The sequence below is a fragment of the Sebastes fasciatus genome, chromosome 23 (assembly GCF_043250625.1).
Source record: "Sebastes fasciatus isolate fSebFas1 chromosome 23, fSebFas1.pri, whole genome shotgun sequence".
In the NCBI taxonomy this organism is placed as follows: Eukaryota; Metazoa; Chordata; class Actinopteri; order Perciformes; family Sebastidae; genus Sebastes; species Sebastes fasciatus.
The window spans coordinates 21,681,126-21,825,304 of record NC_133817.1 but is presented as its reverse complement, the minus strand read 5'-3'; the positions used below and the strand labels follow the sequence as shown (position 1 = coordinate 21,825,304).

At 39.0% G+C, this 144,179-nt stretch overlaps 2 protein-coding genes across 8 annotated transcripts; one reads left to right on the top strand and one right to left on the bottom strand.

Moving 5' to 3' along the window:
* The first annotated feature begins 31,445 nt into the window (after positions 1 to 31,445).
* Positions 31,446 to 41,066, top strand: LOC141761534 (rho GTPase-activating protein 8-like). Of its 4 annotated transcripts, none has more exons than XR_012592595.1 (13): positions 31,446 to 31,611; positions 32,459 to 32,524; positions 34,512 to 34,655; positions 34,738 to 34,825; positions 34,920 to 35,051; positions 35,496 to 35,582; positions 35,671 to 35,769; positions 36,600 to 36,710; positions 36,801 to 36,874; positions 38,089 to 38,166; positions 38,591 to 38,749; positions 38,902 to 39,005; positions 40,103 to 40,138. XR_012592595.1 is itself a non-coding variant. In XM_074624906.1 (13 exons), the coding sequence occupies exons 2-13, from the start codon at positions 32,485 to 32,487 to the stop codon at positions 40,298 to 40,300; spliced, it is 1,284 nt and encodes a 427-aa protein (XP_074481007.1). In that variant the 5' UTR covers positions 31,452 to 31,611; positions 32,459 to 32,484; the 3' UTR covers positions 40,301 to 41,066. The 4 variants fall into 4 exon arrangements, 3 of the variants coding, with proteins under 3 accessions (XP_074481007.1, XP_074481009.1, XP_074481008.1); XM_074624906.1 differs by having other exon boundaries at positions 31,452 to 31,611; positions 38,591 to 38,719; positions 40,103 to 41,066; XM_074624908.1 differs by lacking the exon at positions 31,446 to 31,611 and adding an exon at positions 31,732 to 31,754 and having other exon boundaries at positions 38,591 to 38,719; positions 40,103 to 41,066.
* A 4,074-nt stretch (positions 41,067 to 45,140) lies between these two features.
* On the bottom strand, positions 45,141 to 141,037 carry phf21b (PHD finger protein 21B). 4 transcript variants are annotated; one of them, XM_074624903.1, is made up of 16 exons: positions 140,560 to 141,029; positions 140,144 to 140,169; positions 139,930 to 139,989; positions 97,880 to 97,924; positions 70,254 to 70,514; positions 59,275 to 59,367; positions 56,667 to 57,002; positions 55,708 to 55,833; positions 54,868 to 54,919; positions 54,651 to 54,727; positions 54,193 to 54,247; positions 52,428 to 52,450; positions 51,785 to 51,943; positions 51,309 to 51,375; positions 51,076 to 51,179; positions 45,141 to 50,275 (listed from the first exon to the last, which is right to left on the bottom strand). In XM_074624903.1, exons 1-16 carry the CDS (start codon positions 140,567 to 140,569, stop codon positions 49,976 to 49,978), a joined length of 1,794 nt encoding a protein of 597 aa, XP_074481004.1. In that variant the 5' UTR covers positions 140,570 to 141,029; the 3' UTR covers positions 45,141 to 49,975. The 4 variants fall into 4 exon arrangements, with proteins under 4 accessions (XP_074481004.1, XP_074481003.1, XP_074481002.1 ...); XM_074624902.1 differs by lacking the exon at positions 140,144 to 140,169 and having other exon boundaries at positions 45,141 to 50,272; positions 140,560 to 141,037; XM_074624901.1 differs by lacking the exon at positions 140,144 to 140,169 and having other exon boundaries at positions 140,560 to 141,025.
* Between the last annotated feature and the right edge of the window lie 3,142 nt (positions 141,038 to 144,179).

Here is a 144,179-nt window from a genome sequence, read left to right as displayed (position 1 = left end):
CCAAGACAGCGACAGCCAAAAGAACTAGATGGTGTCAGCCAAAAACCAATATGGAGACATCCAATGAACCAAGATGTTGACAGCCATAACCAATGTGGTGACGTTCAAAAGCCAAGATGGCGACAGCCACAAAAACAAGATGGTGACATCCAAAAACCAAGATGGCTACGGCCACAAAACAAGATGGAGACGGCCAAAAACCAATGTGGTGACGTTCAAAAGCCAAGATGGTGACATCCAAAAAAACTATATGGTGACGTTCAAAAACCAAGATGGCGACAGCCACAAAACCAAGATGGTGACATCCAAAAACCAAGATGGCGACGGCCACAAAACAAGATGGAGACGGCCAAAATACCGAACTCAGGGCTTCAAAACTGTAGTCCGAAAACTGTAGAGTTTTTTTCCTTCCTCCGTTAATGTGAATATCGACAGATGATCTGGGTGCATTATCATTTGGCGCCACTGAGCAACTCTCATAGGAATGAACGGGAACCCGCCTCCAATGCCACAACAACATTTAAAGGTTATAATAGTCAGTATAGTGTGTCTGCAGTGTAAAAAGTATTTATCCAGCTGACTGTTTCAACTTCTCTACTCTTCCATTCTTAATATGTTCAGGTGTTCCAGCTGACTCAGTGGATATCTGTAGATATATTATTTTTTTTTAAATAAAAATGTAATTTCTATATTTTCAGATGAGTTGAGCCACTCCTCAATCTTGCCAGGCAACAGTCGTCCTCTGATCGAGAGTCACAAACCAAACAGGTGTCAGCTATCATCATCATCAGACTTCATACTTATATTTTATTTCTGATGAACTCTAATTCTCCAGCTGTCGGAGCGTCGATCCTCACACATTATCACGACCCAGACTCAGAGGGTTGTTCATCCAGAACCTTCCAGTCGGGTCGGCGGTCGTCACTGGTGAACCTCTTCAGGCCTTATTCTTCTTCATGGGACGGGCTCGCTGGTAAAAATAGACACGCTGACCAATGAGAGCGATGTCGCTGCCAACCGCCGATCGCCACCCGCCAGCAGAAGTCCTCGGCACCTGCTCGGCCCTCCAGTTTGTGAGTGTGTGTTGCCAAGCAACCTGCATTCCCATCATCATTGGGGCTGAATGCTTTAATATGACGATGGGGGGGGTCTTGTTTACCTGCTTTGCCTCTGTTATTATCAATGGGAAACAAGTTCTCCTTTAACTATGATGGTGCATTAGGGTCATTTTAGGTAAAAAATTAAAAACAATTGTTATATAGCCAGGGATATTCCAAGAAATAACTCAGAATTTACAAGATTAAAAAGGTAAATTTACAAGAAAAAATTCACAAATATACAAGAAAAAACCAAGATAGAGACGGACAAAAACCAAGATGGAGACAAACAAAAACCTAGATGGCGATGGCCAAAGACCAAGATGCCGATGGCCAAAAACCAAGATGCAGACACCCAATGAACCAAGATGGTGACATCCAAAAAACTTGATGAAAACTTGAATAACCTGAGATATGAAGTCACAAATTTCGATTTATATCACACCACAGACGCCACCATTAAAGACTGCGGTAACTTGAGCCGCTAAGTGCTAAACCGTGATAAAGCAGGCCGCCGTCTGAATTTCGTAGCGTACCTAAAGTAGTGTTTTTATGGTAAGGATGGCCTTCGAGCGAGGCAAATTTTTTTATGAATGTAATGCTATGACATCATTACGCATTGTACTTTATCTTCATGTTAGACCTGTTTATTTTGCCAATGTGTTATCAGATTAATCCTAGAGATTGCTGTGTCCTCTCTGATGGATGACCTCTGAGCGAGGTGAAGGTCCTGGAAGATCAACCCAGTCTCGCGGTATTACGTATAAATACCACGACATTATACGGATATTTCGCATGTCTCAAAGACGCATTTTACTCTGTCTTCAAGGGAAGCAATTCCTAACAGATGAATCATCTCCACCTGTAAAAAGGTAATTCTGTCCTGTCGGCAACCAAAATGGAAGTCTTCAGCTTGAGTCTTAATAGTGTTTGTATATTTTATTTAGTTCCTTTAGAAAAATCTGAGCGTGAGCTGATGAAGCAGCGAGGAAGCAGAGCGGCTGATCGCTGACATTTAGGAACGTTCCCTCAGAAACATGGAGAGAGTCGAGTGGTGACCCAGAAAACACAGAGGAGTCTCGTCAGCCCAAACAGAGGAAATGTGAGTAAATGAAGACGGACAGGCAGAAACATGAACACTAAACTTCTGACCTGCACACTAACACAATGTGAAGCTATCGACATGAACTGGGCTGCACTGCTGTCTACATATATAAGGAATTTATGACAGAAAAACATCTCTTAGTGCTGTTAGTGGGAGTGAATGTGCCTCAGGAATAAATAAAACGGTGTGTGTGTCTTCAGCTGGAGGACATTATGTAATTTACTAATGAGTGGTCAGTGAGGTTGAGCCAGGTGGAGTTCAGAGTAAATATAGTCAAATAAAAAGGCCTTTCACACAGTTTTCCTTATTTAACACAGACCTGATGATACCAGGATTATAAAGTACGAAAGGATTAAACTGGTCTGACAGAAGTCTTAGGGACAGAATTAAATTCAAAAGACAAGACAAGAAAGGCGGATAGGCGCGTTATTTTTCATTATCCTGACAGCCTCCCGGTGAGCAGTTCATGGTCTCGGTGACTTTGGTTTTAATCTGATAAATTGAAGAGACCTGCAGCCTCCTCAGCTCCACTATGAGATTAAAAACAAACCGCTGCCTCCTGTAAATGGGATTCAGTCGGGGTCAGAGGTCAGCAGTAATCCCTGAGGAAGCCAGTTTACTGCCTGGACCCCACACTGATACTATAGAGTGGACTGGGAGAGGACAACGTGGATCTACGGAAACCAAGAAGCTGTTCACTAATAAGTTTATTTTGTAAATAATGTTATTCATGTTAATGAACCAACCAACCAACCAATCAACCAACTAATTAACCAACCAACTAATTAACCAACCGATCAACCAACTAATTAACCAACAAACCAACAAACCAATCAATAAATCAACCAACCAACCAACCAATCAACCAACCAACCAACCAATCAATCAACCAACCAATCAACCAACCAATCAACCAAACAACCAATCAACCAACCAATCAATTAACCAACCAACCAATCAACCAACCAATCAACCAACCAACCAACTAACCAACCAACCAATGAACCAACCAACCAACCAATCAATCAACCAAACAAACAAACAACCAACCAACCAACCAACCAACCAACCAACCAATGAACCAACCAATGAACCAACCAACCAACCAATGACCCTACCAATGACCCAACCAACCAATGACCCAACCAACCAATCAACCAACCAACCAACCAACCAACCAACCAATCAGCCAACCAACCAACCAATCAATCAACCAACCAACCAACCAACCAACCAACCAATGACCCAACCAACCAATGAACCAACCAACCAATGAACCACCCAACCAATCAACCAACCAACCAACCAATCAACCAACCAACCAACCAACCAATGAATGAACGAATTGTGAGTAATTTATTGCTGGAACAGGTACTAGAACATCAGGCAATGTCTCCTTTTCTTTAATAAATGATGATCCTGTGGCAGCTCACTGCAGGCCACACTTCACAGCTGCTCTTGTATAAATTTGGCGTTCGCAAGCTGCCTCCCTCTAATATAAAAGTGGCTAAAAAAGCTGAGCAGACATACAAAGTTGGTTATAAATCCTTGCAATTTTCCCCAAAAAACTTTGGAAGAATCCCAGCTGTTAAGTGTGACGAGTAACATAGTAACACTGTTATAAAATGCTTAATGTAAATGGAAATCTGTAAAGCTGCAGACACAGTTTCAGTTTCTATTTACACTGATCTCCAACATGCTGCCAACTGTACCAACTCTTCACTAACATATTTACTCTGTGAGTCACAACAGACTCCAGTTCAGTGACACATATGATCCTGAATCATGCTCATCATGAGTCGCTTTAGAGACGTGAAAATCCTGCATGGTTGCATTGTTTCCCTCAGGTATCACAGGGCTGTACTGTCCTGTCAGGGCTGACAGGTGCTCTGTGGACGTTGGACGGCGGTCTGAGAAGCTGCCAACTGCAACTAGGGCACTCGCTTGGCAGGAAGTCAGCGGCACCACAGCCGCCCTCAGAGCGCGATGGAAAAAACATAATGAGGATAAATAAGCAGGCGAACGCTGCAGAAGGACAAACATGGCTGCCGTGTTATTTCCTTCTACAAGAGGCTGCTTATCCTGAGTAAACAACATTAGGTCAGACACACCCAACCGTTAATTTCCCATCAGTTAGGTAAAAATGAACATGTGTGAAAAAGTGAAGCTTTGTTGTCAGACTTTTGGACGGATTATAAAGAGTTTATGTTGATGATTACACAAATATTTATTAATTTATTCTTTATTTATTGGTTGTTTAGTCTTCCTGTGGACCACACACAAAATAATAACAATAAAAACAATTTAAAATGTGTCAATAAAACAAGAAAAGACATGTGTTAATATTGTTTGACAAAATATGACAATTTAAAAGTATAATTATATATATATAATAGTTAATATAAGTATAAAGTAGCACCACCAGACCTTGATGAAGAAATTATAAAATTCACAGAAATATGACTGAACAGTTGATGTTAAATTGATAAGTAAAAGTATTTCTTTAAATATGCAAAAAACATTAACAGAGTCTGCTTGGTGGCTCATCCAGGGGAGTTTTGATTTATAACGCAGCATTTTCTCTATTTCTAAAGTCATGTTTGCTTTTACTCGACTGAACCTTTTCTGCTAATTCAAATTTCAGATAAGTTTAACCACACTTTTGCCTCATTTGACAGAACTAGAGCAGTGTTCGTTCGGAGCGTGAGGCCATTAAGAACGGGCACGTTCTTGAGAACCGCTCATCCGATCCACTTCAAACTCAAAATTGCATGACCTTTGGTTCTTTGCAATACACCCGCCAAGTGTGAAGAGGATTGGATGAACAGTTCTTGAGATATGCGAAGGACACACATACAAACATACATACATCCACAGACAGAGAATACTGCCTTTATAGTTAGATGATGCTGCTACAGCGCCACCTATTGGACAAATGGCACCAAATTTGTCACGGTCACTCAAACACCATATCTAAACATTTCCAATAAATGGGGTTCCAATAGCACAAAGTGTTTAGGAGATATGACAGTTTTTTTGTAATATAAGCCCTGCCCACAGCATTTGAGCTCATTTTGAGGGACAACTATTGCAAAACTGAACGGATCATCAAAAATACAAAAGAGCAACTTCTTTCCGGATTGGTCCAGAGATGATCTCTACCAAATTTGGTGACGATTGCTCAATGACGATTGTAGGAGGGGTGGAGAATTTTGTTTCTGAGACTCAGACCGAGACGCGTCGCTACAAACACGCAAGTCAAAAAAGTTATATTCTGAATAAATGCTTTGGGGCATAAAAATATGCGATTTTCTTTTAAATACACAAAAAAATTTATAGAGTTTGGAGGGTATAGAGATGTTCTGTACCAAATTTGGTGACAATTGCTCAAAATCTGTAGAAGCAGTAGTAAAAAAATAGATCTGGACAAAATTCTAAATTTCAAAATGGCAGAAAATCTAGACACAAATGCGCGAATCCAGGAAAAAAAATATTTTGTTAGGGACTGAGACGCACCGCTAGAAACGCTCTCAGGTCCAAAAAGTTATATTCAGCAAAATGCCGGTGAGTGCCATTCCTCATTTTCTGCATTGAGGTAACAAATGAACAAATAAAGAAAGAAAAGCCCTTTTCAACCGTTACCCTTGTTGAAGTGAAACTGACTCAACACTTTTAATCCAACAATATCAATGACCAATAGTTTATTGATATTATAATAAATAATTATTTTTTTATTTAATTTTAATTAATTAATAAACGTATGTCTTGATTTTTCAGTCGGGTTGAAGAAATAGTGTCCATGTAACATCATACAAAATAAAACAGAAAGGTCATTACTGTGTTTCATCACTGGGGAAACAAAAAATAGATCCAAGAAGTGAAACTTTAGACAAACTGTAAAAGCTAAAGTAGAATGGAGAAGTTTCCCATCATCCTCCAGCAGAAATGAGCTGACCACCACGCTGCTGCCGCTGCTGCTGCCGCTGCTGCCGCTGCTGCTGCTGCTGAACGCTTTCTGATTTATTTAGTGTTTTCTGTCAAAGAGGTTGAGGATCCCTGCTGTGGACAGACAGCTGTTTTTCTGTGGCGGGATTATGTTTTACTGGATGTGATGATGAGCTCTCTTTGAAGTGAGAGCTGGAGTAAGAAATTAAGGAAAAACTCGAGGATTATGCATGACAGATTTAATGCTATAATACTCCAGAGACACCACCAGATTTCAAATCCCAAAAACCAGCTGCAGGAACACATTTAGATCCAATTTAAAACCTCCAATAATTGATGTTTCTGTCCATTTGTTTTTACTAGAAAAACAAGTAGTGAACACATTTTAAGCTGACATGATGAACTTGTTTCCACATCCAGCTGTTACAGAACAACATGATGATTCATGTGGAGTCTTTGTTTTTGTGTCACCTGATGAATATAAGTCATATATTGTCTCTCTTTTAGTTCTGTTTTTGGTCTCCACCATGGGGGTTTGACTGTTGTCAATTCTTTAAATGTGCGTTATTATTATTAAAAGCCTCATAGATGTGGGTCAGTAGGGGCCTGCCACGTGTTGTAAAAGTGAAAGTGAAACTTAAAATCAGCACGTTCTAACACGCTGTCTAATTTAATGCGATAATAATGCAAATTTGTTTTAACGCCATAGATAGATAGATAACATACATCCTGCTGCTTTCCTCCTCTGTCTCCATCAGCAGCATCAGTCATCTGGCCCACATTAATAGAGACTCCAGTGTGTTCGTATGCAAATAATACGTCTCTTTGAAGTACTACATGTACTTCTTTGATGTTTTCCTGCTCAGATTTGACAGTATTACTAATTCTCTACTGAGTGAGGGAAGATAACAGCTAGCGTTGGATGCAGAGGTGGGGGACTCGAGTCACATGAATTGACTTGAATCAGACTCGAGTCGCACATTTGAGAACTTGAGACTTGCTTGACTAACATTGATAAAAGACTCGACTTGACTTTGACTTGGTATTCATGACTTGAGACTTGACTAAGACTTAAGACGGATGACTCGAAAGGACTCGCCTTTTTTTAAGTTAAATATTTAAATTTTTCTAAATATTGAGAAGTTACGTTTTGTTTTTGAAACATTGGGTGATTTCTAGTGCAATGCGCGCAAACCTGGCAACCTACTAGGACGCAGCAGAGGCCAACGCAGGAGGCAGCGAGCTGTCATAGAAGAGCCTAGTACATAACAATAACAAAAATAATAAAATTTGGATTCAATGATTATGTTGTCGATGACGGTAGTAAGAAGAGAACAGCGGTATGTAAGGTCTGCGGCTCAAAAATCAGTTACGCGACCACCACAACATCCAACTTCATCCGTCACCACAAAACCCACAAAGGTAGGCTACCTGAGTGTGTCTTTTTAGCTAACTTATTGGCTGGTTAAATGCTAGCTAGAAAGCTAACGTTAAGTTTAAGCTACGTTAGACTTGGCTTCGAATCGATTATGCATTTTATTGAGAAGACATATCGTTAATGTAAAAGACAATCGGGGGACTGATTCGGGGCCACATAACCAGTTAAACTATGGGGGCACGTTACTAGCTAACATAGCTGCATGCTCAATTTCACAGGTTATCAATCTGGGTGATGGAGGCACCGGTATTTTGGTGTTTGTTTACGGTGACCAGACGTCCCGGTTTCAAGCTGCGTCCCGAGTCCCGACAAGTATCTGTAAAACACTCAAATGTCCCGGTTTTCAACAGTCAATAATAAATTCTCCCGGTTTTCACTACAATTAAAATAACAATATTATACTTCCATAGATGTTTATCATGTTCCACTCATTAATTCATTTGAGCGCACGAATAAGTATACAGAGCGCCAACACAGCGCAACCCCGCTGCAGTCGCACTATTAGGCACAATTACGCACGGACACCAACAAATCCGCTGGTTACATTTAGTGTAGTTTTGAACCACAGAACCCTCCGTGCTAATACAATTTGGCACATCAAACGTGTTGTTTTGATTAATTATTCTAAACAGTTCCTTCTGCGCATCAACAGGCATTCTTATGCATATATGATTGAGGTTAGTAACAGACTAACGTTAGTAAGTTAACTAAATTGTGATAATACCCTAACTAAATTAACTCTGAGCCCGCTAGCTAACGTTATGTAAAGTAATCTTCATATGGTGAAAAGGCGTTAGGTAGATTAGCCACAGAACCAGACAAATGGGATTACAGCCCAGGTGTTGATTGCTTCATTCATAATTACGATGCATTATTTTCTGATGATCAAGTTCGTTGTTAAAATTTTTTCGAAAAATTTCTGAAATGTATGCCTTTGTTGTTTTATAGCTAAGGGATAGTTTATAGCCTACCAATGCACAATTAATAATCAGAGGAGGTTTGTAAATGTTTCATTTCAATACGTGATATTCCCATAACATTTGTTGTTATTATTATTATTATTATTATTATTATTAACGGAGCCTCCGGATCGAAATAAAAGGAAGAGAGAAGGAATGAAGCATAAAGATTTTGCTAACAATATTTATTTATCCATAATTCAATATTTTCAAGGGACACTTCACTTGCAACTTTCCTTTTTATTTGCCATGGTGAGCATTTTAATTTGACTCGCCATGAGCCTATAAGTATGCCTATAATCATTTTTTCATGACCACTGTCTATGTACTGATTTTAAATGTGGAAACTGGGTTAGATCATCGGAATTTCGTATGACTTGACTTGTGACCTGATTGACCTGAGCAGTGACTCGACTTGACTTGCTTGACTTACAGCAGTGACTTGACTTGTCACCGCAGTGACTTGGGACTTGCTTGAGACTTGAAGGTTAAGACTTGAGACTTGCTCGTGACTTGCACATGTGTGACTTACTCCTACCTCTGGTTGGATGATTGTACTCATGTTTATCGATGGATGCATTATCAGTATGAATAGGTGAGAGAATTCTTCTATCAAGTTACTGGGCTGCCCTATAAATGTGACTTTAGTCTGCAGTCATGAACAGAATATAAACATGATGTGGTTGTATTTTACATTTCTTTAAATATACATGTATAATGTATTTGGTTGTAGGTCATAAGAATCATTTTAAAATATGGTGAATGATTTTGTATTTAGTGTATGAAAATGTCACATTTCTCTACAGACAAATACACAATTCAACATATGTGAAGTATTGTTCCCTATTATAATAAATGATGAATGAATGATTTTGGAAATATCTATTTGACCTATAATTAGCACCAGAATTACATAATACAGTTAATCAGAAACAACAACCTGTGACTTATTAGCCATTATTAAAAAAATATGTAAAACACATGCATCACAACCCCCTATAGAAATAACAACTCTACAACTTTCTATCTTTATTTTAACTGTGGTGATTTTCTTTTCAAACTTTTTACCAACTAACAACGATTCATAGTTTACAATAAACCAAATTAAAATACTTTTGCACTCATTTCTCCAACCTCTTTACTTTAAATCAGCAGTGAGGACTCCTTCGCCAGCTCAAACATCTTCACTTTAAGGTCCGTCTCTAGCTGCTCCACTTGTTTCTGGATCTGGCTTGTCCTGGTCCTGGTCCTGGTCCTGGTCCTGGTCCTGGTCCTGGTCCTGGTCCTGGTCCTGGTCCTGGTCCTGGTCCTGGTGTTCATCCCCTCCTCCTCAGTCTCCAGTATCTGGACCAGCTCCAGGTCTTTGGAGACTGTCTCCATCAGCTGAAACCTCCTGAAGATGCAACAGCTCTTTGCTTTTTATCAGTGGAGACTAGTTGTTGCTCCGGGACTCTGTCTGCTCCTCCTCTTCCTCCCTCTTCAGTCTTCCTCCTGGAGCTTCCTCCTCCTGACTGTGATTGTGCTCTACCATCATCATCATCCTCAGTCATCCTCTCTTTCAGTGAGGCCATGGTTTCATGTTCACTGCAGGTGTTTAAGAGCCTCCAGCTCCCTCCAGAGATCCAGCAGGTCTACTGGCTCTCTGAATCCTCCTCCTCTTATTATTTCTCTGGTTCTGTTCTCTCCTTCACCTCCTCTCTCCGTCACCTTGTGGCGGTACGCTGTGGCGTTACGCTGTGGCGTTACGCTGTGACGTTACGTTGTTACATTCCGTTGTACGTTATTATTTTAACCCGACCCATGATGTAATTTACTGTTAACCAATAAGCAAAGAACCAGTAATATACGCAGTAGAGAGGTCTTTACAGGATGTAAATACATTATAACTGGTATCAATAATGAGGTTTGACTTCATTAAAAATCTGAAATCAACATCAGTTTACTGGTGCCGTCTGTATATACCAGCGTCTTGTATTTCATCTGTCTGTGTGTTGGCCTTCGGTCTCTGTGTGTTTGTGTTTGGTGGTGTCAGTAATAATCCTCTCAGCTCAGCAACAGTCCGGCTCCCTGAAGGCTTCGTGTCATAATCTCACACTGTGTTTCTATGTTTATGTGAAGCCAGTTTATTAAAGGAGACACGTCAGGCTCAGTTCCAGGTTCTATTTTGGGTTTCTACTACAACATGTTTACATGCTTTAATGTTCAAAAAACACATCACATACGCATTCATACGTGCTGCTCCGTGGTCCGCTCACGGGTTTCAAACCAGAACCAACACGGCGACTCGTTTGGAAACTTTCTTTTCTCACTGAAATGTGTTTCTGAAAACATTTGAAAAGAGAAATAATCCACGAATCTGTCTTTAGTTCAACGGTTAGTTTAAACGTTTTTCTGGAGTTTCTAGAGTCTCCGTTTGCAGTGGTTTATGGAATGAGTAGTTACTTTTATTTTAAAGGACCAGATATGTTAAAACCAATCATCACCTGTGCAGCATGTGTTGACTCTGAGCTGCTAATACGTCAGAGAAGTGAAATCAATCAAGATCAATGTGAGAAGCCAAACACAGGTTCAGGTGGAGGCAGCTGGATCTGATGAAATCAGCATTAAAACGTATTGACGAGGCAGAAATCAGTGTGATTAAAGAGAGAAAAAACAGACTGATTACAGCCCGTCATCCACCGATCCTCTCCGGTCTGTCGGCTCCACGCTCAGGTGGGGGGGATCACGGAGGCCGAGCCAGGCCTGGAGCCCCTCTGGTGGGCTGCCTCCTGGCCCCCCCGTCCCCGCCCAGGGCCATCCTCAACCCCTCGCCATACCCCTCGCCATGCAGGAGGACAGATGGCGAGATTCCCACAACAACATGCAGCAGAATGCCAAAACCTCCCGCTCAGCTTTTATCATGATGGAGGCCTTTCAGGCTAACGCTCCAGAAGGGAGCAATGAAGAGAACAGACAGCACGGTCAGCAGGTTACTGATACAACTAGATTTACTGATGCAACATGGGTAATATATCTTTATTAAAGCACTACATTATGGGCCATTGATATCCAGAAACCTCAAAGCATCATTCCTTTTATACAGGGACACAATCAGGCCAGTTTCCTGTTGACCAAACCGTTGTTTATTCACAGTCTCTGGAGAAGGAGTCATAATAATGTAGGCTTTTTAAATCCTTTTATTTGAAGCACTTCTGACTCAACACGGAGGTACCCTTTAGCAGTACGTGACAAACCGGGGCTTTCTACTAACTCCAATTTAAACCCACCAGCGGCATTATTCGACGGTCGGAGCGTGTGGCGTAGTATTAATAGTGTGAGAGTTTGTTCAGGGCGGGGGGGGTGGAGGACGGGTCAAACGAACACAAGACTTTTAACCAGGAGACCGCTATTGGTGCCCCGTGTGAGGCTAAAAGTAACGTTGACTTATTTTGTTACGTGATTCGTTAGTATCATCAGCCCTGTGAGTCATGTGAGTCATTAGTCGGTGACGTTTAACGTTAACCATGACCGGAAAAACGGAGATACATACTGTCCTTATGAAAGGACAGTATTTATGTAACGAGCGTATATCGGTCTGTCCGAAATGAACGCTAGAGGGGTACCCTGTTTATCGGTCTCCAATGCCGTGGGGGACTGACTAAGTGGCGGTATTTAACAAGTTGGAAGAGAGATGCAGCCCAGTCACTAGAAAAAAATGTTGCCGTCGTGACATGACGTTATGACGTGACGTTATGACGTGACGTTATGACGTGACGTTGTGCCGTTGTGACGTGCCGTTGTGACGTGCCGTTGTGACGTTACCTTGTGACGTTACATTTGTTTCATTGACCAAAACAAAGATGGCTGCCAGATAACTGAGGAGCATTTGTTTACAGCTGAACAAAATATTGTTTATATAGGCAGGATAAAAGACTCTTTAAGGATTTTGGAAATATATTTAATATAGTTACCTGGAAGACCTCTTCCAGATCTCCTCCACCACACCACGATCCTCCAGAGACTTATTCTACCCAGAGAGAGAAACCCAACACTACTTTCTCCCTGAGAGGAGAGCTGCTGTCAGACTCAAACGGCTGCTGAAGAAATCAAATCTGAGACTGATAATAAAACAACTTCCTGCTGGACTGATTGACGGGAGGAGGATCCCCGACACGTCATGGAAAAGGACAAAAGAGACCAAAACATCCTGGAAAACAATGAGGTGTCCTGGAAGATACAAATAAAATAAATAAATAACTTGAATCCCACTTTATTATTTTGCCTTTATTATATAGACAAAAGAAGAGAGATCGGCCCAGTCACTAGAAAAAAATATTGACGTATTACGTTGTGGCGTTACGTTGTGGCGTTACGTTGTGGCGTTACGTTGTGGCGTTACGTTGTGGCGTTACGTTGTGGCGTTACATTGTTACGTTACATTGTTACGTTACGTTTTACGTTATTATTTGAACCCAACCTATGATGTTTTTTCTAACTTTAATCTAGTAGTTTTGTCTAGTTTAACCAATCGTTTCACAACAATAACCACGTGGCATTGCGCGCTTCTGCGCGTGATACAAGGCTGACATGAAATTTACTTTTGGTTCAGAAACATCGACATTCAACGTATCCGTGGTTTGCAGAAACGTACAATGCCAAATTTTTACTGGCGACTGGGCTGAGAGATGACAGGGAGTTGTCGCCACCTTAATCCTTAAACCACCAGGGTGTCCCAGTAAAATACCTTTTTTAGTGCCTGAGGTTATTTGTGTCTGTAGTACTGTACTACTCCCCAATACTGTTGGGAAGTTTAATTTATAACAACACATCATATTTTTATAAAGTTTTTTTATATTTTGTGTGCAAAAATCTTAATTTGTAAAGCTGTCAGATAAATGTAGTTCTTTTTTGTTAGTTAATGTTTTATTGAGTACAGTTCTTGAGCCCATAGAGTCATAAAGAGTGTCCAGAAAGAGACAAGGAGTAGCATCATCTGTGGCTGGAGGTTTCCTCTCAGTGTTGTAGAAGAAGAGTAAAGAGGCAGATTACTGAAGGATGCTGCTCAGCTCTGATGTCCTCTCACTGAAAACGGACTAACAGACAAGGAGAAGAAGAAGAAGAAGAAGAAGAAGAAGAAGAAGGCAGGAAACTAAAGAAGATCCCAGAAAATACAGTTTAATGTTTTCAGTTAGTTTCTTCGGTCTTCTCAAGGCTCGTCATGTTTGGATAACGAACGGTTGGATGTGTTGTACCGACCCTGGCAACGGTCCAAACATGAAGCACAGGAGAAGCGGGTTCCACGGCAAGCTGAGCAGCGAGCTGATCAGCCCTCATGTATAGGATTATATTTAGTGTCTGCACACAACCTCTGTCTCCGCTTTGTTCGGCTCATAAACATGAATTGGATTCACAAGACGTCACGGAGCGTTTCTACAAGAATTAAGGACATACAGACTGGAAATATCCACTTTTTTTTAAAGGTAGGATTTAATATGTGGAAGGAAAAGTTTGAGATGGAACAAAATGGATTGTTTTGAAATCAAAATGTAAATTAAATCGTGCATTAATAGAAATTCTCAGCATGTATGCAAAAATCTAATTTCAGCTCAGAAACAAGCTTCATTCCTGGTCTTGTGGATCCCTCCCAGGCAGAGAGAAGTCTGTTGAAGTGATGTCTGTTAAGAAAAGAACAACGTGACAGCGAGACGCCGACAGAGACAGACTGAAAAGGCTGCGGAGTCAGCCCTCCGTCACTGTTTGTTTCAGGTTTTGGAGAAACAGATCTGAGTCCCCTCAGGGCCAATCCGTCCCTTTCACCTTCCATCAAGAGTTTCTCCAAAGTGCACAAAAGTTTCCACCTTGGCGAGGATCCAAATGAAACCAGAGGAAATTTGGCAAGAAGGGGTGTTTGTGTGGGTTTGGATGCTTCTACTCACAGTACCCAAATGACCTTTGGTAAAGTTGATACTGATGAGGTGATGCTTCCTGGGAAAACGAGAAAAATACTCAATAAACCACAAAGGTCAAAAAGTTTGTCAATCAGAATTTAACTCTTTTTATTCGTTCCATTTCTGATTTTGTCTCTAAACGTAAGGTCCTCATCGTTGGAAGTGGTGAACGCAGTAAATACGACTCAGCAGCCTCATGGCCAGATCACCTTCTTCAATAGCATGATGTTCATCTAGTAAATTAGATGGAGACGGCGAAGAACCAAGATGGCGATGACAAAAACCAAGATGGCAACGGCAAAAACCAAGATGGCGAAGACAAAAACCAAGGAGGCGACGGCAAAAACCAAAATGGCGACAGCAAAAACCACGATGGCGACAGCAAAAAAACAAAAAGGCGACAGCACATACCAAGATGGCAACGACAAAAACCAAGATGGTGGTGATAAAAACCAAGATAGCGTCAGCAAAAACCAAGATGGCGATGGCCGAAAACCATGATGGCAATGAACAAAAACCAAGATGGCGACGGTCAAAAACCAAGATGGCAACAGTCAAAAACCAAGATGGCAACAGCCAAAAACCAAGATGGCAACAGCCAAAAAACAAGATGAATACGGCCAAAAACCAAGATGGCGACAGACAAAATCCAAGATGCTGACAGACATAAACCAAAATGCTGACGGACAAAAACCAAGATGACGATGGACAAAACCAAGATGGTGACGGACAAAAAACAAGATTGTAACGGCCAAAAACCAAGATGGTGGCGTCCAAAAAACCAAGATGGCGACGGCCAAAACAAAAAAGATGTTTAGGGCCGAAAAGCCAAAATGGTGACGTCCAAAAAACCAAGATGGCCACGGCTAAAAACCAAGATGGAGACGTCCAAAAACCAGGATGGAGACATCACGGTGACTACGTCCACTTCTTATATAAAGTCTATGGTCATTTTATTAACCTTATTCATATCTTGTCAAATTGATCAGATATTTGCTAAAATACAGGCGCAAAGAAGAAGTCAACCAAACTGACGTAGGCGGAGAGTTAAAAGACAAAACATGGCAGCTGAGCGCTCTGTTGTTGCTGGGAAACATACGCTGGAGAATAAGAAGATGTAAGACCATTTTTGGCAGCCCACCTCCATATTTTGGTTGTGTTGGAGATGTTCTAGCATCTTAATGAGTCTGCAGGTCTGGGCACGCTTTCTTCAATGTGACATAAACGGAGAAGAAATGTTCCACCAAACAAAGCCTGACAGCGAGCTGAGAGCCGTCAAACCCAACAGTGTGGGAAGGAAAATGGAGCAGAGGAATATCAGTGAGTGACAGATGAGTTTCCTCTCTTCTGGGTGAGGTTGGGTGTCAGTGTGGGAGAGACCAGCCAGCTGAAATCCTCCCAGGCTTTGTTCTCTTTATTTCTTGCTCTCCACGCTTTTCAAACACAATATCCAGGACACACTGGATGTGTTGGCCTACATAATCCTTATTACTGCAGCCAAACGCCCAGATTTTATAGAGGACGGAACCTCCCAAAATCAAAAGTAAATTAATAAATAAATTACTCAGACTTCGGTTTATTTATTTTTATTAATTTATTTTTATAATTAATTTATTTTTCGCATTTATTTTTATTTATGTATTTAAGCATTTTTTTATTTTATTATTTTTTTTATTTATGCACAATTTCCCTTTGCATTTTACCCCTTATTTATTATCGGCTATTTTTAATATCAAAGCAGTCAACAACACTGATTTTATGGAGGATGGAATCTGCCAAAAATAAATAAATAAATAAATGACTCCATTAATATATAAATATATCATTAAATGTAATGAAAATAATATTTAAAATAAATGTAGCCATTTAATTAATTGATAAAATGTGACATAAATTGATATATCTGTTTAATTTGCTTCTTTATTTATTTATCTTTGTATTAATTCCTTTATTTATTTATTTACTCTTTGGTTTATTTATTTTTATTTATTTATTTTTATAATACTTTTTTAATTTATTTATTTAAATGTATTTATTTAAGCATTTATTTTTTATATATTTTTAAATGCAGGTATTTATTTATTCATTTATCTATTTAAGCATTTAATTTTTTTATTATTATTTATGCGCAATTTTCCCTTTGCATTTCACACCTTATTTATTATTTGCTATATGGAGGACAGAATCTGCCAAAAAATAAATGAATAAATAAATGACTCAATAACTATGTCATTAAATGTCATATGGTGCGACTACAAGTTTAGCAATAGGGGTAACCATTTTGGAATTTCTTCCCTAACAACGTGACATGAATACAGCCTGAGTATTATCTTGAATTTAATCTGTGAACTCAAACCATTAGCTTTGATGTGCTATATTTAGCCATGTGCAAAAAGAAGATCCCTCATTCAGATCTCCATCTGAGAGATGTATAATATTCATGACGAATCTGCAAAACTGCTACAAGTTGGATCAGTATTTTATTTTTATCAGCAAACAACAGATTCATTCATTTGTACAAAAATGTGGCCAAAATGTGAAGATATCAGCTCTTATAGATCACAGATGATGATAAAAGAGGCTCTGCAGCGTTCAGCTGGACAAGATGGGGTCGGATAAACGTTTATATTTCTATATGTAGCAGCAGGATTAGTTCAACCCAACAGAGGGAGCTTTAACAGCTCATCAGAGAGTGCAGTGTTGACTATTTAATGTGCATCCCTGAGGAGGATCAATGAGAAACACGACTCTAATCATTATTGATCTGATTGAGTCTATGATGTGATCATGTGTTGAACTTTCACTCTGTGGTTAACCAAACCATCAATACAGGAACCTTTAGTGGTTTAAATATGTACATTAAAGGATATCTGCTAACAAGTATTGTGTTTGCACTTGCACCAGCTTGGTTTTTGGCCGTCGTCATCTTGGTGTTTGGCTGTTGCCATCTTGGTTTTTGTTCATCGTTATCTTGGCTTTTTGCCGTCACTATCTTGGTATTTGTTGGTCGCCATCTTGGTTTTTGACCTTCGTCATCTTGGTTTTTTTCGCCGTCGTCATCTTGGTTTTGGCCGTCGCTATCATGGTTTTTGGCCATCGCCATCTTGGTGTTTGTTGGTTGCCATATTGGTTTTTGGCCGTCACCATCTTTGTTTTTGGCTGTCGCCATCTTGGTTTTCGTTCATCGTTATCTTGGTGTTTTGCCATCACCATCTTGGTTTTTGTTGGTTGCCATCTTGGTTTTTGTCCGTCGCCATCTTGGTTTTTGTTGGTTGCCATCTTGGTTTTTGGCTGTCGTCATCTTGGTTTTTGGCCGTCGCCATCTTGGTTTTTGGCCGTCGCCATCTTGGTTTTTGTTGGTTGCCATCTTGGTTTTTGTCCGTCGCCATCTTGGGTTTTGGCCGTTGTCATCTTGTTTTTTTTGGCCGTTGTCATCTTGTTTTTTTTTGCCATCACCATGTTGTTTTTTTGACATTCAAGACATTTTGTAGGCGATCAAAATGTTAATTAACTTCGATGGAGTGAAAACACTGTGAAAGCGTTAAAATTTTAAAACAAAAAACACGGACAACTCCCAGACCGGACAATGGCGTGGTAGCAACCTGTCAATCACAAGGTAGCACCGCCCTAAAGCATCCCCTGTTTTATGGTCTATTTGACTCCAAATGGGAAATGCCGACAGAGGGTTAAACAATACCGCGATAATTCAACCTTTACAGTTGACCTGCTCTGTGATTGGCTCAGTCTGCAGGTCTTCAGGTTGTCTAGTTATGAAAATGCAATAAAATAATAAAACAAACCAATCAGAAAGGAGCTCGACAATAAATTAAATGTTTATCTTGATAAAAAAATATATATTTCCCATAAATACAGGTAAATGCCTTTTAGAAATAAGCACATAGAGCAACAGAAGTATGTATCTCCTATTATCTGTAGCTTACATATGGCCATTCTTGTATGAGAGAGGGAGATGGTAATCCAGAGGCCTGCTGGGAGAATGTTTTCCATAAATCACAGCGACACCTTTAAATGGGCGACGGCCATTATCTCCATAAAAACAACAGTAGTGTTTTTTCTTTTTCCAGCCTCGAGGCTCTGCAGGGACGGCCATGATGAATCAGATGTTGATGGAAGTTTTGTTAATATCTGTGGTGACATTAGCTGTCTGCCGGGCTGATTGATTCTCTCTACTGTCCTGTTTTATTTATCCTCATGGGGACTTCCCAAGAGGTCACGTCACATTTTAATTTTTCCATTTTCAGGGACATAAAAATATTGAACAATTCTCATTAATATGTTTAAAGAAGCAGCTCAACGTTTTGAGAAATCCTTTGACTTTGTGTTCAGGTCGGCCATTAATTGTCGGGTTGGTGTCAAAGTGTCCTTGAGCAAGACACTGAACCTGAAATGACTCCTGATATGTGAAATATTTATTACCTTCAGTGTCCGTCAGATGAATGATCTAGTTTAATTTAATTTTATTCGTCGAAGGTTTCTCCTTGATCTATTGTGGTTTGGCTTGTTCCTCATTTATACATCGCTTTGGACAAAAGCGTCGGGTTGTGCCAAATTCTTTAGGCAGCTGGATTCTCGCGATATCACGGGTTTATGCGAGAATCCTGTCAATCGTCTTGATTGACCAGCCCGGTCAGACCAAATGGTGACACGATAACTTCACGTGCAAGGAGACCCGTGTTCCAGACCGTTGTTGGACTGCCGTTTTGAAGCCTCGAGTTCAGCATTTTTAGAACCATCTTGATTATTATTCATCGCCATCTTGATTTTGGCTGTTTGCCATCTTGGGTTTTGGTTGTTGTCATCTTAACTTTTGGCCTTCGCCATCTTGGTTTTTGGCCGTCGTCTTCTTGGTTTTTATTCGTCTTCATCTTGTTTTTTGGCCGTCGCCATCTTGGTTTTTGGCCGTCGCCATCTTGGTTTTTATTCATCTTCATCTTGGTTTTTGGCCGTCGCAATATTGGTTTCTGGCTGTCGCCATCTTGGTTTTTATTCGTCATCATCTCGGTTTTTGGCTGTCACCATCTTGGTTTTTGGCCGTTGCCATCTTGGTTTTTATTCGTCCCCATCTTGGTTTTTGGCCGTCACCATCTTGGGTTTTACCCATCGCCATCTTGGTTTTTATTCGTCGCCATCTTGGCTTTTGGCCGTCACCATCTTGGATTCTGGCTGTCGCTTTCTTGGTTTTTATTTGTCGCCATCTTGGTTTTTGGCCGTCACCATCGTGGCTTCGGGCCATGGCCATCTTGGTTTTTATTCGTTGGTATCTTGGTTTCTGGTCGTCTCTATCTTGGTTTAAGGAGAAAAAAAACTGTGGGTGTTTGCGTGGCGTACAAATGACACGCAAAAATGCGTACTCATGACACACGGAATGTCCGTGTAATGTCATTGTATTTAAATATGCTTTCCCATGAGAGCGGGTTGATTGGGGAATATTACAAGTCAAGGATAAATGTGTCTGTATGTGTGAATAAAATCAACACATTTATGCATCAACGTGCTGATTTTCTGTCCTGTATGTGCTGTTAACTGTTTACTGTGTCTCTGCTGGTAAAGTACGTTTGCGTCACGTTCTCATGCCATCAGTGCTCTGACCGTCCTTGATAAATGGAAGTCAGCAGCCTCTTGTCTTGGAGAGGACGGCAGCCATCGCTGCTTATCATCCCTCCGCAGCCTCCCCTCGGCCGACTATTCAACATTTTAAAACCCCGACATCTGACCAGCACAACCTGCTGCTGTGTCATCCCTCTGCGTCTCCGTCTGAGGATAATCCAGCAGATTAACCACCGTATTGTCTTGACACTCAGTTAGTGTTGGTCTGTGTGCTTTGGCTCTGTTCACAGGTGAGCTTGTTCTCCTGTGTGACCGTCTGAATGCTAATGAGGTGGCGGATCGCCCGTTTCCAGGGCGATAGACGTCCTCTGGATGTGTGACTCACACCAGATGTGTTTGTAAACACACAGAATCATTTATAACATCTTTAAGAGGCACATTTCACACCCTGTTAATTAGATTAATACAAATATGACTAAAATATGACCCATCAAAAACAGATTTTTCTCTCCAACCATGCCTATTCAAATGTGAGGTTTGCTGCTTTTCTGTGTTTCATATCCCTGTAAATGGAATATCTTTAGCTTTTAAACTGTTAGTCGGACAAAACAAGACAAAATTATAATTAGTAGTTAACTGAAATAAATTCATTACTATGTGAAACCCTACTCTCAGCCATCTGAACACTCTTTATGATCTATTTAAACCTGCAGGCCTGGACTGTCCATCGGGAGAATTATACCTGGCTAAATTAAATGTGTAAATCAAAGTTGAGCTACAGCAAATGCTGCAAAATTACAGATACGTTCACCAGCAAAAGACAAGGTTAGTGTTTAACATTAAAAAACAAAACATGCCAACAGGGCCGCCCTCAGCAGGTCGGGGGAGGACGTCTCAGTGATTTATCAGCATCACTGACTCCTTTGATTGGATTTTTAAGATACTTGCAGTGTTGCTGTTTTGATTTGCTTCATGCCAGAAAATGTTTCATGTTTCCTCTTGGAAATAAACAAAAAGTTCATGATGGCGCTTGACAGGCTGTTCTCATCACCGCTCCTACAAAATCAATGTGATCAAAATAATCGTGAACTATGAAGTGTAAAGAGCGACGGACGCCGTGTAGGGACGAGGTCGGGGTGTATGGGTGGGTCAAAAAACACCAGACTTTCACCAGGAGACCACTGTTGGTGCCCCGTGTGAGGCCAGAAGTCAATGTTGACTTATATGTCAAGTAACTTCTGTACTTAAGTTATGTCACTTCTGTAGTTATTTTAATCCAAACGTTGACTTATTTGTCACGCTGCTTCCGTACTTAACACCAGGACGTTCGTAGGAAAATGAAAGAATAATAAGGAATAACTTTTTGTCAGATATCATACAAAATGTTCTATGAGGATACGTTGATTTAGAAATTCAGGGGATCTCCAAAGTCAGTGGGGTTCATCCTCTGGGGATCATGAATGTCGGTGTAAAACTTCATGGCGATCCAACCAAGGATCAAGATGTTGAGATGGAAGCACGTTGACATTGTATATTTTTGGGAGAAAAGAATTAGATTTTGGTGACAAATCTGGTGAACATAATCATTACAATTCATCCTCTAAGGACCATTAATATCCACATTTCATTGAAAATCTAGTAGCTAATTTATTCAAATCGAAGGTCTTTTGGAGTGATTCTCCTAAACCCTGGATCCTACTGGGGTGTATTAGTGAGGTAAACCTTCATGCTGAGAGGTGACAGCCTTCCTCCAGCAGAGGAACATGTATTAATTGGCAGAGGCAGAGCAAGTGTATCCACACAGAGCTGCAGCGTCCAGAATGTCATCAAGACCTTGAGATTACAACGGAAAATCAATTAAGGTCGGTAATGCGGCGCGGCAGGCCAGGGAGCCACTGCCGCCGCCGCCGCTGCCGCTCACAGCTTTAAATTGGCTGCTGGAGCCGAGGGGGCCGGCTGCTGCTGCTGCTCGGCTCTCTGGCTGATTGTCCCTGGCAGAGGTCACTGGAGCTCTCCAAACATTTAACACCAAACAACAGCATGACCGCTGGTTACCAGTGATCACTGCTCCGAGGCTGCAGGGCTGTTAGAGGATCAGCAGGTTTGTTATTACCTCCGCCAGGGCCGAAGGCCTAGGAAGGAGGTTATGTTTTCACCGGCGTTGGTTTGTTGGTTTGTTTGTCCATTAGCAGGATTACTCCAAAAGTCCGTGATGGATTTGACTGAACTTTGTTGGAGGGGTGGGGTGCAGCACAATGAACAATCCATTAGATTTTGGTGGCGATCCGGATTCAGGATTTTTTTTTAAGAATTCCGATCAGCCTGAGCATTAATACCAAAGGGTATATAACACATGCGCAGTGTAACCGATTACGCGTGACCCCGCCCTCCTCCTTCTGAGAGCAGAGAGATAAGTGTTTGGATGTGTTTGCGGGAGCTGCTGGGCGTTCGTGGTGAGAAAGAAAAAAGCGGTAGATGGCGGGATGAAGGACAACGTAGTGTAACGTTATACATAACAAGGCTGCTGAATGAGAGAGGCATCTGCCGATACGTTACACGGAAACACACCGCGTTAATAACAAGCCGACCACCTCACTGTAGCGCCAGCTGTGAGCTGTGATCTGTTTTTACAGTCACGCATTGGCGGAGGTCTAGCGCTCTACGAGTGCCATTCTAGTTAATATATAAATTAAACAGTATGTGAATTCATGATAATCACATGCAGTTTGGGGCAAGTCACAGTCAAGTCAGCACACTGACACACTGACAGCTGTTGTTGCCTGTTGGGCTGCAGTTTGCCATGTTATGATTGGAGCATATTGTTTTATGCTAAATGCAGTACCTGTGAGGGTTTCTGGACAATATCTCTCATTGTTTTGTGTTGTTAATTTTTTTCCAATAATAAATATTTACATACATTTGCATAAAGCAGCATATTTGTCCACTCCCATGTTGATAAGAGTATTAAATACTTGACAAATCTCCCTTTGTGGTACATTTTGAACAGATGAAAAATGTGTGATTTAGTTTAAATATTTGTGGGAGAGAGACAAGAGGAGGATGGAGATCCAGAACTAAAACATCTGGAATGAAGCATCAACAGCCAGGAGAGACATCCAGCACAGAGAAGCCTGACTGTAAAATATCACTTCAACCTGCGGTATGGTCCTTTTAAAGATGTAATATTGTCGACATTAGGACCCCCAGAGCTGTCCTCAGGGGTTGTAGCTGCCTGGTGTGCAGCTGTGTAGCGTTCAGATCAGATAGTTTGTCTCTGGATGGAAACAGATAAAGCAGCGTTCAGCGGGCTGCAGGCTGATTATCAGTGCGCTCTGATGGCCTCCGGCTCACATTTATCTGCCTCAGCAGGAGCTGCCTGCAGCTCTCAGCTGGAACCAGAGACACAACCGGGACCGTCTGCTGCAACGTTGACATCTGCTGGCTGCAGGGCCGCAGCACAGGACGACAGGACGGGGATCAGACCTGCAGGTTCTCTATAGAACCACCACTAACAGAGGGAACCAGGGGTGTTATATAAGAATAATATCTCATAAGATACCTCATAATCGCAAATTAATCAACATTTTGTATCTGTTCATAATGTCCCATAAAGGGAGAATGTCAAGTATTTAAATCTCTTATCAACATTGGAGTGGACAAATATGCTGCTTTATGCAAATATATGTATATATTTATAATTGTAAATCAATTAACAACACAAAACAATGAGAGATATTGTCCAGAAACCCTCACAGGTACTGCATTTAGAATAAAACAATATGCTCCAATCATAACATGGCAAACTGCAGCCCAACAGGCAACAACAGCTGTCAGTGTGTCAGTGTGCTGACTTGACTATGACTTGCCCCAAACTGCATGTGATTATCATAAATGTCTGTAAAGGGGAGACTCGTGGGTACCCATAGAATCCATTTAAATACCTGGAGGTCAGAGGTCAAGGGACGCCTTTTGAAAATGTTTATGACGCTCCAAAATTTAGCGTAAATTTGGAGCGTTATTTAACCTCCTTCCTGACAAGCTAGTATGACATGGTTGGTACCGATGGATTCATTAGGTTTTTCTAGTTTCATTTAATATCAGTATCTTCATTCAGCCAAGAAATGAAAACACTTTCGTTATACGAATTCACGGTCTATCCCCGGCTCCTCTGACAGTCACTTTATGTTGTAAATCTCCTTCTTCCTCTCTCTATATTTAGATTAGTGGGGTATTTATTATCAATCTTCCAGTTATATTCCCAGTCACATAGCATGCGGAGGTGTCACATATCTGCTGCCTGCATGTGATTAAGCTCATCATTATTCTCCTCCATATTTGGGTCACATAGTCCCTATGTACTCTCTTAATTTGCATAATCACAGAATACCATTTCAAACCCCTCCTTTTTTTATTTCTTTCCCTCCGCTAGCTCACAGACATATTTTGGTGAGCAGCAGATTTGAACTAAAGCATTTATGAGCATTGTTTATCATATACAGTGAGCCACAATGGTTTTTGCTGTGTTGGGCTGATAAACACTGAATGTGGACTATAATCTGTTGCAGATTACCAGCAACAATAACAGATAGATTGTCCCTTAAGTGTTAAAATAAAGACTTAACAGCGATAAATCCTCCACTTTGGTCCAGACTGGCATTTCTTGACAACTATTGGATGGATTGTCATGAAATCTTTGTACAAACACTCTTATTCCCCAGAGGATTCATTTTACTGACTTTGGTAAACATTCAAACATTCAATCCCCACAGGATGAATTGTAATAACTCTCTTCCCCATTAGCCTCAACTGTACTTTGTTTTTGGTGCTAATTGTTGCATCTTTCAAGAAGGTTATGTTTTTGGTTCAGTTTGTTGGTTTGATGATTTGTTTGTGTGTTTGATGGTGATGAACAAAAACTAAGATGGCGACGGTTAAAAACCAAAATGGTAACGGACAAAAAACGAAAACCATGATGGTGATGACCCAAAACCAAGATAGCGATGAACAAAAACTAAGATGGCGATGGCCAAAACCAAGATGGCAACGGCCAAAAGCCAAGATGGCTACAGCCAAAAACCCAAATTGCTCCAGCCAAAAACAAGATGGCAACGAACAAAAACCAAGATGGCGACGACCAAAAACCAGGATGGCGACGACAGAAAAACAAGATGGCATGGTCAAAAACCAAGAAGGCCAAACCATTATGGCGACGGTTAAAAACCAAGATGTTGACGTCCAAAAACAAAGATGGCTACGACCAAAAGCCAAAAAGGTGACGGCCAAAAGCCAAGATGGTGATGGCCAAAAGACAAGATTGCAACGGCCAAAAAACAAGATTGCAACGGCCAAAAGCCAAGATGGTGACGGCCAAAAGCCAAGATGTCGACGGCCAAAAGCCAAGATTGTAACGGCCAAAAACCAAGATTGCAACAGCCAGAAGCCAAGATGGCAACAGAAAAAAAACAAGATGGTGACGACCAAAAACCAAGATGGCTACAGCCAAACCATGATGGCGACGGCTGAAAATCAAGATGGCGATTTTATATGATTCTAAACTGAATATATTTAGACTGTTTGCTGCAAAGCCTTTGAAACAAGTCTTTTGCAGATGTTAGCTCTGGGAACTTTTATTGGACATTTTTTGGACAGTCATTTGGACATTTTTCTGACATTTGATAGACCAAACAAACAATAGATAAATCAAGAAAATTATCGTCAGATTAATCAACAATAAAAATAATTGTTAGATGCAGCCCTGCTTTTTATTATATCCCAAACACACATAAATAGATGGTTTCTTCTCAGGGCTCCAGACCTGCTGATTATTTAGCCTACAGCAGCAGTGGCTGCCTCTGCTGAGTGATGCTGCTGTCACATTAATGGGAAACAACAGTGGGCCCAGCATCAAACCCTGAGGCACTCCCAAAATAAAGAACATAAAAAACTCAATATGAGCACTGCTTCTTTTCTCAAGATAATCAGACAAATTATGAGGACGAGTTTGATATCTTGAGATAATAAAATAATAGATGATGTTAGACCCAAAAGAAGCTGCAGCAGCAAACTTTTAGAGAGCCAGTTACATCACGATCAGCTTTGAAGAAGACTTAATTGCCTCCTAATTGCCTCCTTTATTAACAATGAAACCCCCCTGACATCCTAGTGTTTGACTTTACTCTGATTCCAGCGTTATTTATGTCTTTATTCTGGTCTCTTCTGTCTCCTGTAACTCCCTCTTTGTTCAGTCGTCCCTGTAACGCCGCCGGCTCCGGGGCAAAAGACAAAGACTCTTTCTCTGAAATTTCTCCCCACAGAGTTTGTGACAGCTTTGCATATAAATTTGTTTGTGAGTAAATCCTTCCCTCCAGGACTTCTTTTTAACTCCGACGCCTCAGCAGGAGCCGTCAGAGTCTCCTGAAGAAACAGGAGACTCTTCAGATTTCAGTCTGACAAAGCTCAGTATTAAAATTAAAATTAAATTCTGTCCTCCAAAAGACCCTTCGTCTCTCTGAGAGATCCACATCTGACAGACAGAGAGAGATACTGGTTGGAACTTTGTTATTGTTATTGGAAAATTGTTTTCACCAAAACATAAAAGCAACATGTAACACATACATCAATTATGGTAATAAAACACACTTAACGTACATTAGTGGAGAAAAAAAAGCTATTAAAATACTTTAAACAAAGCACAAAATATTCAAACATAAAATAAAATGACTTCACTTGTAAAGAATAACAAGATGAATATAAATTAAATCAATATCAATATCAGACATATGAGATTTGTGTTTAAAGCAAAGGTGGAAAACAAAATAAAAAACAAGAAAATATGGCGACAGCCCAAAACCAAGATGGAGACAGCCCAAAATCAACATGGCGACTTGCAAAAACAAAGATGGAGACGGCCAAAAACCAAGACGGTGACTTTTAAGAACCAAGATGGCGATGGTTTAAAACCAAGATGGTGACGACCAAAAACCAAGATGGTGACAGCTAAAAACCATTGATCTACGCATAGCATCAAAAGAGGTAGGTAAATACATGATGAAATGCACAGATAGGGAGAGTTGACAACAAGTTTGGAAAAACCCCAGACAATCATGAAATGCCAAAAAAGTTTGTTTTAAAAACCAAGATGGTTACAGTTAAAAACCAAGATGGTTACAGTTAAAAACCAAGATGGTGACAGCTAAAAACCAAGATGGTGACAGCTAAAAACCAAGATGGTTACAGTTAAAAACCAAGATGGTGACGATCAAAAACCAAGATGGTTACGGCTAAAAACCAAGATGGCAACAGCCAAAAACCTAGACGGTGACGACCAAAAACCAAGATGGCGATGGCTAAAAACCAAGATTTCCACGTCCAAAAACCAAGATGGCGATGGCTAAAAACCAAGATGGCGACGTCAAAAAACCAAGATAGCGATGGCTAGAAACTAAGATGGCAACAGCCAAAAACCAAGATGGTGACGATAGTGACAAAAACCACATTGGTTTATAAGTGAAACTTTTCTGTTTTACATGATGTATCTAATGTTCTATGTCATAATGTCATATTCTACAAACGTGCAGTGAAAGATAAAATAAAGTTAAAAAAATAAAGTTTATTTGTATTATTGAAAAGTGGTTTGGATCAAAAACCCTAAAAAATCCTGGAGACTGTCGTTCTGTTGTAATACTGAAAATCTACCCCACTTGTAGGAGCTAAAGTCCAATACTGTAGCTACTGAGGTGATTAGCCCTGGACTGACGCGCTTTTCGCTGTAGATGTTACCTTCTGTTGCATGTTGTGCTGTACAAAAGTGATCCTCAGGCCGCTCGTTGGTTTTACAATAATAGTTCATTTATTCCTAATATGGTTTTAAAGAAGCAAGTCCAGTTACCATAGCAACGAGTACACAATAATAACACGGCAAACAATTCAGCGTCCCTGCGGTCAAAAACCATTTGCCCTTCCGGGCTAAACCCTGACGCCAACAACACACCTCCTTACCTATATACCCGTGGCTGGGTCAATCAATTAATACAGTGCCACCTAGTGTTCGTAAAAGTGAATTACATCCCAACCTCAGTATGTCAGCATCATGTTTTGGCTCTTACACCACTTGATGAATATCTAATGACTGAAATATTATTAAAGTGACAAACAGTGAGAGGATTCTTTATTTCCTTCTAAAGCATCCATCTGAAAACACCTGAGGATGATTTTATTTGACATAATATTAAGTTTAATTTGCTGCAACAGTTGTTTGGGTTTAAACAGGCATCAGACTTCAACAGAAATCAGGATTCAATCTTCTGTGGAGCTGCTGCAGTGCTTCAACTGTCCAACAGAGGTCAGGATTTCACCACTTTACAGCAGCCTGATGACCTCTGAGGAGAAGGAAGCTGACAGGAAATACTGGAGGGTTATTCATCGGTATATTTTGTCTGACTTTGTGAGTTTTCATCTGAAGATACATCCAGTTAGTAATCAACTCCATACATCATATTCTAAAAACAACAGAAGAGGAAATGGAGATTATATAAAACGTACTGTTTCACATTCCACATATAAATTAGGAAACATCATAAAACAGATGTTATAAACCCCTAAGATTTTTGCTATTTTTGTAGTGATTTTTAACGGTATCATCAAGTGTTTTATATCCTACAAATCAGCACAACCTCTGCTATCCAGTGTCACCAAATAAGCTATTTATACTGTACTATACTCTATACCATACTTATTTTATAATATTAAACACAAAAGTAACAAAATAAAAGACATTTTTGGCCTTTTGAATCCTAAAACCAGTCATTATGTGTGGAAAATAATACAAATTATAAATCTATAATTATATATCTTCCAGAAATAAACATTTTCCTTCCATCCCATCGTGTTTCTCCTCTGGTCTGAAACTGGAGCGGGTCAGAGGGGCTCTGGGTTTAATCTTAAAGCCGCCATGAAGCCTCTGAACCTCCGCTGCTGCTGACCGACTCACATTGAGGATTTTCAGGTGAACTGAACGCTTCACAGAGTCTCAGTCAGCTGCAGCTTAACTCCAGTTGGTCACTGCAGAAGAGACGCCCTCAGAATAATAATAATAATACGACATCCCACGGACTAAAAACAACATCCCGGTGACTAGAAGCAACTAAACTGACTCCAGGAATAATAATAACTCAGCTCCTTTTATGCAGTTAAAGTACTAATACCACACTGTGAAAATACTCCACTAAAAGTAAAAAATCCTGCATTTAAAACCTTATTGAAGTAAAAGTATGCATCAGCAAAATGTAGTTAAAGTAAAAGTATAGCTGTGTCAGTAAAATGTTCCCTGTCAGTGTTTTCTTGTTATCTATCTGATGTTTCTGGATAAATATTACTGCTGCATTAACTTGTATGTTGCATTTTAACTCCTTCATATCCTGTTGGCTCTGTCATGGTCTATAAGATCATCATATGTTTGTGGTTGCAGCTTCTCCAATGTGAGGATTTGCTGCAAAGGTTTTAAAATCCTTTATGTTAGAAGATTAAATATTTGAAATGTGATACCAAATTCCTTTAAAGAGCCCATATAAATTTTGTGTTTCTACTTGAACATGTTTACATGCTGTAATTTTAAAAAAAAAAGAAGTATTTTCCTCATACGGCCTGAATATGCTTATTTTTATCCTCTGTCTGAAACACTCCGTTTTAACGCATTTAGACGGAATTGCGCGAAATTGCAACAGAATTGCGTTGCTAGGCAACAGCTTGGGCCCATGTTTACTTCCTGTCAGCTGATGACATTCACATACACTGCAACCAGGAATAAACTGGGACACATTTAGAATGTTTACTTTTAAATCTGTGTAAAGGGTCTAAATATTGTATATTTGTGACATCACAAATGGACAGAAATCCAGACAGCTTGTTTCAAATGCAGTTTCTGAATACGGGCTGCGTGTATTTCCCTCTGGATTGAGCGTTTCGATACTTTCGCAGTATTTATATAGGACATAAGCCTGCTTTATAATAAAAAAAAGCATGAAAATCTCACTTTTTTTATAATATGGGACCTTTAAGGAAGCAGAGAAAAGAGGATTGTATATTGTATTTGTCTGATAATATGATAATATTTCAAATATAAATTGTTTATCTGCAATGGTGGGATGCACCTAAGTACATTTACTCAAGTACTGTTCTTAATGTCTTTGTCATTTAATTGATTATTTCCATTTTATCTTACTGTATACTTCTAATCCACTACAGAGTTTTTTATTGTATTTTTGCCGTAATTTACAGACGATACTATCCCCCAGAACAATTTGAGTTTCAGAGACTTGTGTCGTGCATTCTGGTGACTTTTAAAGTAACTTAATTAAAATGAGCTCCACCTTTAACAGCTGCTACATTAAAGTGATGAACACATTAATGATCAATAATTAGAATACAATCAAACAGTCAAAATATTTTGTTTACAAGTAAAAGTCCTACATTCAAAATTTTACTTCAGTAAAAGTACACAATATACTTATGTACATAAAACATAACTACTTACATTTCGGAGAGAAATATTGTACCATTTTCTTCCCTTATTTGTTAATTCTGAATTATTCTGAATTATTAATTTAGTTACGTTGCAGATTATCAGTATAAAATATAATCATAAATAGTCATTATAAATAATATATATTATTCTGTATACTTTTACTTTTGGTACTTTAAGAAGTATATTTTGATGATAATATTTTGTACTTTGTAAGATTTTGAATGCAGGACTTTTACTTGTAAAAACTTGTAAAAGAGTATTTGTACAGTGTGGTATCACTTCTTCTTCTTCTCCTCCTTCCCTTCTCCTTCTCCTTCTTCTTCTTCTTCTTCTCCTTCTTCTTCTTCTTCTTCTTCTCCTCCTCCTTCTTCTCCTTCTTCTTCTTCTTCTCCTTCTTTTCCTTGTTCTTCTTCTCCCCCTTTCCTTCTCCTTCTCCTCCTTCTTCTTCTTCTTCTCCTCCTTCTCCTTCTTCTTCTCCCCCTTTCCTTCTCCTTCTCCTCCTTCTTCTTCTTCTTCTCCTTTTTCTCCTTCTCCTTCTCCTCCTTCTCCTTCTCCTTCTCCTCCTTCTCCTCCTTCTTCTTCTTCTTCTCCTTTTTCTCCTTCTCCTTCTCCTCCTTCTCCTTCTCATTCTCCTCCTTCTCCTCCCTTTCCTTCTTCTCCTTCTCCTTCTTCTTCTTCTTCTTCTTCTCCTCCTTCTCCTCCTCCTTCTTCTTCTTCTCCTTTTTCTCCTCCTTCTTCTTCTTCTCCTTTTTCTCCTCCTTCTCCTCCTTCTCCTCCTCCTTCTTCTCCTTTTTCTCCTCCTTCTCCTCCTTCTCCTTCTTCTCCTTCTCTTCCTCCTCCTTCTTCTTCTTCTTCTCCCCCTTTCCTTCTCCTTCTCCTCCTCCTCCTTCTTCTTCTACTGTTTATTTGAGCGTTTGATAAAATAAACATGCCACTGGGAGGTTTGAACTGCGCATGCGCAGTGGTTCTGTGCCAGCCGACTGTTTGAGGAAGTTTGGATCAACTTTCTACCTGTTGATGGATTAAAGTTTCGCTCTTCTCCCGGTACAGGTGAGTGTTTGACCGCCTCATGCTGCTCCACATGAACCTCAGGAACCTTCTCTAACATACTATATAGCGTGTGTAGACTAAAAGAAGATATTTAACTGTGTCGTGTGTCGCTGATTAACCCGCAGGTTAATGAATCAGAGCAGGTGTTGCTAAGATGCTAATTAAGGCTTCTAGTTGCCTGTTAGCAGTTAGCATGTTAGCTGCTAACAGGTAACTAGGTGTGTCTTTGCTGCAGGCTGTGTGTTAGCTAGCTGATGTTAAACTCTACTGTGACGCGTTATATCGACTTTATAGTCTATTTCCAGTCCGGTCAGGTAACTATTGGTGTCTTTACCTGCATTCAAAGTGTTACTTAAACTATTAGCATCAACATATACTTGAAGTACTTTACATACCGTTACTCCTGATGCAGAATGGCCCATCCCAGTGGTGGAAAGTAACTAAGTAAAGTTACATTTACTTACCTGAGTATTTCCATGTTATGCTCCAGCTTTAGTTACTTTACAGATTAGTAGTGTTACTACATTTAGCTGATAATAGTTCCTACTTCAGTAAGGTGTTGAATGCAGGACGTTTACTTGGAGTTGTCGTGTTTTCACAGTGTGGTATTAGTACTTTCACTGCAGTAAAGGAGCTGAATACTTCTTCCACCACTGGTTAAATATCCTAAACTGAAGCAGTGGTGTGGCCTACAGTACTACTACCTAGTAATACTTTAGTAAATGTATAGTATGTAAATGTCTGGTTCATGTCTGGATATTTGAAGCGAACTTCTCTTAACTCATTTCTTCCCCCTGAATGTCAGTAATCGTGATTTATTTCTGTTTCTCCTCTCTTCTCTCTTCAGGAACAGACGTCCATCATCCATCAGAAATGACCTCAACTGCAGACCTGGAGCAGCTGGCAGAAATAGGTGAGTTAAATACACTCCAAATTATAAATTAATTATGTTTTCTTTATTTAAAGTCTGGGTAAAGCAAAACAAAAAGAATATATATATATATATGTGTGTGTGTGTGTGTGTGTGTGTGTGTGCGTGTGTGTTCTGAGTTTGTCACCCCACAGAAAAATGTGTTATCCAACCCCAGCCAGATTTGAATCATCAAAGAAATCACCAAGTATATAAAATTAGGTTTCAATATCACTCTCTGGGCAGAGCATGCAACTTCCTGTTAAACTATTTATCCACCGTTTTACAGCCACGGCCAGTAAAAACTTTATGGATTTTTTTGACGGCCCACTGGGATTTGTCCCAGAAGGCCAGTACACCACTGGCTGTGGTAAGTAAGTGTTGTAACTGGCAATTGAATGGAGGAAACCGCTGATTGTATCTTTATGACATTATGTGCAGTTTAACCTGTCTAAAAATGGGGACTTTCTTACTTGTTATGTTGTATTTGAAGCTTCACCTTGAAGAGAAGCAACATGACGTTCTGTTTTATACATGAAATAGATTTGATTCGTGAGGGATTCAGATGATCCATTCTGTTGTTTCACAGTATTTCAGTTTATAGTTTCTCCTAGTTTCTCCTCTATCACTTTTCTTCCTGCCTCTGTGAACTAAATCTGGCCTTTTGTCAGGTCACTGTGAGCAGATCATTTCCTGTCTGTTATCAATGTGTTTATAACAAACTTCCCTCGGCGCTGCAGAATAAACATTCAGAGCAGAAAACACATCAGGATGGCAGCTTGTTTTCCAGCGAGGCCGAGGCTAATCTGTATTTACAGGAACGGTTAGATAAGAGAATAATTTACAAAATGGTAGGTGGAGTAGAGCGGGAATGTGTGATTGAGCTGCTGTCTTTTCCTTCACAGTCATAATGTTTGTATAAATATATTTTAGACTGGGCTCTCCTGTATACTGTACATATGAGACATTAGTCTAATAAGACACTTATTCTTCATTTTTGGGTCTAAAACGTCCTGACCAGCATGTGATAAACTATGGAGAGCAGAACCTGCCAAAATCAAAAAGAAATTAATAAATAAATCACTGACTTGATATTAAATAAATCTGTCATTATATTTAGCAAAAAATAATATTAAAAATAAATTAAATGATCAAATTTGACATAAATTGATATTTCTGTTTTAATTTACTTTTTTAATTTATTTATTTTTGTATTAATTCCCTTCTGTTTAATTTTCCCTTTTATTTATTTATGTATTTTTTTTTTTAAATGTATTTAATTGTTTTTGCATTTATTTGTTTTGTATTTATTTATGTTTGTGCTATTTATTTTATATTTATTTTTAAATGTATTTATACATTTATTTCTTTATTTATTTCTGCATGATTTGTCCTTTGCATTTCACCCCTTACTTATTTATTTGTGTATTCTTTTCTTTACACATTTCTTTTTACATTTCTCTACGCATTTGTCTCATTTTCCCTTCTATTTATTTATGTATTTATTTATATTATGTTTTATGTTTTTAATTATTTTATTATTTTCGCATTTATTTATTTATTATTTATTTTATATTTATTTTTAAATGTATGTCTATATGCATTTATTTAGTTATTAGTGCATGATTTTCCCTTTGCATTTCACCCCTTATTTATTTTCCCAAACTTATTTATTTCTGTATTCTTTTCTTTACACATTTCTTTATGCATTTCTGCCTCATTATACAAATTAAAACAGATATATACATTTATCTCAATTTTGTCAATTAAATAATGGCTAGATTTTTTTAATATTATTTTTGCTACATTTAATGACATTATTATTGAATTATTGAGTCATTTATTTATTCATTTATTTATTTATTCATTTATTTTTTTATTTTGGCAGGTTCCGTCCACCATAATAAACGAAGCCATTGCATCAAGTTTCACTACGAAATGTTGCTGAAATGTCATTTCTAATGTGGATTTCTTTCTTTAATTGTGACAGAGCTTCAGAAGGAGGAAGAGGAGGATGAGGAGGATCAGAGGGATGTCACGGACAACCCATCATTTCCTCCCGGCAGCAGATCCAGTCCTGATCCTTCTCACCCGTATTATGACGTGGCTCGACACGGCATCATCCAGGTTTCCGGTCAGTAGGCAACAAAATGTTATTAAATAATAATCCAATCATCGTCACAGGAATATCTAAAACTCGTCTGTTTCCTCTGCAGGTGACGACAAGTACGGCAGGAAGTTGATCATCTTCAGCAGCTGCTGTTTGCCTCCATCACACCAGCTGAACCACCGCCGCCTGCTGGAGTACGTCCAGAGTGAATCCTCCTTCATACAGCAGACACATCCTGATAGAAAGACCTGCAGTCAGTAACATGATCGCTTTATTTTCTCTCTGCAGGTACCTGAAGTTCACACTGGACCAGTATGTGGAGATGGACTACATACTGGTTTACTTCCATTACGGTCTGAGGAGCAGCAACAAGCCGTCTCTGAAGTGGTTACGAGAAGCTTACGGCGAGTTCGACAGGAAGTACGTCGCCTCAGCTTTTGTGGTAGTTTTCTGCATTATGTGGCAAATTTAGCATTTTTTTATTACAGATTTTACAATCAGTATTTAAAAAAAAAAGTAAATTTAACAATTTCACCGTTTAGCTCATTTATTTATATATTTATATTTATTTATTTATATATATTTACGTATATATATTTATTTATATATATATATATATATTTATTTACTTATATTTATTTATACATAAATACATATATATTTATTTATTTATATATTTATATTTATATATTTATATTTATTTATTATGACACAGATACTTATCAACTAAACATTAATGTAGAAAGAATTCTATGAATATTGCGGTTTTCCATAAAATGTTCTTGTATGATGCGTCATTATTGGCATAAAAGTTCTCAAACATATTTCTGAATTTCTATCTGATGAGCGTCCGCACGTTTACAGGTACAAGAAGAACATGAAAACTCTGTACGTCGTTCATCCGACAAACTTCATCAGAATCGTCTGGAACATTTTCAAACCTCTGATCAGGTAAAAAAAACACGTCGGATTCACCTGCTGGAGGTCAAACTGGAGCTTCAGCCGTCACATTAAAAGTTTGTTCACGTTTCTTCTTCAGTCACAAGTTTGGGAAGAAGCTGACGTACGTGAACTACCTGACTGAACTCCGAGAACACCTGAACTACGAGCAGCTCATCATCCCTCCTGATGTGCTCAGGTACTGATCTCTGTTTACCATCTCATCATCTCTTTATATATTATCATATTGAGATATTGTGGTTCACAGTTATCATGAAAATCCATTATGACAACTTATACTGATACTCTTAAAATCTGTTTGTAAACTAAACTTTTAACAAATTAAAACATTGTGATCCTGATTTGAAACTCAAAGTCCAAAGTAAATTTCTTTAACGCATTAACACAACTTGTGATTTCTAGGTTTTAGCGGGCTCAGTTTTAAAGCTAGAGTGAAGATACTGGTATCATATGAAACTATATATATACTACCTAATGAATCCATCGGTACCAACCATGTCATACTAGCTTGTCAGGAAGGAGGTTAAATAACGCTCATTTTTTAACACCCATTTTTAAAGGGGTCCCTTGACCTCTGACCTCCAGATCAGTGAATGTAAATGGGTTCTATGGGTACCCACGAGTCTCCCCTTTAAGGAAATGGCCACTTCATGATAATCACATGCAGTTTGTGGGCAAGTCATAGTCAAACATGATATGCAATACGTGAATTGATAAAAAGTTTGTTACCATCAACCCAACATTTACTTTTGTCCGCCATGTTTCTGCGTAAAATGACGTCAGCTCTGCAAATCGTGTACTGAAATCTTTGCGAGTTGTTGTTCCGACTTGACGTGAATTTTCCCAGTTGCTATCTAATTTTTCAGATTATTCCAACACCACATGAACGCAGCATTTAATCATAACACTGATGAGGACATCGGCACATGTTTTCAGCCAATCGGAGTGGAGGTTACTACTCTTCAGTGTCACGCGTGATGAATGTTGTTTTCGTGTCGTCTCTCTCAGACATGATGAAAAGTTGCGAGCTGCTCAGAAAGGAGGACCCCCTCCCTCAGTGAAGACCCCCCCACCTCGACCCCCGCTGCCCACGCAGCAGTTTGGAGTCAGCCTGCAGTAGTGAGTGTCTGTTTTTACTGACACACCAAACTCTTAATACATGATTCATACAGCCTGTTGTTGTGACGCTGAATCCTGTTTGTTTTACAGCATCAGAGAGAAGAACAGGGAGGTGATGATCCCACCTGTGATGTCTCAGACTGTGAGCTACCTGAAGGAGAAAGGTGAGTGTTCCCCTCATCATGAGATACACTTTGGTAACGGGAGTCCAACTCTGACGTAGGGCTGCACAATTAATCCAATATTAATCACGATCACGATTTTGGTTTCCGTTAGCGGAGGTTCCACTGAGTTACATTATGATGCGTTCAAGCTCAGTAAAAATGAATATAAGGCGATGGTAAATTATAGCCCTATCATGAGGCATTCAAAGGTAATCTTGTAAAATGTAGTTTTTGGCGAGAAACTTGAATAAATCCAGTAGTTTGAGGGAGATGTTTTCACAGCAATATAAAATCGATAATAGAGAGAGAATTCTGGCCTGTTAAACTTCCTAACAGTAGCTCTAAACAGATTATAATGTATAATTAGAACTACTAATGCCAATATTTTTTTAAGTCATTTATTTCCTAATCATTTGAATTGTGTGTTTTTCTGCAAATAACCACTATAGATGAGAATAATAAAGTAAAACAATAACATTAAGAGTCTTTGATGGCTTTAACGAAGCACAACATGGAAGTGAAAGCAGCACTCTGTTTATTTAAATGTGAAATTGCGATAACAACATTTTGTCCCTAAAAATCTATGAATAATCATGGTAAATAATCGTGATCTCAATATTGACTGAAATAATGGTGATTATCGTTGTGGCCGTAATCGTGCAGCCCGACTCTGAGGTAAAGTTACACATCTGGTCAGATTTAGTCAGACGTGACTGAGAGGAGTTTCTGCTTTTCTCTGTTTTATATCAAATTAAAGTGAATATTTTGGGTTTTTGAAACGTTGGTCAGACAAAACGAGAAGTTTAAAACTGTCACCTTTGACTCTGAGAAACTGTGATGGACGTTTCTTTCCAGTTTTTTACTTTATAAACTAAACAATTAACCAAGAAGATTATAAGTGGATCAATCGATGATAATTAATCATTAGTTGTATCTGATTAATATTTAGTTGGCTTTAAAGTAGTCATGTAAAAGTCTAAAAAACTAGCTTTATTTCTTCATATTGAATCACAGAATGTAAATTCACCCAAAAATTCTCCAAGAAAATACAGAAGACACAACAAATGTGTTAAATACAGATCATGGAAAGTCAGAAGATATTTGAAGACGTTGTCTTGAACTCTGAAAACATTTCTCAGAGATTTCTGGACTAAATAATTAATAAAACATGTAAAATGGTGTTTTTATTGCTGGTGTTATTGTGTGTGGTTCAGGTCTGCGGACCGAGGGGATCTTCAGGCGTTCGGCTCGAGTTCAGCTCATCAAGGACGTTCAGAAGCTCTATAACCTTGGTGAGTGGGGTCTCCCTCCCTGAGCGGCAGGGGCCTTTTTATCTCTCCGTACCAGGAAGTGCAGATCAATATGTGTGTGTGCTGCAGCTCAGATACCATCACACCGTTTCAGTCCACACTATCAGACTTCAGACAGGAGATCCAAGTTGAATATCTACTGGTCCTGGACCAGTTCTACTTTTACTCATCTATTATTAAGACGTGGGTGTATAGATACGTGACATTAATAAAACATATTACAAATACTGTACAAACACGGGAAATAAACTGACAAGTTCATCATGACTAGCTGAAAAGTAGATTTTATATTTGAAACTGAGCTCAGCTCTTTGACACTATGTGATGTATAAATTAAATATCTGTCTAACATGATGTCCAGACGGCGTGTTAATAAAGTTTATTTGTATTATTGTGACGTCTTCAGGTAAACCGGTGAACTTTGACGAGTTCGGAGACGTCCACGTTCCCGCTGTGATCCTGAAGACGTTTCTCAGAGAGCTGCCGGAACCGCTGCTCACCTTCAGACTGTACAGCCAGGTCCAGGACCTCCTCGGTGAGTAAGACCAGGTCCAGGACCTCCTCGGTGAGTAGAGGAGGAGGAGGAGGAGGAGGAAGAGGAAGAGCAGATTAATCGTTCACAAACACATTAATAATCGTTGGTGACATCATCAATCAGGACAGAAGAAGAAGAAGTCTGTTGATGTCTGAACTCATCATGTTTCCTGATGTTTCCAGATGTGGAGAGCAGTCTGAGGGTAACCCGGTGTAAACAGATGATGGAAAGTCTTCCTGAACATCATTTCATCATAGCAAAGTACCTGCTGAGTTTCCTCCACATGGTAAGTCTGATATATAAATATTAATATGATTATATTTCATAAAACCTCATTGGTTGTGTTTATAGTGCAGAATAAATAAATAAAAAAATAGACCTATGCTATACATTTAGCTGAGTAAACAAAATCCAGAACAGAAATATAAAATAATTTAAACTATTACAACAAACGCCAGAAGATATTTGATTCACTGAAGTCTCACAATAACACAAACAAAGTAACGGATCGAGGCAGCGGTTCAATTACTGTTGTCTTCAATGGAGTCTGGTGGCTAAAATGCGTCTCAATAGTCGAGAGGAATGACCTTTTTCTAGATCTGCAGACGAGAGGAACGACCTGATCTTGGGTCTTAATGCTGTGCTGAATGGCCAGAAGGGGTTATTAATATAATATGTATTATTTCTGCAGGAAATATTTGGATATCCAATTCATTTCAGTGAGAACATAATAAAGGATTCATCGGTGGTACCAGACTTTATCGAGACATAAAGCTGCGTATCATCAATAACAATCGGTATTATGTCTATGCATGATTACATAAGAGCACTCAGAGATGGAGATACGAAACACAGTAATAAAACTTAAATAATAAACTAGAAGAGACAGTTCTTCTGTTGAATATGAAAAAAAAAAAAAGATCTAAAAATGATTCCAGTCCATCCTTCACTTCTAATAAAACTGTTCATGTTCCAGAACTGACAGAATATAGAACTGCTTATAATGATATTAATAATAATAATAAACTTCATCTGTGTAGCAGCTTTTATACATGAAATGCATCAAAAATATTGAAGAAACACAATCAAAACATTTAAATAAACATATTAAAGGTTGCAAATGCACTTTAAAATACAATAAAAACAATGGAGTGAAATAAAGATGTTTCAATAAGACATACAACATTAAACGTTTAAATAAAGGTAATTTATTTCCTCATTTTAATACTGAAAAACACAGAGTTGTCTTTAAGTATTTCTCACTTTGTTTAAGTTGTCAGTTGTTTCCTTCCTTGTTCTGTACATCACTGTGTTTGAACTGTATTCTTTGTCGACATGTTTATTGCTCATGAACTCATTGAACCGTCTGTCGGTCGCCTTCAGGTGTCTCGGGAGAGCCTCGTCAACAAGATGAGTTCGTCCAACCTGGCCTGTGTGTTCGGGGTGAACCTGGTCTGGCCTCGCCACGGTTCCATCTCTCTGACCGCGCTGACGCCCATCAACATCTTCACCGACATCCTCATCGAACATTGCCACACCGTGTTCGGCTCCCGCTGCCCACCTGCACAGGTAACACCCTGAACCTGCAGATCTACACGACACACCTGGCTCCAGATGTTTGTTTTTTACGTTTTTTATTTTTTATTTTACTGAGCCAACACTTTCAAAGTAAAATATCTCGACAACTGCCAGTCAGATTGCCGTGAAATTAGCCGTGGATATTGATCTCTGACGTTTCCTCTCACGCCGCCATCTGGACGAATATTCAAATCTAAAAAACTGATGGGTCACATTCCTGCTCTCCAGAGGATGAATATTCACTATTTTGGACATCAAGTTTTCCCTTAGCGCCACCATCAGGACAGACTGCACACGGTTAGGCTTTGGCGGTATCTATTTTTTCATACCTTCATACCCTCCCGACATTTATTAGGGCATACGGTATATGACCGTATTTCTATAAGCATATATGTGTGATGCATACATGGACATACACTATAGACCAGTCACTCTCATAATGGGGTCCGTGAGGCATCATAGTTCAATGAATAATATTTTGATTTGTAAATCTGAAGTAGCTCATAGATCACGTTCTCATCTAGTGAATTATATCTTTTATTTTATTATTAACCCATGTATGCACTAAGAGTGAACACTTCTCTTGATATGTGTGTGTTCTGAAATGCTGTTCATATTATCCCTTTTCCCTTGATTTGCCTTTGTTGTTTTGTTATGGTACACTGTTACTTGCAGCTGATTGAATTGATGTCAGTTGCATTACTTTTATACAGTATTCTGTGTTGAGATGGTGCACATATTTTTGAATACATATCTAATATCTTTCTAATGCATTTCTCTTGTGTTGTCCTTTCACATAACTAAGAATATGGAAGTGTAAAAAATGTCAAATTATTTCAAGGGACATGCATGAAGGGGTCCGCGGTATATTCTCTAAAAAAAAAATCATAGTATTGTATGTCGAAAGATTTTCGTTAAAAAAAAGTCACAGTATAGTGTCTTAAATTTCATGAAATAAAAAAGTCATAGTATGGTATGTTGAAAATGCCACGAAATAAAAGTCAGTGTAGTATGTCGAATATTTCATGAAAAGAAAGTCTTGGTATGTTGAATATTTCATGAAATAAAAAAAGTCATAGTATAGTATGTCAAATGTTCATGAAAAAAAAAATCATAGTATAGTGTGTCCAAAATTTTCACGGAAAAAAGTCATAGTGTAGTATTTCGAAAATGTTATGAAAAAATAGTCATTATAGTATGTCGAATATTTCATGAAATAAAAAAAGGTCATAGTATAGTATGTCAAATATTTCATGACATAAAAAAGTCATAGTAAAGTATGCCGAGAACTTTATGAAAAAAAGTCATAGTATAGTACGTTGAATATTTCATGAAAAGAAAGTCAAAGTATAGAGTGTCGAATATATCATGAAATAAAAGTCATAGTATAGTAGGTCGAATATTTCATGAAAAGAAAGTCCTAGTATAGTATGTCCAAAGACTATGAAAAAAAAGTCATACAATGTTGAAAATTTCATTAAAAAAAAGTCAGTGTTGTATGCCGCGAATTTTATGAAAAAAAGTCATAGTATGTCGAAAATTTTATGAAATAAATCATAGTATTGTATGTCGAAACTGTTATGAAAAAAGTCATGGAATAGTATGTCGAAAATTTCATGAAATAAAAGTCATAGTATAGTATGTCGAAAATTAAGAAAAAATAAGTCGTAGTATAGTGTGTAGACTATTTCAAGAAATAAAAGTCAAAGTATAGTATGTCGAAAAAAGTAAAAAAAAAATAGTATAGTATGTTGAAAAATTCCTAATATTGTAAAAAAAAGAAGAAGTCTTGGTATATTATGTCAAGAAAGTTAAAAAAAAGTAATTGTATAATATTTTAAAAATAGTCATAGTATAGTATGTCGAAAAAATTCCTCATATTGTATGTAAAAAAAAGTTGTCATAGTATAGTATGTCAAAAACGTAAAAAAAAAAAAAAGTCATAGTATAGTATGAAAAAAAGTCAGAAAAAAGGCGGGAGAAAAGTCTGAAAAATTGTCCGAAACTAGAATTGCACTTGGAGAGCGCAGACCTTCCCCCCCACCCCCTCTCGGTTCAGCTTGCGCCATCATCCAGGTGTATTTGTGTTTATGTTGAGATCAGCTGTACGTAGCGGAGCAGCATAAAATCACTTCATTGGAAGTGGACAGAAACAAAATAAAACTCGCCTAAAGCGTCGTCGTCACTCTTTGCAACAGTCACCAAGTGTGCTTTGGTCGAAGTCAACTGTAATGTCACCGTGTTTGATGAGAAAAATATGCAGAATCAACAGTTTCAAAATTTCATTCAAATCCCTCGCAGACTTTTGGAGTAATCCTGCAAACGGACAAACAAAAACACCAACAAACCAACGCCGGTGAAAACAACGTCCTTCCTAGGCCTCCTTTGGCCTTGGCTGAGGTAAAAAGTCAAAAGTTTAAAAAACTAATCTTGAACTAAATATATAAAGGAGACCCAAACATATCTTTTATTGTTACTTAACGGCTATTAGGGGAGATAAGTTATAAATTCATCACTCTGGTTGTATTGTTGGTGGTGTTTTGTATGGTTCACAGATTTCAAAGGCCCTGCAAATTTATTTTCTCAATCTGTATTTTGAGCAATTTGGTCCAACAACAACAACAACAAATCAGATCGAAGAGGAACAATGCGGATTCCGTCCTGGCCGTGGAACAACGGACCAGCTCTTCACTCTCGCAAGGATCCTGGAGGGGGCCTGGGAGTATGCCCATCCAGTCTACATGTGTTTTGTGGACTTGGAGAAGGCATATGACCGGGTCCCCCGGGAGATACTGTGGGGGGTGCTGCGGGAGTATGGGGTGAGGGGGGCACTTCTCAGGGCCATCCAATCCCTGTACGCCCAAAGCGAGAGCTGTGTTCGGATCCTCGGCAGTAAGTCGGACTCGTTTCCGGTGGGGGTTGGCCTCCGCCAGGGCTGCGCTTTGTCACCAATCCTGTTCGTGATATTCATGGACAGGATATCGAGGCGTAGTCGGGTGGAGGAGGGTTTGCAGATCGGTGTGCTGAGGATCTCATCGCTGCTTTTTGCAGATGATGTGGTCCTGTTGGCATCATCGGTCTGCGACCTCCAGCACTCACTGGATCGGTTCGCAGCCGAGTGTGACGCAGTCGGGATGAGAATCAGCACCTCTAAATCTGAGGCCATGGTTCTCAGCAGGAAACCGATGGATTGCCTACTCCGGGTAGGGAATGAGTCCTTACCCCAAGTGAAGGAGTTTAAGTATCTCGGGGTCTTGTTCGCGAGTGAGGGGACGATGGAACGTGAGATTGGTCGGAGAATCGGAGCAGCAGGGGCGGTATTGCATTCGCTTTACCGCACCGTTGTGACGAAAAGAGAGCTGAGCCGGAAGGCAAAGCTCTCGATCTACCGGTCAATCTTCGTTCCTACTCTCACCTATGGTCATGAGGGTTGGGTCATGACTGAAAGAACGAGGTCGCGGGTGCAAGCGGCCGAAATGGGTTTCCTCAGGAGGGTGGCTGGCGTCTCCCTTAGAGATAGGGTAAGAAGCTCAGTCATCCGTGAGGGACTCGGAGTAGAGTCCTTGCTCCTTTGCGTCGAAAGGAGCCAGTTGAGGTGGTTCGGGCATCTAGCACGGATGCCTCCTGGGCGCCTCCCTTGGGAGGTGTTCCAGGCACGACCAGCTGGGAGGAGACCACGGGGAAGACCCAGGACTAGGTGGAGAGATTATATCTCTACTCTGGCCTGGGAACGCCTCGGGATCCCCCAGTCAGAGCTGGTTAATGTGGCCCGGGAAAGGGAAGTTTGGGGTCCCCTGCTGGAGCTGTTGCCCCCGCGACCCGACCCCGGATAAGCGGTTGAAGATGGATGGATGGATGGATGGAACAACAACAACAACACAATTTTCTGCCATAAATATAGTTAAGTCACATTGGATATTTCTTTATTTAATTTTTTCTTTAAGCTCTTTTAACTGGTTTAAAGTTGCCGGACAAAAGGTGATGTCACGTACTTCTATGCTCCAATCAGGATCCAGCAACATTTAAATTAGAGCTGTCAAAGTTAACACGATAATAACGCGTTAACGCAAATTAATTTTAACGCCACCAATTTCTATAGCGCATTATCGCAACTGGTGATTTTTCAGGTTGTAGCGGCTCAGTTTTAAAGCTAAAGTGAAGATACTGATATCATATGAAACTAGAGAACCTAAAGAATACATCGGTACCAGAGAAGGAGTTTGTCCATATCGTGATAATTCTGTATTCTTATTATTTGCACTCTACTGTACGATGACTATTGAAAACAGACACTTGAATCAAACTTTTTTTGTTCTTGAATTTTGTTTATTAATGATTCGATTTTTCGTAAGAACTTGGTACAAAAAAGTGAGACTACTCTTTAATCATTTACCAACTTCCATCAATCAACTTTTTAATGCATCATAAAGAAGAAAAAACTACATTGGCATATTTAAGACAAACACTTTCCTATACACACTATCCACTGGACAGTCCCCTTAGTAATGACAAAGAAAAAACTTCTACTTCAACAGCCAACAGACATTTTCATTTCCATCTAAACGTGTCGTCGTCGTCGCCTCCTCGTGGCAAAATAATACATCGAACGTTGCAAGCTAGAAGTCAGAATGCAGAACTGGCAAACAATAGAAAATCCAATGTTCTGTTTTCTTTTCTTTTTTTTTGCTCCTTGATAAAAGAATATAAAAATGTTCTACGTTTTTTTTTTTCTCATTTGTTCAAATGTTGTGTCGTGTATTAAAATAGATCTGTTTAAGCACTGCACAGTTTCTCCCGGAGAAGATTTCTAGAAACGGATGAGGAGGTTCGGGGATGGTGGATGTTCTTTTTTTTTTTTAAGGGTTTTGAAGGGTGGAGTATCGCCGCGGCAACGGAGCGCTGATATGGTTTCCATCTTGTTTTTGTGTTTTTATTCCCACCTCGTCACAGCTCTCAGGTGAGGACTCGATATGCATCACATGGTACATTCTGGTAAAACCCCTCTGAGAGACTTTACTTCTCCACTCTGATCATGATTTTATTCATTTATAAAGGCAAGTTAGGTACAATGTTAATGCATATCTGCAGTTTATCTTTCAGATACAGAGCCTGGAAAGTGTCCGCTGAATAGAAGGTAAGTTGTGTGCTCATTTGAATTGTTTTAAGAGTTCCTAAATCTTGATACTCTAAGTTTTTATCAACTGGATAAAATTTGTTGAATTGTTAAAAGTTATTATGTTGTAAACTAAAACTGTCAGAGGGTTTTTGTTTTTTTCTCCGCAATGTTTTAAAGATGAGGCAGCCTGCCTCGCCTGAAATATAAACCACCTCCGCTAATATCATACAAAATGTAAACACTTCAATGACATAAAATGTAATTTTTGACGCAGCAAATGTTATACTAAATGTGATCATGATACAAGATTGCGTCGGGATCTGGGGTGGCGGTTTCAGCAGTTTCAACGGAGTGATGTTTGTCTAATCACCAAAATATTAAATTTATCAACGTATAACAAAATGAAACTGTTGAACAACAATATTCAGATCCCTCACTTCATAGCAACTACAGTGTACAAATACTCATCAGTAAAAGTCCTGAATTTAAAATATTACACAACTAAAAGTAAATGACGTGGCCCCTGAGGGCAAAGTTATATTATTATTTATATTCTTTGATGTTATTGCAAATGCACTGATGTGTAGGTCGAATACTAATATTGTAGTTGAGCTAATTTTTAACAATTTGTTATAGGTTTCAAAGAACAGTATTTCTTTCTGAATTGTACTAAAGTAGAAGTATGCAGTATAAAGTAGCTTAAAATGGAAATACCCTAGTAAAGTCACCTCCAAGCAAAACCCAAAAGTTAAATCAAATGGAGATAACTGAACATTTTTATTTTGTGACTTCAGGAAAATGTTAATTGAAGGTTTGTCAGCCAAATTCTGCTCTTCTTCCCCTAATGGTTAATAGTTTTATTTCATAAAAAACGTAGTAAATGTTTTATGGTATAAGCAGATGGGCTCTTCATTTCAGGCGAGGCAGCCGCAAGAAGCTCTGAAAATTACTTTATTGACGGAACGAAATCTATGGTAAAGAAATGAATAATTTGAGGGGACATTTTAACAAAACATCCGTCTCCAGACACCTACCAGGCTCCGTGTTCTGATAAAGCGCATTCTATATATATATTAAAAACATAACGTGCATTTGGCTCAGAGTGTTGAGTGACAGCGGGAACAGAATACTTCTTGTACTGTGTTTTTTTACTGCGAGAACATTTTTCAGTTTACATCATTCAGACGTCTACAGAGCAAACCAAAACCCTTCTCGCTGTATGAAAACACAGTATTCATGAGATTACAGTCACACAAATAATAGTTTTAGAAAACTTTTAGGTCTGTGTATCTTTGCATCTAAAAGTATTTTCTGAATAACATTTTCTGTTTCCAGCTTCAAAAATGTGAATATTATACATTATAGTAAACAGACATTTTTTTTTTAACAATTTGAAGATATTACCTCGGGCTTTGGGAAATCTTTTGTCATCACTTGTTTTAAATTTTTTTAAGTTCTGCTACTTTTTTTTTTGACAAAACGATTAATCGCTAATCACATGGTCGTTAGTTTAAACTAGGGCTGTCAAAGTTACCACAGATTCGTTTTAATGCCACTATTTCTTTAACGCATTAACGCAATTTGTGATTTTTAGGTTGTAGCGGCTCAGTTTTAAAGAGACTGGTATCATAGGAAAATAGAAAAACCTAAAGATTCCGTCGGTGCCAACCATGTCATACTAGCTTGTTGTGAAGGAGGTTAAATAACGCTCCAAACTTACGCTACATTTTGGCGAGGACAAACTTTTCAAAGGGCTAAATGCAGTACCTGTGAGGGTTTCTGGACATTATTTGTCATTGTTTTGTGTTATTAATTGATTTCCAATAATAATTATATATACTTACATTTGCATAAAGCAGTATATTTGTCCACTCCCATGTTGATAAGAGTATTAAACAATTATTAAATTAAATATTTGGCCAATCTCCCTTTTAAGGTTCATTTTAAACAGATACAAAATGTGTGATTAATTTGCGATTATATATTTTAATCGATTGAAAGCCCTAGTTTAAACCCTCATTTATTTATTTATTATTTTTGAGAAATTAAAACTGGATTTTTCTCTTAAGTTTTAACAGCTGATTGAAAATGACAAATTCTTCGGAGGAGAATGTACACACACCTACAAAGACTTGTTGTACTGAGGTCTTTAGCATTTCTTTTTTAATATTCATATTTTGGGGGGGGGGGGGGGGGGTAAATCATGCTGTGGAACTGTTGTGATGCCATATTGCTTGTCTTTTGTTCGCTGCCACTGAAGCCACCGATGCACCGCTATATTTAGTAGATTTTTTTGTGCCGTTCAGATGATGCTTCTCCAACAGTCGGGACCTTTTCGGTATCTTGGATACTTCCGAGACCAAACTCAGGTGAGCTGGATATGATTTAAAACTCAAATAAAAACCACCTCTTCTCAGTTAGAACTTAACAAATTCCCTCTTTTTTTTATCTTTTGATAAAAGGCATTTCTTTCTCTCTGAATTCTTTTGTTCATGTTTGTGCATTAACAGGTCGCAGAGAGCTGCACCTCGACTGTGTGGTGAGTACAGTATGATAAATAAATCATTAAAAAATGGACTAAATCTATGTTTTGAACACTTAAACTGAACCTTTCTGGACCAGCAGGAAGACTAGCGAGACAAGACGGAGCGAGGGGGACGGGACGGCGAGCCGTCGTCGTCCTCCGCGTCCACCGACAGTCGTTGTAGTTTGACGGATAGTTGTCCCATTTTCTGATTGACTGGTGTCTATAAAATGACGCAACAAAGACGAAAACCCTGGATTTGAAACGATTATTTGTACTTGAGGCAGTGTTCATCTGTCAGATTAACAGGCTCGTCGTCACCGTTAAAACGTTCATAAAACACGAGAGTAAAAAAAGCTCCAACGCGAAAAATATAAAATAGGCAGGGAGAGAAAGAAAAGCACTATAGACATTATTGATGGATGATCCCAGTACAAAAACAAAGAAAAAAGTTTTTGGCATATTTTCTATACTGGTTTAAAGGGGAGAAGGGACTGAATGGATGCATCACACATCGACGGCGACGTGTTCCAGTGCAGCTGTGAACAAACTTTAGTCCCGTTTACTATTCCACTCTTTGTTTTCTGTGACGGCAACACAACCAGGATTATTTATCATTTATTTATTCTATTCAAACAAGAGCTGAAACAATAAATCCATCAACAGAAAAACAACTATTTTAATAATGGATTAATCGTTTCAGACACTTTTACAGCAGAAATAGTGAAACGATTCCAATAGTCTCTGATTTTCCTGCTTTTCTTTGTCATATATCGTGAAGTAAACGACAAGACTTTTGAAGAACTAAATGATCATCATCTTCAGGAACTTTTTAGAAGCTTTCCTGGTTCTTAAATTTTTTTTATATTTTGATGCATTACAGAGAAAACTGACGGCGTATTACGGCCATTGTAGGTAAAAAAAATAAAAATATTATGGAGCCGGAAATATTCAGAGAAAAAACTCATAATTTTCGACCATTACAAAGTGAATCGATGTGGTTACGTGACAATTTTTAAAAAAAAAATTCTCACAAATTTATGACTTTATAATCTCAGAATATTCAACTTGTTTCTGGTAAATTTACGACTACGATCTCTGAAATGTTTTCTCTGAATATTAACCCCGTCCCCCGGCTTCGTCATTTATTTTAATTATTTTTTCTTTGACCTACGATGGTCTTAATACGCCGTCATACGTTTTTGAAACTCCCTAAAAACAAAAAAAAAGTGTCATATTCTTGTTTGTGTTGCGGTCGGACAGAAAACGAAGAGTTAAATGAACAGAGACTCTCCTGTTTCGGATGTGTGACTTGAGTAAAAAACAAAAAAACCTGCGATGATGATAATAATAATAATACAACATATGTACAGTGATCCCCTTGAATACTCCAAACTTACATTTATCAACAGGCATCAGCATGAAAATACTAAAATCTCCACTAGAAATGCTAATTTCTGTAGTTTTTATCTTAAATACTTTTTTCTTTGACTTTAACTCTTAATACTGAAAAAACGTTATTCTCTCTTTTTGTTTGAAGGCTCGTATGCGTTCACATACACGATGAAAACATTTTCCTGAATTATTATGGCAAAAACATTGTTCATAGGAGAATGAGAACAAACATCTACTCAGATATATCAATGTACAGTCCGTCCTTTGTTTTCTTGAACTACCACTACCTCTACTGTTCTCTCTCACTATACGCAGAACAATTATTATACCTGTGTTTAAAAAAAGGGAAATATCTTTTGGACCGCGCACAGAAACTCCCGTCGTGTTCCTGCGGCAGCAGCACTGTAATCTAACTTTTTGTAATAAATACATTAAGGCCAAGAACATTAATAAATAGAAAATAACATAAAAAAAGAAATCTCGTAAGCACTGTAGGTGTTGGGTTTTAAAAAATACTTGAATCGAGTGAAGAGGCTCTTTTTTCTCAGTTTTTTTGTGGCTTTTTTTCAGCTCCTCGGAGAAAAAGATGGTTAGATATTAATCGGAAAGAAAGAAATCATCACTGCCCTTGGAGGAGGCGGAGCTAGTTGGTGGTGTCGTCCTGGATGTGGGCGTGGCTCTTCTGCTGCAGGGGTATGGCCGAGGGGCCCGGGGTGGCGGCGACGACGGCGGCGGCGGCGGCGGCGGCGACGGCAACGGTGCTGGTGGGTTTGATCCAGGACTGGGAGAGCAGGGAGGCGGCGGCGATGGTGGCGGTGGTCGTCATGGTGACCTGGATGAGCTGGTCGCGTTGGATCAACCTGATGAGAGCTTTGAGGCGTTCGAGCGAAGCCTGAGTGTCTCTCTGCTGCCCCAGCAGCCGCTCTCTCAGGTCCATACACTGCTGCGGACACACAGGAAGTAACACCGTCAACTTCCTGTCAGCTGGGTAATATTATAATATTCATTTACACTTTTGTTTTCGCAGGATGTGAAGATGAAGTTTCTACAACGTGAATGATGGCGACGACGGGTAGAAAATCTACCAGCATTTCTGAGATGTCCACAAAGGTCAAACTTTCATCAGTGTGTTTCTGCAGATAACGACGAGTAGGATAAAACCTAGAAACACTGGAGGCTAACGCTAGCAGTGGTCTAACACTAGCAGTGAGCTAACACTAGCAGTGGGCTAAAGTTACACATCTAAAATGTCATGTTGCTGTGTTGTTGGGTGCCAGAATCCAGATATCACAACATTTGAGATGACAAACTGTGATTCGCCGTTGGCTGTTAGCATAAGGCTAAACTATTAGCAACCCTTTCTCTCCGTCTCTGAAACGTTTCATTGATGTTGTCCGACTCTGTTTTTGACTGACTTTACTGAAGGATAGTTAACTATAGGCATCTAAAGATTTATACGCCCTCAATTTGTCTTTACAGCGCTGCCGTTGGCCACCAGCCCGCTGGTCGGACGGCTGGCTACTTAGCTAGCTACCATGCTAATTCCACCATGCTACAGGAAATGAGCCCAACAGCGGAAAGTGCCGGGTCACGGTCCCTCCGCCTCACTTCTCGCCGCCAGGAGACTACTGCACCGGGAGGAGGGCTAGCTAGCTTGTCAGTCTCTGGACAAGCTAGCTAGCTAACTAGGTCAGGTATTAACCCTTTAGAACAGAGTGATGGAGACGGCTGTGATGTTTTTACTTTGAGCGTATCGTTGAGCTTCTCGTCTTGTTCCTCCAGGTGAGCGCACTCCTTCTTCAGCTCGGTGTTTCGTCTCAACAGCCGCCGCTTCTCCTCCTGCCTCACTACACAACACAACAACACACACCTCATCAGTACAGGTATGAACTACACAACAACACACACACACCTCATCAGTACAGGTATGAACTACACAACAACACTCTCTCATAGATGAATCCAGGTGTTCTTACCTGTTTTGTGTGTAACGTAGGACTGAACAAAGTTCTGTGGCCACGACATGTTTTCTTTGTTCAGGACCTGAAGGTCATATAAGGTTAGATGAGGTCAGGTGAGGTCAGGTGAGATACAATGAGGTAGTTAATTGATTCATTAAAACAGGAAATATAAAAACAAAAACACCATCTTTTACAGTGTTGTTCAGATGTTTCAAGTCCCTCCTCTCTCCTTCCTCCTCTCACTTCTCCTCCTTAACACCCCTCCTTCACACCTCCCTCCTCTCACTCTTCCTCCCTCTCACTTCTTCTCACCCCTCTTTCTCACCTCCCTCCTCTCACTCCTCCTCCTTCCTCCTCTCACTCCTCTTTCTCCTCTCACTCCTCTTCCTTCCTCCTCATCCTCTCTCAGTCTGTAGTCCTTTGAATCTAGCGGGTAAACGCCACCATGTCTGTAACTATGGTAACGTTTAGTTCAGTGTACCAGTCCCTACCTTCTTCTGACACTTGGGGCAGTACCAGGGTCCTCTGGGGGGGGTTTTGAGTGGCGGGTGGAGGCAGTTTGGGTGGAAGGCTCTGGGGCAGTTGTGGCAGGGCTGCAGCTCTCCGTCCTCCTTACAGACGGCACAGTGCTCGTCATGCTCCAAGTCCTCCTGATGCAACACAAACACACTTTATACATCAGCACAGGGTCACCGGGGTTAACGGGGAAAATACACTTACAAACAAATCAGACTAAAATCAATTATTAACATTAAAAACATTAAGTTTTACTTCTAGCTAAATTAAGGAAATAAAAATAGCTCAATGTTCAGTAAATAAATAAATAACTTCATGACAGGAACATAAAATGAGGTGAAGAGCAGCAGTGAAATGACAACTTCTAACTCAGCTTTTGATTTAAACAAAAGAAAAGTCACTGTTTCTAACAAGATTTATCAAATTACACAAATTACACTTTTGAAAAAGTCAAATAAGCATAAGCAGCGTCTTTTTGTAATTAACGTTAATATTGAACTGTCTGGTGTTTCACAAGAAAAACAAACAGGTGTATCTCCTTTCTATTAATGTTAATGATTTCTACATGCAAACACAGACAGGTAAGAGAGGCGTGACATCACCAGTCATGTGACCTACCTTCCAGCAGAAATCCTCCGAGTCTTGCATGTAAATGAAGCAAAGCAGATGTTAGTGGCAGCAGAGACACGCAGGTGAGAGGAGAAGCCATGCAGCGGGACGGGGTTAGCTTAGCTTAGCTTAGCATAAAGACTGGAAGCGGAGGGAAACTGCTAGCCTGGCTCTGTCCAACGCCGGTCAAACATACACTGACCAACATCTTTTCCAAAACATTAGTTTGAAGTGAATAGTTGTATTTATATGTTTATGATGATATACACGTAGAAAAACTTTTATTAGAAATATGAAGTTGTCAAATAAGAGAGCTATGTTATTGATGATTTTATAATCAAATATGTATTTATGGTTTTTTTTCTATTATTCTTATTAATCCTTTGTTGTTTGTTGATCAAGAGATTTCTAGTCTCCTGGTTAAATAAAACAAGTTTTCAGTAACTTAAGTTCTTCTTCTTCTACAGAACAGTAATCAAACTAATGAGTAATCTGTGAGCTCAGCTTCATATCATTTAGGACGGCGTATCAGAGCCACTGTAGGTAGAATTAAATAAATTACGCCGCCGAGGGAGGATGGTAATATTCAGAGAAAAAATCTGAATTTACCAGATTAAAGTCACACATTTACAAGAAAAAAACTCAGAAAAATATATATATTTTTTTTTTTCAAGGTTGTTCAAAGTCATCACACCACAGATACCGCCGCTTGTTGTGTATCATACCTGCACTGAATGACCTCGTGATATTATACTTTGTAATCGGATTTATTAATAAGGAAATACTGGTGATTTGATTCTAAACATTTTTCTATTTAACAACCTAAACAAAGATATTAAAATGTATTCAGTCTTATAAAACTACTGAAATCACGCTGAAAGGTTTAAATGTGTTAAACATCATCACGCTGCTCTGAGAGCCACGTTTCAGTTTGTGCTTCGTTAGTTTAGTGTGATCATCATGTTTAGGTGTTTATGTTTGGTGTGATCATCATGTTTAGGTGTTTATGTTTGGTGTGATCATCATGTTTAGGTGTTTGTTTGGTGTGATCATCATGTTTAGGTGTTTATGTTTGGTGTGATCATCATGTTTAGGTGTTTATGTTTGGTGTGATCATCATGTTTAGGTGTTTGTTTGGTGTGATCATCATGTTTAGGTGTTTATGTTTGGTGTGATCATCATGTTTAGGTGTTTGTTTGGTGTGATCATCATGTTTGTTTGATGTGATCATCATGTTTGTTTGGTGTGATCATCATGTTTGTTTGGTGTGATCATCATGTTTGTTTGGTGTGATCATCATGTTTGTTTGGTGTGATCATCATGTTTGTTTGATGTGATCATCATGTTTAGGTGTTTGTTTGGTGTGATCATCATGTTTAGGTGTTTGTTTGGTGTGATCATCATGTTTGTTTGGTGTGATCATCATGTTTGTTTGGTGTGATCATCATGTTTGTTTGATGTGATCATCATGTTTGTTTGGTGTGATCATCATGTTTGTTTGGTGTGATCATCATGTTTGTTTGATGTGATCATCATGTTTGTTTGGTGTGATCATCATGTTTGTTTGGTGTGATCATCATGTTTGTTTGATGTGATCATCATGTTTAGGTGTTTGTTTGGTGTGATCATCATGTTTAGGTGTTTGTTTGGTGTGATCATCATGTTTAGGTGTTTGTTTGGTGTGATCATCATGTTTAGGTGTTTGTTTGGTGTGATCATCATGTTTAGGTGTTTGTTTGGTGTGATCATCATGTTCAGTAGTTAGTGTTTTTACCTCGTGCCGACAAGAACAGCGAGCTGTTCAGGTAATGAGACGGCAGTCGTTTACGCTGCAGACACACGACAGGGACACAAGTTTCAGTCAGGGTTATTATAGGAAAGTAAAATAAAAATAAGCACAGCAAATAATGTTCGTAAAGAAATAAAATAAAAAAACGATTTCCTTTGAAAAAACTAAACTGTGAAACAATATTTCCAGATTAAAATATATATATATATAAATTCATTTGAAATGATTGTAGTTTTAGTTTTTTAGCTCAAATATATCACTACAGAAAAAAGAAACAGCATGAATTTCTGTCAGTGTGTTTACAATCTGAATTGCCTCTGATACAAGTAAATATAAGACAGTTGAGTTGATGAAAGAGATTAAACCTGTGAGAGGGTAATGAAGCTCTTTGTCTCTGTTTGGTTGAAGTTAATGTGATTTTAAAGTGCTATTAATGAACTGACCTCTGGTTCAAACAGGCCGCTGTAGGCCGGGTTGGCTGTGCTTCGTCTCTTCCTCTCCTGCCTCTTCGTCTGGATTTCTGCTCAAAACAAAAACACTTCATCAGGTTAAAGAAGGAAACGGAGACGGAGCAGAGAAACATGAATCTAACACACAAACAATTAAAAAAAAAAAAAATGTCCCCAGTGATCCACAACAAGACCAGCTGAGTGAACTGACCTTCCAGGTGTTCTGTGGTGACGAGGCCGAGGGCGACCATGAAGGCGATTTTCTGTCAAACAGAGAGAGAGAGAGAGAAAGAGGGGAGACGTTAACGAGGAGCTGAAGAGCTTCAGACTCTAGAGTTCTTCACGGAAGAGGAAATATTCCTGAACTGCTGCTGATCGTCTCTTCACACGTTTTACATTTAAAACAACAGAAATAAAGACTCCGTTTCCTCCTGAGAAGATGTTAGATGTTAATTAACATGTGCTGTCATTAATAAATCAAGTCAAATACATTCAAACTTTGCATTTTTTGTAAAAGTAGATTATATAACAATTTTGACAGTTTGATTGGTTGAAATAAATGAAAACATTTTCAGATGATGAGTTAAAGGGATAGTTCAGGTGTTTCTTTATTTCTCCATGGTCAGTGTATTACTACAGTAGATGAATCTAATAAAGCGTTTAACTCCGTCACATACAGGTAGCTCTGCATTTAACCCATCCTAAGGAGCAGTGAGCTGCTGTAAAATGCTGACGAGGAACTGCAGCCGTTATATCGCTCTCTTCAAAACCACCAGACTCCATTCATAAAACCAGTCATTTGACCTCTCAGAACACAGTTTGTGTTATCGTTGTGACTTTGGTTAGTTCAGATCAGAAAGTCACACAATAACACAAACTAACTAACCGATGGATGCAGCGGTAGACCAGCAGCTCCTGTTCTGAGAGGTTAAATTACTGGTTTTATGAATGGAGTCTGGTGGCTTTGAAGAGAGAGATATAATCAAACTGAAACTGTCTGTCTGTGTTTGAACATGAGTCATAAACTTCAGCTGGAGTTTGATTTTCTCACCTCGGGGTCCTCGTCTTTCTTCTGGGACGGGGATTTGGGGGGCGGAGCTTCCTGTGACGGGAGGTCGGCGTGGGCCCCCGGTGACCCCTCAGTGCTGCTGGGGGCCTGAGGCTGGATTATTATCACCTGGTAACACACAGATATATATACACACACCATGTTAGAATAATATAGCAATAATACATATATATATATAACATATATATAAATAATATATAATACATAGAATAACACTTAAACATCAATATCACCTATTTATGTCATTCATTATTTGATTTACTTTTTTGTATTAATCACTTAATTTGCTTTTTTTCCTGCTTATTATAACTATAATAAATTTAAATAGTTATGTGGTGATCAAAAGAAAAAAGAAAAACAATGAAGAAACCACTTTGAAATCTTGTGACAGACATTTCTGGATTTTTTAAAAATGAAATTTTAACAACTTAATGTTTAACCAAATGTAGATGTGTTTAATCTTTGTAGACAGAATCAGAAATTTGGAAATTAAATTAACAAATTTTAAATTTTCAAAATATAATAAAAATAAAAATGTTTTAAATGAAAGAATAAAAAAATGAAATCAAAATTAAATAAATATATTTAAAATTAAATAAATACAAATATAATAAATAAAAAATAAATTAATTTAATTTAATTAAATATATAAATACAATTAAAATCAAACTAAATACAAATTTAATAAAAAAAAAATAATTGAAAGACATTTTTTTTAAAAATCTAAATTGAATCTTAAAATGTGTTAAATGCAAAGTGTGTATTAATATAATATTACATTAAAGTGAAGTAAAGTGTGTATTAATAATATAATATATTAAACTGAAGTAAAGTGTGTATAAATATAATATAATATTATATGTTATATATATGAATATATAATATAAGCTGTTGGTGGAGACACCAGCCTTGTTGTCAGCGCTGAAGAGCAGTGGCTGCACCTTGACGGCCTCGCTGACGGCGGACACCCCGTTGCCGGTGGCGGGTGAGGCGGCGATGATGGCGTAGGCCACGCCGGGCACTGCCGAGGCGTGCTGGAGGGGTCCGCCGGAGTCGGGGCCCCCCGACGGGCCGTGGGGCGGGGCCGGGGCCGGTGGAGAGGCGTCACTCTGGCCGTTGGGCTGGTGCTCGGGGCTGAAGGTGCTGTTGGCGGTGGGCAGCGTGGCGCCCTGGCTCTTAGGACTGACCACGGCGGTGGCCCTCTGCAGGCTGACAGGCTGCAGCTCCAGACACGGACTGTGGGGGAGGCTGTCGGGGATCTGGGTCTTTGGCCTGACCTGGAGTAGGGGGGACCAGAGCGAGGAGGAAACATGCTGGTTAAAACATTGACACAAACTCTAATAAAAGGAGTTTATTAGTGTTGTTATTTCACCGACTGAAGAGAAACAAACACAACATTTAAACCAATCAGACGCTTCCTGTCGTCCAATCAGAGGACAGAGAGTCATGACATCACTGACCCACATATTAAGATCATCTCTCTGAGGCTGATGTGTGTTTGTGCCGCCGCCTGCTGGACGTCTGACGACATTACAGACACAAGACCTGCTGCTGCGTTCCAGGATTTGAGTTTTTAAAACATTCTGCCAACTATTATGATCTGTTAATAGTTTATTATCAAGTAAAGATGTAAGTCGTTCAGTGTCTTTTATCTGTTTTATACCTCAGTAAACTCAATATCTTTTAGTTTTGGACAAAACAAGACATTGGAAGACACATTTTTATAAATAGAATAATCTAGTAATCAAAAGAATAGCTGGTAGCTGAATCTGAAGCTTTCTTTTATAATATAATAACAAATCCTTTCAAAATATCTTTATTTCTTTGATTGTCTTTATATGTATTGTCTACCTATGTATCGGTTTAATTGTTCTTTGTATTGTTCACCAATTTAAAATTAAATCGGATTAGATTAGATTTCACCTGGAAGTGACGTAATATCCTGTTAGTCTCCACCTTCAAAATAAAAGCTGACAGCATTGAGGTTTTTCAACAAACAGATGGAGAGACAGGACAATAACAAAATGTAAATGTGTGGACAATGAAAGCTAAAGTCAAGACTTATTTTCAGAGTTAAAGTTTACACACTATTTAGTTTTTTTAGCGACATTTCTCATGTTATATATCATATAGCCGAGCAGACCTGTTGGTCATTGAACACACCTGAGGTGTAGGCATCTGGTTGGGAGGTCTGGAACCAGACTGACACAGGATATTTAAAATAAGAGCTGAGGCTGATACGTTTCAGATGTCCTAAAATGGCTACCATACAGATTGATTTATTTCCTCTGACGTCACCATCAGGACAAACAGTGTGTTACTGGCGTGTTACTGGTGTGTTACTGGTGTGTTACTGGTGTTACTGGTGTGTTACTGGTGTGTCACTGGTGGATTACTGGCGTGTTACTGGTGTGTTACTGGTGTGTTACTGGTGGATTACTGGTGTTACTGGTGTGTTACTGCCGTGTTACTGGTGTGTTACTGGTGGATTACTGGTGTTACTGGTGTGTTACTGGTGTGTCACTGGTGGATTACTGGCGTGTTACTGGTGTGTTACTGGTGTGTTACTGGTGTTACTGGTGTGTTACTGCCGTGTTACTGGTGTGTTACTGGTGGATTACTGGTGTTACTGGTGTGTCACTGGTGGATTACTGGCGTGTTACTGGTGTGTTACTGGTGTGTTACTGGTGTTACTGGCGTGTTACTGGTGTGTTACTGGTGTTACTGGCGTGTTACTTGTGTGTTACTGGCGTGTTACTGGTGTGTTACTGGTGGATTACTGGTGTTACTGGTGTGTTACTGGTGTGTCACTGGTGGATTACTGGCGTGTTACTGGTGTGTTACTGGTGTGTCACTGGTGGATTACTGGTGTTACTGGTGTGTTACTGGTGTGTTACTGGTGTGTCACTGGTGGATTACTGGTGTTACTGGTGTGTTACTGGTGGATTACTGGCGTGTTACTGGTGTGTTACTGGTGTTACTGGTGTGTTACTGCCGTGTTACTGGTGTGTTACTGGTGGATTACTGGTGTTACTGGTGTGTCACTGGTGGATTACTGGCGTGTTACTGGTGTGTTACTGGTGTGTTACTGGTGTTACTGGCGTGTTACTGGTGTGTTACTGGTGTTACTGGCGTGTTACTTGTGTGTTACTGGCGTGTTACTGGTGTGTTACTGGTGGATTACTGGTGTTACTGGTGTGTTACTGGTGTGTCACTGGTGGATTACTGGTGTGTTACTGGTGTGTTACTGGTGTGTCACTGGTGGATTACTGGTGTGTTACTGGTGTGTTACTGGTGTGTCACTGGTGGATTACTGGTGTTACTGGTATGTTACTGGTGGATTACTGGTGTTACTGGTGTGTTACTGGTGTGTTACTGGTGGATTACTGGTGTGTTACTGGTGTGTCACTGGTGGATTACTGGCGTGTTACTGGTGTGTTACTGGTGTGTCACTGGTGGATTACTGGTGTTACTGGTGTGTTACTGGTGTGTTACTGGTGTTACTGGTGTGTTACTGGTGTTACTGGTGTGTTACTGTTGTGTGGTTACCTGAGGTAGCACGGTGGCTGCTTGTCCTGCCAGCCGGTGCAGCGAGCTGACTTGAGGCACCTTGATGGGCACAGCAGTGAGAGTTCCCAGCATCTGAAACACACACAAACACAACACTTCAATAAATCATCAGACTAGACATTTTATACTAACAGGACATTATTAGGACTGCCAGTGTTAACACAATAATAACACGTTAACGCAAATTTGTTTAAATGCCCCTAATTGCTTTAACACATTAACGCAACTTGTGATTTTTGGGTTGTTTCTTTCTTTCTTTCTTTATTTGTTCAGTTATCGTCTCAAAGCAGAAAACAAAGAAGGGCTCCCACCGGCTTTATTAATTTATTTATTTTTATACTTTAGTTCATTAGTTTATTCATTTAACAATTAAAACATAGTACTTTAAAAGAATATGATGAAAACATAATTAAATGTACTTTGCGTGGTATTTTGTATTCAGTGTTTGAGCTGCAGCTGCTGGATGTTTGTGGATGTTTACAACACGCTGAGGTTGTTCAGACTAGATCAGCTGACATCACTGCAGCCTCACTCAAGGTCGAACCGGCGCCGCCGTTAACGGCTGACCGACACATAAACTACGGAGGAGCGTAGAGGACAAACAACAGCAGAGAAAGAGACGGAAATACTGATCAGAGGAAAGAAGGTCCTCACTAGAAATACACTTATTCATTTATGGATGGATGTACTTTATTAATCCCAGCAGGAGATTTTACCATCATCATATGTGTGTTTTGGGAGCTGGATGGCGACTGCAGGGATAAATAAAATAAAGTTGTACTGAACTGAAATAAGAACTTTGGACTTCATTTCCTCCTGCATCATATTTTCCTCTGAAGCCTCCAGCTGCTTCCTGTCTCTCTCTCTCTGCAGGACTTTATTATCTGTGTGAATCACCAGCAGCATTTTTATTTTTATTTCTACTTTTCTTCTCCTTTCTCTCGTCTCTCTGCTCTGAGACACTGGTTTTACAGATAGATGGGAAAAAAATGATGTTTATTTAAAATGGAATTTACCTGCTTAAACAGCAACGTTTTAGTCTGATAATAACTTTATTTATGTATTTAATTTTATTAATTAAAATTTTTATAAATATATTTTTTATTTATTCATTTATTTTATTTATTTATTTATTTTTGCACTCATTTTATTTATTTATGCACTTATTTTTTGTATTTATTTTCAACTGTAAGTATGTATCCTTGTATTGTGTGTTGTGTTGTGTTGTGTTGTATTGTGTTATTGTGTATTGTATGTTCTTTTCTTTACACATTTCTGCCTCATTGTGCTAATGAGGGGGCTATGAATGCATTCATAAATACATACATTTAAAAATGAATACAAAATATAAAAAGTGCAAAAATGGTTAAATAACAAATAAATGCAAAAATATAAAAATAAGTGCAAAAAATAAATACAAAAATATAAAAAGTTAAAATAAATAAATGCAAAAATGTATTAATGAATTTAAAAGAAATAAAAAAGGGAAAATTAAAAAGAAGAGTAAATAAATAAGTTAATTACTACAAAGATAATTAAATAAAAAGCTAATTTAAACAGAAATATCAATTTATGTCTGATTTTACACATTTTAATATTATTTTTGCTATATTTAATGGCATATTTATTTATTTATTCATTTATTTGTTATTTTGGCAGATTCCCTCCTCCATACTGGGAAACTACAGGATGATATAAAAACCTAAAAAAAAAAAATAATAATAATAATAACAATGGACCCGCCCTTGAAATGACGATTCTCATCAGAGGTTTCACTGTATGTAATGTATCACATATTGTTCACAAGCTTTTAGTTAAGAGGTTTAGTGAGTGGTTAACGGGAAAAACTTATATTTTGTATGTATTTATTATGTTTTTGGTCATGTATTTTGAAGCTCACTGAGTCGTATGTAATGTGAATAATATAAATAAACTTGAGTCTGTGATTGGCCGACACCTGCTGTCAATCTAAACTAAACTGGGACCAGTTAAACCAGTAAATGAAGCATAGACGATGATGATAATCTCCTCCATGTTTCCTCTCCAGATCCACAGAAAAGAAATCAGTAAAATAGAGGAAAGTTTTCTCCTCCCTCCCCTCCTCCCTCCTCCTTTCTTCTTCTGTGAAAATCCCTTCGTTCCATTGTATTGTGCTGCAGAGCGGCTCAGAGACGAAGAGGAGGAGGAGGAGAAGGCCCAGGCCTGTTCCCATGGCAACTGCAGAGATGAAAATTCTTGCAGTGCTAGGGCTTTCATTTTCGTAATTGCTTCCTCTTTTCTCCAAACCTAAGCACCTTCTCTTTAGGGGGCCTCCTCTTCCTCCTCTTCCTCCTCCTCTCCGGTGTGAGGAGCAGTGAACACAACCGCTGATTCCTGTTTCTTTAAATAAGCTTTTTCAAAACGCTAAAGCCAGTTTCATCGCTGAAACAGATGACAGCTCTGCAGCAAACACCAACAATCCTCCTCCATCTTCCTCCTCCTCCCCCAACTCTCTCAAACACACATGTTGTATGTAACAGTACATGTTGTACAGTATGTGAGTGGAAACATATAGAAAACATGCACCTCTAACAAAATGTAGAGCAGTAAAGAGACTAAACTCAGGTGTTTTTTTTTTTTTACAACAGCCGCTGCCTCCATTTTGGACTGAAAACGCTTATTATCATATCTATAATATTTTATTGTTCAACACAGGCCCAGGACATTAATACTGCATTTATACTGTACATTAAAAAAAATATTCTTATACATTTATTTATACCATTCTGGCATTTATATTTGCAACTATTTGTAAATTTTTCTTATATTCTCATTTTTAATTTTAGCACTTATATTTCTATATATATGGTGTTTATATTGGTGCATTATGTACATCATTTACTTCTATTTTCACACACTTATTCCTGAACATCTACAACTGAACAGCTACATTTCTATGAAACACACGTTGTTTAAAACGCCGTCCGTTTAGTGTAAATTCTAGAGCAGACTTCTAAAGACACCAAAACAAAACGATGCGTGAGGGGACGTCTAGAATATTTCCATTTCTTGTGATGCTGCCTCTATAAATCTGTTCAGACTTTAAAGAGGATTTAAGGTGACAGGTTTGTAGATTCCTGAAGCCCAGACTGGCTCTCCTGAGTTATATAAAAGGTTCTACTGGATATACAGAGAGAAGTGTTTATACAGCCAAGATCAGAGAGCTCTGCAGACGTCACTACTCTGTAGTATGATATGGAATATGTGAAGGAGGTGTTACTGCAGCGGCCAGCGGAGGAAGCTGTCTGAGGACACGTCAGCTCTCTCTCTCTCTCTCTCTCTCTCTCTCTCTCTCTTTCTCTCTCTCTCTCTCTCCACTCTCTCCCTCTACTCTCTCGCTCTCTCTCTACACTCTCTCTCTCTCTCTACACTCTCCCTCTCTGCTCTCTCTCTCTCTCTCTCTCTCTCTCTCTTTCTCTCTCTCTCTACACTCTCCCTCTCTGCTCTCTCTCTCCCTCTACTCTCTCTCTCTTTCTCTCTCTCTCTGTCTCCATGAGGAAGTTTTTCATTTCATTCATGCTCTGAGCTCAGAGATGAACTCTGGATGATAATGATGCTGAGAGGAGAGTCAGGCTGCGTTCACAAGCAGCGACGACGACACCGTTTATATCCTCAACAACCACACCTCATCCTGCTTCATATAATAATAATATGGGTTTAATAACTACAGTATAAGAGCTTTATCAGTTGGATGGTTTCTAATTTGTGGAGAACAGTATAGTCCTTAAATGCTTTCTGATTTACAAGAATGACTAGAAAGAAATGAAATTATACAGAAAATTCCTCTAAACTCCACCAACATCTTCCAGCTATTGGAATTCCTATTGGAATTCCTATTCCTACTTGGAATCTTTAATATTATATTATAATTAAGTAAATATCATCTGTTCCTTCATTAGTGAATAATCACGAGACTTTACAGAAAACCTCTTAAGAAATGATCAGTTACTATTAACTCCTTTCAAAGACGTTGTTAGCAAACAAAAGCAGAAACATTACGAGTCCACTGAGAAACTAAAAACTCCAGATTTTGTCTAAAAACACCAATAAGATTAATTTTATTAACACCTAAACTAACAAACTAATTCATGAATCAGCAGATGGATCATCCTCCACAACACCTGGAATGTTCTCCAGGACCCCTGCAATCTCTTTCAGGACTACCAGACGCTGTTCAAGGACTCGGACAACCTCTAGAACCTCCTCAAGGACCACCAGAACCTTCTCCATGACCACTGAAACCTCCTCAAGGACCACCAGAACCTTCTCCATGACCACTGAAACCTCCTCAAGGACCACCAGAACCTTCTCCATGACCACTGAAACCTCCTCAAGGACCACCAGAACCTTCTCCATGACCACTGAAACCTCCTCAACAACCACCAGAACTTTCTCCATGATTACTGAAACCTCCTCAAGGACCACCAGAACGTTCTCCATGACCACTGAAACCTCCTCAACAACCACCAGAACTTTCTCCATGATTACTGAAACCTCCTCAAGGACCACCAGAACGTTCTCCATGACCACTGAAACCTCCTCAACGACCACCAGAACTTTCTCCATGATTACTGAAACCTCCTCAAGGACCACCAGAACTTTCTCCATGACCACTGAAACCTCCTCAAGGACCACCAGAACTTTCTCCATGACCACTGAAACCTCCTCAAGGACCACCAGAAACTTCTCCATGACCACTGAAACCTCCTCAAGGACCACCAGAACCTTCTCCATGACCACTGCAACCTGCTCAAAGAAAAACACCAAAACTATCTGAGCGATGTCTGAAACAAAGACTGAAATGTGTTCAAAGACTTGCCAAATGTCCAGAAAGACCACCTCAAGGACCACTAGAACTTTCTCTCCAGGACTGCTGGTAGAGAATCCAGGATTGCTGAAATATTTTTCATGAGCACTGCTGTAGGAGACCTGAAATATCCAGAAGGACCCCCAGAACGTCCTCAATGACCACAAGAACTTTCTCCAGGACCCTTAAGACCCCCAGATAGAGTCCTAGAGTGTCCTCAAGGACCCATAAAATCTCTTCCATGACCTTTAGAACCAAACTAACCCTGGAACCTTCTCAAGAAAGATTTGACTTTTGCTGCTTTGTACATGTTGGTGAAGTCCCAGATACTGTATGTCAGAAAACCAAACGCTGTCGTGTCTGGGTTCATAACATCATCCGGGGGCGAGCTGTATTCACATACAGTACCATTGCACTGACTGTATCTAGCAAGCCTCATGACGCTACTGCGGTATGAACCCAAAATAATAATAATACTACAATAAACGGATCAAAATGATGCCGAAATAACGACATTATGATGTTGATTTGTAAAAAGACCGAATTCATGCTTTGTCAGGTCTGTCCGCAACACGACAAGCAAACAACTTTTAAAATGCTTGTTTTCTGAATGGAGTTCGGATCGATCAGTGCCAGACTATGCTAACATTGTAGCTGCTCCATTAACACTCCATCTAGGAATAAATACGGCAGCAACAACGTCAGTGATGACAGCGGGAGAATCTCTACGTTGATAAACTTTCGCGAAGTATGTATATATTGTTACACACCACTTATATGATGAATGCTTCTGTTAACCCTGCATAATGTATGCCATGCTAATACCTTTTCACCTTGTATAAAATGTATAATATACTGACTAGTAAATGTTACCATTTACTATTACTGAATGTCATTTGCTTCATTATAAGTTTCAATCAAACATTAAGATAGAAGTGGAAAAAAACTGTTCACAAAACATAATAGACATGACCTCTGACTATTCTTGTAACAATTTAGCCACAAATTCACAGACTGACCAGATACGGTCCAGACATATACTGGGTTTTGACCGAGTCTTGTTTAAAATCTGGGTGGAGTAAATTTAAAATTGTTGTCTCTATTGACGACAGCTTGGCTATTTAAAAAATGTCAGGTTTGTGCAGGACGCCCTGTGTCACGATGGTGACGATTCTCTCTGACCAATCAGTGGTCTGCAGTGTTTCAACTCTGTGGAGTAGAGCGGTTCTGTTGGTACCATCCACAACTTTTGCTAATGGAAACACAAAAATAACCGTTCTAATGTGTAACGTACTGAACTGGACTGAACCCCAACAATTTTTAAGGATAATTTCTAAGATTAACTCCCTGATTTTGTTACATATCGCCCCTAAAATACACTATCCCAACATTAAATCACACCAGAAGTAGAGCCGGAGCTAAATGAACATCCTGTAGTCACATGTCAACAGTGCAGAGCATTGAAACGTCTACTCAGATTACTCTTCCTCTTTTTTCTAACCCTAACCCTGAATGCATTCAGATTCAGTCATTCACAGCTCTGAGAAGGGAAGCGGACCCTCGGAGGGGCCATCTAGCGTCCTCACCGCCTCTGAGAGACTCGGAGGCGGATGGCTGAGATGACCTTGGCTGCTGTTTAAAGAGGATAAAGATGTCTTTAGAAGGCGGCGAGATGGAGAGCCATGAAAGAGAGCGTTAAAACTGCAGACTTTCAAACACACTCTGCATCCTCCTCCTCCTCCTCAGAGCTCCTCTTTGTTCCTCGGCTTCAAGCTAACGGACGCTAAAAACACAACTGATGCTACAATCAGCGGTCAACAACAAACATCTCGAAATAAACTGTTATTAAAGCTACAAACTCAGGACTTATCTATTGGATTTATTTGATATCATAACCTCTAGATTCATATCTTTGACAATGTGAATATTGTTTTTATATTATTTAGGCATAATAAGTAATGAATGAACCCTTTCTCCTGTACATTATGACCAAGATCAGTCAATGAAAGATGTCAGGTTGAGTTTTTAATTAAAAGAATTGCAAAAATCTGAACTTTTATTTTCTGTATATTTACAGGAATCCCTCTTTATGAACTTTTTTTACTTTTATGGACCAACTTCCAACCAAATCCCATTCAGATTTGTTACATTTTTTGGTGAAATTCTGTTATCTAGGTAAGCTAATCATGAAGCTAATCAATATGAATAATGTGAACATTAGCACTAGCTGAGTCAACGTTAGCTGTGCTAAGTTTGGAAATAACTGTAAGGGAGGTTCGGATTTTTTGTTGAGGTGGGGTTATTCTGAGTGGTAAAATTACTGTTTTTGTGAATGGAGTCTGGTCAGTGATACAACGGCTTCAGTTCAGTCTGACGGCGAGGTGAAGTGTCTGTGGACGGGAGCAGCAGAAAAAAACGTATTTTAGACACCTAGAAAAGTGTACATCATATTTAGAATATTTTCATCGCTTTACCTCGCCGTCAGACAGCCCTTTCTGTCTTCAAAGCTACCAGACTCCATTCACAAAAGCAGTAATTTTACAAATTTACAAACATTGTAGTCTAATAATAACTTTATTAATTTAAATTAAATATATTTTATATATTACAATATATATTACTTCAATTCTTTATATTAATTAAAGGATGGGTTCATCAACATTTTAGTCTAATAATAATTTTATTAATTTAAATTAAATATATTTTATATATTATAACATATATATAGCCCACATTCTTTATCCTGTGACTATTTGCACACTGTATGGATTTTCATTAAAAAACATATATATATTATTGTAAATTTTTCTATATTACTATATGTATTAATAATGTATTGTGAAAATATATATATATATATAAATAAAATGTATTAACTATATATTTAATTTATTTAATATAATATTATAATATATATAATATTGTATATTTATTGTAATTTTTTCTATATTATTATATGTATTAATATAATATTATTAATATACATATATCTATAAAAAATATATATTAATTATATATTTAATTTATTGAATACATTCTATATTCTTATTGTAATTTTTTCTATATTTTTTTATTATTATATATATGAATTTTATATTTATATATGTACATATGATTATTTAGTATTCATATACAGTATATAATAATGTTACGTATTAATTTATACAAATATATTTAATATATATATATTTTATGTTTGTTGTTATGCACCAAAATACCAAAGAAAATTCCTTATACTGTCTCAGATTATATATATATATATATATATATATATATATATATATATATATATATATATATATACGTATATATATATACATATATATATATATATATATATGTATATATATATATATATACATATATATATATAACTTTAATTCTTTATATTAATTAAAGGGCGGGTTCATCTGAGTTCTGTTCTGTTTTTTTCATATATAAATGTAATAAGGTTCTGAATAATGTGAACGCTAGCACTAGTTGAGTCAATGTTAGCTGTGCTAGGTAGGGTTGTTTGTATACTCCCGTGTTCTGAGAGGTCAAATTACTGGTTTTATCAATAGAGTATGGTGGCTGTCTGGCAGCAAGGTAAAGTGTAGGAAATATTCTAAATATAGCGTACACGGACTAAAATACATTTTTCTGCTGCTCCCGTCCACAGCTGCTTTACCTTAAAGCCATTATATCGTTCTCTTCAAAGACACCAGACTCCATTCATAAAAACAGTGATTTTCCGTATCAGAACAGGGGAGCTGCTGGTCTACCGCTGCATCCATCGGTCAGTTAGTTAGTTTGTGTTGTTGTGTGACTTTCTGGTCTGAACTGATGTGGCGTCCACAGCAATACGTTGCTTAGTTTAGCTCAGAGTTCAGTGAAGTACTGCAGCTGTGAAGTGTTCACTCATGCAAAGCAGCAATCCCATTACACCTCATTATTGATCTCCAAACTAGTGGCCAGGTGGTCTGAGGGACCTGTCCCCCCCCTCCATCCCCACCAGCCAGGACGGCTTCTGATTGGCCGAGCCTTTATGACTGTGGATTGATGGAGGCCTGCAGGAGAGAGGGGGGAAGGTGTTTCCCTTTATTGCCTCATGCACACATGCAGGCAGCTGGGGGAAGAACAACCCCCCTCCGTCTGAACAATACAGCCATAAAGAGCCAGAGACAATCCTGCTGCCTGACCCGCTCACCTCCATGGCGAGGACGGGGGGGGGGGGGAGGAGGAGGAGGAGGAGGAGGAGGAGGAGGAGGAGGAGGAGGAGGAGGAGGAGGGAGTCTGAGCTCCTCCACAGTGACACATTGATGAAACACGGCGGTGTTATCGCAGAGAACGTCTGCAGCGTTTTGAGCCTCAGACCTGCTCAGCATCCCAACCACTCACAGAGCGGCGTCACATCCAGCCAGCCGTCAGCCAATCACAGGCCTCCGTTTGGATCCTGATGTGACTCGACAAAACTTCTGAACCTCATCAACCGGCGACTCTCATCTCACCCCCAGGACACTACACGTTACATCTGTTTGGATCATTATCTCTGTACATGACACATATAATTTATACTGTATATTTTGAGTATTTGCACACAATACTGTAGAGCTTTTCATTTAAAAAAAAATGTTTCAAATGTTTTCTTTATATATATTATTATTATTATCATTATCATTATCATTATCATTATTATTATTATTATTATTATTATATTTATAATATATTATTAATATCTATATATAGTATTAATATATTATATAATGATATTATATATACAATTCTATACAGTACATGTTTTGGATTATTATCTCTGTACATTGCACACATTCTTTATCCTATGACTATTTACTCACTGTACAGATTTTCATTAAAAAACAGATATATTTTATTGTAAATATTTCTATATTATTATATATACCAATAATATATTATGAATACATATATATATATCAGTATATATATGTATATATATTATGAATACATATATATATAAATAAAATGTATTAAATATATATCTATATTTGTATTATATTTATTTATTTAATACAATAATATAATATATATAATATTGTATATTTTTACTGTATTTTTTTCTATATTATTATATGTATTAATATATTATTAATATACATATATATATAAAAATCATATATATGAATTATATATTTAATTTATTTAATACTTTCTATATTTTTATTCTAATTTGTTTCTATATTTTTATATAATTATATATATTAATAATATATTTATATATGTAGATATGATTATATAGTATTCATATATATAATAATGTTACATATTATTATATATAATATTACATATTATTTGATACGAATATATATAATGTTTTTTTATGTTTGTTGTTGTGCACCAAAATACCAAAGAAAATTCCTTATACTTTATGTGAAAACCTTCCTATGTAGGCAATAAACCGAATTTTGAACTATTTAAATATACCATAGTGTATCATAGTATTCTCTTACTCATTTATTTATTTATTTTCTCAATCATTTATTAATATATACTATGTGTATATTACATATACTGCACATGTAAATATAACATTATAAACTTATCATTCACACCTATAGCTACTTATTTATACTATATACAAAAATTCACATAGTTGTACAGCAACTTTGATAAGTTCATTATTAAGCAAAAGCTCTGATTATTCTCTGGTTTCAGCCCCTCTAAGGTCTCAGATTTTCTGTTTTTCTGTGTTTTATATCAAATTAATGTGAATATATTTAGTTTTTGGACAAAACAAGATATTTAAAGATGACCTTGACCTCTTTTGACTAGTTTCTGACTAAAAATTAATTTAAAAAATGTAAATAAAGAGAATAATTGTTAGCTGCAGCCATAATAAACACATTTAAGTCCATATCTTCAATTAAAATGTCCTTTTTCTGCATATTAGCATATAGCTTTTATTCGTTTTATATAGTTAGTTTTGAGCGCTTTATAAATACAAGTCCCCTCCTGCCCGGTACAGGCTTAACTGCCACCCCCCACCCCTCTGCAGGTGTTCCAGGTGTTGCTGCGTACTAACTGCCCCCCATCCCTTTTACAGGTGTAACTGCCACCCCCCACACCCCTCTGCAGGTGTTTCAGGTGTTTTTACCTGAGAGGGCGGCAGCTCTGCAGCTCTCCTGCTGCTGAACGCGTGGACGCTGGCGGCCGCCACCCTGCCGCCCGTCTGGAGGTTGATGGGGGACGTCTGCAGCGGCTCCGAGCTTGCCGCCTTCTGTCCGTTAATGTGTGCGGTCACCATGGAAACGGGAGCCTTGGCCGGCACCACGGAGATGGCGATGCCCTGGCTGGGAGGCTTGATGAGAGACAGCGGCTTGGTCGAGCCCACGGGACAACTTCTCACCGCCAGCTTCTGCACAGAGAAATACACAGAGAGAGTACAACATCAGGGTACTGGTACTACACTGGTAATACTCATAGTACTCAGAGTACTCACACCAACAAAACAAATATTACAGCTTGTTTTGAAAGACAGAAAACCGAGATTCAGAGAGCAGAACCGAAATACTACTGCTGACACTGCCGACACTTCAATTGACACTCTTATTACTACTGCTACTACCACCATCAGTAGTACTGCTAAAGCTACTTGTATTACTTTTAGTATTGCTGCTACTACCAGTACCTCAACTTGATTCAAGTGTTAGTACTACTGCTTCTTCAGCTGAAACTACTACTGCTGTTGTATTACTACTACCCGTATTACTATGCCTGCTAATGTTTTTCCATTACAACTGCTGTCAGTACTACTTCTATTGTAAGTAATACTACTATTACTGTTTTCACCACTACTACAACTAATACTGACACTCTTACTACCACTGCTACTACCACTAGTACTGATAATACTACTTGTATCACCATCAGTATTATTGCAACTACTATTATTGCTATCAGTATTACTCTAACTACTGTTAGTACTACTTCTACTGGAAGTAATAATACTACTGCTTTTCTTACAAGTGTTTTACTACCATCACTACAACTAATACAAGTCCTACTGCTACTACCAACGTCAGTAGTACTGCTAAACCTGCCTGTATTACTCCTAGTACTGCTGCCACTACTAGTACTTCAACTTGATTCAAGTGTTAGTACTACAGCTGAAGCTACTGTTGTATTATTACTACAAGTATTACTTAACCTACTACTGCTACTAATATACTGTCTTTACAACTACTGCTAGTAGTACTTCTACAGTAAGTAATACTACTACTGCTGTTTATACTACCACTACAACTAATACAAGAACAACAGCTGCAAACACTTCAACTGATACTTTTACTACTACTGTTAATACCACTAAATGCTACTTGTACTACTTTTAGTACTGCTGCTACTAATAGTACTTGATTCAAGTGTCCGTACTACTGCTTCTTCAATTGCAACTACTACTACTGTTGTAATACTACTACTGCTATTACTACAACTATTAGTGTTGCGTTAGTGAAGTTTTAAGTGACAAATTACATAAAAAATACTTCAATCAATATTTTCTGTTAAAACTTAACAAAAATATCATCAATGATTTTAAATGTTAATATAAATATATAACAGATTTACCTTCTGAAAATTGACCTCTCTGCTACTACTACTGCTACTACTACTACCACCACTACTACTACTACTACTATTGTGTCTCTACTTGACTCTAATGAAACAGAGACTCAGTCTGGCAGCAGTTGAGTTCACCTCAGGATTTGAGAATCTTCGTCCTCACACTGCTGCTGTCCTACAGACCGAACTCATCATCATCACACACTGAGACCCCTCCCCCACCCTTCCTCCTCCTCCACCTCAGCAAAGAGAACTACATCTTCCTCAGTAGGGATAAGTACATCTGTGTTTCCCCTCCGCTTCACCTCTCACTGCCGACAACAAGAGGCTCTCTAAATATTTCATATTCCACCCCGCCGCCCCGTCTCAGCCCGCCGTCGCCTGTTTATACGTTTCTGTGGACGACGGTGGTTTAGTGTTAGTGTGGGTGAGGGGAGGAAGAAGAGGGGAGAGGGATTTCTTCTTCTCTGGCAGACACTTTGTGCATCTGCTGAAAAAACAAACAACATAAAATAGGATGTGTGTTCAGGCGACGAGGCTCAAAGTGTTTTCAGACCTGAGTCCTTCCTCACTCGCTGCAGAAAATACATCAGCTAAGAGTCCGCCGCTTTGATAAACTACATCAAATACCAAGGAAAGACTAGAATACAATACTATATATATATACAGTGTACATATATATATATATATATATATGTACACTGTATATATATGTGTGTGTTTGAAGAAAATAACCCTACACTTCACTTGTTTTCACCCAAAAAAAGTTTCCAAATCACCACAAAAGAGATTGAAAAATCCCAAATACTGTCTTGGTCTTTTGGCCGTCACCATCTTGGTTTTTTTTTGGCCGTCACCATCTTGGTTTTTTTTTGGCCGTCACCATCTTGGTTTTTTTTTGGTAGTCATCATCTTGTTTTTTTTTTGGTAGTCACCATCTTGTTTTTTTTTTGGTAGTCACCATCTTGGTTTTTTTTTGGTAGTCACCATCTTGTTTTTTTTTTGGTAGTCATCATCTTGTTTTTTTTTTGGTAGTCACCATCTTGTTTTTTTGGTAGTCATCATCTTGGTTTTTTGGAAGTCACCATCTTGGTTTTTTGGTAGTCATCATCTTGGTTTTTTGGTAGTCATCATCTTGGTTTTTTGGAAGTCACCATCTTGGTTTGTTGGTAGTCACCATCTTGGTTTGTTGGTAGTCACCATCTTGGTTTGTTGGTAGTCACCATCTTGTAAGTCACCGTCTTGGTTTTTTGGTAGTCACCATTTTGTTTTTTTGGTAGTCACCATCTTGGTTTGTTGTTAGTCAACATCTTGGTTTGTTGGTAGTCACCATCTTGTAAGTCACCGTCTTGGTTTTTTGGTAGTCACCATCTTGGATTTTTGGTAGTCACCATCTTGTTTTTTTTAGGCAGTTGCCATCTTGATTTTTTGGTAGTCACCATCTTGTTTTTTTGGCCGTCACCATCTTGATTTTTTGGTAGTCACCATCTTGTTTTTTTGGCCGTCACCATCTTGGTTTGTTGGTAGTCACCATCTTGGTTTGTTGGTAGTCACCATCTTGGTTTGTTGGCAGTCACCATCTTGGTTTGTTGGTAGTCACCATTTTGTTTTTTTGGTAGTCACCATCTTGATTTTTTGGTAGTCACCATCTTGTTTTTTTTTGGTAGTCACAATCTTGTTTTTTTGTCCGTCACCGTCTGGGTTTTTGTCTGTTGCCATCTTGGTTTTTGACTTCTTATACAACCAGACTTCTTTTTGCAACCAGAGGAGTCCTCCCCTGCTGGCTATTAAAAAGATTCATGGCAGCAGGATGGTGTTAAAATAAACTATAACAATGGAGGTCTGTGTTTGACATACAATATCTTCATCAGATTCTTTAGCAACAAAAATCCAGCATCAGTCAAGTCCTAACGAGTATATATCTCCATTTTCTTCTTATTTGAGTCATTATTTTGATAGAGATACCTACACTTTATCTAAAATAAGTGTGTCCCAGGTTTATTTCAGTGTGTAAAGCTGCTGACTGTGTGTGAAGTAAAGTAACCCAGATTCACTGAGAGGGTTTCACTAACAAAAGAAGAGGAAAGTCTTTAATAACAAGTGATTTCACAGCCGAGGCCTCCGAAGCTTAGAGAGCAGCATTAAACCCCGACTGTATTCACATGTTGTTATTTATTAATTCCCCCTCAACAATGAGCGCGGTGGGGCCCATTGTTTCAGGGGATCAATGTAATCCACAGGCAGCCCGAGCAGCCGCCCGCATCGGGGACCCGGGGGCCGCCGTTCGCCATTCAGCATTCGCTGGAGCCGGGGCACCTCTGATTGTCTCAAAGGTCACTCATTTAAAGGCTGGAGAGCAGAGACTCGTCCCTCCCGGAGAGAGCCCGGCACAAAGTGAATGAAAATACACAACGTGATAACAGCAGGAATCAGAGCGCCACGTTTAAGATGCTCTCAGACCTTTTTAAAGCCACCTGGAATTAGATCAAATAAAAAAAACACACACGACCGATGCTTCAAGATTTATGAAAGCTTTAACATTTTAACATTTCATGGCCAGAACGTTTGGAGCAAAGCAGCTCTTTGCCTAGAGAAATCAAAGAAATGATGCATGTCGCTGCCACGATAAACAGGCAGAGGAAGGATGAACCGACATCCAACAGAAAGATCAAATATCTACAGAAAACTACCCTCGGCTGCAGAGACGGGGATGAAAGGTCTTAAAACATTTACAGGTTTAAATAACTCAACAAAACGCAGCCTGACTGAACACAGCTCATGAAAATAGAAAAAGAAAATCCACCTTAAAACAATTCCAACTGTATTATTAACGTGGTTTATGTTGTTTATTGAACGGGTGGTTAGCATTGGAGCTAAAGGCCTGTCCTCATTACTGAAATATTGCCCAAATATTGATATTGACCTCAGAAATCCAGTATCGGTTGGGAAAGTGCCTAGTATCATGTAGCTGGTGGAATATATTTTTTAGCCAAAAGGGTCTTTGAGGATCCTGGAAATAAGTTTAAACCAGCATTAAGGGGTTTATCTTGTAGCAAAACGGTGAGTTGAAGGTAGTCATTCATCTCTTTATTGGACACGGAGGCTGAACTAATATCCATCTTTATCTCCGTCTGGCTAAAAGGAGGATTTACCAAAATGTCAGATAATCGTAAGACATACTGAAGTAACAGCCGCTGATTCCTCACTCTGGTTATAATACTAGTAAAAGCAGTCAAAGCTGGACTGACACATTAAAGCATTTAACTGCTTTCTTTGATTTTCTTCTGTGTTTTTAAAGGCATTTGGGCCGTCAGCCAAGCGTCCCTGTCACCTACAGGATCACACAAGAGCCTGTAAGAGAGGACTTGATTGCACATATACGCCATTACAGCCCCTCAGGAATGGATTTTCAGACACGAGGAGGCCTCTCTAATGTACGCAAGGTGGCAAGGAAAACACCAGAGAGACGAACAGAGTGGCTCTAATCCTTCAACACATTCGTCTTGTCCGACAGCGAGCAGAGTAATCGGTTGAAAGGCGCTTCTTCTTCTTCCCTGACAAATAAAAGACTCCCGAGGAGTGATTTTATGTGTTGTTGGGCGTCAACGCGACCCTGGAGAGAGCTGAGTCTGAAATCAATCAGCATGAAGCCACCAGACCAATCACTGCTGGAGGATTCTACCTGAGCAGAACAGCTCCACCTGATGATGAGGAAACGTTGGTATAACGAGCCATTTCCTGCGTATAGAGTTAAATTAGACGCTTTCATCAGCGTCCGCTCACGCTCACCTTTCATCCTCACAGAGCCGCTCTAATGACGGCTGGACGCCGCGATGATGAGGGGAAATGGACTTTCTGATGCGCGCCCAATTTTCTGCGGCGACTCACGTTAACTCTCCTTTGAGAGCTGATTCAGTATATCCTCCGTCGCCGAGCTGGTCGCACATCAAAGTGGAGTAAATCACCACCATCTCTGTGAACTGAGAGCCTTAAAGATGCATCTGTCCATGTCTGGCCAGTCAAAACTCTGGGATATTCATCCACAATAAAAGTTTATTAACAATCTAGAGAAGCCTACATATTGTTAAAAGCCCGGGTGTTATTACAGTGTTGCTGTGACGTTACGAGGTCATTGCTGGGGCATTAACTAATGATTGTTATGGTGAGTTCTGGATTATTGTTAAGGCATTAACAGGTGGTAGTAATGCACCGATACCACTTTTTTTCAGACCGAGTACAAGTACTTACATTTGGGTACATTTGGATACTGAGTACCGATACGAGTACTTCTCTGTGCCAAAAGACCCTCGTTAACAGCCAGCTGGAGGGTGTGAGCAACACACGGCAGGCTGGGGAGTCCCGCATAGCGGGGTCGGGCGCACCACCAAGTGGTATCGGTGCTGTTGTATCAGAGCCGTTTTGCGAGTACGAGTACATGAGCACAGTATCACTGAATCCCTAATAGGTGGTTGTAAGGTGTTTGGTGGTAGATGCTACTGAGTTTCTAGGGTGTTTTTGTTGGGGCGTTACTATGTGGTTGCTACATGGTTTAAGATCTCTAACTCATTGCTCACATCTGACTTTTTCAGGAAATAAGTCTGTTGTTGTGGGGTTGCATGATTTTGAAAAAAACATTTAATTGTGATTATTTTTGACTGATATTACAACATATGATTCGTGATATTAAAAGGAATAATCATTTTTAGATCATTATTCTTATTTTCATTGAAAAACATCAAAATGATTATGGTGAGATTATTTTCGGGGGAACTGTACCAAACAAATACGTTTTCGTAAGTCGGTTTATTTCATTTAAAATGGTATATGAAACACATTTTTATCTTTAAGGAATATTGCTATTTCCTCCTCATCCTGTGATTTGAAAATTGCAGTATTGCGATTTCGATAAGATTTTGAGTAATTGTGCAGCCCTAATAGCTAGCTACAGCCATGAAAACAGCGACAGAAAAATGGCCACAAAAGTGAAGAGAAGTGTTAACGAGTTTGACGCAGTTGTACTGATCGTTGTTACTCGACTTACACACGTGACGACCCTTAAATCGACATCATTGTCAGAACAAATGTGAAGCTTGTAACTACTACAACGTACTGAAATAAACCTCCCTCCCAAGTCAAATCCATGTCAGTTTACCGTTTGTACAGTTTCTAGTTTGGAGTCTGTATGCACAAACTGCCAAAAATGAAACCAGCAGCTTTAAAGATAGTGACAAAGTGCTTGCATGTTGAGGTTACAAATCTATCCTTGAATTTTTAGATTGATAACAACCCTTTGTGCTTCCTCAGTAGTTTTGTCATTCATCAGCTTCCATATATCTGTGATGGAGCAGCAGGAGTTGCTCTGTCATGCTCACAGATAGCAGCTCCTCTCCACACTGATCACCACCGCTGTTTGCTGTTTTCTGGCTGAGGGAGGATGCTGATTGAAACTTTTGGGAACGCTGCCGTTTCAAAGTGTTTCAGATAGAGAAGTGAGCTGGAACCAGAGAGGCGGTCATCTCTCCTGAAGCACCAACAGCTGGCAGAGCTCAGCAACAGCTGCACAGAGTCAGTAGATACTGTAGCAAGAGGAGGAGAGAGGCTACGAGGAAGAGACACTGCTACTGGTTACTGTTAAATACTGAAAAATAAATACAACTGGTAGATAAACACACAGTACAACGCCACGTTTATCTCACAGTTTGCAGTTACTTTGTCGATTCCTGCAAAACAAATGATTCACTTATAAAATACGAAGCCTTGCTGGAGGTTAAACAACGACGTGATTGATCTGATATTCTCGAGCCTCAACCTTAGAGAACTTGTACTTTCACTCTTTAAGTACATTTACAGCCAATTCTTTTAATCAGTGTGCTTCTTTATTATTATTCAACTGGACACGTTTTTGTTTCTCCAAGTAGAAACTTGGTTCAAACTTCTTACAAGCTTCTTTAGGAATGGTTTGCTTCCTTTAAATGTTCTGCTTTAGTGTATACATGTTGTTCTGTAGTGTATAAACGTTCTGCTTTAGTGTATAAATGTTCAGCTTTAGTGTATACATTCCAGCTTACTTTTTCCAGCTCACTTCTCTATCTCTTGTTCTTTAGTTTATAAATGTTCAGCTTTAGTGTATAAACATTCTGCTTTAGTGTGTACATGTTCTGCTTTGGTGTATAAATGTTCAGCTTTGGCGTATAAATGTTCAGCTTTAGCATATAAATGTTAAGCTTTAGTGTATAAAGGTTCAGCTTTAGTGTATACATGTTCAGCTTTGGCATATAAATGTTCAACTTTAGCATACAAATGTTCAGCTTTAGCGTATAAATGTTCTGCCTTAGTGTATAAATGTTGTTCTTTAGTTTATAAATGTTCAGCTTTATAAACTGTGGTCCAGTTAGAGTTGAGCAGATATCAGAGTATCTTTAGCGTATAAATGTTCAGCTTTAGTGTATAAATGTTCAGCTTTAGCAAATAAATGTTCAGCTTTAGTGTATAAATGTTCAGCTTTGGTGTATAAATGTTCAGCTTTCGTGTATAAATGTTCAGCTTTGGCGTATAAATGTTCAGCTTTGGCGTATAAATGTTCAGCTTTAGTGTATACATGTTCAGCTTTAGTGTATAAATGTTCAGCTTTGGCGTATAAATGTTCAGCTTTAGTGTATAAATGTTCAGCTTTATTGTATAAATGTTCAGCTTTGGTGTAAAAATGTTCTGCTTTAGTGTATAAATATTCTGCTTTAGTGTATAAATGTTCAGCTTTGGTGTATAAATGTTCAGCTTTAGTGTAAAAATTTTCTGCTTTAGTCTATAAATGTTGTTCTTGAGTTTATAAATGTTCAGCTTTAGTGAATAAATGTTGTTCTTTAGTGTATAAATGTTCAGCTTTAGTGCATAAATGTTGTTCTTTAGTGTATAAATGTTCTGCTTTAGTGTATAAATGTAGTTTTTTTTTAGTTTATAAATGTCGTTCTTTAGTTTATAAATGTCGTTCTTTAGTTTATAAATGTTGTTCTTTAGGTTGTAAATGTTGTTCTTTAGTTTATAAATGTCGTTCTTTAGTTTATAAATGTCGTTCTTTAGTTTATAAATGTCGTTCTTTAGGTTGTAAATGTTGTTCTTTAGTTTATAAATGTTCAGCTATATAAACTGTGGTCCAGTTAGAGTTGAGCAGTTATCAGAGTATCTGTGAACACGCTGCTCTTCCACTCATCTGGCAGGATTTAATTGCGAACGCCGCCATCGTTCGACGGCCGCGGTTAAGGTCATCGGTCCGCCCGGCGCTGTTTACTGCCGATCCAGCGAGCCGACAGGATTATCCTCACTCATTATGTACTCTGTTTTGATAGTGTGCCTTTGAGATAACGGGGCTGCTGAAAAACGCATTACTAGCTGTTCAGATTTCCATCAGTGCAGCTGCCAGACGTTTTCTTTGTTTACACTCCATTTACCAACGAGGCCCTTCAGTCCTGAAAGCTGCTGAGGAGACGGACGGCTGCAGTTTGTCCTTTTTACTCCCAGAGAAGAAGAAAAACTCCAATCCTTCACTATAGTAGTACAACAATAGAGAAATACTCCCTCAGGAAGGTCCTGCACTCATTATTGTACGTCAGTAAAAGAGAAGAACAGGTGTACTCAAGTATTCAAGGTGAAAGTCTCTCAGCTCAAGCTGACAAAACCCCACCAACAGGTCCATTTAGTAGCAGTTCTACAGCTTTTGATCACATCACAGGATCTTCACCATCAGATGGAGTTCTTGTGGAGTTATAGATGTCTAAACCTCCATTTTGGGATATTTTAAGGGCTTGTCATCCATAGAAATTCATACATCCATGAGCATTACACATTGTGGAAGATTGATAAAGCTCCAGAATAGCTACTAAATTAACCTTGTGGTGAGTTTGTTTTGTCCAACACTGCTCCCAAAGTCAAGAAGGAACTTTGGATCTCAGCTTTTATTGCCAGCTTTGAGGGTTTTCATGTTTTCAGTTGAAGGAAGAACGAAAGGAAGACAGAAGGTCTTAAATATCTAGAAGTTAGTGAAGTTATAGATTAGGGCTGTTAACGCAATATTAATGTGTTATAACACCACTAGTTTCTTTAACGCATTAACACAACTTGTGATTTTTAGGTTGTTGCGGTCCCAAAAACCAAGATGGAGACGGACAAAAACCAAGATGGCAACAACCAAAAACCAAGATGGCGAAGGACAAAAAAACAAGATGGCGACGGACAAAAACCAAGATGGCGACGGACAAAAACCAAGATGGCAACGGACAAAAACCAAGATGGCGACTGTCAAAAACCAAGATGGCGACAGACAAAAAACCATTAGGGCTTTCAAAGTCAACACAATAGTAGCGCGTTAACGCAAATCCGTTTTAACGCCACTAATTTCTTTAACGCATTAATGCAACGTGATATTTAGGTTGATTTGTAGGCTGAGTTTTAAAGCTAGTTAATGCAGATTCAAAGACAATATATAGCATCAAATAAATCAAACTATAAATAGCATAAAACCCAAACAATGTTGTTATAAATTTAAAGCATAGTGGTCATTGTCAACCCAAAATCATGACAACAACAAACAGAGTTTTGCCTTAATTACATTACAGCAGGCTCAGTCTTAAAGCCAGAGTGAAGATCATAAAGAAACAGAAACTCGCAAAAACCAAAAGGGAAATATCAGAGAACCAGAACCCTGTAACAGCTCTTTCAGGGTGCGGTATTTGTGTAAATGGACTCTGCTGCTGCCCTCCCTCTGGCAGTGGGTCAGCTTATCATCAGGGGCACACAGGACTGTCTGGCCCCCCGCCCACAGTCTGGCAAAGGGGGGCCATCAGGGACCGAGGCCTCCATCGCCCCGCATGTGGAGGTGGAGGTTCAGCCAGCAAACACAGCGTGGAAACACACTGTTTGTTCTATCAGCGGTGGGACTGAAGGGACCGGTGGCGGTGACCCAGCGGGGAAACAGTCCAGAGGTGGTTCTGACAAAACCTGCACCCCTCCATCCATCATCCATCCATCATCCATCCATCATCCATCCAGTATGTGATTGTGAGGCGGTGCAGGTCCACACAGGACTGGATTGTCTCATTGAGACTCAGATCGAGTTGAATGTGAGACTCCAGAGACAGAGACAAGCTCAGGAAGACGGGTCTGATAAAGTCAGATTCATGTTCTGAACTCTCCGGAGCTCAGATTGGGTTTGAATGGATGAATGTTTTAGTGATGCAGCAGACACATATCAGCTTTTTGTTAAATATTAGACATCAGCCGGTGGAGACAAGCTGCTCCAGAGACAACGTGTTGCTGTTTGATAACACAAATGTGAATTTAAACTACTTCAGCACTTAAAACAGTCACCTTTTTCTATCAATTCAGAAATGCCATGTTGACGGATAATCAATCACGCTCGATGCTAGAGATGATCAATATTCCATATTAGGTGTTGATTGTATTAATATCACGTCTCCGAGGCTTGTGTCTAACATCAGACAATCACATTAAAATGTTCATCATGCAGCCGAACAACAAACACAAGAAGAGAAACTTTGAAGCCACAGTTTCACATTCAGGCAGCAGAATTAAATCCAGACCTCTAATTTCCTCTCAGAGAAACAACGGTTTGATCATGTGATCGAGTCGCCGCCCCGTCACGCCGACGGCGGACAATAAATCCATTTAAATGCAAATCAAACACGCCCCGAGTCTCATTTTCTCCATGTGAGACAGAGTTCAGTGGAATGTGACACACAGCTGCTGTATTGAACCAAGAAGGAAATGTCCACAAGAAGCTCGGAGACAATCAATCCATTTATTGATTAGTGGAGTCATAATCAATATTTTAACAGATGTTTAACTACAAAAGTCACTTTTGAACTGCTAATTAGTGACATCATTCTTTCTTATTATCTTATTTGAAACGTAAAACTACAATTAATAGCTTTTATTTGCTTCAATCACTGAACTCAAGCAGCATATATTTGGTAAAAGGCCTTTAACTCCTTGTTGTAGGGGACTTCACATGACAATATTCACAACTTGGATTAATTTTTATGAAAAACTGATGTGATTATTTTGATTGGATGGACCTTTACGGACTAAAGGAATATAAATAAAATCAAGGAATGGACACATACCCTGACTTCATGACCGTAAATAGTAGGGAATATTTTCCCTTGTTTACCGCTGTACCAAATAGTTAGTTAATAGTTAGACTAATAGTTAGTTAATCGTTAGATGCTTAGAAGCTTCATTCACAACGTTGACATTCAGCGTTAACTTACAGGGTCTCTGTCTGTAATTGTCTCAGTCCAAAAGACGAAATTTATTGAAAAAAGATGGATGTAATCACTTCAAAACTTCATGTTTTTATCTAAAGAAATATTCTGCTTCAGTCCATATTTGTCGGCATTTAGCCTTGAGATGTTCCAATTCCATTTTTTTCCTTCACGATACCGATTCTGATACCTGAACTTAAGGTATCAGCCTCTACGAAGTAGTAACATATCTCAATACTTCTTCCACTACTAGCACATTGACATCATACTAAATTCATAATGTGAGCTATTCCAGTACAGGTGATAAACACCATGTTAATTTTTTTTAAAATTGGTTCAAACCTCTTCCATTACTTGAAGAATTTACAGGAAGCTATTTAACGATACGACACGGTACGATGAGGTACAATATGGTACGATACGATAAGATACGTACCATACGGTACAATACGATAGGGTACGATACAATACAATACGGTACAATGCGGTACAATGCGGTACAATGCGGTACAATGCGGTACAATCTGGTACGATACGATAAGATACGGTACGATACGGTACGATACGGTATGATACGGTACAGTACGATAAGATACGGTACGATACGGTATGATATGGTACAATACGATACACAATAATTTAGTACTTTGGGCTCATGTCATGGGCAGTTATAGATTTAATGATTAATCAGTGAATGAAGAACATGAGTAAATAAAACATTAAATGATGGATAATTAGCTGCAGCCTTTTCTGTAAAAGAGTCAAGATTGGAAAAAAAAGTCTGAATTATTTTCCAAAAAAACAGAAATGATGCGTCTTATATCCAAATGATTTAACAGTAGTTTGGCTGCAGAGAAAGAAAAAGAAAAGAAAAGCTCTGCTGAGTTAGTAAATAGAGCCACAGAGAGAAACTTTAATTACAAAAACAGAATTAGTGACAAAGCTTCTTTAATGGATCAATACTCTAATCACTTTGTTTTTCTAGCGGCCTTCTAGCCGGGCTTCTTTGATTTCTTTCTGGTTCTGGACGGGAGAATAAAACAGGAAATCACAGCGGCATCAAACTCTGGTTTGTTTATCATCAATTAACTTCTCAGCAAAGAGCCCAGAAGATATTTTCACCGACCGAAATGCCAAAACAGAAACAACTGTTTGTGAGCTGAGCCCCGCTGCGAGTCTCCAGCTATCATCATCATCATCGCGGAGATTTCAATCGCCAATCTTTGCTAATTGGGTTTTCAGAGCTGAATAGCGGCTGATAGAAGACGTGAGTGTCGGATGGGACGGTAGAAACACCCTCTTCTTTTCTCTACCGCCTATTTCAGTCGACGCCGCCGAGCGTGTTGATTTGTGGAGAAAGTGAAATGTAATGGAGGGTGTAGCGACACGCTGACGCTGCCTGCTGTTCCCACCGCCACTCCTCTCAATAACTAAATAAATGTTCAGCCAGAGAGGGATGTCTGTCTTTATTTCACTGCTGCAGCATCACACTGAAATGTTGCTATAGAGACTTCATCACAGTCACAGCAGGAGAGCTGCGATGGAAAATAAAACACGTGAAGAAGAAGAAGAAGAAGAAGAAGAAGAAGAAGAAGAAGAAGAAGAAGAAGAAGAAGAAGAAGAAGAAGAAGAAGAAGAAGAAGAAGAAGAAGAAGAAGAAGAAGAAGAAGAAGAAGAAGAAGAAGAAGAAGAATAAGAAGAAGAATAAGAAGAAGAAGAAGAAGAAGGTTGAATCCTCCTCTCGAGGAGAGGAGGGGGGGTGTTAAAGCCTCGCAGCTCGGCCCCTCGTTTTAATAAAAGTTTGCGTTTGTGGCGTTCGTTTCATTAACGAGACGCCGCCTGCTTCCTGTCACTTCCCATCAGCCTCGGGGAGAGAGGTGGGGTTTCACCTCGCCATCAACAGCGAGGAAGAGGAGGCCCAGCAGGCGAGGAGGTGACGCTTTTACTCTGAAGAGAAATCTGGTCTTCCTGTCTGACAGATGCCGAAGCAGGCTGCTGTTTTTGGTTTGTTTATGGGCCAACGCCTGGATCAATGCACTGTAGAAGCAGTACTGTGGTTATAGTAGGGCCGTCAATATATTCAAATATTTAATCGCGATTAATCACAAATTATTCACATTTTTTACCTGTCCAAAATGTACCTTAAAGGGAGATTTAATTTGGTATTTAATACTCTTGGAAAGCTGTTTTATATAAACGTATGCATACATTTATTATTGGAAATTAATTAAAATTGTTTAGTTGTATGGGAACATATTTTCGTAGGAAACATGGTTGATAACTTTCCTCATCAGATTTCAGAGATTATATTACAAATAAATTCAAAATATTTAGTTCAAACTGGTTTAATTGACAGTTTTATGAAAAGTAAGTCATAACTTCATAAACAAAAAGTCTCAAAAACTGAAGAAAAAATGGGCAGTTGTTTGTTTTTAGTTGTTTTTTTCAGTGGGAAACTGGTGTTTCTATTATTTCGGTATTAAAAAGGAAAAAAATTTAATTAAATTTGAAATGACGCCAGACAAAAACACCAATTAGAATATGTTGAAAAACATAACAAATCAATTCAGGGAGAAACGAATGGAAAGCAGCTGTAAAATGCCACCAGATGTATTAATTATAGTAGTTATTATTGTAGTTTCTCTATTTAGCAAGTGTTTATTTTACTGTGTGTTCCCTTTAAAAAGTTTGCATAGAAATGTGGAAAAGTCAGACAAGCCGGTACTATTAAATACGATAGTATGGAAGGCCTTTTCCAATAATAAAGAAGAAGTATTAGGAATGACACAATACTAGTAATATTTGGAAAAGGCCTTTCACTCCTTGTTGTAATGGACTTCACATGACTAACCGTTAGGATTATTTTGATCGGTGGACCTTTACGGACTAGAGGAATATAAATAAAATCAAGGAATGGAAAAATACTCTGACTTCATGACCATAAATAGTAGGGAATATTTTCCCTTGTTTACCGCTGTACCGAATAGTTAGTTAATAGTTAGACTAATAGTTAGTTAATCGTTAGATGCTTAGAAGCTTCATTCAACGTTGACATTCAGCGTTAACTTACAGGGTCTCTGACTGTAATTGTCTCAGTCCAAAAGTCGAAATTTATTGAAAAAAGATGGATGTAATCACTTCAAAACTTCATGTTTTTATCTAAGAAAATATTCTGTTTCAGTCCGTATTTGTTGGCGTTTAGCCTCGAGATGTTCCGATACCATTTTTTCCTTCCCGATCCCGATACCTGAACTTACGGTATCAGCCTCTATGAAGTAGTAACATAACTCAATACTTCTTCCACTACTAGCACATTGACATCATACTAAATTCACCATGTGAACTATTCCAGTACAGGTGATAAACACCATGTTCACTTAAAAAAAAAAAAAATTGGTTCAAACCTCTTCCATTATTTGAAAGGTTTAGGGGAAGCTATTTTACAACACGACACGATGCGACACGACAAGTAACAATGCGAAACGACACGATACGATACGTACGTTATGATACGACACGTTATGATATGACAAGTTATAATATGACAAGTTATAATATGACACGATACGATTCAACACAACACGATATGGTACAATACGATACGACATGATACGGTACGATGCGGTACTCATGATAAATCTAAAAGATTTCAAAATTATTTAGTAAATCTCATTATTTTGAGTTAAAAAGTCAGAATTCTGACTTGTTATTTTATAATCTTGATTTAGCAACTCATCTTTTTGACTTATTAACTGTATATTTTTCTCTATCTCTATAAAAGTATTTCCCACAGTCTATATTCAGTCGTGTGTTTAGTTTCGTTACATCACGCTGACGCTGAGAGCTCACCTGTGAAATCACATTTCTCTTCTCCTCGATGGGAGAAACATGTCGGAGCTCAGCGTTAATCTGATGCCGAACTAGAAACAATGTGAACATCACGGAGAGGAACGCGACAAGAACCGAGGATAGCGACGGGCCGCGGCAACACAAACCGCCGAAAGGTCAAACTCTATATTAAGTGAAGAGCTGATGAGGAATTATAGAGCTGCTGCGTCCACTGATCATCTCAACTCTCAGATATAATAAGAGGTTGAAAGATGGCAGAGAGAGCAGCGGGAGACGGTACTGTGGTTGATTAAATGGATGGTTAGTGTCTCCGTGTGCAGGTCGACCACGCTGACGACACCTTTAATTCACTGGACTCAATATTATATAATAATAGCCTAACAGTAAAGCTTATTTATAAAACACTAAAATCAGGATAACACATGTAAACATCAGATCTGATCCACTACAGATGCATGAAGTGACTCATGTCAAAGTGAATCGGGACACAGCTGAGATGCATCCTGTCCTGTAGAATATATACTGTACGTCCACACGGTGAAACTGACCTCCTCACTGCCTCGACATGATCTAATGACTGTTGAAACAGGATGTTACACCTTCGTTCTGACTCCGTGTCAGACGTCTGCAGCTACACTAAAAGTGTCCGTGAGTTCAATTCACACCGACTCTGACCTCCGTCTGGTGGCTCTCTGAACCAGAACGATGCTGTCCTCTAGAGAGGAAGTCAGCGTCTTCACCAGGTGGACTAAACAGTCAAATGATCCAGCTCAGTGGACAAAATAGACAAAATGATCCTGCTTCTTAAGCAAAATACAGCATTTAAACCCCACTGGAGTGTCTAAAAACTGCACTGTTTATAGTTCATGAAAAGCAGATGTTTATATTAATACTTCACCCAGACAGTGAGACCGGAGGCCTCAATCAATGTTACAGTTAATCAAACATTATAGATGAAAACTAAAAAAGACCTGCAGCGTTAAAACCTGCAGAAACACTTCAAAAAACACTCAATAAGTAGAAAACTGGAATCAAGACTTAAAGATCTCTTTAAATGTTATGATGGGTTTTACCGGTTCGATGTGATGTTGACCTTCCACTAAGTTTAAGTTTCTATTTCCTGTCTTTAAACCACAAAACAACAGAAAAAGGTTGTAAACAGCAACGTTAAATGTGAATTACTGCCAACATCTGGTGAGGTACGTGTTCGGATAGATGACAGAGCAAAAACATGGCTTGATTTTAAACATTTCAAACTCTAAAATCACTGTATTCACTCACTAATCGGTAGGGATGCACCGATCGCAAAATTCTGGGCCGATACCGATATCTGAAATAACAATAGCAACAACAAATAACAAATAGCAACGTTTTTGCTGTCATTTATTCCCCTTTTGTGCCAGGGAAACAAAGACCTCTTTTTTAAAGTCATTCAGCATTTCATTACTCTGAATGAGCACAAATTCAATCAGACACATCAATGAAACAACGTTAATATAACCTTCTTTCACAGGAAAAATAGTCTGCTTTTTTTTTTGTAAATAACTGCTTCAAAAGCCTTTTCAGCTGCTATACAACTACCGACTCAATGAGAAGAATGTTTCAGTACTTACACAGCCCAACTAAGATATTAGTTTAGTGAAACATAAATGAAATGTAAATGTAAAAGTGTGTTTCTCACACAAAGACTTTACTCGGGCGGCAGCCTACGTATATTTGACCCATTTTAGCATTTTTATTTGTTTAACTGTCCGAGAGAACGACGCCATCCACGATGGATTAACTAACGTTAGTGGACTAGTAGCGGCAGAACGCCGCCGGGGAGCGGATGGAGAGCTCAGCCTCAGCTGTCGTGGGCTGGACGGACCCACAGCGTAGCCGCAGGACTACGATAGCGGCGGCCCGATGTCCTGCAGCACTCTGCTCAGCTGGTACTGGATCCCGGTATGGGGGGGCGGACTGCTGACCACAGTGAGAGTTTTTAAGAAATCTTTATAAGTCATTGTTTTACTGCTTGATTTGTGACTGAACATAACAACGTCCTTGTAGCTGATCTTCCTCTGAGACGATGTAATTCTCCCACACGGACGACATTTTCTTTCCCTTTTATTTTGTAAACAAACCGCTCGGCGCCCGCCGTAAAGCCAGCGTCTTCTTCTCTGAATCAGCTGGTTGTCAGACCGACTGTAGATAACCAACACAGCATTTAGCCTGCGCAGAATCGATGAAACACAACAGACAAACATCGGCCACTGCCGTCGGAGGATGTCATCTTATTTGCCGACAGGCCGATATCGGCCAGTAAATTGCTGCATCCCTACTAATCAGGCGTGAATACAGCTGATCACATCATCCAGATATATCTTTGTTTTGTCTACAGAGCTCAGTTTTTCATAAATTATTCCCTCTAATTACTCATTTCTGTGCTCAATTTCATAATCTACACCTTTAAATCACCTACCTGCCCTTTAAATAATTACTGCCCTCAAACTATAATTAATTCCTTCACATTAAAAGCACAGGGGTTATCACTTTCAGTCCGTTCGTCCCTTTAACGACCTCACCGATACGAGGACATAGCTCCATTTTAGTCGGTTCAACACAAACTCTGACATGACTTTTAAGGATAACAGATGGTTGGACTGTAAAAACTGGTGATACTCCAGTTGGATAAACACTCAGCTTCAGGGGGTTTTGGATCTGATGCACCAGAGAGGAGGAGGAGGAAGAAGGGGGGTAAATTAAGTCATCTCAGACCATGATTTAGTCATTCGAGGGCACAAATTATTAATCTGAGGGAGCGAATCGAGTCATTTGAGGGTATGAATTACTAAAGCGAGGGAGTAAAAAGTTATTTAAGGGGGATGATTTGAAATTTGAGGGGACAAATGAGTCATTTAAAGGGATGATTTATCACCTAACAGAGCTCTGTTGTTGTCAGATGAAGGACGTAAACGGTCATCTCTGAGCAGCACTGGTTCATACCGGTGCTGTCGGCCTTTTTCCCCACTCTACAACAGAAATTCATCTTTTATTGTGAAGGAGGAATATCCTGCAGCCAAACTGTGTTTAAGAAGCCGTATATTTCTTCCTTCCTCTCCGTCATAAATAGCCTCACATATGGCTACGGAAACAGACACTTTATTAATTCAGCCTCTACTTGGCAGCGTGGCGGGGAGCTGAGAGCAACTAGACCGGGGACCAGAGGGGGGTCCGAGGGAGTCCAACCGGCCCGCGGGAAGCTTTCGGCGCCAAGGGTCGGCGCCCCGAGCTCGCTGCAGAGAAAACAAGCGTTTAACATGTTGGATTAGCCGGGATTAAGGACATCTGTTGAGCTAAACGAGACGCTTCTGTTGGTTTCATCTTTCCTGCTGCGACGGCAGAGAACCAAGAATGAAAAGTTAAAGTCTGGACGTCATCACGAGGAAAATACTACAGCTGAACGGGGATTCAGACACTCTGGGTTCATACTTCTACTTCATATGAAGGAAGTACTGTATGTTTTACTGATAGTACTTCTATCTGAGACCTGTGTTTGATTAGTGAGTGTGCAGGTTAAGATTTGTCTCACAAAACAAAAGAAAAGATCCAAAAATACAAAGTTCCAACTGCTAAAAAGTACACGATGCACAACCTGAAGCACCTACAACATCAAAATCCTGCCTGGACTCGACTTCAACACATCATTTAACTACTATAATCACCTCGGCATTCACACTTTTTCATTCAAAAGTTAAAAGTAAATAAAAAGAAAATAAAAAGAAAATGAAAAAAAGATTTTAAAAATATTTAAAAGATTGAAAAATATTAAATAAAACAAAAATAATAATTAAAAATAGAGAATAAATAAATAAATTAATAAATACAAATGTTAACAAAATAAATAGAAATTTAAAATGAAATAAAAAATAAACAGCACAATACTATAACTACTTCATAAATACTCCTCACATGTCACTTAAAGATGTCCATAAATACACCAAACTTTACCATTACTGCACCACAAACTGAATACTGATCTTCTACTCGTTATGAATATTAACCGTGGTCCAGCTCAGTGATCAATACTCACTTTTTGAACTATTGATCAGAAAACTAAATCAAACCCAGTCAGGTATCTATAGCCCAGAACATCAACCTTTATCAAGCTTCATGAGTGAAACAGCTGTGAATATTACAACAAATGCACATTAAATAATACTTAGAAACTAGAAAGCTTATTTTCTCAATTTATCTATGAATTGTTTGGTCTTAATAACGTCATAAATCAGTTTAAAATGTCCAAAACCATTCCATAAAGTCGTATGAAGTTTAGTTTAGTTTGAGTAACAGTTAAAGACCTAAAAAAAATGAGTTCACTATCAAATAGAGAAAAGCAGCAAATCCTCACAAGTGAGAAACTAAAACAAGGGATGTTTGGCATTTTTGGTTGTACATTAGATAAATTATCAAAATAAATAATTTTTAGGGATACACCAATACCGGTACCGGATTGGGTATTGGAGCCGATCTATTAAATTCAATTCTATGTTTATATACATTATAGACTGGAATTTTAATTCCTGTTTTGTTTTGACCAATTTGTTGCTGCATCAAAAAGATTTACACTTGAATTGTAATTTCTGTTAATTTTGAAGATTTTTTACCAAGTTGTTGGTGTCTAATTTATTATTCTAATAATAAATAACAATTCAATGAATTTATATCTATGTATTTATTTGTTATATTTTGTTTTACAAGTACTAATCAATGTTTAAATCCAGCCTGATGTTGTCGTACACATAAGAGAATGATCCCAGTCACATATACTGTATATTACACATACAGCTTATTAATAAAACACTTGTATCGGATCGGTACTCTGTATCGGCCGATACCTAAAGCCCAGGTATCACTATCGGTATCGGGACTGAAAAAGTCGGATCGGTGCATCCCTAGTTATTTTCTCAATTTATCTATGAATGGTTTAGTCTTAATAACATCATGTCATAAATCAGTTAAAAATGCCCAATACAATTCCCTAAAGTCAAACTTGATGTCTTGTTTTGTTTGATTAACAGTTAAAAACCTAAAAAATAAGTTTACTGTCAAATAAAACAACCAAAAGCAGCATCAAAATACTTGCAGATCATGTTTCTGTTCGCTCTAGACTTGTTTTCCGTTGATGAAAACCTTTCAGACAGTTAATGAACATCTGTTACTTCACCTCTCACCTTTATTAAAGTTTCCACTCCCTCCTACTTATATATGCACATATATAATTATATTAAATAACATGTTCAGTTAGTCTACATGTAAAAGAGTTAGTCAATAAATAGAAATGAAGGGTAACTTACATGTTGTGTTGAAGTTAAACCTCCTGTTAAAGGTTTGGGAAGTTTGTGAACACTAAAGCTCAGTGATGGAGGGACGGGGGGGGGAGGAGGAAGCGGCCAGCTGGCTCTCCTAGAGAGGCTCAGTGAGAGGAGGAAGAGGAGGAGGAGGAGGAGGAGGAGGCTGGGGGTGTTTGTCGCCTGAAGGGGGGGAGGATGGGAGGCTGAGCTGGAGGCCAGCAGATGGACCCCAGCAAACAATAGAGGCAGACAGATGCAGCCACAAAGAGCAGCGACCGCACACTCCACGCACACAAAAAAACAGAACAAACCTCCACATCTGAATACTGGGAGCACTGGTGAAATGTCCAGTTCACCTCACAGCCACCGGGGGCTCCAACACTAACTCTCACTGTACCTTAAAGGGAGATTAGTCAAGTATTTAATACTCTCATCAACATGGGAGTGGACAAATATGCTGCTTTATGCAAATGTATGTATATATGTATTATTATGAATCAGTTAACAACACAAAACCATGACAGATATTGTCCAGAAACCCTCACAGGTACTGCATTTAGCATAAAAGATGTGCTCAAATCATAACATGGCAAACTGCAGCCCAACAGGCAACAACATTTAGCGTAAGTTTGGAGCGTTATTTAGCGTGTGACGACTGAACATCTGCTGTCGGCTGAACCACGCTGCATCTCTTCAGAGATATCTGAGAACTTCCTGCAGTCACCCAGGGGGCTCTGAAGGGGCTCTGAGGGGACAAAGGAAGGTTTTCTGGTCCCTCCCAACCCTCCCCCCCCCCCTTTCTACACAGCCTGAGGCAGCGAGGAAACATCCCAACACTTGTCAGTACAGCAGGGGAGGGGCCTCGCTGTAGTACAGGGTGGTCCACATGATGTAGTCCACGTGATGTCACATGGAGGGAGGTGGGGGGGGGTGTAAGTACCTGTAGCTCCAGCAGTGAACCAGGTCTGAGGGAACCTTCAGAGGACCCTCAAACTGACAGGTAACAAGTGACCCAGTGAGAGGTGTGTCATCTGTCTAAAGAACAAGCCGTTATCTTCCTCCAGACGTCTCCTGCTACACCCTCCAGCTTTAAATGCTCCGCAAAGTCCATTATCATATTAATGTATCACATGGTGTGATCAGATTACAGGGTGAAACACCAGTTAAAGGAGGACTCCATCTATTTATTAATGCACTTCAATTAAGTTGGAAGGAAGAGGTGGAGATAAACTGACTTTTCTTCTCCTACATTCCCCATAATGCAACTGGAAGTTACTTTTCATTAGACCTTCCTCACCTGGTAAACAGCCGCATCTTTCAAACTCCTCATCTTTCGGTCTGTATGTTTTTTAAAGTGTCAAGCCGAATACGAGATAAACTCTGACGACATCATCATGACCCTTAGATAACACTCTGATACTGTAGCTCATGTCAAGAATCAAACCATTATGATTTAATTATATCTCATTATCCTGACAACAAATGGCCTCATTTTTGCTCATCAAAGTTGAAGATGAATTCTCTCTCTTCCAATTAATTAATTAATTAATCAATCAGCTGATAGTTTCAGCTCAAGAATAAAAGACAATATCTGGTGTCTCCAGATAATGTTACAATAACTCATTGTCTTTGGATGTTGTAATAAAAACACAAATGTGAAAAAAAAAAATGTTAATCTCAAATTCTGATGACAAGCATCTGGATGGATTACTGAACGGGCCCTACCAAGCCTTCAACTACAATATGTCACTGAAAAAGACATATAGCAACCAAGAAGAGACTCAGAACGACCAGAAAGAAACATAAAACAACTACAAAGATGTTGTTATGTTATGTTATGTTGTCTCATAATCCACCTCAGAAGGAAAACTTTTCTCTCTCTTGAGATAAAAAGATAATTAAGTCATGATTTAGAGACTTTGAGCTTAAAATAATTCTTTAACAATCCTTTGACTGAAAAACAAGTCTTAAAACCCTTCACTGAGTCACTCTTCTTCTTCTTCTGTTTTTAAACCAGTGTAGACTCCAGACACCCGACCTGGATCAGCAAAGCCAGCGCTGCTGTCGACTCCATGTTCTTAAAGATGTATTTATGCAGCCCGTCTACTCAACCACATCTCACAGTAACCTCTGACCGCTGGAGCCTGACTGAGCGCGCTCAGTGCCGGTACGTGGGGAGGACAGATAGCCGAGCTAATGTAGCTCAGAGAGAGAGCGAGAGCGGTGGATGTAAATGAAGCGTTTTGTCCAAACAGAGAGGCCGCGGTTAACCAAATGTTGGAGGCAGACTCGGCATATGGTGAGTAATTAAGCTGTGTCAGACAGGAAACGAGACCTGGACCCGACATGAACCTGGAGACCTGCTGCCTGCCGAGCCGTGAAGCACCTGCACTCTTTATATCCTGTATACAAGAGTGTTTGTGTCAGCGGTGGAGTATTCAGATCCTTTACTGCAGTACGAGTACTAACACCTCAAAGGACAGCGACGCTACAAACATATGATCATCTTATAGAATATGAGGCATACTTTTACTTAAGTAGCAGCACTTTCACTTGTAGTAGAGTATTTTCACAGTGTGGTATTAGTACTTTTACTTCAGTTAAGAGTCTGAATACGTGTTGGTTAGGGATGCACCGATACCAGTATCAGGTATCGGGTCTGATACTGTCCTCATGTACTCGTACTCGCAAAACGGCTCCGATACAACGGCACCGATACCACTTTACGGCAGCGTGACGTTAACCTCTCGTCACCATCTTTCGGGTCCTATCGCACGCGCTCACGCTCCACCTCCCCGACGGTGCGGGTGAGACGGACCGGTGGTGCGCCCGACCCCGCGGGGCCGGAATCCCATCTCAGCCGGCGCGCACCGGCCCTCACTTTCATTACGCCACGGGGGTTTTGCTTGCACCCTCTGACTCGCGTTACACCCTCCAGCTGGCTGTTAACAAGGGTCTTTTGGCACAGAGAAGTACTCGTATCGGTACTCGGTATCGGAGAGTACCCAAATGTAAGTACTTGTACTCGGTCTGAAAAAAAGTGGTATCGGTGCATCCCTATTGTTGGTCATTTTTTCTAACCGAGCCAGGCAAGAAAACACTTCTTATCAAACATGAAGTATTTCTAAGAACTTGTCTACAGCGTTGTGGATTTTTTCAGGCTAGCAGTTCCCCTCTGCTTCTAGTCTTTGTGCTAAGCTACGCTAAACGCTTCTGCGTCTCAGATGAGTTTTCCTCTCCGGTCCGAGGAGGTTCTGCATCGCAGCGAGACTCGCCGTCAGAGGATGTTTTATTTCCCCTCTCTACACGCGTCCTACCGGCTGCTGCCGCCATCATCTCAGCTGGTCGTGAAGCATCAACTCCTGCAGCCTGAATCACTTCCTGTTCCTCCACCACAGCCCAGCCTCTCTGACCAGATCAATACGTACAGGTGAGTTCTCTCTAAAGTGACACTGACTTATGCATAAACTAGTCCCAGAGTCACCGACTCAATAATTCGCTCCATTACGGCGCCCTTAACAAGTGACCGACAGCTCCCCCCCCCAGACTCTTTTTCTGCACCATTATTGCTCATCCGCAATCACTTCAAATTAGATCCACAGGTCAATACGAGAAGTCAATATTTAATCTGCTCATAGCAGGTGGTGATTTAGTCAGAGACATGGTGGATCTGCAGCATCATAAAGACTGAGTCCTCCATGTGGAGACGACTGGGAGGACACTTAGCATGGAGGACAGGTCCAACCCATTAAAAGATCGTTAACGGAGGAGGACAGAAAACTGGAGTGATTCAGGAGGGTTTGTTTACTAAAAGTTTGGGTTTCCTGCTACTTCCTGAAGGCCACGGGCATCAGAAGATTTCAACAACTCCCAGATGTTAATTCTTAGATGTTTTAAGATTAAAAGTCTTCTGATATCTCACGTTTTTCTTCATTAAAACACATCAGTGCACTATGTCACTGCAGAAAAATGGATTTTAGACACCTAAAAAAATCAGTTTAAATGTACGTTGTATTTAGAATATTTTCACCATTTTACCTCGCCATCAGATGGCCCTTTCTAACAGGGAACTGAAGCCGTTATATCGCACCAGACAAAACCAGTAATTTTCCCTCTCAGAACAGGGGAGTTGCTGGTCTACCGCTGCATCCATCGATTAGTTAGTTTGTGTTATTGTGAGACTTTCTGATCTGATAACGTGGCGTCCACAGCAGTACACTGCTTAGCTTTCTGCCGCTACTCCTGTCTATAAGGATGTATATGTGGCAGAAATGTACCATTTCCTTGTAATTGTTTTTCTAGCAGCTAAACTCAGTACTCCAAAGAAGTGTTTTTGTTTTAATATTTGTGGATGTTGAATGTAGACGCCTAAAAAAGGAGTTTGTCCTAATAAAAAGTCCTTTTTGTCCATCATATAGTTATTAATTCTTTATAAAGGCCTTTACACACCGTGTGACAAATAAACTACACGAAAATGCGAAATACTTGTCCGCGAATGTTATAAGTCTAGACTCTAGGGCTTTTATTGTGAAAGTTTAGAATGGAAGGAAAAGGAGTAATAAGGTTTGCCATCTTGGTTTGGACTACGTGTCTCCATGTTGTCGCTTCAGGTGAAACTCAACCCCGTTCTGCACATCTTGACTGGTTGATGCCTTTATTCGCGATGATGCGAATGCTCAGAAAACTTGACCTCGCTCAGAACGTCGCTTTTTCACCGCGTAATATTAGTGTTCTGTGTGAAAGCACTCATGAGAAGAACAGCAGTTTGAAAAAATATATTGACGTGCAAATTAATCCTAGAAAAGAACAGCCTTAAATCTAAATACGCCAAAACGTATTTACTGTTGGACAGTCCCAGAACAGGGACTGTTTTCCTGGGAGACACAAACGCTCTCCTCTGGAAGGATTCAAACAGCCTCTAAATTATCCTTAATGGGATTGTCCCTAAAGTCAACACAACAGCCAGGATGAAGGACAGTTTTTAGGTGATGAAGACAGCCGTCTTCCTCGTTGTTAAACAGCGTAAACGTCTCCAGCGGACCACTGAGCAGCTTCACTCTGTGTCTTATTATGATGTCCACATTGATCTCTGTCTAATTACACCTTAGGGGATGTTAACAGAGGAAGGTGTTGCACAGCATCCTCTTCATCACTTGGCTGGAGGAAGACCTTTATCTGTTGTGTTATCAGTCTGTCAACACGTCCGGGGGATTCTTCTTCTCATAACTTCTGGTAGAAACGAGTTGTCAGACTCTCAAGAAGCCGTTTTAATGAGCTCGTCTGGTTAACAGCAACAGGAAGAAGCTGATGAAACACTTTACAAAGCGGCCGCCACGCCGCCGCGCTGAAAACGATTGGACGCCGCTCAAACTGAGAGGAGTCCTGCCACAAACCAGCTGAGGGGGAAAAAATGCAAATCTACCCATTTACAAGGTAAACCTGTAAAACAAATTCAGCCTCAATTACACACGCCGGTGCCTCGCTACAATTATCCACCCATCACAGAGCGCAAAGTTCATTTTAATTAGGTTTTCTTTATGCGCGCTCTGCTCGCCGGCAAGAGGAAATATATGTGTGAGAGCGCCGGCAGAGAGAGGAGGAGGAGGACGAGGAGGAATCGACTTCCTCTCCGTAATGAATCGAAGCGCTGAAATTAAACTGACGGATAATGAATCTACTGTCTGCAGCCAGAGAAACACTTTACTACATTCCTCAGCACTTTACTGCACGCACCAACGCGTACTGTCCCTTTAAGAAGAGAGACCTACTGCAATACAGGGAAGAGGAGGAAGAGGAGATCACTGTCACTTTAAGAAAAGAGACTTACTACAATACATGGAGGAAGAGGAGGAAGAGGAGGAAGAGGAGCTCACTGTCTCTTTAAGAAGAGAGACTTACTACAATACATGGAGGAAGAGGAGGAACGTACTGTCTCTTTAAGAAGAGAGACTGGGACATGAACTGAGGCCTGATACAGGAAGACACTTTACTACAATACATGGAGGAAGAGGAAAACGAAGAGGAAGTGGAAGAGGAAGAAGAAGAGGAAAGAAGAAGAAGAAGAAGAACAAGAAGAAGAAGAAGGAAGAGGAAGAGGAAGAGGAAGAAGGAGGAAGCGGAGAGGGAAGAAGAGGAAGAAGGAGGGGGAGGAGGAGGAAGAAGGAGGAAGCGGAGAAGGAAGAAGAGGAAGGTGGAGGAAGAGGAGGAGTGAGAATGAGGAAGCGGAGAAGGAAGAGGAGGATTAGGAGGAAGATGAGGAGAGAGTGAGAGAGGAAGAGGAGAAGCATGAAGAATACTTGTGTACTTTTCTGAATACTTCTTTCACCGCTGAATCGATCATTCAACACAGGCTGCGTGTAATGAGGCAGATATATTAAGCAGGAAGAATGATTTTCAAAATAAAAGCTCCAGAGAAGCAGACGTGTTGAAAGGGACCAACGACAGAAAGACAAACTAAAACACAACAACCCTTGGATGTACCCTCTCTGGTACATCCAGCTCTATGTTCCTATAGTAGTAGTAGTAGTAGTAGTAGTAGTAGTAGTAGTAGCAGTAGCAGTAGCAGTAGTAGTAGTAGTAGTAGTAGCAGTAGCAGTAGTAGCAGTAGCAGTAGTAGCAGTAGTAGTAGTAGTAGTAGCTGTTGAATACTGTAAATAAAGTGTAACCATGGCAGCGTGGTGTAAACAGAAACATCTCCTCACCTGTCCATTCTGAAGTTCATTGAGGCCTTTGCACAACGTCTGGTTCTGAGAAAGAGACAGAAAATAAAACACACATTAATATTATCAGTCAACATTATTAGAGGACTCAGAGGGTGATCAATAAAACGTAGTATCTGACGTCTGTTCTGTTTTTTCTCAGCAGATGGTTTTCATCTGAACACCACAAACTTTTCTGTCTGATCCACTTCATGCTGCAGTGAGTCCTCCTATTCCTCCTCCTCCTCCTCCTCCTCACCTGCACTTTACCAAACACTAACAAACATCAGTCAAACCTCTGGAGGCAGAAACACCATCACATCTGGACTCATAGATCTGCGTCTATTTGTCATCTGTGATCTAATGGATTCATGTCGACACGTCTGGGAGCAGCTTTACTTCTTTATTTCTTTATTTCTTCATTTCTTCATTTCTTTATTTCTTTATTTCTTTATTTCCCTTCAGCAGCAGCAGCAGCAGAGAGAGAGAGAGAGGACAGTCACATAGATAAATAGAGCAGGATTCATTCGCTATGCATTACTTTTACCACTGGGGAAATTTATAAGCAGAGTGCTGATAGTTTCCAAATCAGTGGTGCTAGGGAGCCAAGCGGCGTCGCGTCACAGAGAGATTACTGCACCGTTTTACCACACTGACGTTTCACTACTCATTCACTATCAGAGCTGCCTCTGTCTGCTGCTGCTGCAGGCTGGTTTCATCACCAACGTTTCACTATGTGGACTCATTCACTATCAGGCTGGTTTCATTACTAACGTTTCACTATGTGGACTCATTCACTATCAGGCTGGTTTCATCACCAACGTTTCACTATGTGGACTCATTCACTATCAGCTCTGCCTCCGTCTGGCTGGTTTCACACCGTTCAGTTTCTACGTTTCAGTCCTCATCAGCAGAGGAGGAGAAATAACTGGAGATGACCTCTACTACAGCAGAGGGATGGGGGGGGAGAATGGCTTCAGGCTGCTGGGAGCAGTAGAGCTTTACAGTCTGTCATCCAGGCAGGTGGTTAAAACATGGCCGCCCTCACTTGATTTACACCGTTTCTTCTTTTAAAATACACAACTTTAAACGTTTTAGTTTCCTAGGAACTACATTCATACTGGACAACTGGAGGAAGTAGTGTTTACTGTAGAGAGATGAGTTTATGCTTCACAATTCAGCAATTTAAATCCATCTGCATTGGGGCTGTCAAAGTTAACGCCACTAATTTCTTTAACACATTAACGTAATCGATCTTTAGTAGACAGTGACAGTGACAACAACGATAACGACAAAGACGACAACAATAAAGACGACAACAATGACGACTACGACAATGACGACTACAACAATGACGACAATGACGACAAGCACGGCAATGACAACATCGACGACGACGACGACGACATCAACAACAACAACTTCAACGGCGATGACAACGACAACAAAGACGATGACAAAGGCGATGACAACGACAAGACAACAACGACAAAGACGAGGACAACGACAGAGACGAAAACAAAGACGATGACAACAACAAGACGACAATGACAAGAAAGATTATGACAAAGACAACAAGATGACAACGACAAAGACGAAAACAAAGACGAGGACAACAACAAGACGACAACGACAAGAAAGATTATGACAAAGACGAAGACAACAAGATGACAACGACAAAGACGAAAACAAAGACGATGACAACAACAAGACGACAACGACAAGAAAGATTATGACATAGCCGAAGACAACAAGATGACAACGACAAAGACGAAAACAACAACGACGACAAAGAAGACAATGACAACAACGACGACAACAACTACATCTCAAAATAACAGAAACACCAGTTTCTAATTTTAAAAAAAAAAAATTAAAAAACTATAGACAAACGACTGCCAAATTCTTCTACGGTTTTGAAACTTGCTTATGAAGTTATGACTTACTTATTTTTCATGAAATTGTCAATTAAACCAATTTTAAATAAATATTTTGAATGTATTTTCCAATCTCTGAAATGACTGACACCTGAGAGATGCATTTACTGACAAGGAAAGTTATCAACCATGTCTCCTAAAAAAATTATGTTCCCATACAACTAAACTGCATCCTCAATTATCTCCCAGTTGCAGTTTTAAATAATTATTAAACACGTGGTTAACGTAAATTGAAACAAAACAAAACAAAAAATGTGACACTTAGTTTCACATTGGACATGAACAACAAATTAAAAAATGCAAGAAATATCTTGGGTTTGGGCGTTCCACAACGATTGAAAATATATTTAAAAGTGCACAACAAGGCTATAGAAGACTACACAGGGAGCTGCTGATTGGATGAAGCCAAGGTGATTCATGCTGCCTTTGGTTTATGCTTCAGCAGATGGAGATCACAAAAACTTGGAGGTCATTTTAAGCACAATTTCTCTATTAAACTCCGTCACACTGCTTGTTTGTGTTTCAGGAAGGAAGGACAAATATTTGTTTTGCAGAGCACGAATTAAAAATCAGCAGAAAAAGGACTGAATGATGTTTCCTCTCTCACTATAATCCTCCGCCTTCCCCTGAATGCAACAAAATGAAAACAAATGGCGCCCCCCCACCCCCCTCCATATTTACAGCCAGAGCATCTGTTCAAAAAGCACACAAACACAGCCGGCTTTTGCTTTCTTGTTAGCATTTGGACGGGGAGGCTTTCTGGGGAGAGCATTAGCGCTGTTTGGCTAACTCTGACGGGCTTCATCTCTCAAAGCTGCGAGCGTGGAGCCTCGTGGGAAACGGCGGCCACCTGCCCAGCTGCCTCCGCCGCCATCCTCCCAACAACTCTCCCGTCCGATCCTAAATTTAACACCCGCCAAATGTCTGGGAAATGTGTCTTTGGTGAGTTAATCAACAGGAGGCAGCTGCCAGAAGAGGAGAGGAACTTCTCAAGGTGATCACGTTTGAAGGTCACGGTCAAAAGGTCAAAGATAATTCAATTAAAATCCATCATGGCTGTATACAGAAATAATAACTTCAGATATGATGACACAGGAAGTGAGGTCACCTTGAAATAAATGTTTAAAAAGTCACGAATGACGAGGTTTATCCTCTCATGAGATCGAATCTACTCAGATAATTCCACCACAATCAACTTCTTTAGAGATTATGATATCTTGTGTGTAATGTTGATCATCTTGAGGAAAGTTAATAGTATCCAAAATATAAAGGATTCATCCTCTAGGGATCATGAATGTGTTCAGCTACATTTATGGCAATCTGACTTTTAGATTTCTTTTTTTTTTAGTGTGGAAATATAGTAGAAGTATTTTTTTTAGCTTAATTGTGGAGCAAGAGGAAAAGTAAATCATTAAGATCCATCCTCTGGGGATCATGAATGTGTTCAGTTAAATTGTCTTAAGTCAATCTGACTTTTTTGTTTTATATTTTTTTTCTGTAGTAGAAAAAGTAGATTGTTAGCTTAGTTGTGGTGCAAGAGGACAAGCAAATCATTAAGATCCATCCTCTGGGGATCATGAATATCCGTAGCAGATTTCATGGAAGTACAGCGATGAATATTTGTAATATCTCATCACAGACCAAAATGTTGGTCAAGTGGAAGTGTTGCCCTGGTGGTGGCGCTATAGGAGAGGTCCAAGCGGTCGCATAGAAACCCCAAAAAGGATTCATCCTCTGGGGAATATTAATGTTCTGAGTAAAATTCATAGCAATCTGACCATTAGTTTTTTTTTCTCATGTACAAGTAGAAATTGTGTCCCAATGGTGGTGGTAGAGGAAAAGAAAAGAGGTCACTAGAGACTCAAAGATTAATCCTCTGGGGCCCATAAATATTCACAGCAGATTTCATAGAAATCCAGAAAATCAGTATTGAAATATTTCATCATCGATAAAAAATGTTGGTCAAGTGGACATTTTGGCCGAATGCTGGCGCTAGAGGAAAGAGCAATACTGGCGCTAGAGGAAAGAGTTCCAAAGAAATGTCAGTGGATCATCTGAGGCAGATATTTAGGATATACCAAAGTGCTGGGAAAAGATATGGGGACGTATTTCTCTTCTAAAAATGTTTAGTGTTTTGGCCGCAGAAGAGAAATATTGTTGCCAGGTCGTCAACAGTTTTATGTTTGTTTACGTCCTGAATTTAGGACAGTGGCTGGAGAAGCCAATCACAGAGAGCTGGAGGTGAGGCCAGGGCAGGAGGATGTGTGAGGAGGACCGGTCCCCGGTGTGAAAGCAGCTGACGGCAGCGCCAGGCTGAAACATGCTTCGACATGCCGGCGTTCAATTAGAGGTGGTTCTCACATATTCACAGTTCCAGCAGGAGGAACAGCCACTTAGCTGCAGTGAGAACGACTGCTGGAGCATCAACTGAGGACGCCTGCAGATACTGTTTCTACATGTTAATTAAAAGAAGCTCTGGGAAGCTCCGTTTACCAGCTGTTCTGTCACTTTCTAGACAAAAAGCATCTCTTTCTAGACAAAAAGCATCTCTTTCTCTCCAGCAGTGGTTTTTCACCAAACAGGATTCTCCAACAGCTGCTGCTTCAGGTTCTGGTACCAGTTTATAATACAGAGGGAACACAAGATGAAACTAAAGGCTTTATTTATTCATCATGGTTCATAAATAACTTACTAATACTTTACAGTAGGACTGTCCTCGACCAAAGAAATTCTTAAGTCTACCATACACTGGGAGACTTTGAAAAGACTGAAGTCTGACTCCCTCTCACATCTCAAGTCGCAGAGTTTTTAGTCACAACTCTCCACAACTCTAGAAGAACTCTCCTGATTTTATTCCGACATTGGAAAATATGTCTACGACGGTGAAATCACTGAAATGTCGTTTGGTGTGAGGTCGGCATTAGTCGATTAACTCGTGCAATTTTGTCGACAAATTAGTTGATTTAATCAACAAATCTGTAAAACTTTAAAGTTTCCCCACAAAGAATCACACAAAAGCACCACTTTAAAGGTCCCACATTGTAAAACGTGAGATTTTCATGTCTTTTATATTATAAAGCAGGTTTAAGTGATATATAAATATATATATAAATACTGTGAAAGTATCAAAACACTCAATCCATGGGGAAATACACACAGCCCGTATTCAGAAGCTGTGCGTTTGAAACAAGCCGTCAGGATTTCTGTCCATTTGTGATGTCACAAATCTACAATATTTAGACCATTTCACAGTTTTGAACGTAAACATACTAACTGTGTCCCAGTTTATTTCCTGTTGCAGTGTATGTGAACGATATCAGCTGACAGGATGTAAACATGGATCCAAGCTGTTTCCTAGCAACGCAATTCCGTTGCTATTCCGTTGAAATGCGCTAAAACGGGATGTATCAGACAGAGGGTGAATACAGGTATATTCAGGCAGAAAGTATGAGAAAAATAATGTGTTCTTTGAACATTAAAGCATGTAAACATGTTCTAGTAGGAACCCAAAATACAAGTATGAACCTGAAGATGAGCATGATATGTCCCCTTTAAATCTGGTGTTTACCAGAGATGAGCTCATAAGTTTCTTAGAAATAAGTCATTCAGCATGAAAAAAGCATAAATAAACAACTAATAGACTAAAGAAATCTAACAACGTCTGCACACCATCTGACCATCTTAAAAAACATATCAACAATCAGAGGACCTCTGTTCAGGCATGACGAAGGGAAACATGTTCATGTTATTATTTCCAGCCGGTCTCTATTTAAAGTCCTAACAAAGATGATGCAACGATAAAGCACTGGCTTGGTTTAGGACCGTGATGAACTTTTCCTGCATCTTACTGGACAAACAACAAAACAACGTGACACGTGTTGGGCTTTTATTACCTTTAACTTTACATGGCAGCTCTTCAGAGACAGGAAGTGTCTGAACAAACATCTTATTACATATTTAAAGCTACAAAGAGGCTGTCCACCTCAGCAGCAGTTTATAAAGAGAAGGAGGGATTTTAAAATATCTTCCAGTTAGTTTTCTGCTAAGACTGACTTCCCCCGTCTATAGCGTTGAGGCTAATATAGCGAGGGCGTGCTGCTGGCTGGTCTCTAACGGGTCACCGTGGAGAAAATGATTGAGTTTGTGCAGCTGCAGACGTGCCGCGGCCTCTCGGTTAGACGACCCTCACCGTCATCGGTTTGTGAGCGTCCTCACTCCGTCTCCATGCTATCACACAGCAAAGTGCCTTTTCATTAGACGCAGGTAAATGAAATTGTCTTTTGTGTCTGCTGCTGCTGCTGCACATGTGAGAGGACGTCGGACACAGAATCTATTACAGGATGAACCGAACATCAGCGTTGACCAGGACGCTGTCATCTCAGTTAAATAAAGACACCGTTACTACTCACTCAGAGAGTCTCAGTTAAATAAAGACACCGTTACTACTCACTCAGAGAGTCTCAGTTAAATAAAGACACCGTTACTACTCACTCAGAGAGTCTCAGTTAAAGAAAGACACCGTTACTACTCACTCAGAGAGTCTCAGTTAAAGAAAGACACCGTTACTACTCACTCAGAGAGTCTCAGTTAAAGAAAGACACCGTTACTACTCACTCAGAGAGTCTTACTTAAATAAAGACACCGTTACTACTCACTCAGAGAGTCTCAGCTAAATAAAGACACCGTTACTACTCACTCAGAGAGTCTCAGTTAAATAAAGACACCGTTACTACTCACTCAGAGAGTCTCAGTTGAAGAAAGACACCGTTACTACTCACTCAGAGAGTCTCAGTTAAATAAAGACACCGTTACTACTCACTCAGAGAGTCTCAGTTGAAGAAAGACACCGTTACTACTCACTCAGAGAGTCTAAGCTAAATAAAGACACTGTTACTACTCACTCAGAGAGTCTAAGCTAAATAAAGACACCGTTACTACTCACTCAGAGAGTCTCAGTTACATAAAGACACTACTCACTCAGAGTCTCAGTTACATAAAGACACCGTTACGACTCACTCAGAGAGTCTCAGTTACATAAAGACACTACTCACTCAGAGAGTCTCAGTTACATAAAGACACCGTTACTACTCACTCAGAGAGGAAAGTGGATTTTTAAGCATAATTTTCTTTTTTTATTTCAGTGTTTGATAATCTCTTTAGTTGCTTTGTGCTTTCAGGTCTTTTGTAAATTCCAAATATATATAAAAATGTTATATGTTCATTATACTGCTCTCTATAGTGTATATATCTCATCTATCAGACCTCCAGACTGCGACTGCAACTGTGCTGCATCGCTCGCGGCAAGTTAGGACACAATGTCATGGACATAATGTGCAAAAATACATATTTGAATGATTCAAACCAACGTGCTTTTCTTTTAGAACAAATGTTTAAATATCATTTTTTGGCAAATTTTGACAGCCCTAGTACACGTTAAGGAGTTCTATCTCATTAGAATACTTCTTAACCATCACATAAAGTAAATGAAATGTCTACATGTGACTCTTCTTCTTCTATTCCCTCACCCTGTCACAATGACTCACGTTTATTTATACATTAAAAAGATTAATATGACAAACCCACCTCCTCTGCAGCTTGTTCTCTAGTTATTTAGTGTTAATAATTCATAATAGTTATAATATAACCCTGTTCAATTTCTACTGGGTCTTGTTGATTTTGGAGAAAATGATCCTCCCTATAAATTCTCCCACTTAATTTCATTCACAATTTTGGAGTGTTTACGAGGCAGGGAGGGTCTAACTAAGAGATGCTATCACATTGCATTATGGGAAATGTAGGCTGCAGTGTGTTTGGACTAAAAGCTGCTTTGACTTTGGCTGTTTCTGTCTCTTAAGTTAAGGAAGTGTGATAGTAAATCAGTCTTTTTGTGGAGCATTAAACGTCCACACAGCTCTGGGCTGTGGACCCCAACAGAGGTCGACGTTTACCGAGCTGATAAAAGGCGGGAGAATAAAGTGAGCATCACGTTAGTTTGGGTAATAGAACGTGATGGTCTTTATTTTTACACCAGCAGAAGCCTTGTTATATTTGGCGAGTTGCTACGGAAACGAGCTGTGATTTAAAGCCCCTATTGTTGCCTCTTCCTCTGAAGGGCAGAACAAACTGTGCCGAGGCTTTTCTTTGACAGGAAGCTCAGGTAGTTTTAACGCTAAATAGAAAAACTCTGTGGCGAGCGAGTCATTATTTTTCATTAAGCGAAGCCGCACAGTAATCAGTCCTCCTCCTCCTCCAGATTCAGCTGACCGCTGAATAACAGTGAACTCACACTGGTAGCTGTGGAGACACTGTATGGATATACAGAAAGAACACTGCGCCCGCAGGCAGCAGCGCCACTTCAGCTCGCTCCAAATAATTGGGTTAATTTAGCCGTTTAGTGTGATGGCGCCCCAGGACGGCGCCCAAAAACTGCACAGCAGCAGCAGCAGCAGCAGCGACAACCGTTGTGACCAAAATAAACAAATAAAGTGCAGCAGCAGCGAGCGGCCTCCATACTGTTCCTGCCTTTATCTCTTTCTCTGGGGCACTTCTGTCCAAACCCCATTTATTTTTAATTGCTTTTCAGCATTTGTCCGCATCTTTGTTTACGTCTCTGCGGCCTCCGATAAGCAAGGAAATAATGGGAAATTAATTTGAATACATTTACAGAGGTAGCTGAAACGTCAGCCTTTAAAATGAAACTCATTGTGCAGAGTGCAGCGATTCTTCTTCTTCTTCTTCTTCTACTTCTTCTGAAGCAGCAGCTCGTTTAGATTTCCATACGCGTGCTAACAAAGCAGCTGGCGTCCCTGACAGGATACGTGTAAACACAATGTATGTCAGAGGGCAGCGAGGACGCATCACCGCCGTCTGGTCGCAGGTTAAATCAGTCTCACAGATATACTGAGTCAGACGGTCTCGGGGCCAAACGGTGAGAAAAAAACAACCTAATAAAGTGCTTATCAGGAAGTGACCTCTGGAGCAGATAAGAGCTGTTCTTTACTTAAAAAACACCTTGAAAACATGGCCGCCTGCTCTCTTCTTCATGTGTTTTTTTTTTAGGATTTTGTAATGCATCGACAAAAGCAACAAAATGAAGAATAGTTTACTGTATATATAAATAAATAAAATTAGGTTTGCAGTCAGGTTCAGGCAAGAAAACCACTTAGGGTAAGGGAAAACGTCACGGTTGGGCTTAAAATAAGTATTTAAACTAAGTAAAATATGTACGGAAACAACTACAGAAAACACGTCACAAACGTCAACAAGTAACGTGACATTGGTCACGTGACAAACGTCAATAAAAAATTTAACTTACGAAACAAAACCTTATGGAGATATAGTGTATTAAGACACCGTGACAAAGAACTTATATCGCTAAGAAGTGAAAGTCAATTGTTCGTTCCATGTCAACATCAGCACGCAGCAGCAGAGCTACGCTTCCGCCATTTTGGACTGAAAGCGACTACCAGACGCCAGTAAAACGTTCTCCTACAAAGAGCCGTACAAAAGTAAAACTAAATTATTTCTATTCTATTGTCAGATTCTACTGAAATGTTATATTATAGATGTAATAAGCGTTTTCAGTCCAAAATGGCGGCAGCGGCTGTTGTAAAAAAAAACACAGGAGTTTCGTCTCTTTGCTTCTATAGTTTTTGACCATGATTCCCACAATCATGTGACCCATACTGGCTCCCAACTCTTAAAAACTACAGGAAACTACATTTCTGCTAAATCCTGCGTTTTTTAGCTGAAGTCTGGCGTGTCAGATTGCTCTCATTACTACAGCACCCATAAGCCTTATCTGCCTGTTGCCATGGAGACAACAAAGCATCTCACAAGCAGGTCCTTCTTGTCTTACACCTTTCCCTCAACCCCCCCTTCCTCCTGTTATGATGCATTCACATGCAGTCAGACATAATCGGAAAAGTGGCCTCTCCATGCAGAACTACCTTGTAGTTTTTGCAGTTTTTAGCCACTAGGAACATGTTAAATTGAGGCTTTTATCCTCGCATTCCCCCCCTCTTCTCTCCAGCACTATATCCCGCCGCCGCCTTTCACCCATCACTCACGGCGACCTTGTCGAGGAAAAACAAATTAAAGTGCCATTTATTATGCGGCGCTCTTTGTTAGCGGCTGACTGGCAGCACAAGGACGGCCCATCCTGCACACGGCTATATTTAACCCCGACAAACACGAATGATTCAGGTTTTATTTAGCTGGTTCTGATGAACTGTTTAGATGATAAATCCTGGTCAGACATGAATAAATCTTATGTTTCATTCTTAAACGGAGCGGACAGCGAGCCCCCCCTTCATCTCAAGGTTACCCCTAAGCAGCCGTTTAACCAAATACAAACTTCATCAAGTGTTCACATTCATCAACATTAGCTGCTCCCGTCTCACTAAACCTGTCTCAAAGGTTAAAAAGAGTTTTCCTCTTCTTCAACAGCTCCAGCAGTGCAGGTTTATTCACCGTTAGACAGATCAAGACTTTTCAAGGTGAACCACCTCTGATTGAAAACTTTAGTTCAACAATTAGTCGACTAATCGGTTAGTTGATCAACAGAAAAATAATCACAACTACTTCCATAATCGACTAATCGTTAAAGTCATTTTTCACGCAAAAATGATGGAGATTTCATTCTTTTCTGTTTTAAATCATATTAAACTGAATATCTTTGGAAAACAAGACATTTAAAGACACCTTGGACTTTGAGAAACTGGAACGGACTATTTTCTTTTTATACCAAACAATTAATCGATAATGAAAAGCCTTAAAGGGACTGTTTGTAACTTATTAAACGTATAAGTCATTGTGGGTCGGTGTCCCATGCGCGCTCGCATGTGGCTACGCTGTTCAGACTCAGACTCCAACACAAACTACACGGAAACACCTAAACCTCTTGGTTGTATCTAGTGAAGCCCGTCTGTTAAACAGTGTTGGCCGCAGTCGGAGGACGCGGGGGAGACCGTAGCTTTGGTCTCCAGGACCGGAGTCTCTGCTCCTCTGCTCCTCTGCTCCTCTGCTCCTCTGCCTGCCTTCATTCACACACTGCGCTCGTTCTTGCTCTTTCGCTCCACTCTCACGTGCATGCGCGCACACTACACACTACAGAAGACTACGTAGCTTTGAGAATATCTAGTGAATGTACAGTGGACGTTTGTGCAGAAAGAACTGCTGCAGCTCCTCCAGACCAACAGAGGTTTCCCGTGTCTTGTGAAGTGACGGGGCTCCGCAACGAGTAACATTATCGTCTCCGACCAAAACTCCGGTGTCTCCCATGTACGTTCTACGTTTAGATGGCTATTAGACGTTAGAAATATGCCTCACACTGGATGATAAACAAGTTATATTCAGACCTAAATGTGTGAATATTACCTTCATCGCACAGGATCGAAGTAGCTTTCACTTTAGCACTGATTTCAAGGTCCTAATGCTGTGTTCAAGTGCATTTTGAGGCCTTGAATATAGATAAATAATACATATTCACTCTGCTTTTATTATATTGTGAGTCTGTCATCAACTACTCCTGTCATACAGTTTGATTTCAACATGTAGATGGATGTGAAAACAAAATAACACTGAATTAATGACTCAGACGATGCATTTAAGGATGATTTAAGGCCTCAAAAGAGATCTTATTTTGTTATAATATGATTCTGTGAAGTGTTTTATGAGTAAATGTGTCTGAAAATCTGCAAAAAACTAATTTATATCAACCTAAATGAAACACAGCAGCATGTAACTCCATTCAAGCACTTTTTGGGAACATAATCAACAAATTCTCATCAAAACAAACTTCACAAAGTCCTCTAACATCAACCCTGACTGACTGTGACCCTGAAGGCAACACAGAACCTGTGAGTCAAACGCTGCACGATGCTGCATTCAAGGACAATTTTGGAGGCCTTGATTATGGAGACTCAAAGACTCTCTCTGGCTGCTTTTGTTGAATTATGATTCTTAAGTCACGTTAGTTACCAGGCAACTTGGCACGGCACATTTTAGGAGAGACGTGATGAAGCAAACATATTATTCTTCCTCTCTCTCTGCTCTGCTGTTTTTTAATTCAGCTCTTCATCCTGTCACAGCGTGGCGTTGCTGCTGACCTGACGCCGGCGTACTGATAAAAACGGTCTACGGCGGCGCCCTGCAGCCAAAAAAACATCAGTCAGAAACATCCTCCTGGTAGAGGACAGGAGAGGAAAGCCCTGTTCAGGCTGGATCTCCATCATCACTAGAAACCGTCACGTTGCTCTGGGTTTGTTTAGCGAGGCGAGGCGAGGCCCGGCCTCGTACACAGTTTATTTACAGACTCACTCCTGCTCATTTAAAGCATGGAGGTCTATTAATAGAGAGGCAGGCTGAGAGGAGACTGCATACGAACCATGCCATCTTCTGGCTGCAGCAGAGAGACGAGAGGCTCAACAAATCACCGTCGACATGCAGCTACAGAGATACTGCTGCTGCTGCTGCTGCTGCTGCTGCTCGCCACCGATAAGACACCAGACACACTGAGCTGCTGCTGCTGCTGCTGTTTATAACAGTCATTCAACATCCCATACACACTCCACTAACACACAGCAACGACTCCTGTTTGGTCCTCTTCACAGAGAATATAACAGAGAGGAAAAATCAGATCATTTCCACTATTATTTCTGCAGACGCTATCACCTGACCGTCATCATCATCATCATCATCATCATCCTCCTCCTCTCTGCAGCAGGTGAATCCTTCCCCGTCAGACACCAGCTGGTTAAAATAAGTGAAAATAAACTAAAACAAATCTGGATTTCACTTCACCTGGAGTTATCTTTCTTTTTTGTTTGAGGCCAAACATATGAATGAAGGGTGTTGAGCCTCAATAGATCCAGTTTACAGGTTGCAAACGATGACGACGTACGAAAGTGTGCGCAAGCAGTTTGGCAACGGAAGAACGGCGGCGTGCAACAGCACAGACATTAACCACAAAACATCACAAATGCAACCTAAACAAGCTGACTATCCAGATCTGTGTGCTATTAGTGAGAGAGTTACGGTTTCAGAACTTTGGCATCGACTTGGTACCGAAGTATCGGCTCTCCTGACATCCCTAGATTCACATATAATAACTTGAGTGCACGATATTAGATTTATATACTGTCCACACAGGTTATGACAATGTACCTGCAAGATATATATCAAAATATAATGAGTAAAAAAGAAAATTTTGTTCATGCTAGATAATTTTGTGCACAAGATAGAGCTCAAATATTTTTTGCACATGAACGCAAGATATTTGAGCTTCATCTCGTTTGCACAAATTAAAATCTGCAGAAGGTAATAACTAGATTAATATCCAGTTTGAGCACTTTGTGATCTCGAGTGCACGAGTTCAACTTATTATCTTGTTCAGTTATTAACTTATGGGAGCAACATATTAGATTTATATCTCGTGCGTACAGGTTATGATAATGTGCCTGTGAGATCAAAATATAGATAACTCAACAGAGGGGTCTAATATCTTGTGGGTAAAAGATAAAATATACATATTTATATATATTCCAGGGCTTCAGGAAGGCCTGTGAAGTATCCCAGCAGATACTGAGTCTCTTCCAGGTGTCCAGTATGACCAGTATGACCAGTAACCTGCCCCAGTGAGCTCTGATCTCTCCCCCAGACCAACCTCCTCCTCTCTGGGTACATCACCTGGTCGTCCTCCCTGAACGGCAGCGGCCTCCAGCTGCAGCTCTGACTCACAGGGTCAGAACAGAGAACAGGAGGATTATGGGTGATATTTTTAGGTGAGTGACTCACAGACTCACATCTCTCCGTCTCTGAGCTTTCACTTCTTCACTTAATGTCTGAACGGAGAGCTGAGCTGTAATGAGCTAACAGGGAGGAGGAGGATGTCTTTTCATTATCTCAATGCATCAAATGAACTAGTTCCTCCGTCGCTATACACACCTATAGAGGAGACGACGGGTTCAGAGCGTCGGATTATATCTCAGCTACAAGGAAACACGACGTGATTAATGTGTTTTATTATCCTGAACATGTAAAATAAGCAGCTTTAAAAGTGGTTTCAGGTTCATTTTATCCTCCCACTGTTCATAGTTTTCAGTCACGTAACTGAGAGAGCCTGGAGGGCAAAACACCGTTCCAACATGGCAGTTAGAGCTGAACTAGGCGAGATTGGAACAAATAGGATAAAAAATAAGTTATTTTTTATAAAACGGTCACTATATTGTGACAGTAGTACATGAAACAGGTAACCTGAAAAAAACATGTGCTTCTGTGTCCTCCAGGAGTTAAAATAATAATAATAATAATAATAATAATAATAATAATAATAATAATAATTATAATAATTATAAATAGAAATAGTAAATTAGAAAAAAGTAAAGAAAATAAAAGGAATAAAAACAAAGAAAAGATTGAGGATAAAAAAGCAAAACTAAAAAACAAGAAAAGTAAATAAATAAATAAAATATGAAAAATTAAAATAAATATTTTTTATTTTTTATATTTTATTTTTTATCTTTTTAATATATAAAATAGAAATATGAAAAATAAAAATAATATTTTTAATTTTATTATTTATTATATTATTATTTTATTTTATTTTATTTGTTATATTTTATTGCAGGAGTTAAAATAATAATATTAATATTAATAATAATAATAATAATAATAACAATAATAATAATAATTTACATTTGCTTACATATGATGTTGTTCATCCTTATATCATTCCTACAATGTTTATATATTTTATAGTGAAAAAGTAAAAATTATAGTAAATTAGAAAAAACAAGCAGTAAGAGCTGATCTGAGGTCTGCTGTCCAGCTGCCGTCTGTGAGAGCCGGCTGTCAATCACTCGTGAACTCCGACCAAACGGTCAAACTAGGCAGCGCTGATCAAATATGAATCAATATTCTGTTACGTTGATGCCTATTTCTCTCCACAGATGTTCTCAGAATCATCTTGTGGTGCACGGTTTAGCTTATTAACTTCTTGATCAGAACAGAATATAATAACTTTCCCCACTACTCATTTTAGAAAGGCCACCGGAAGAAAACCTGTTCTTTGTTTGTGTTATTTAATGTGTGCTTGGATTGGTTTCACATACAGTTCTGTCCGATCTGGGGAACACAGACGCTTGCTAGCTCGCTTGTGACCCGGCAGCCATGTTGAGACTTGTTGAGGAAATACCAAGCACCGCCCACCAGCCGGAGAACATAACTTAACTAAGAAATAAATAAATAAATATTAAAAAGTTAAAAGAAAAATGTTTATTTTTATTTTTCATATTTTATCTTATTTTATTTATTTATTTACTTTTTTATTTATTTTGTTTGGCTTTTTTATCAAAGAAAATATTAAGGATAAAAAAAGCAAAACTAAAACAAGAAAAGTAAATAGATAAATAAAACCTGAAAAATAAAATTATTTTTTTATATTTTATTTTATTAAGTTATAAATTACATTTGTATATTTATATATATAATGTAAAAGTTATTGTGACTGATTTCTGAATTCTACAAAATATTAGAATATTATAGAAAGTACAATGAGGAAATGAGGAAATACCAAGCACCGCCCACCAGCCGGAGCACATAACTTAACTAAGAAATAAATAAATTAAATATCAGAAAGTAAAAAAATATATATATATGTTTATTTTTCATATTTTATCTTATTTTATTTACTTTTGGGGATTTATTTTGTTTTGCTTATTTATCATTAATCTTTTCTTTGTTTTTATTCCTGTTATTTTCTTTTTTTGTTTTGTTTTGTTTCTAATTTACTATAATTTTTTGTCTACTTTTTTTCAAATATAAATTATTATTATTATTATTATTATAACTCCTGCAATAAAGTTTACAAAAATAAAATAACTCAAATAATTAATTATCAAAACAGTTTCTGTCAAATTGAGTAACTGTTTTAGCTCTACGTGTGATACGACTGAAAGATCCAGATAAAGGCAGTAAGTGGACCTTGAGTTTCAAGGTTGAGAATTAACTAGGATGTTCGGGCTCAGATAACTAAATGTTCTGCTGTGAAATAACATACAAATTTACAATAATTCTCAAGATTTTTGGCGACAATAACATAATAAGTATATAAAATGTTCTTTTATTACAGCTGTAGAATCACAACTATGTTTACATTAGTTCAGAAGATTTATTCTATATTTAAATGAGCTTCAGGCTACGCTAATGATTCCCAGACAGTTTAGGAGGAGCAGATAGCTTTATTAACTCCATCCAAACTGATGTGTAAATATAATATTAGGATGTTAATTGAAGCATCTTAATCATGCTGATGCTCACAGATACCTCGATGTGTTCACAGCAAGTCCATAAAGACTTTCACTTTCTCAGTAGAAATAAACTGTAGCCTTCACCGTCACACGTGAACCGACTCTGTGCAGAATATTAAGTCTTTACTCGGCCGTTTTCCAGCCGATGTTTGTGTCACCGCTGCTTTGATTAAGGGGATTTCCAAAGATTATATTCCCCACAAACTAGGAAGGCATTATCAGTATTAAAGCAGCGCTGCTTGGAGCCACGCTGCAGATCTGTGGATGAGATGAGATTTGAGAGGGATGGCAGGATTAGACGCACAGAGGCGTCGACCTGACAGCTCATCACGGCTTAACACCGCCGCCGTCCCCACGACACCGCCGATATATCCCTCCATCTACTGAGTCTCTGGACCCGGGACCGGATCCAAACTAGAACAGGGACGGGGTGGGGGTGATGCTGCACTTCTTAGGAAAAACTTGCTCTGCTCTGGTTTTACTGGCGTTATCTGGAGCTTTCAGTTGTTTCACACGTTGAGCTAAAAAACTCTGTTTGACAGAAACTTAGAAGAAAACTGTTTTGATTATTAATCGTTTGTGTTTTTTCAAGAAAAAACCCAAAACATTTCCAGTTCAATCTAGTTTGAGTTATTCTATTTTTTTATAGTTTATTGCAGGAGTTAAAATATTAATAATAATAATAATAATAATAAATGAAAAAATAAAAATGATAGTAAATTAGAAAATAAGATAAGAATATGAAAAATAAATATTAAATTTTTTTTATATTTTATGTTATTTTATTTTATTTTTTTATACTTTATTGCAGGAGTGCAGGAGTTAAAATAATAATAATATTAATAATAAAAATAATTTACATTTGCTTACATATGATGTTGTTCATCCTTATATCATTCCTACAATGGTTATATATTTCATAGTGAAAAAGTAAAAATTATAGTAAATTAGATAAAAAATAAAGAAATACAGCAAATAACAGGAATAAAAACAGAGAAAATATTAAGGATAAAAAAGCAAAAACAAGAAAAGTCAATAAATAAATAAAACATGGAAAATAAAATAAACATTTATTTTTATTTTTTATATTTTATTTTATCTTTATTTTTGTATACGTTATAAATTACATTTTTATTTATATATATAATTTAAAAGTTATTGTGACTGACAGAAAAAATAGGAATTCTACAAAATATTAGAATATTATAGAAAGTAAAATTTCCTTTTAGTGTCATGCCTGGTTGGTTTGACCTTTATATGACCTTTAAATTGTTTTATAACTCAGATTTGAGGAAATCTGAATAAAATCTGGTGTTTTTCACATAATAAATACATGAATCAGTATTAATCAGTGGATAAAGTCCCTCTTTCCTTCTAAGAGAAGTCTTCCTCCTCTGACCTCCCACGCCGTGATCATCATCACCTCCAGGTCGAAGCCTCGACGTTATTTATTGGCGAAGCAGCGCGTGACGTTTAGTGCTCTTTATTATCATCCGGGGGTGATGTAATGTGATGTCGACCTCTGTGACCTTCCACAGAGGAGACGGAGGCGTCGCAGACTCAAAGAACCAGACGCACCGCGGCCGCCGGCGTGGGCCGTCACTCAGACCACAACAATGGACTGATGGGGGTGATGGGAGTGATGGGACTGATGGGAGTGACGGGAGTGATTGGTTTTAGTCTATAATGTTCCTGCAGCGACAGTTCTTTTACTTTTTCCAGAAAAAAAAGACATTTAAAGCTGCAGTAGGCAGTGTATTTTTGGCATCATTGGGCAAAAATCCCATATTAACCTTTCAGCATATTGTAATTCAAGTATTCTGAGAGATAACTCGACTTCTGCTCCTCCTCATGACTCTGTTTTCAGGCTTTAGAACATCTAGCCCGTGACGGGAGACTTTGACCAATCACAGGTCATTTCATTGAGAGAGCGTTCCTATTGGCTGTGCTCCATGTGGTCATGTGACTGGAACTTGGCATTCCTTCAACCAGATTTCACAATGGCGGCGGCGTCACAAACTTTCTCATTTAAACCGTGCACTACAAGATGATTCTGAAAACATTTGAGGAGAGAAATAGGCATTAACGTAACAGAATATTGATTCATATTTGATCAGCGCTGCCTAGTTTGACCGCTTGATCGGAGTTCGCGAGTGATTGACAGCCGGCTCTCATAGACAGCAGATGGACAGCAGAACTCATATCAGTTCTCACTGTTAGTTTTCCTCCAGTCTGTGAAATCTTGCAGATGCCGTTAGGAGCACCGGAGGACACAGAAGAACATGACTTTTTTTCAGGTTACCTGTTTCATGTACTACTGTTACGATATAGCGACCGTTTTATAAAAATAACTTTTTTTTAAACTCATATTTGCTCCAATCTCGAATACTTCAGCTTTAAAGCTGCTTAAAAGACATAAAATATCTGTTAAATATCTGTGAGATCACCTCGTACTCCACCAACATACAAGACAACAGGTCTGTTTGAATATTTTAAGGGATTTGGGGAGGTTGCTCTTCAAGTAGTTAGTTTAAAGAAGACTATATTTGCCTTAGTAATTCCCTAAAGAAGAAAAAGACTTAAGAATCTACTGAACTAAGGTTTTATTGACACACACAATTGAAGTAGCGGAGGAACAACAGTTGGGATGTGGTCAAACTGTAGCACCTCTAAACACAGCTAACGATCAGGACTCAAGACAAGACGGGTTGTGATTTGGAACGAGTGTTTTCATTACTCAGAAAATATCCAGTTTACTACAATAGAAGAAAATGAGCAGAAATATTTACTGAATCCAAATGTAATCACTTACTTGTGCTACTTCATGAGAATTTGTTTTTAAAGCGGGTCAAAGTTAAAAAAAAAAATATTTTGATCCTCTGAGAAGCTGGAAAGAGAATTTAGGAAATTTTTTGCTTTAAGAAAACACGATTAAAACAATGAATCATTTATCATAATAGTTGTGCAACAGTAGATCTCTTCACTAAAGTTGAAGATATGAAAGGAAATGAAGGTTGAAATACTAAAAGGAGTCATTAAAGTTGTTGCAGATTAGTTTTCGGTCAACTGGCTGACTGATTAATCCGATTATATGGGACCTTTAAGTTGCGCTTAATTGCCTTTTCTGTATTGTTTTGACAGACGTTTACATTCGAGCCACCAAAAATGTACTTTAGCCCGCTAAAGATCCATGACCAACGGTCCCCTGACCACATGGAAAAGTACTTTATATAGGTAGATACATAAGAATAAAGGATCAAAAATAAATCCACCAAGTCTTCTTCTATTCGCTGCCTCAGATTGGACAAAACATTTACGTCCTATTTTTACTTTCCAGCATCTGTTTTCTTTTGTTTTGATTCATCTAACAACACTAATATATCCTCCTGAGTCCAGTTTGGATCCTTTTTCTCTGGTTTCATTTGTTTTTATTTCCACACTGTAAAAAACACTGGGTTCAATGAAGGAAACTTTACCATCACTTAGAAAACATTTAAGGTTTGAAACAAGAAAGAAGTGACCTTTTAAAAGAGGAATCCTCTCTTTCATGATCATAAATAAGTAGATTTTGTGTAGTTAACGTGATGAGAAGTCCTCCGCCTGAGATCTACGTACGCTACAACAACCACCTGATCAATTTTTCAAAGAGGTCTTTGAAGTCACCGTGTTGAGTCCTACTTCCTTTTATGGCGGGGCCTCTTTAAGGATGCCGGACTCAATAATGCATAAAACAGCAGGGCATTGTGGGACGGCGGCCTAGAAGGAGTATGTAAATGAATGCTGGGTAAGAAGAGGAGGCCACTCCCACACACTGTCCTCATTTACATACACTGGTTTTAAGTTTTGAAACGTCTCCGTCAGGACACCACGTTCTGTTTTTATCAGCGTGTAGAGAGTAAAAACGTCCAGTCAGGTCTGGTGACGGCAGGAGACCAGGTCTACAGACTGGTTTCCAGAACAAAGACTAATCAGACCAACACTCAGAGAGGTTTCTGCTCTTTGTTAGTGCTGCTCTATAATTGACCTCTTTCTGCTGAAGTCTGTTTATCTGGATGACTGAGTCCTTTGTTTGTTCCTTAAAAAAGCCCCGACGAACGCACCGCTTTCTCTCCCACACACACACACACATATATATATATAAATATAAATAAATATATATGGAGGCAGCAGCAGCAGAAAGGTAATCAGAGGTTGGTGAATGAGTGACTGAGGTCTGGACAGCCGAGGCTGAGAAGGAACCAGCTGCTGGAGAAACACAATAACATTCCTTCTTTTCATAAAGACAAAGAGCTGCCAGCACTAATACTACAAATACTACTAATACTACTAATACTACTAATACTACAAACACTACAAATACTACAAATACTACTAATACTACTAAGACTACAAACACTACAAATACTACAAATACTACTAATACTACTAAGACTACAAACACTACAAACACTACAAATACTACTAATACTACTAAGACTACAAACACTACAAATACTACTAATACTACTAATACTACTAATACTACTAATACTACAAACACTACAAATACTACAAATACTACTAATACTACTAATACTACTAATACTACTAAGACTACAAACACTACAAATACTACTAATACTACTAATACTACTAATACTACTAATACTACAAACACTACAAATACTACAAATACTACTAATACTACTAATACTACTAATACTACTAATACTACAAACACTACAAACACTACAAATACTACAAATACTACAAACACTACAAATACTACAATTACTAAAAATACTACATATACTACAAATACTACATATACTCCTCTACATGTGGAAACATCCGGCGCTGGCGTTATTATTATTATACTGGTGTATACTCAGCAAAGTGTCTGAGAGCAAGGAGCATTAACAAAACTTAAAGGTCCCATATTATAAAAAGTGAGATTTTCAGGTCATTTATATTATAAAGCAGGTTTAAGTGCTATATAAATACTGTTAAACTATCAAAACGCTCAATATACAGAGAAATACACAAGCCGTTAGGATTTCTGTCCATTTGTGATGTCACAAATATACAATATTTAGACCATTACACGGTTTTACACATAAACATTCTAAATGTGTCCCAGTTTATTTCCTGTTGCAGTGTATGTAAGAGTTAGCCGACAAGAAGTGTCTAGCAACGCAATTCCGTTGAAATTAGTTAAAACGGAGCGTTTCAGACAGAGGGTAAATACAGGTATATTCAGGCAGACAGTATGAGGAAAATAAGTTGTTTTTTTAACATTACAGAATGTAAACATGTTCTAGTAGAAACATTAAATTTGAGTATGAAACTGAAAATGAGCACGATGTGGGGCCTTTAAAGTATAAAAGAGTAAAAACAGGAAACAGATAAATCCAGCTGTTTACATGCTGGTTTCCTTGTGTTTACAGAAATCCTGTTTTATTTAGAAACCAGACGATGAAGGAGGCTCCTTCTGAAATTAACCGTTAAATTGAGGAATGTAAACCTGGAAGGAACTTCCGTTACAAACGTCCACCAAGAAAATACAAAAACAGATGGAAGGTTTGGGAACAGGATGAATAAAATACTTATTGTGAGTCAAAATGATGAGACACTAAGTCAGAATTAGATCTTTTCAAGTCAGAATTATGAGCTGATAAGTAAATATTTTAACTTTAAACTCAAAATTATGAGATACTAAATAAGGTATTAGCTTTAAGCCAAAATCAACATGTCGAACTTGATATAGTCAAAATTAGTATTCTCTTAGTCAAAATGATGAGATGGAGAGTTAGAAAAGACAAACTTCTGCCATGAAGAGACAAAAATAAATTTGAGTAAAAATATTACTGTTGTCAATCGATTCAAATAGTTAATCACAATTTATCACAAATTAATCACACACTTTTTATCTGTTCCAAATGGACCTTAAAGGGAGATTTGTCAAGTATTTAATCCTCTTATCAACATGGGAGTGGACAAATATGCTGCTTTATGCAAATATATGTATATATTTATTATTGTAAATCAATTAACAACACTAAACAATGACAGATATTGATCCAGAAACCCTCACAGGTACTGCATTTAGCATAAAACATATGCTCAAATCAGAACATGCCAAACTGCAGCCCAACAGGCAACAACAGCTGTCAGTGTGTCAGTGTGCTGACTTGACTATGACTTGCCCCAAACTGCATGTGATTATCATAAAGTGGTCATGTCTGTAAAGGGGAGACTCGTGGGTACCCATAGAACCCATTTACATTCACTGATCTGGAGGTCAGGCGTCAAGGGACCCCTTTGAAAATGGACATGAAAGTTTTTCCTCACCAAAATTTAGTGTAACTTCGGAGTGTTATTTAACCTCCTTCATGACAAGCTCAAGTATGACATGGTTGGTACTGATGTATTCTTTAGGTCTCTAGTTTCATATGACAGCAGTATCTTCACTCTAGCTTTAAAAGTGAACCTACTACAATCTAAAAATCCCAAGTTGGGATAATTTGCGTTAACGCGTTAACTTTGACAGCCCTAGTAATACACACACACATCGTAAGGGACTTACAATCAAAAACAGTCCAACAACAGGCGTCGACATGTTCAGCTTTTTGTTAGTAATGCATTTTAATAATAATGCATTTTATTTATAGGCACCTTTCAAAGCACTCAAGGACACCTTACTGTAGTAGCTCCTGTGTTTGTTTCACACAGTCTGGATGGTTTTAACTACCAACATAGATCCATAAAAACTTCAGGGTTTAAAGGGACTGTTTGTAAGAATCAGAAATTGCTTGTTGACAGCGACACCTGTGGCCGTTAAGTCAACGAAAGTCAGCGTGCATCGCTCAAAACAGTGAGGAGACACACGTCAGCTAAAAGCACAATATCACTCTATATTTCAGCTGCTTGGCAGTAATGTTAGCTGACCAGACGAAGGTCTCTCCATGAATCAATGCTGATCCTAGTGTTGGCTTTTCCTGCTTCAGCCTCCCGACCGCGGCCGGAGGGAACAGGGGAGACACCAGAGCTTTGGTCGGAGACGATAACGTTTCTCGCTGCGGAGCTCCGTCACTTCACAAGACACGGGAAACCTCTGTTGGTCTGGAGGAGCTGCAGCAGTTATTTCTGCACAAACGTCCACTGAACATTCACTAGATATTCTCAGACCTACACTAACTCTTCTGTAGTGTGGAGTGTGCGCGCATGCACGTGAGAGTGGAGCGAGCTGAGCGAGTGAGAACGAGCGCGGTGTGTGAGTGAAGGCAGGCAGAGGAGCAGAGTACAGCAGAGGTTTCTACTCGCTGTCTGCACACCTATCTGTGGCTAAAGTGACTTAAAAAAGACAAACAAACAATAGGATGATAAATGGTAGACGTTGGAGCCTTTTTATCGCCTTCATCGTCTTAAAAACAAGACAAGAAGCTCGATCTTGAGATAGTTTTGGAGATTAGAGAGGAGAAAACAGAGTATTAATATAATATTAATACAGTAAGTATGTTAATGTTGACTCAGTACTACAGTAGGACGTTGTGTTGTTGATTGGAACAACGTGGTAATTGATACTCTGAGAGTTAGTTCAGCAGATCCAGTAAAACAATTAATAATTTGCAGCGATCAGTCATTTAACATTATTCATGGAGCGGCACCCCCAGCCCCTCGCCATAATTACCCGTTTAACGGAGCCATCTGAGCCAATCAGGGGTCAGCGTGCTGAGGGAGCGTCTGATTCCGCAGCTCCGGAGATGGAGCCCACGCTGGCTGACGACGGGCCCGCGGTGGCGGCGGCGGTATTAATAAGCACCGGGTTAATTATAGCGCCCGTCTTCTACTGCTCCTAATTGTTTGTTTCCTCTTAAAGTTCTGCTCAGCGTCAAACAGTGACGGATCGTTTTCAGTTTAAGGAGATTCACTCAGGAGCTGAGAGGGATTGTGGGTCAGCGGTGATCACTAATCGACTAATCCGGCGCTGACGGGAGGCGGCTGTGTTGGGAGGCGGCGCCGCGGCAGCCAGAACAGAGACCCTCTTTTCCCTCCCTGTAAAGTGTCGTCTAACTGCAGCCCTCCGTCTCAATGTTTAATCAGGACGACCTGCTTAGTTCAGAGATAAATAAAAGATTAGAGAGGAGCCCCGTTCATAGAGGAGAAGGAGACGTCTGCAGGCCTGAACCAGATTCAGCTGTTGACTCCTCAACAACAATAACAGCATTATGAAACTGATAGAAACACACTATCAGCACTTTTCACTGCAGGGAACAGAAAAACACGACCAGCGTTAGTCCATTTCTTCTGTGGCTTACAGAGCAGAGCAATGGAATTTATTTCTATTTATTTATTGAACCTCTATATTTAATCTCTTCCCAGAGTATCCAGACAACAAGTTATCGATAAACAACACCAGATAGACAATAAAAAATACACCACAAAACCAGCATCAAACACAAATGTGATCATGAATCACATTTCTGATAATCCAGTAAAAGATTTACATCTAAATGTAACCTTAAAACAACCTGAGAGCTGTTGAAAACCACAGAAACAATACAGCAAAACCTCAGAGAACTCAATATTTAACGCTTATAAACAGAGCCGAGATGGAAACAAGCAGGCGACTACAGAAAAACACTAACTTTTTAACATCCACTTTTCCACCTGCTAGTATTATGAGAAGTTACACAAACTCCAGTAATGCTTTCATTTTATTTATCGATCCCTTTTTTTACTCCCTTTGACCTCGTTGAACTAGAAAAAACACAAAGTAGAGGGATGCTGGTGCTTCTTTTACGCCATGAAATGATCTTTGGTTGAGAACAGTCACCAGCACTATGCCAATAAAACACTTATTTACACCGTTAAAGGTCCTATATCAGCTCATTTTCAGGTTCATACTTGGATTTTGTGTTTCTACTAGAACATGTTTACATGCTGTAATGTTAAAAAAAACATTTATTTTCCTTATACTGTCTGCCTGAATATGCCTCAATTTACCCTCTGTCTGAAATGCTCCGTACTAGCGCATTTCAATGGAATTGAGTTGCTAGGCAACAGTTTAGGTCCATGTTTACTTCCTGTCAGCTGATGTCATTTACATCCACTGCGACCGGAAATAAACTGGGACACATTTAGAATGTTTACGTTTAAAACCGTGTAATGGTCTAAATAGTGTATATTTGTGACATCACAAATGGAAAGAAAATCCTAGCGGCATGTTTCAACCGCACAATTACTGCATACGGGCTGTGGGTATTTCTCCGTATATTGAACATTTCAATACTTTCCCAGTATTTATAAAGCACTTAAACCTGCTTTATACTATAACAGACATGACAATCTCACTTTTTACAATATGGGACCTTTAAGTAAATTACCTACAGATTTAAGCAAATTAAATATGATATAAGCATAAATCTACGGTCAGTGTCGTCTTAATATGAGAAGCTGCTCGCGGAATGTTTTTTAATCTCTAATGATAAAACACAAAAAAACAAAAGCTTTGATTTGATTTCCTGGGCTGGAAATTACATTCAAATACTGTACTTAAATAAAGTACAAATAACTAAGAACCTTACTTGAGTATTTCCTTTTTATGTTACTTTATACTTCAACTCTACCACATTTTTGAGGCAAATATACTTTTTACTCCACTAAATATATTTTGTTGTTATTCACTTTGCAGATTCAGATTATTAATATAAAATATAAATAAACTAGTAAATGGTGAGCTTTCCTTTTACCAGCTGCGACATTAATGCCTCAATAATTACGATACAATAATCTGCATGAAGTACAAATATATTTTAATGCGGATACCTTTGTAATTTTACTTAAATAGTTTTGAATTAGGGCTTCCACGATATCACTGCATGATTATCGTGGCCAAAATAATTCACAATAACTGTATTATCGCGATATCTATAGAAAATTGTAGAAATTTAAATTTAAGGTGGAACATTTAAGAGATTTTTTTGATATATTCTCTGAGATTAAAGTGGTAAATTTATGAAAAAAATTAAAAATATTCTCTGAGATTAAAGTGGTAATTTATGAAAAAATTTAATAAAAAATATTCTCCGCGATTAAAGTGGTAAATTTATGAAAAAAAAAAAAAAATATTCTCTGAGATTTAAGTGGTAAATTTATGGAAAAAATATATATATATATATTCTCTGAGATTAAAGTGGTAAATTTATGAAAAAAAACATATTCTCTGAGATTAAAGTGGTAAATTTATGAAAAGAAATAAAAAATATTCTCTGAGATTAAAGTCGTAAATTTATTAAAGAAAATAAAAAATATTCTCTGAGATTAAAGTGTTAAATTTACCAAAAAAAAAAAACTTGGATATTCTCTGAATAAATTGAATTCTCTCTAATAATCTTTTTCTTTTCTACTCTGTGGGAAATGTGTCCAACCAGCCCTTTAAACAAGACAAATATACATTAACATTTCCCTTAAATTTGTTGTAGACACAACAGATGATTTCCACTGATTTTGGAGACCTAAAGACCTTTTCTGTAGCACCAACATCAGATCAAAGTACATGATATGACATATTTACCAACCGGCCTGGTTTATAGTGATGGTTTTATGACAAAGAAGTACTTTTATACCCTCATAAAGCATGTCTTTTGTGTTTTTATATACAAGTATTTCAGTCAGCAGCTTTAAGGTAAAAAGTTTTAAGGTCATCTCCTTGTTGAAATCTCTCATGAAGACATTTCAGATGCTGCCGTCATGGTAACTGTCAAAATAATCTGCCATAAAGCGGGTTGAGATGTTGCGGCTCAGCGTTTGATGATAACATGGGCCTTTTTCTGTGGGGGTGGGGGGGGTCGGGGTCCCGGGGCTGCTGACGGTGCACGCTGCTGACCAAAGCCTCGGCCCCGCCGCTTCTCAGCACGGAGACGAGCCGGAAAACCTTATCAAGGAAGAAGTCAATATGGCCGCCTCTCCTAACGCCCTCTACATGAAAGAAGGACCTGATTCTAATCTGTGAAATCATCCTTTAAATTACAGCGTTCAAGGTGAGTTCATGGAGTGTCTGCAGGGCTGATTTACAGGTGAGCAGCAGGACAGGTGAGGAGGGGCGTCCCAGTGTTTTATTTCTAAATGTATTCAGGCATAACAGCGTTTAGATGAACACATTTCCTCTGGATTGAATTGGAAATGAAAGTTGAAGAGTTTAACAACACCAACATCATGTTTTCTGTGGTTTCTAGAATAAAAAGCAGAGCTCGGTCCACTATTGTGAGCTGATTGACAGATGAGCGGTGAGTCAAAGCTGAACGGTCATCCGTTATGCATGAAAGCACTCGCACACACGAGTCGCTCTCGTGTCGAGGAATCTCATCGTTCTCATCAGAGAGACGTTATTCATGGTGTCAGTCAGCTGGACGGCTGAGACATGGACGTACGAGTGGGAGGAAGAAGAAAGAAACGGACTGAATATGAAGCGTATGAACGCCAGAGACCTGAGTGACAACAAACAGAAACACAAGGACGCACTTTGGTCTCACTGGATCTGTGAACAACAGAAAACAGATTCACTTTTCTAAACATATCACTACCATGGAGTAGGTTAAAAAAAATACTAACTACGGAGCAGAGGGAGGGGGGTAATATTCTGAGACAATCTTTCAGAGATTAAAGTCATAAATTAACGAGAAAAAAATAAGATATTCTCTGAGATTAAAGTGGTAAATTTATGGGGAAAAAACTCAGATATTCTCCGAGATTAAAGCGGTACATTCATGAGAAAAAAACTAAGACAATATCTGAGATTTAAGTGGTAAATTTACAAGAAAAAAACTTCAATATTCTTTGAGATTAAGGTTGTAAATTTATGAAAAAATACTTGGAAACTTTCCGGGATTAAAGTGGTAAATTAATGAGAAAAAAGTGAGATATTCTCTGAGATTAAAGTGGTAAATATACGAGAAAAAAACGGATATTCTCCGAGAATAAAGTGGTAAATTAATGAGAAAAAACTTGAATATTCTCTGAAATTAAAGTGGTAAATTAATGAGAAAAAAATTAAATATTATCTGAAATTAAAGTGGTAAATTAATGAGAAAAAAACTGAATATTCTCTGAAATTAAAGTGGTAAATTTACGAGAACAAATCTTTTTTCTCTGAATATTACCCCCCTTCCCCGACTCCGTATTTCTTTTTACCTACAAAGGCCCTAATACGCGTCATACGTTACCTTCAAATAAAAACTCTATCTATATATGCTTTTATTGTGAAGGTCTAGCTGTTCCTGTTACTTCTATTCTTGTACCGACCGCACAAAGCCGAGGCCCAGGTGACCGGCCGGTGATAAAATGTGTTGCTACGATACCGGGCTGAGAACATGCGAGGAAGTTCATTAAGGGTGAGGATGTGAATGAGGAAGACTGAAGCTCCGCCAAGGGAGGAAACAAATGAGAGCGGCTTTTGTTCCAGACAGACTGAAACCATTCACAACTCAACTCACATTAACTGACCTCCAACAAGCTGCCTACACGAGCTCCATATTAACACCGCAGATACTGACATCAGCATCCCTCCCTTAATAAAACATCACACTGTGAGTGTTTACATTGATTAGCATCACAACAACCCGAAGCTCTGATTCCTGATTGATCTGTGAGTCAGTGAACTACACACCTGGTGATCCTCCTCAGACTGGATCAGGTTGAACTTTATAAATACCAAACGTGCCCATATATAATTGAGTGTAACAGTGGAAGGAAACAGTTCTGTGTGTCCACCGTCGGTGAAAACACACTGATGTCCATGAAACGGCAACAATTAACTGCAGGTCTGCGTGAAATTGAGCAATGACACGGCGTTGTGGTGAGAATACGTCAGCACAAAGGGCAGCAGATAGAGCTCATAAACTAAACATGCAGATTACTGAACCCACTCTGTCTACACAAACACAACATCTACGGACAGGAGAGGAGGCAATTTATCACTTATTACTGCCATTTTCACGGCGTTTTGAGGAGGATAATCCCAGTATACCAAGACTCTCTCTCACTCCACCTGCAACCTTCAACACACACCACAGAAGAAGAAAGCAACTCTTCTTCTTCACTAATGACTTCACATCTTAAACACGACGGCATGTCAGCGTTTACTTCTACACCTGCTGAGGGTACAGACGTTCAAATCAATACACTGCACATGGTCACAAATATTAAGTAATAAGTATTAGGAAACCTGCCAAAATAAAAAATAAATCAATAAACAAATGTCATTAAATGTAGCAAAACTAATATAAAAAATAAATGTAGCCATTAATTAATTGATAAAACGGGACATAAATTGATATTTCTGTTTTAATTTGCTTCTTTATTTATTTATCTTTGTATTAATTCCCTTATTTATTTACTCTTCTGTTTAATTTTCCCTTTTATTTATCTTTTTTTTTTTTTTTTTAATGTATTCATTTATTTTTGTATTTTTGCATTTATATTTTAGTTTTGCATTTTATTTTATTATTTCTTATAAATAAAATTAAATATATAAGTAAATAAAAGGGAAAATTAAACAGAAGACTAATTAAATAATGGAATTAATACAAAGATAAATAAATAAAGATGCAAATTAAAACAGAAATATCAATTTATGTCACATTTTATCAATTATTAATGGCTACATTTATTTTTTATATTATTTTTGCTACATTTAATGACATATTTATTAATTTACTCTTCTATTTAATTTTACTTTTTTAAATTGTATTTATTTATTTATGCATTCATTTTTTTATGTATTATTTGTTTTGTTTTTATTAATACAAATAAATACATACATAAATAAAAGGGAAAATTAAACAGAACAGTCAATAAATAAGGGAATCAATTAATTAGTGTATTATTTACAATATAATATACTATATGTATTATATTATATAAATATAAAAATCAGTTAAAAACTAAATATCAATTTATGTCACATTTTATCAGTGTATTAATGGCTATATTTATTTTTAATATTATTTTTGCTACAAACATCTTTGGTTTTGAGAAAAAGAAGTTATAATATAAAAACAATGCCGTAATTTCACAAAAAAAGTCATACATTTTAAGATAAGATGTATATTTATGAAAATAAAGTCAAAATAACATGAATAAAGTCCTCATTTTACAAGGAAATCTTTATAATAAGATCAAATCAGAATATTATGGGAATAAAGTAATTTTCCGAAACAAAGTTGTATTATTAGTTGCAGTCCTATTAATAAAGCAGATTGTATCTGTAATGTAGTTGAGGAATCTAAGTCAGCAGTTCTTTTTTTAAGGTTTTTAGAAAAAGTTAGCCAACTCCAAAACAGGAAAACTGAATTAAAATTCATATTTCTGAAGATTTGTTGAGCCATTCTAAGACAAACCGACGCTCTTAAATCATCGTTCAATACAGAAGAAAATTCTATTGAACTGTGACCTATAAAACTGCAGGAGTCCATTTTAATAAGATGCAGCTGAAATATTAAAGAGAATAGAGCTAATAAAAACTGATGAGTTGGGGATTAAAGCATTTCTAGGATGCAGATCTACAGTAAAGTAATAAATCTTGTGTCTCGGTAGGCCTCTGATAAACCGGTGAGTTATGTAGTGATTTTAGTTTCCCGCTGTAGAAGGAGAGTTATGATGTTTCTTCTTTACGTTACACTCTTGTTGCTGTGTGAGGAGGAGAGATGACAGAGTGTTTCAGAGGCAGAAACAGTCAACACGGGTTAATTCATCCTCTTCTTCCGCCTGCCAGCAGCTACATCAGCACTTTCCTCACGCTGGCTGGAAATCACTGTTTGCTGTTCGCTAATAAGACGCCGTCAGATGGAGCAACGACTGCAGGAGGAGGAGGAGGAAGTCTGCAGCATCTCAAACCAGCTTTACGACAAACACATCCACGTTCACTAGAGGGCTGCAACTAACGATCTATTGTTGATTATTTTCCAGATAAATCGATTAGTTTGGTCTATAAAAATGTGAGATGAAACTGATCCTCTCATCTCTAAAATGTCAGCCGGTTCCTTTAAAGCAGTTTCCTAACTCCAGGAAACAATCACAGTTGGACTGAAGATAAAATGTCCTGAAATGTGAATGGACCCTGGCACATTTTGTACCCTCATTTGAAGCAGGAACGACCTTTTAACCCCAGAAACAACCTGCTGTTTGAAGCTGAAGCGACAGACGTCCCTGAGGAAAAGTCATCACCGGGTCTCCTGCTACGCTGCTCTTAATTAACGCCAAGCGTGTCTTCCAGTAATCATTAAAAAGAGTCGGCTAACAACAACAAAACAGATTGACGTTTTGCTGCAGAAGAGGCAGATTTATAGTCATCAACACTCATCTACATCTGTCTTACTTAACGCTCTGAAAACACAGTTTTCTCTGCAGGATTAAAGTCTGGATATCAAACAAGAGGCGTCGGATCAATCGGAGAAGGACAGGAAGTGTTTACAGGAAGACAACTGCCCCTAAAAACTTCAAAATAAGGTGTTAAAATGGAAGCATGATTCAAACTCACATTTACTCTTCGCCTTGGAAGATGGATGTGACTGCTTCCTGGCAATCAGAGCCGAGTAAAGTAAACAGAACCTCTTTCTGTTCAGGGTGATGGGACTGAAGCGTATCCCAGCATGCACTGAGGCACCCCGGACAGACTTCCAGTTCATCATCAGAGTGAAGAGAGACAGACGGGACGCTTCGGTTCATACTGATGGACAAGTTAGCGACAACAGCGAGGAGGAGGAAACGCCTCGGAGAGACGAAGGAAACGAACCTGAAACACTTCCTGTCGAGAGACGCTCACTGGGTCCATATTATCAACTAATGTACCGATGATTTCTGTGCTGTAGTTTATTATTATATTCATATATTTTAGCATTTTATATTAGCAGAAAATGATCAAATCAAAGAAAAGGTCTAGGTGTCATCTAAACTGCAAATCCAAAGGAAATGTGAGAAAGAAAACTGTTCTTTTCTAAAGAAATCATTTCAATATTTGAAACAGAGGTTGTCTTGTGTCCCACTCTACGTGGGAAAGTGGATGCCTGCTAAATTAACGCTCCCGGACGGTGAACTGGAGACACTGAACGCAGCATACGCTCCCGTACAGGTGAACTGGGGACTCAGTTGTCTGTTGTCCTCACACACTGCAGCTGGCGTACCGCTGCATGCGAGGCACAAATCTTGTCGGTCAACGGTTAAGAAATGTTTTCAAAATTAGCATCCCTACTATCAACCAAATAATTGACCAACAAGACTACAGGATATAAACATAAACGATGTAAACCGTTACATATGTCACTGAGAGCTACGGTTTCATTATTAAATATTTTGCTGAATTTTTACACTTGTTTTGCTTGAATACATCAACAGGCGTCAAGAAAAGTGCACGTCAGACCACCGCACATTTCTGACAGTACAATTTGGCGTCTGTGTCCAACATTTTTTTATAATTTCCGGTATATGTATTTCCAGATAATTATGCCTTATTGTCCAGGTGTGTAAAGATGTGAAACTAGTGGAGTATGACCTACTTAGTTTTCAAGCATATTGAGTCCTTTACTTTCATTTCTTTCATCAACTACCATTAAAATCGACCAATTTGACTGCACATTCTCCCTGTAAAATACTGACAAACACTGTTAGAAGTGTGTAACAGTAAGGCCGTGTAGGTCCAGTAATTATCCAGTTAAATCTTCCCTCAGCTTCAGAGACAGAAGAAGAAAGAAGACAGGAAGGAGGACGGTGTTTAAACGTATAGATCGGCGGTGTGTGAGAGCCTGCAGGGAGCCCCGGTCCTTTACACCAATCTGCCGTGTTAAAGTTAGTCCATCCTAAACCTTCCCCCGGTCTAATCAGCCCTGCAGGAGCTCCTAATGAGCCGCCCTGGGATTAGCCTCCGTTTGGTGGGAAAGTTGGCCCGCTCGCCGGCCTCCGTACGACGTCTATACATGGACAAATGTGACCACCACGCCCTGAGACCTTTAGGAGACCGGGGACTGATAGATGGAGGGGATGGATGGATAGATGGATGGTGTGGATGGATGGATGGATGGAACCCCCCCTCCCCCAGAGACGACCAACAGCTCCTCCAGCCTCTCAAACCTCCAATTACTGAGCAGAGCTGATGTATGACACGGAGCGGCGTTAACGGCGGGCCGACCGCTGACCCCTCGCCGACTAATGTATGTGTAAAAAGGAAATTAGTGGAGAAAAAAACGGTGTCGTCTTTAAACGGCTTTTAACGGAACTGGAAACAAGTTACAGCCGCTTTAATGTCACCTGCAGAGCCGGAGGAGGACAAGTCGTTTCTGCAGCTTCTGAACACAGTTTAATATCTGGAATTCAGCACATTATATCATATGTTTTCAGTGCTTTCCATGCAGTAACTTCTAATGACATAATTAATAATATTAAAGCGATCTGGAAGTTTTGACTAAAATCCACAGCAGCTGATAGTAGTGAGAGTGTTTGCTGCAGGTGTGATGATAGTTTACAGGTTTATAAAGTCTCCTGACAGCCTGTAATCACAGACAGAAACATCTATAACTAACATTACTACCTACAGAAAGCAAGAGACTAAGATTTATGGTGTTAGTAAATTAGATTTAAGACTTTTAATACCTTCTAAAGGCCTTTTTTGTTAACTGAATTTAATGCTCTTTAAGACTTCCTGTACTGAATCTACTTCTGATTCATTTTACTTCACCATATTTTGAGTAAAAAATGTACACCGCTGTATCAAATTAATGTGTGTAATCCAACTGAATCCACTTTGTTGAGTGAGTAAATTACATGTAAATCACTTTATACAACCACTCCTCCACAAAGCAGCTGAATGAACTCTGAGCAGTGATCAACTGACTATAAAATTCAGATTATGGAAGGATTCAGGGACGTAGTGAAGAGTTAACCTACTATTAGCATTTAACATCTCCAGGATTATAATTCATACATTATGTAAAGTATATACATGATATTAAAATGTTGTCACCTACTACAGCTTCACTGCTAGATACCCGGTAACATAACAACTGTGTTAAAGGTCCCATATCGTGCTCATTTTCAGGTTCATACTTGTATTTTGTGTTTCTACTAGAACATGTTTACATGCTGTAATGTTCAAAAAAAACTTTATTTTCCACATACTGTCTGCCTGAATATACCTGTATTCACCCTCTGCCTGAAATGCTCCGTTTTAGTGCATTTCAATGGAATTGCAAAGGAATTGCGTTGCTAGGCAACAGTTTGGGTCCATGTTTACTTCCTGTCAGCTGATGTTATTTACATACACTGCAACAGGAAATAAACTGGGACACATTTAGAATGTTTACGTTTAATACCGTGTAATGGTCTAAATATTGTATATTTGTGACATCACAAATGGACAGAAATCCTGACGGCTTGTTACAAACACACAATTTCTGAATACGGGCTGTGTGTGTTTCTCTGTATATTGAGCGTTTTGATAGTTTAACAGTATTTATAAAGCACTTAAAGCTGCTTTATAATATCAAAGAGGTGAAAATCTCACTTTTTATAATATGGGACCTTTAAAGTACTTTTAGGGTTGTTGTTAGATGATGATGCAGAAACCAGGTTTTTAACATTAATCTGGTTACTGAAAAGCATGTAAACAGTCTAAAAACTCCGTCACTCAACAAATGTTTAACATTTTAACATTATTAACATCCCTAACTAGTTGCTAGATTTACTGAACCCAACATGGCATTTTACTTGCCACGGGGCGGTCGGGTATCCTTATAGTCAAGCCCTGACTTTAGTATCCATGCTGGCATTTTTTAGTATACTTCAGTTTAATTTTCCGTATATTACTCTGCTACAGAAAATGAAACAGAAGTATACTTAATCATGCCAGCATGGATACTCTACATTTCTGAGTGAGGGTGTTTTCTGACTGTTTACATGCATCTCAGAAACCAGATTAATGTTATAAACCAGTCAGGGAGGAGGATTAGAGAGAGACATGATGTCTTGTTTACCAGTAACCAGGTTTCTAATCGTCTTTTTTACATGTGAGCCTGACAGAGACTTCAGAGAGTCGGGATGAAAGGAGAGAGAGACGTCACGTCTCTATAAACCCACAGCTGAATATCTCCAGACAGGAAGCATGGTGTCAACACCTAAAACACCTGCAGTCAGTACGCCATGTTCCTAAAAGAAGGTCGGCAGGTTTTTACATGAACCAGGTTACTACATGTACACTGCTTCCTCGGAGTAACCTGGTTTTCTGAGTGTAAAATGTGCTGACTTTTATCCCACAATGCAACACTCGGAAGGAAACAGAGCAGCTGCTCACAGCTGGACACGAACAAGTGGAATAATAAAACTGAAGCAGCAGATCCAGAAAACAAAAATATTTTCAATAAGTGCAAAGTTTGTGTTACGATAAGGTAACTTAATTAATGGCATACAGAGCAGCAGAAGTACAAGAACAGGTGAACTGATCAGTAACTACAATACTAAACATATTATGAACATCTACTATACACAACTGAAGCATAAAAAACAATATAATAATCACTCTGTTTGTCCTTCACTTCCATCGAAGACTGTTCTTTTCTGTTTTGCTGTAATCTCCTGGCCGTCTTCACCAAACTCAACTTAAATTATGTTAATTTTTAACCTGTGAATTCCCAATGTAAACCAGGAGAAACATTGGAAATGCAGCAGTCCTTATTCCAGCCATCATACAAGACTACAAACTGCAGCATCGCTACCAAACAAAATACTTGAAATTATATTCATTTAATACATCTGAACAGTCATCAAACAAAAGTCTAATGTGACAATACTTCTTGACACATTAATTTATTGTGCACTAACAGCCACTGTATTAGTACATAGTGTGTACTTCAGAGTATTAATAAACCGTATGGAAATAGAACACACAGCGTTAGTCATGACCTTTAAACACAGCACAGTCCTGGATATCCACCCATCCAGAAAACACTCCGCTTCTCATTAGAAACAAGGCTGATAATAATAATAATAATAATAAATAAAACATTTACTTTAAATAGTGAGTAGACTCTTCTTAATCCGCCTTTTCCTGCACGTCATCCAATCGGAGGCCCGCAAGCTTCTCTTCACAGACAAATCCAAATAAGAGCAGCTGATCTACTACAACTCCTCCAGTCACTCCCTCTGGCATGTAGACAGTTTATACTATATATATATATATATATATATATATATATATATTTAAAGTGTTCTCAAAATGCATCTGAAATAATAAATTCATCACAATGTGACACTAGTTTTTCGATAGATTAGCCGACCCCTACGCCGCTGGAGACTACTTCAGGAGGAGCAGACGGCTGGCTAACGTTAGTTAGCTAGCTAGCTTGTCCGGAGACTGACGAGCTAGCCAGCTAGCTAACGCCTGCTCTCCTCCCGGGGAAGTAGTCTCCTAGCGGCGAGGAGTGAGGCAGAGGGGCCGTGACCCAGCGCTGTCCGCTGTTGGGCTCATTTTCTGTAGCATGGTGGAATTAGCAAGGTAGCTAGCTAACTTGCCAGTCGCTAAATGAGTTAAAAACGTAATGCTTCATCCACACACTCTGGTCACAGCGTAGGAAAGCACAGTGCTATCACCAGATGAGTGACGACTTTGTTCACCTCATTTTCTGTGTTGCATGACAGCATGGTGGAATTAGCAAGCTAAGCTAGCTAAGTAGCCAGCCGTCCGACCAGCGGGCTGGTGGCCAGCGGCAGCTCTGTAAAGATAAATTGAGGGCGTATAAATCTTTGAATGCCTAAAGTTAACTATCCTTCAGTAAAGTCAGTCAAAAAGAGAGTCGTACAATATCGGAGAAGCATTTCAGAGATGGAGAGAAAGGGTTGCTAATAGTTTAGCCTTCTGCTAACAGCCAACGGCTCACGGCTGCTGTTAGCAGAAGGCTAAACTATTAGCAACATTTACTCTCCATCTCTGAAACGTTTCTCTGATATTGTAGCTCGTTAGAGCCTCCAATCACAGTTTATCATCTCTAATGTCTGTGATATCTGGATTCTGGCAGCCAACAACACAGCAAGAGGATATTTTACATGTGTAACTTTAGCTCATTGCTAGTGTTAGCCTCGTTCCTTTGTTTAGCCTCCAGCTAATAACGTCAACATTAAAAGGGTTAATATCTAGTTCTTCTAGTAAATTGTAACACCATCGTCAACTTTAATCAAATAAACTTCCCAACTACAAAATTGTGGCCAGTGAGAACGCTGACTGTAAAACCATTAGCTACAGTGGCTGGAGAGCTAAAAGTTAATGTCAAGCCCTGTATATATATATATATATTAAAAATAACCTCCCTGTATAGATGGGAAACTTAATGAAGTGTTAACACTGAATGTGTGAGAAGCAGGCGTATCCATGGTTACAGATGCTGCCTTTCAACAGGACTTTACTACTGCTGGCATTGGAAATCTTTCAAGTCAAGTAGCTGTGGCCTTTGTTTCAGTGCGACTCCACAAGACCAGGAACATTTCTACTGCAGAGAGAGAATAAATACAACTGCTATAAACTCTGCCGTAACACTCTTGATCGATGATGATCTGCTTTCAGAGATAAATAACGAGAACTGGAGCAGAACTGTCTGAAAACAACTCGTCTCCTCCTGACAAGTCAGTAAAAAACTGGTGTCATGATGCAACGGAGAGCAAGTGGAGCAGAGAGAGAATCAATGAATCCATTCTTCTTCAAGAGCCAAAAACACACTTATCAAGGATAAAGGTAGTCGATGGAGACGTTATAGTGGAGAGAGGCCTTGATACTAGACGTGCAAGTATTCATCTACTACATCGAGTTATATTCCTACGATCCAACTACATCGATAGGTACTCGGCAAGTTGTCTTTCACGGTATATCGATTTGTAAGGTAAATAATCTATTGTATCGATACTAAGAATTTGCACCAAACGTTATATTATTTAACACTTTTAATAGTAAAAAAAACTTGAGTTCACTCTCCCTGTCTATGACGTCATCATCAACATGCGCCAGCAGCGCCAATCTCAGAAAGACGACAACAAAACGAGGCAGGCTGATGGCGAGGAGGACGAGCGAGAGATTTTCAGTATTCTTACACCCCGATACCTGATACTGAATCTGAATATATGAGGAGCAGAGTAAAAGTGCAGTCAAATTCACGAATGCACCCCCCCCCCCCACGTTATTTGTATTTCCTAATCATTCCTGATTTGCATTTACATCCATCAAACTCCAGCGAGCCGCCCGTCGCCCCTCCTCTGATAAACACCGGCTCTTATTAAAACTTGTTCTTATTCACAACATGGACGCTGAAGGCAGACTGAGCTCCACGTTCAAACACCAAATTAAATCCCTCTTTTACTTAGAGGAAATACAAACTTCCATCTGCAGGCCTCAAACTGTGACCATGAAATGACCTCCAGCCAGGAGACACTTTCTCCACCCTACTAGTAAACACAGTTATCTAATTATTCCTGATAAATACTCGCTCTCTTAGCAGCTTAAAGTTCAAGGCGAGTTTATTCCGGGGCCTAACAGATGTTGACTCAAAGTGTGCTTCGTTTTAGCCATCGTTATCGTTAAATCTCTCCTAAAGCGGCAGTTCATGTATGTGCCGAAGAAGTAGTAAAGGTCACATAGCTAAAAAAGAAGAATAACTGAGTGTAGTGATTAAAAACATGGCCGTGCAGTGCTGACTGGGCTTTCTGTCTCTCTCTTTTCCCTGCCACCCCTCCCCCCCGTCCAAACCAAAAACAGCATCAAAGCAATCAAAATGGTAATGTTAGGCATGAATGGGGCCCATCCCCCCCCCACCGCCGCCTCCTCATCCTCCATCACCTCCTCCTCCTCCTCCTGCACGAAACTCTGCAGACTTTTCTCCTCTCCATGTTACGGGGGGGGGGGGGGGGGGACCACCCCCCTTTTCTCTCTCAAAATGGAAGCTTCCACTACAGAACTGGAGGCAGAAGAAGAGGAAAGAAAATACTACAACACTAACTAGATTCAGGATTCAAGGCCAGCATCACTGCTAGAAACTGGATTAACAACTGGATGTGTGGCTTTTAACATACAGCAAGTTTAACGACAACAAACAAGTGCTCAAGATGGAGAAACAGGCCTCCTAAAACACAAAACCAGTGGCTAAATAAACAAAAATATTATTGCTAATGTGGGGAAGTTATGAGCCCATTATTAGCCCACTTTTGTTTATTTAACTTAGCTCACAGAAAAGTTGTTGAAGTTAAATATCAGCCGGAACTAAAAACTTCTTTAGGGAGTCATACAAACCCATATGTTATGATTTACTTTGTGATTTATGTGTAATCTGTTAAATTGAGCAAAATGTTAATGGAGTCTGGCAAGAGCACACTTTTGTTGGTTTATCTTAGTTCACAGAAAAGTTGTTAAAGTTAAATATCAGCCGAAATTAAAAGTATTTCTTGAGGGAGTCATACAAAGCCATACATTATGATTTACATTATAATTTATCTGTTAAATTAAGCAAAATGTTAATGGAGTCTGACAAAAGTTTGTTTGTTTAACTTAGTTCACAGAAGAGCTGTTAAAGTTCAATATCAGCCGAAATGAAGAGTATTTCACAGTATTTCTTTTGCGAGTCATAAAAAGCCATACGTTATGATTTATACGTTATCTGTTAAATTGAGCAAAATGTTAACGAAATCTGGAAAGTAGTAAGGCCACTGAACAACGAGAGGGTAAAGGAAAAATTATTGCTTATGTGTGGAAGATGTGTGTCCATTATTAGTCCACCTTTGTTTACTTAACTTAGTTCACAGAAAAGTTAAATATCAGTCGAAATTAAAAGTATTTCTTTTGGGAGTCATACAAAGCCATACGTTATGATTCATACGTTATCTGTTAAATTGAGCAAAATGTTAATGGAGTCTGGTAAAAGTTTGTTTATTTAACTTAGTTCACAGAGGAGCTGTTAAAGTTCAATATCAGCCAAATTGAAAAGTATTTCAAAGTATTTCTTTTGGGAGTCACACAAAGCCACACATTATGAATAACGTTATGATTTATGCGTTATCTGTTAAATTGAGCAGAATGTTAATGGAGTCTGACAAAAGTTTGTTTATTTAACTTAGTTCACAGATCAGCTGTTAAAGTTAAATATCAGCCGAAATCAAAAGTATTTCTCATACAAAGTCATACATTATGATTTAAGTTTTGCGTTATCTGTTAAATTAAGCAAAATGTTAATGGAGTCTGGCAAAAGCACACTTTTGTTTAGTTAACTTAGTTCACTGAAGAGTTGTTCAAGTTAAATATCAGCTGAAATTAAAAGTATTTCTCATACAAAGTCATACAAAGTCATTCAAAGTCATTCAAAGTCATTCAAAGTTATACGTTATGATTTACGTTATGCGTTATCTGTTAAATTGAGAAAAATGTTAATGGAGTATGGAGGGTAGTAAGGCCAGCAGTCATTGAACAACGAGAGGCTAAATAAAGGAAAACTTATTGCTAATGTGGGGAAGATGTGTGTCCATTATTAGCCCTATTTTGTTTATACAACTTAGTTCACAGAAAAGTAAAAAATCAGCCGAAATGAAAAGTATTTCTTTAGGGAGTCTTACAAAGGCATATGTTGTGATTTATGCGTTATCTGTTAAATCGAGCAAAATGTGAATGGAGTCTGGCAAAAGTTTGTTTATCTAACTTAGTTCACAGGGGAGCTGTTAAAGTTAAAGGTCAGCCGAAATGAAAAGTATACACAAGTAGTTCTTAATGGAGTGATACAAAGCCATACGTTATGATTTACGTTACGTTATCTGTTAAATTGAGCAAAATGTTAATGGAGTCTGGCAAAAGCTCACTTTTGTTTAGTTAACTTAGTTCACAGAAGAGCTGTTAAAGTTAAATATCAGCCGAATATTTAAAGTATTTCAAAGTATTTCTTTTGGGAGTCATTCAAAGCCAAACGTTATGATTCACATTACAATTTATACGTTATTTGTTAAATTGAGCATTTTCTTAATGGAGTCTGGGAAGTAGTCAGTGAACTCCAGCTCTAGAGTGTGTGTTTTCAGAGTACCGGGCCTTTGGACCAGTGGGCTTTTGTTTTCGGGATAACAGGTCGTAGTTTTCGGACATTTTAGGAACTATTGGTTGTTTCGGTGTAACGGGCCTCGGACCCAGTGGTCCCCGCTGTCAGGGCTGGGACCGACCGGCGGGGCGGTGCAAGCGGAGCCGGAGGAGGAGAGAGGAGAGGAGAGCAGAGGAGCTGGCCGCGGTGCTGAACACCACCACCCGGCCTCTCTCTCCTCAGCATCCAGCCAGACCTGCTGCTACCCGGCTCCAAAGTTAATATAGGACACCGTTTGCTAGCTATAAAAGATAGTAAAGAAAAAAAGTGAAAGTGGGCGAATCAGATGCAGCGCTGTGGATCATGTGACCCGAGAAGAAATAACAGCACCAGACTAAGTAGAAAGTAACAAAAACCGGCGTTTAAAAACACGTTAAAAAGCAACTCCATCCCGTTATTACCGGGTAGTTTCACCCACTAAACTTCAACAACGGTGTTTAAAGAACAAAGTGTGAGCCGGATAGTTGAGCTAGCTGCTCCTTTATTAGCCTCTCTACTCTCCAGAAACATGTCGACCTACTCAAAATGGACGCTAACATTTTTTACACAACTTTGAGATGCCGAGACAAGAAGAAGAAGCCAGCAGTGCAACACACACATTTTACCAGCCACCATGTTTGTTTGTGTCTAGTTGTATCCGGAGAGAGCAGCCTGCACGGCGGGCACACACACAAACACATAGAGGAGCTTACTTGTTTATCGCTCAGGGCTGTTATTCTCCTGTCGTGCAGCTGTCTCTTCAGCTCTCCATCCTACAAATATAAAACAAGTGGGTCATTTTTGGACATTTAAACTTCACATATTTCCAGCAAAGTCACGATGAAGATGAATAAAGATGAAGAGATGCTGATAAAGTTTCGCCTCGTATACCGTGAAGAAGAAGCCACATTTATAATTATATTTTACCTGTGGGTCTTGCTTCATCTGTGCAACTAGTTTGTTTTAAAAAAAGATGTTGATGGAGATGGAGAAGATGGAGGAGTAAAATGGTAAAAAAGTCTTAAGTTTATAGTGTAACAGGGAGGAACAAAGCGGTGCTGATAGCAGCAGCAGCAGCAGCGACTCTTTGCACCTCATAAATATTCAGGTCGCGTCCGGATCGCCACCACCGCATTATTATCACTCCTAATTCTTGTTGCTCGGCGAAAACACCGATGACAATTAGCTCAAAAGTAACTGTGAAAAGTGCACTTAGATGGGACTAGTTAGTGGCCGTGGTGTCGACATTATTAGCGGCTCCAGCCCCTCTCAGTGTGCACCTCTCCTCGGGTTTCTCTGCTCTCACTTGCTCACAGAAGGGTAGAAATAACACGATGTTTTACCTGATGACATTGGATTTCTACTTTCAACGCCTCTTGCAGGCCTTGTAGTTCCATGTTCCGACCAGAAAAGCACTTTTCTCCCACTTTCGACGCGACCGACACCAAGTTTAAGTGAATTAAAAGATTTTTTTAAAGCGACAATAACAATTGAAAGAAAGAACTACTCGGGCTGCAAAAAAAGCAAGTTCTCGCTTCTTTTTACAGGCTAGGACTCATCACCCACTTTCCGCCCGTCTTCAAAAGTGCTCCAAACCCGGCAGAAAGAGCTCAGGCCCCGGTCGGGTCCTCTCCGGATTAACGGCCGAACGTCGAGGGGTCCGACGGGGGAGCGGGTTAGCTTTTCTTTCGGTAATTTTAAGTTGAAAAACGGGGACTATATTTTGTCCGAGTCTGCGGCTTGATTTCACTTTGCCTGAGGAAAAGTTGCGCTTCGGCTGTCAATGGTAATTCTGAAGTTCCCGGATGGAGCAGAGAGACATGCGCAGTGAGCCGGGGGAGCTACAACTACTTCAAGGAGTAGTTAAAATAATAAATAAATAAATAAATAATACATTTATTTATATAAAACAGATGTTACAAAGTGACTCACAAGACAATAAAAGTAGATGAATTAAGCAAAAGTAAAAACAATAAAACAACTATTAAATTACTTATTTCTTATTTTATTAATGCAAGCACCTTATTTTATTCCCAACATGTCTTGTATTTTTCATGTTATTGCCTTCTGTTTTTTAAATTATTTTTGGGTATTTCATTTCCATGTGTAACTATGTAAAGCACTTTGTAACTTTGTTTTGAAAGATGCTGTATATATAAAGTTCATATTATTATTACTGATATTATTATTAAAACATCGCAAATCATATCAAAGTTTCTTGTAAAAACTTGTGTTTTCACACATGTAATGATGTAATGACTTTAAATATAAAATACACAAACATTATGTTATTATAGAGCTAGAAAATATTTTTTTAAATAAAATAAAATATATATATATATAATTATATATAATATTTATATATTAATATAAAAAATATAACTTAATTATTATTCATTTATTTTTTATTTATCTATCTATATTTATCCATCCAAAAAATACCAATGTTATAACAATCATACAATAATAATAATTGTAATCATCTATGGTGGAAGAAGTACTCAGATCTTGTACTTAAATAAAAGTAGTAATACTACAGTGTAAAAATACTCTGTTACAAGTAAGAGTCCTGCATTCAAAATCTTACTTAAGTAAAAAAAGTATATAAAGTGTCACCAGTAAAAATACACAAGTATTATCAGCTTCATGTAGTTAAAATATCAGTAATAAAAGTACACAAGTAGTCTAAGCCCCACACAGTAAAAGTACACAAGTATTCTAAGCTCCATGCAGTAAAAGTACTCAAGTATTCGAAGCTTCATGCACTAAAACTACACAAGTATTCTACGCTTCATGTAGTTTAAGTATCAGTAGTAAAAGTACACAAGTATTCTAAGCTCCACGAAGTAAAAGTACACAAGTATTCAAAGCTTCATGCAGTAAAATTACTCAAGTATTCTACGCTTCATGTAGTTTAAGTATCATTAGTAAAAGTACACAAGTATTCTAAGCTTCATGTAATTTAGGTATCAGTAGTAAAAGTACAGGAGTATTCTAAGCTCCATATAGTGAAAGTACAGAAGTATTCTCAGCTCAATGCAGTAAAAGTACACAAGTATATTTATCAAAATATACCTGTGTACTTTTACTGCATTGAGTACCAAAAGTAAAAGTACTCATTGTACAGAATAATCTATATTATATTATGTATTATAATTATTGATGCATTAATGTGTTCATCACTTTAATGTTGCAGCTGGTGAAGGAGGAGCTCATTTTATTGACTTTATATAGGCCTACTGATGGGTAGTTTAATCTATAACAATACTATTACAGAAATATATAATAGTAGTATATAAATACTATTGTTGTTCTCTTTTTTTACCCAGTTTATCCACCTATTCATTTACATTACTATTACATACTTCTAATCTAATTTCAGGTTATTATTGAACTAGTTTCAGAAGTAATTCAGTAGTAAATAACCTAAAAGGGGCTGTGGTTGGACATCTAACATTATTCAACTGGAGCAGTAAGAAGAAGAGCAAACATGGCAGCACCTTCCTCAGCTACCATCACAACTAAGTGAGACAGACGAGGAGAATGTGGAGGATTAGAGAATATAAAATATGTCGATACACATGAAGCCTCCAACCAAAGCTACCCAGTTGTAGTTTTTCGCCTCTTCAAACACAAAGAGGCCAAATGTGGCAGTTAGTTCCCAGAAATGCAGCCTCTCTTCCCCCATGTCTGTCAGCCTGACCCCCGCCACCTCCTTCTCCTCCTCCTCCTACCGCTCCTCCCGCCCTCTGGACACACGACGCGCCGCTATTGGTCCAAGCTGCTACTTCAGTGCGCGAGGGACGGGTGGGGGCGGGAAGGGGGAGCCAATCAGGAGTTGCAAACCTTGATTGACAGCTCGGGGGACCAATCAGAAGGTCTCAGAGGAGGGGGCGAGTGCAGCTATGTGATCGGAGAGTTGATGAAGAGCAGAGATGGCAGTTAGTGATTGAATTTATTGTTAACTCGACAGCGAACAACTTCACCACAGTTTTAAGCACAATACGAACATAAAATGGCGGATGTGTGTGTGTGTGTGTGTGTGTGTGTGTGTGTGTGTGTGTGTGTGTGTGTTTTATAAGTGACAATACAAGCTGACGTGTTGACGGGTGAATGAGAGTAGTAGCACCATGGACAGAGGCAGCAGCTCCGGGGACATTACTATTCTTTGACTGTTGCTACGGAGCTTTTTATTCATGTCGGCGGCTCCTCCAGCCTTCAGCTGCACTCCATTTTGTTTATTAATACGGCTCTGTAACCTAGGGGGGTTCCTTAAGCCAACATCCATAAACACAGGCCTGACTTCACCATTAAAGCTCACAGTAAAGTTGTAGTTGGTAGTCATGTTGCAGCGTTGACAGAAAGTAGTCCGCCCCTCCCTCCCGTCCTTCCTCCCCGGTCCTCCCTCCCTCCGGTGGCTGGCCGGCCGCCTGCCCGCTGGAACCCTCCCCCACCCCGGCCAGGTCTGCTGCTACATCAGCTGCTACTCTTCATTTCACGGCTCAGCGGTGAAACTCTTCAGTCCTCTCTGTGGTGGCTCTGCACTCACAAGCTGCTCACAGTTTTAAGCTCTGCTCGCTCTGAATGGACACACACTGTAGATTTACTGGAGCTGTGTGCTACTGTTTGTTTGGAGCTTTTATTATCTTCTGGCTGCATGTCTGCAGGGATGGAGCCAGAACAGAATAACATACTGCAGGTCAAACCAGTGGACACCCACCCCCTGTATTTATTTAATTATATGGATTATGTGTTCAGTCCAATTAGTTCAACTTCTTTATTTATCATATGCACAACAATTGCAGTTGGCCATGGAAATCTAAAGTGTCCCTCCAACAATGCTCATTAAATATGCATTATAAAGAAAAATAAGATCTCAAAAGTAAACAGGGTGAATATGCATAATGATAAGTCTAAATATATACATATATTCATATTCATATATACAGTATATATAAACATG

Coding starts and splice junctions, on each gene's coding strand:
- phf21b (XM_074624901.1), bottom strand. CDS start 140,613: ATGGAACTACAAGGCCTGCAAGAGGCGTTGAAAGTAGAAATCCAATGT. Junction 59,368..70,253: donor CAGAGCTGCCGCCCTCTCAG/GTAAAAACACCT, acceptor TGTGTGTTTCAG/ATGCTGGGAACTCTCACTGC. Junction 54,728..54,867: donor CACCACAGAACACCTGGAAG/GTCAGTTCACTC, acceptor TGTTTTGAGCAG/AAATCCAGACGAAGAGGCAG.
- LOC141761534 (XM_074624906.1), top strand. CDS start 32,485: ATGACCTCAACTGCAGACCTGGAGCAGCTGGCAGAAATAG. Junction 35,052..35,495: donor TACGGCGAGTTCGACAGGAA/GTACGTCGCCTC, acceptor GCACGTTTACAG/GTACAAGAAGAACATGAAAA. Junction 36,875..38,088: donor GAGCTACCTGAAGGAGAAAG/GTGAGTGTTCCC, acceptor TGTGTGGTTCAG/GTCTGCGGACCGAGGGGATC.